The sequence below is a fragment of the Cyprinus carpio genome, chromosome B25 (genome assembly GCF_018340385.1).
Source record: "Cyprinus carpio isolate SPL01 chromosome B25, ASM1834038v1, whole genome shotgun sequence".
Lineage (NCBI taxonomy): Eukaryota > Metazoa > Chordata > Actinopteri > Cypriniformes > Cyprinidae > Cyprinus > Cyprinus carpio.
The window spans coordinates 9,985,450-10,107,713 of NC_056621.1; the positions used below are offsets into that span (position 1 = coordinate 9,985,450).

At 36.0% G+C, this 122,264-nt stretch overlaps 11 protein-coding genes across 14 annotated transcripts; 5 read left to right on the forward strand and 6 right to left on the reverse strand.

The window, feature by feature from the left end:
- Positions 1 to 2,507: 2,507 nt before the first annotated feature.
- Positions 2,508 to 3,745, reverse strand: LOC122142521 (monocyte chemotactic protein 1B-like). Its single transcript, XM_042753668.1, has 3 exons — positions 3,524 to 3,745; positions 3,269 to 3,383; positions 2,508 to 3,049 (listed from the first exon to the last, which is right to left on the reverse strand). Exons 1-3 carry the CDS (start codon positions 3,591 to 3,593, stop codon positions 2,938 to 2,940), a joined length of 297 nt encoding a protein of 98 aa, XP_042609602.1. The 5' UTR covers positions 3,594 to 3,745; the 3' UTR covers positions 2,508 to 2,937.
- Positions 3,746 to 7,920: 4,175 nt separating this feature from the next.
- LOC109086524 (C-C motif chemokine 4-like) lies at positions 7,921 to 22,686 on the reverse strand. Of its 2 annotated transcripts, none has more exons than XM_042753669.1 (4): positions 22,435 to 22,686; positions 21,740 to 21,870; positions 21,458 to 21,584; positions 7,921 to 8,171 (listed from the first exon to the last, which is right to left on the reverse strand). In XM_042753669.1, the coding sequence occupies exons 2-4, from the start codon at positions 21,801 to 21,803 to the stop codon at positions 8,069 to 8,071; spliced, it is 294 nt and encodes a 97-aa protein (XP_042609603.1). In that variant the 5' UTR covers positions 21,804 to 21,870; positions 22,435 to 22,686; the 3' UTR covers positions 7,921 to 8,068. The 2 variants fall into 2 exon arrangements, with proteins under 2 accessions (XP_042609603.1, XP_042609604.1); XM_042753670.1 differs by lacking the exon at positions 7,921 to 8,171 and adding an exon at positions 21,056 to 21,327 and having other exon boundaries at positions 22,435 to 22,661.
- On the forward strand, positions 12,661 to 13,456 carry LOC109086523 (monocyte chemotactic protein 1B-like). The gene is made up of 3 exons (XM_019100863.2): positions 12,661 to 12,814; positions 12,936 to 13,065; positions 13,172 to 13,456. Exons 1-3 carry the CDS (start codon positions 12,751 to 12,753, stop codon positions 13,299 to 13,301), a joined length of 324 nt encoding a protein of 107 aa, XP_018956408.1. The 5' UTR covers positions 12,661 to 12,750; the 3' UTR covers positions 13,302 to 13,456.
- A 6,756-nt stretch (positions 22,687 to 29,442) lies between the features above and the next one.
- Positions 29,443 to 36,279, reverse strand: LOC109070461 (monocyte chemotactic protein 1B-like). 2 transcript variants are annotated; one of them, XM_042753665.1, is made up of 5 exons: positions 35,986 to 36,279; positions 34,998 to 35,072; positions 30,464 to 30,560; positions 30,209 to 30,323; positions 29,443 to 29,984 (listed from the first exon to the last, which is right to left on the reverse strand). In XM_042753665.1, exons 3-5 carry the CDS (start codon positions 30,531 to 30,533, stop codon positions 29,873 to 29,875), a joined length of 297 nt encoding a protein of 98 aa, XP_042609599.1. In that variant the 5' UTR covers positions 30,534 to 30,560; positions 34,998 to 35,072; positions 35,986 to 36,279; the 3' UTR covers positions 29,443 to 29,872. The 2 variants fall into 2 exon arrangements, with proteins under 2 accessions (XP_042609599.1, XP_042609598.1); XM_042753664.1 differs by having other exon boundaries at positions 30,464 to 30,676; positions 35,986 to 36,277.
- A 5,642-nt stretch (positions 36,280 to 41,921) lies between these two features.
- LOC109071700 (sphingomyelin phosphodiesterase 3-like) lies at positions 41,922 to 82,157 on the reverse strand. 2 transcript variants are annotated; one of them, XM_042752763.1, is made up of 8 exons: positions 82,002 to 82,157; positions 61,542 to 63,256; positions 54,116 to 54,191; positions 50,493 to 50,654; positions 49,711 to 49,800; positions 46,589 to 46,652; positions 46,338 to 46,503; positions 41,922 to 42,038 (listed from the first exon to the last, which is right to left on the reverse strand). In XM_042752763.1, exons 2-8 carry the CDS (start codon positions 62,949 to 62,951, stop codon positions 41,937 to 41,939), a joined length of 2,070 nt encoding a protein of 689 aa, XP_042608697.1. In that variant the 5' UTR covers positions 62,952 to 63,256; positions 82,002 to 82,157; the 3' UTR covers positions 41,922 to 41,936. The 2 variants fall into 2 exon arrangements, with proteins under 2 accessions (XP_042608697.1, XP_042608698.1); XM_042752764.1 differs by lacking the exon at positions 82,002 to 82,157 and adding an exon at positions 64,824 to 65,334.
- An 837-nt stretch (positions 82,158 to 82,994) lies between these two features.
- Positions 82,995 to 88,408, forward strand: si:dkeyp-50b9.1. Its single transcript, XM_042753116.1, has 7 exons — positions 82,995 to 83,142; positions 83,787 to 83,926; positions 85,138 to 85,273; positions 85,404 to 85,584; positions 86,853 to 87,017; positions 87,950 to 88,037; positions 88,259 to 88,408. Exons 2-7 carry the CDS (start codon positions 83,804 to 83,806, stop codon positions 88,391 to 88,393), a joined length of 828 nt encoding a protein of 275 aa, XP_042609050.1. The 5' UTR covers positions 82,995 to 83,142; positions 83,787 to 83,803; the 3' UTR covers positions 88,394 to 88,408.
- A 2,934-nt stretch (positions 88,409 to 91,342) lies between these two features.
- On the reverse strand, positions 91,343 to 93,436 carry LOC109071702 (olfactomedin-4-like). Its single transcript, XM_042753312.1, has 5 exons — positions 93,283 to 93,436; positions 93,023 to 93,181; positions 92,650 to 92,862; positions 92,362 to 92,494; positions 91,343 to 92,207 (listed from the first exon to the last, which is right to left on the reverse strand). The coding sequence occupies exons 1-5, from the start codon at positions 93,313 to 93,315 to the stop codon at positions 91,396 to 91,398; spliced, it is 1,350 nt and encodes a 449-aa protein (XP_042609246.1). The 5' UTR covers positions 93,316 to 93,436; the 3' UTR covers positions 91,343 to 91,395.
- A 3,399-nt stretch (positions 93,437 to 96,835) lies between these two features.
- Positions 96,836 to 102,361, forward strand: LOC109051178 (olfactomedin-4-like). The gene is made up of 5 exons (XM_042753397.1): positions 96,836 to 96,970; positions 97,133 to 97,255; positions 97,371 to 97,589; positions 100,627 to 100,780; positions 100,868 to 102,361. The coding sequence occupies exons 1-5, from the start codon at positions 96,914 to 96,916 to the stop codon at positions 101,695 to 101,697; spliced, it is 1,383 nt and encodes a 460-aa protein (XP_042609331.1). The 5' UTR covers positions 96,836 to 96,913; the 3' UTR covers positions 101,698 to 102,361.
- Positions 102,362 to 109,454: 7,093 nt separating this feature from the next.
- LOC109051159 (olfactomedin-4-like) lies at positions 109,455 to 113,030 on the forward strand. The gene is made up of 5 exons (XM_019068715.2): positions 109,455 to 109,641; positions 109,784 to 109,906; positions 110,010 to 110,225; positions 110,577 to 110,727; positions 111,463 to 113,030. The coding sequence occupies exons 1-5, from the start codon at positions 109,585 to 109,587 to the stop codon at positions 112,290 to 112,292; spliced, it is 1,377 nt and encodes a 458-aa protein (XP_018924260.1). The 5' UTR covers positions 109,455 to 109,584; the 3' UTR covers positions 112,293 to 113,030.
- A 1,136-nt stretch (positions 113,031 to 114,166) lies between these two features.
- LOC109051161 (olfactomedin-4-like) lies at positions 114,167 to 116,947 on the reverse strand. Its single transcript, XM_042753137.1, has 5 exons — positions 116,818 to 116,947; positions 116,319 to 116,477; positions 116,027 to 116,239; positions 115,309 to 115,441; positions 114,167 to 115,179 (listed from the first exon to the last, which is right to left on the reverse strand). The coding sequence occupies exons 1-5, from the start codon at positions 116,848 to 116,850 to the stop codon at positions 114,368 to 114,370; spliced, it is 1,350 nt and encodes a 449-aa protein (XP_042609071.1). The 5' UTR covers positions 116,851 to 116,947; the 3' UTR covers positions 114,167 to 114,367.
- Positions 116,948 to 117,100: 153 nt separating this feature from the next.
- Positions 117,101 to 120,482, forward strand: LOC109051179 (olfactomedin-4-like). Its single transcript, XM_042753127.1, has 5 exons — positions 117,101 to 117,260; positions 117,409 to 117,531; positions 117,644 to 117,862; positions 118,845 to 118,998; positions 119,112 to 120,482. The coding sequence occupies exons 1-5, from the start codon at positions 117,204 to 117,206 to the stop codon at positions 119,939 to 119,941; spliced, it is 1,383 nt and encodes a 460-aa protein (XP_042609061.1). The 5' UTR covers positions 117,101 to 117,203; the 3' UTR covers positions 119,942 to 120,482.
- The last annotated feature ends 1,782 nt before the right edge of the window (positions 120,483 to 122,264 follow it).

Consider the following 122,264-nt stretch of genomic DNA (forward strand, 5'->3'; position numbering starts at 1 on the left):
TACTTCTGAAAACCACATGCATCTACACAGACACATTAATCTTGCTTCCTTTTTTCCATCCAAAGCTGCAAAAAAAAAAAAAAAAAAAACTCTAATGTGAAGGTGTTCTATAGGTGTTCTGTAGCCTAACATCCACAACTATTTAACACTTTCAGCATTTCCTGAAGCTCAACTCCAAGTCAGTTTTGTGTTAGACCAACTACAGTTTGATATTACTAAACTTTGTGAAAAATGATGAAAATTTGCATTACAAATAGATTTAAGAAGCTAAATTCATTTATTTTGTTTTCTCCCTACCATAAAATACATTCAGTAACATTAGAATGTAGGCGTACAAATACATATAGACTACAATAATGTAAACATTACAGGCTGTTGTAGATACATTTCATATGGTGATATAAGAATGTTATTAGAGGCCAGGCTTAAACTCTAAAGGGTCCTTGGTCTGAAAAAAGGTTGAAAGCCCCTTGTGTTTGGCCAACTGATCAGCCCTCAAAATCCGTCACTAAATACCACTGTAGTTTCTCTGAATCCCAATCCCAGCTCTACATGGTCAAATCACACAGATAGCTACGTACATACAGTATCTGGAGCGAAAATGGACAGCGTCACTTCCTATTTCCAACACGATATGTATTTGCGGGCAGAAAAGAGAACTAAACTGTGTTATATTTGAAGATTACACTTTCTCAAGTTCAACAGTAGAATACATGACTACAAACCTATGTGATTGAAAACCACACACTGTACGTCAGACACATAAGGACATAAACTGTTTCCAAACTTTCCGTCTGGTTTACAGAGCAATTGTAACACCCCAAAAGAACTGTGTTATTAATGATGTACAGTCTGGGAAAAATCCTGGGCTAGTGACTTGTTTTTGCTATTATTAGGCCTAAGTAAACAATACTTGCCTCATAATTCACATGCTGTTTAGTTTCACAGTCTGAGGAAAGCAGATACAATATGAATCAGTGTCAATACTTTTGTCTTCATATGATTTTTATTTATTTATTTGCTGTAGCATAGCCACCCTTACCAAAAAGTAGTATACTTTAAGTTTATTTTAATAAGTACTTAAGTAAAGTTCAAGTATATTTTGACTTTTTGTAAGTATAAGTCAAGTATACTTAATTGTCATTATAAGTATATATCTTAGAAGTACATAAAGCCCATTTCTGAGAAGTACATAAAAAGTAAACTAAAAGTATACTTTCCTATTTTAATTTAAAATAAGTATACTAATAGCACACTTGAATAAACTTCTTTTTCGTAAGGGCAATCTATAACTTCTGCCAGATGAAACCATGTCCATTCTTTGTATGCTGCCCAGAGTAACCGTATGTTTACCTGTCAAACGGAATCACATTTTGGCATTTATTTTTAAGCATGTTAAAGCGCTAAGATCTGTCCAGTGATGAAAAGCTTCAGTTTTCATTCAGTCTAGTCTTGCTTCTTTTTTTGTCTCATTGCTTTTGGTCTTTTTTTATTATTCAGCCTTTATCAAATTTATAATCTTTCCGTTTACCAGCTTTTCATATAAATCATAGACTGTATAAAAAGGTATAAATGCGCTAATTGATAGACAGACATGAAGCACCTCAAAAAGCCTTTTGATTGGCTAATCTGACAGTGACCTACGTCTGCTTTTTTGTACTGTTTACAGAGACTAGAGCTAGAACTGTTAAAAGTCTGAGTGAATGAGTTCATTCCTTACATTCGTTCAATACTTTTTACCCACAATCCTGTCTGGATTTTGAGTGTACAAATATGTATGGATTCCTCATTCGACCGCTCCAAGCATGTAGACGCATCCGCCATCTTGCAATGGTCAACTTGATGTCATTCAGCATAATAATCAAAGAATAATCAAAGACGCCACAATCCTGCACAGCAGATGGCTGTATTTAAATTTACATTTAAATTCCCGAAGAAACGGGATAAGATTTCACAGATAAGAATTGTGTTTTTAATATTTATTATTAAAGGATTACTCCACCACTTGCATAAACACTGCATCCATGGGGCTGCCATTGTTGTTTCGCAGGATATGTGACGTCAGAGCACGAAACTGGGAGCACATCGATCTAGTACGAGTTAACGGGTGGAAAGTCACGGGTTTGACTGCGGTTCCAGTGCACTTTCACGGGTAGGAGGTTGGAAAAACACAGGTTATGGGTTGCCTGGAACGCGGCATTACTCTTGAGTGTTCACAGATATTCCAATATGGTGGATGGCTTATGTATAGCGTTCCATCCATGGTACAACCGATGTACACTCGCTGAAGCACTATTTCCCACAATTTTTCTATATAAAATAGCTTACAGAACCTGTAGGACAACAAAGGGACACCTGTGGCTACATTTCCACAGATAAAGGTTAAAGATTTTTCAAATGTGCAGAAATCTTGAAACCTGAGCACCTCTGTAAGTGTCAAGAGTGTGAATCATGGCGAAAGATAACAGAATTATTTTTACACAAGTAGAGTAAAAAAAGTCAAAATATAGACCCAAAAGTGTCTTTATTGTGAGGAGGTTACATTAGTAAAAACTTACATAAACAGATCATCATAATTACATGGCCTTAAATAACACATTACAAAAATATTCTGATTCATTTCACGTTCTTCTATAAACTAGTTTCTTCGAGCCATAGGCTGATAATCTGCAATACTTCATCTTTCAGTACAAAACACTCTTTTTAGAAATACATAAGTAAGACAAATGACAGATGAGTCAAAAAGATAAACAATTTAAACAACATACATTCTGGACTGTTTAACCCCATAGCTTTAATATACTGATCAGTTAGGGACAATGCATTTGTCGGTGAGTACAATAATTGCATTCTTTTTTTCTTTAGTTTTGTTCACACTCCACACTTGTCCAGTGCTTCCAAAATGGTTCTGAAGTTGGAGGACGCAGGTCAACATGATTACAAGGTCCCCTGGCTTCCGACGTTCCTGCTGTCAATGATCTTGATGTTCTCCTTTACCCATGGGTCAGTGGGGTTGGCACACACGTAATGACCCTTCACAGTCTTGAACCTGTATTCAGAGAAATTAAGTGCCATCAAACACAAAGGAATTGCTCTGCTGGTCAAATTAGTTCAAACCAGTTTAACCATAACAATATTAATGATTATTTATATTACAGATGTAAAGTTATTAAAAATATTAAATATATAAAAACAACAGATAAAAAAATGGTTTAAATAATAATAACACTACTTTAATTTTTCAGAGATATATTGTTGTGACACTTACAGTACGGCTTCTTTGGGGCACTGCTGGCTTGTCCTGCTGTACTCAACCACTTTTCTGATTGGCACAGGACGGGTTGAAAAGGTAAAACAGCACCTCTGTGGTCCAATACGCATACCTAGATTAAAGAATACACAAGTTTTTGTTAAAACAGTATCCAGCTAGACTGTACGTTGCACAGACTTTAATGAAATATTTTGCATATTTTAAATTGCCTTGTTTTTCAGTATGTTAATATATCTCTCTCCTCCATCTTACCTTCACTGAGGCTAACTGCGCACAGAAGCACCACCACTGCGGAGAGAATGACGAAGCGAGAGGCGGTCATTTTGGCCGTTCTGTTGTATTAGATTGGCTGGATGTACAGAGAGTCTGTTAGAGGTAAAACACTCAAGCTGGCCTTGCTGCTGTGTGGCTCATTGTCCGGGCAGTCAGACTTTATAGAGACTCTTCTGTGAGGGAATATCCCTCTATGGGCGGAATTTGAGGAGGGAGATTTAGGTTTGAATTCACCCACACAGAAAGAAAGTCCGACAGTATCTGCCGTCATCTCACACGTGCTTCTGACCTTCACAAGTCATACTTAGGCAAAGCCTATTTGAGGGACAGCCCTAATAGCAAAGCTTTCACTTCCTCTTTCGCTACGCTGGCTAAAAAACAAAACACAACACTGGAGCACTGAACACAGTGTGCCATTATACTAGAAGGAAATTAGATCCATTAGACTCACGCTCATGCCATTCCAAGCACAAAAGCGTCATCAAAGCATCATGAATTTTGATGAATGTATTTGGTATTACAGAGGGACACAGTTTTGTAAGTTGTACCAAATTTTGTGGATTTTAAACAGAGAAAAACATGAGAACATGAAAATAGTTTGGTCAAAGGTCAGACTGTTAATTTTTGAAAGAACTACACTCTCCCAGTAAATTTTTAAAATACAAGTAAATTATGCAATAAATTACTTCTGCTTTTTACAACAACAATAGCTTAATAAAATTATATTTTATTACTGCTAGTATAAATACTTTAATGGAAAATGTGACAACGTACGTATATGTAACTTGTAATAATAATTATTAACTAAATTAAATTAATTTTATTATTGTTATAATAAATACTTTATAGAAAAAGTGATTGAATGTATGTATATTTAACTTAAAAAAAATACATTAGTTAGCATCTAATTTGATTCCTGTTTTTATTCTATTGCTGTAATAATAATAGTAATTATTATTATTATTATTATTATTATTGTTGTTATTTAACTCAATTAAATTACATTTTATTATTGTTATAATAAATACTTTATTGAAAATGTGATTGAATGTACGTATATGTAACTTAAAACTTTAGTTAGCATCTAATTTGATTTCTGTTTTTGTTCTGTTGCTGTAATAATAATAATAATAATTATTATTATTATTAATATTATTATTTAGCTCAATTAAATTACATTTTTATTATTGTTATAATAAATACTTTTTATAGAAAATGTGATTGAATGTATATAAGACGATGAAAAAGAAGAAGAAATGAACCATATATTATAAACATATACAGTTGAAGTCAAAAGTTTACACACACCTTGCAGAATCTGCAAAATGTTTTGTTATTTTGCATGTATAATTGTGTGACCCCAAAATACATGTTATTGTTTATTTAGTACAGACCTGAATAAGATCATTCACATAAAAGATGTTTACATATAGTCCACAAGAGAAAATAATCATTTCATTTATAAAAACGACCCCGTTCAAAAGTTTGTGATCTTTTATTATGCAAAAATTATACAGTTGTATGTATTATTATGAAAGATCACCACCAGAAGACACCTTTAGAAATTAACTTTTATTATAAAATAATAATAATAATAATAATTTTAATGTCCGCATAACACTAAAACACAACCTTACATTTGTACACATAAACACAACAAACATTTTTGACACAGCTGGTATAAAGAGAAAGATCATTTAAACAAAATAAATATTAGTAATAAAATGTATTCTAGAGTAATAAAAGCAATATAAATCTCCCTACAGAAATGGAAGAATATGAGTAATGCCTTTTCCCATTAAATGAATGAATGCTGAAAAAGATTATGAACAAGATATGTAGACCGTAGTCCTCAGACTGTGTGTTCATCAGTGTTTAATAATAAGGCAGACAAGCGAACACAACCACAAAAACAGACAAAATAACCAAACTAAACTGGGAGAACAAATAGACAGGAACTAATGAGATAATAAATGAGACACCAGGTGAACAAAAGTATTAATCTAACTAACTGAGGAACAAATCTATAGACTTTCTCAATCTGAAAACAAAAGTTCCAGCTAGTTATTACAATGAGGAGGAAGCAAAGTTATTGTGAATGAAATTAATGGTGTTGCGTCATATGTAGTTTTGAAATCACCCACTCAGCCTTTTCTTACATTCATAACTTTCCCAGTGTTCTCTGCTTTTGTATTGTGTCACATTTGCATCTCTGTGTTGTATAGCACTGTAAAGTATATTTTGGTCAAGATCAGCCTTACTAATCTTACATTTAAGGATGTTTTTAAGCACTCAATTGCATCAGAGTAACAACCCAGTAGTTCCTTCACTTTGCATTTGATCCATAATAGATTGCAATAAAATGATTTATCATTGAAGATGTGACTCTGAATAAACACCCATTAAAAGCATATCAAATTTTGTCTTTTTGAAACATTAATAGCCATATAAATTAATTGTATGTTATGAGGATTTGCATAAGTGTGTGTGTTGTTGTTCTTTTGCTCACTTTATCAACATGGCCGCTCACCCAGGCAGTCTCCGGATCTACACAGATCTCTTTCCCTGCAATTGTCTTAAATCTGAAGGGAAAAACACATAAACATGATTTAAGTCAAAGAAAAAGGGCAGCTTTTCATTTGTAGTTAGCGTCTGGTACAGATGCTGCTGGTTCAGTAGTAAGACACCACTCATTTCACAGGACTCTTCACATTAGTGATCTCTACACAGCACTTAGGCACGGCGCCAGAATTTTTCCCCTACCGGTGCTAAGGGGGGGCTAGACCAATATGTGGGGGGGCTGAGAAAATAAATGATTTGATGACGTCAGAGTTACTTCATAAAGAAATGGGGCTAAACCGGGGCTATAAAAAATTCTGACTCACCCCCCCCCCCCCCCCCCCCCCCGGCGTAGCGTCGTCACTGCTTAGATTGTGCCACCCCAGTTGCAAGGATAGCTGAAATATGAAGATATGCAAAATATCACAAATCAATATTCATGGAAAAAATTATGAGAACTAAGTTTTCAAGAAGATTAGAAGCTGTTATATCTATATTTTTAAATCACCAAATGCAACAAATGAAACCAAAACTTCCATAAATATTCTGAAAACAATACATTTTGTCTTATTTCCAAATGAAAAAGAGCACTGCTTGAAGTCATATGCACAGAGCAGAAGAGCACCAGAAACAGCACAGGCTACACAGTTACAAAAATCATTAATAAAATAGTATTTAACATTTTCATTACATTTATTTGAGTGTCCCTTTTTACCCCAATCAGTCTCATTTAGAATCAATGGCATCAAAAATATTCACATTCTATTTCCTCTACACTTGATTACATTCACATTGTTTTTTTTTAGTTAATATTTAAATGCTTAACAGATCTGGTATTAACAAGTATCTCAATATTATTCAATTTAACTTTATTTCACATATTACAGTTTTTCTCAGTTGCTTTGATACATTTCTCAAATCATCTTTGACATTTACAAACCAGCAAGTGCATTTCTCAAGACAATTAGATGTAGAGGGGAGTCTCTGGAAATTTCTAAAGATCCATCTGGAGATCTACAAGATCCTTTTAGAAACTCACAAGACAACATGAGCTTCTCAGAAACTTTCTGTACATTTTCTTTTTTGTTTTGGATACAATTATAATGCAAACCGTCCATTGCTAACTGTAATCTTGTAATCCTTGTAATCTAACAATGGACACGAATTTTTAGCATGATTTTATCATCTGTGATACTTTGGGAAAACTTTGCATGTATTCCAGCATAATTTCATCTTTTATCTTTGTCATTGAATGTCTATGAGACTGAAAACGTCCACCATTAGATGCCAGTTTATGACTGCAGGACAGTACCATCAAAGACATGTATCAAAAGTATATCAAAAGCTATATACTGTAAATAAGTGTTTACATGAGAAGAGTAATGTGCTGCTAAAACAGATTTGTTTTTAGTCAAATTTAGAAAATTCATGATAGTCTGAGATATGAAAAACGAATGCTGTGTTTCTTCATAATAACACACACATTGTTTTTTATAGTATACGGGGACATCTCCATATAATGTTTTATACTGTGCAAACTGTATTTTCTATCACCCTACACCTAAACCTACCCCTCATAGAAACACATTGTGCTTTCTTCGATTTAAAAAAAAAAAAAAAAAAAAAACACCATTTAGCATATTTAAGCCTTTTGAATACCAAGGACAGAGAGAGTGTCCTCATAAATCACCTTCACACTGTAATACCTGTCATACCCATGTCATTATGCAAATTTGTGTCCTCAAACCACATGCACACACACACTTTAATAACATTTAATATACCTGTATGGAATAGAGAATCATTTTTTTTTATTTTTTTTTTATCATTGATATAATTTATTAAAACAACTGAACCCAATCACATAAATGATTCTGTAAAAATAAAATACTTTATATACATTGGAAATAACACAAAGTTTGAATATACAATATGAAATGCACAGTTCAAATAGAAACAGTGTAGCTACTTTTGGACTGTTGTACTTTTGTCCACTTTATCAATATAGCTCTTCAACCAGGTGCTCTCTGGATCAACACAGAACTCTCTCCCTGCTTTTGTCTGAAACCTGATGGGAAAGACACAAAAATAAGATTCAGGTCAACGTTTTTTTTTTGTTTTTTTTTTTTTTAATGGAGTGTTTTACAGGTTGACTTTATAGTTTGAAAATGACATAATGGTGATGATACTCACACAATAGCGCGTCAGCTGCTGCTGGTCCAGGAGTAAGACTTCACCAGTTTCACAGGAATCTTCACAACAGTGAACTCTTCTCCACAACACTTACTGTATATTGTGCTGAACCAACTGAAATGACAGATAAATTGTGGAGAAATAAGACAAAAGGTTTCAATTTGATCATGTCGCCATATTTTAAATCACCAAAAGCAACAAATGAAACTGACATAATAATCTGAAAACAATACATTTTGTCTTAAATGTCTAAAAATAAAATAATAAAGAGCCCTCACCACTTGAAGTCATCTGCACAGAGCAGAAGATCACCAGGAACAGCAAACACATCAGGCTTCTCATTCTTCAAGATGTTTCTTCACAATGACATAAAGAATCAAAAGGAAGTTCCAGAGCTTCAAGCTTTCTGTTACACAGTTACAAAAGCATGAATAAAATAGTATTTAACATCTTCAAATCATGAATTTCAGTGTCCCTTTTTACCCCAATCAGTCTAATTTAGAATCATCAGTATCAAAAATAATCAAATTCTCTTGCCTCTACATTTCATTACATTCACATTGCCTTTTTTTAGTTTATATTTGAATGCTTAACAGATCTGGTATTAACAAGTATTCAGTATTAAATTCAACTATAATACACATATTACAGTTTTTCTCAGTCGCTTTAGTACATTTCTCAATTCATCGTTAATATTTGCAAACCAGCAAGTGCATTTCTCAAGACAATTCGTACAAACAGCATCACACAATGGGTTACCAAAATCCTTAGTTCTTCTCTCAAAAGATACAAAGGACACAGTCGGCATCTTACAACTGAAACACAAATAAAACCCTTCAAGTCTGTGCACCAGGAACAACACAGACATCAGGCTTCTCATTCTTCAAGATGTTTCTTCACAATGACAGAAAGAATCAGAAGTTCTGCAGAGCTTGAAGATCTCAGAGCTGATGTGTTTAGACGTATTCCTCGTAAAGACATTCAGATAGACCCATTTCTGAGTATCAGCATTACATGAGAGTAGTTTTTAGCTCCTCCTTTTTCTGCTTTATCAGTCAGAGTACTTTTGTTTCAGATTCACTGAAAACATGTTTCAGGAAAACACACAGCTTCCTCTTTTCAGGCCTGTCAAGCTCAGCATTAAATGAACAAAAGCAAAATATTTTATGATAAAATTTTAATTGCGCTGTAACCAAATATCAGGTGCTTAAAAACTTAAAGGGATAGTTTACCCAAAAATGAAAACATTTGGTGGTTGCCATTGACTTCCATAGTATAGGGGAAAAAAATACTATGAAAGTCAATGGCAACTGTTTTATTACCAGCAATCTTCAAAATATCATCTTTTATGTTCAATATAAGAAAGCAATTTATACAGGTTTGGAACAACATGAGGGTGAGTAAATGATGACAGAATATTCATTTTTGGGTGAACTATCCCTTTAAGTACACAACTTAATTAGGGAACAACGAGACACACCTGGACTCAAATGAACAATCAAACACACGGGAACCTGGGTCAGGGCAGGCACATGGAGGGGAAAAACACACAGATACATGTCCATGACCCTGACACTTACTTTCTGTTGTGTGCATCTTTTCTTAAATCCCAAGACCTCACATGTTAGTATTGCATGCCTTGTAGCTCAGCATACATGTGTATTTTTTTATTTTTATTTTTTTTTGCTACAACATGCTATTAATAAATGCATGCTGATGAACTTTTATCATAGTTTATAGTTCTATGGAAACGTTCTTTTTCATCAGTAGTAGCCTATTATTTGTGATTTGAATAAAATATAAATGTCTGTTTTGCTTACATCTATACATACACCTTTCACCTTTTAAGAATAAAAAATAAAGATGGATTCATTGTTATTTGTAAAATGCACAACAACGATAAAACAGTAAAATTCAACACTGCGGTATAATATGCTATTCTATGACATTAGCAATGTAATTGCTACAACATTAGGAAGATTAGACCATTCCTGTCAGAGCAAGCCACCCAACTTCTTGTCCAAGCTCTTGTTCTCTCCAGACTGGACTATTGTAATGCTCTCCTGGCGGGCCTTCCTGCATGTACTATCAAGCCTCTACAACTGATCCAGAATGCAGCAGCGAGGGTTGTCTTCAGTGAGCCAAAAACAGCTCATGTTACTCCTCTCCTCATCAGGTTACACTGCGCCGAAAGAAATTATTATTTCAAGACATGTAAAGCATTTTTGCTCGTTTATGTGGGCTGTCCCAAGCATTGGTTGCAATGCGTTCATTGTCAAACTCTAAACTCAGATTATTTATTTATTTATTTTATAAACAAAATATTTTAGTTTGTTATGTATATTTTTTCATTCCATCAGATAACATTTTAACCTGTCATATGGCCATGTTACAACGTGCCCCTCAGATGTTACAATGTATCCCATCTACGGGGCATGTTGCCACATTTCACTTCCATTTTCTGACGGTAAATTAAGAAAAACGTATATTCAATTCAAGTTTCAATTGAAGAAAGCGGTGGTTGCAACAGTGCGACCGCTCACAAAATTTACTCGGTCGCAGTCTGGAAACCTGCAATTAATAAATGTATTTATTATAAATTATTATTTTTATATGAATAATAATATATATATATAAATAAATATAAGGAAAACTCTCCCACTCGATTTTGTAATATTCTTTAATTTTGTAGTCCATATGAAAAGGTGCATTTCTATTAAAGGCATGTCCATGTGGAGATGGCGAGTCAGCGTCGGCATTCAGCAACCTCATCTTTGCACCCGACACTGACTCAAAAAGCACTAGTTTATTAATAAATAATTGAAATATCTTATTTTCCCCCGCAACGTTCTTAATCACTTTGCCGGTGCTTTGAGGCCATTGCTTTATGCCCGAGCTTGAGCACGGAAGGGTAGCCTACAGTGTGGTTAATGTATTGTTATATTAATCAATGTAATATAACGCGTGACTAGTTGACTAGAAAAATCTTAGTAGAGGGCAGGCCTACTTAGCACAAGGAAGCACTCCATTTTCAAAATAAAATGCTATATTGACATACGAAAAGTGCGACAGCTGCAAATCACGTCGTTATTACGCTGTTATGCATGCGTAAGGAGTCAAATGTATTTTCTGTTTTGTTTATCACCTTAATTAGATTATGAAGAATGATTTGTTGATCTTGTTTTCCTTTTAATACATACCTTCCGCAATATATTTTTCAATTACTTTCAGAAAGTGGTAGGGACAATATCGCCCCGGGCAAAAAGTGGTGGGGACATGTCCCACCCATCTCACCTGCAAATTACGCCTATGGTGATTGTTGTTGGCGTTTTGATCAGGCTAGGCTACTTGTCCGGTCGGGCAAGTAAAATTCTCTTTCACTTGCCCTTTTAAAAAATCCACTTGTCCCTGATAAATGGACAAGCGTTGATGTCGAGCCCTGCGACATGTGTTTAGACTGCTTCAGTAGGCTAGGTCCAATCTTTACGGCTCCTCCGTTGTATTGCGTCAATGGAGAGGTACGTCAGTTATTCCTCGTGTTTTGTCCATTTAATTCATAATTAATGATATTATGCATTGCAGTGAGGTTGATCTCATTTGTGCCCCCCTGAAAAAATGAAATGCCCGTCCGTGAATTTGTGTCTGGTGCCAGGTCTGGGTGAGTCTTTTGTGGAACTGATAGACATTGAGAGTATAGAGACATGTTATTGCTGTGTGTTTTTTAAGGTTATCTTTGAGTTCATTTATGTATTATTATTATTATTATTATTACTTTTTTTTTATTAAGTTATAATGAAAAACTGAACTGTTAACCTATATGACAATGTTTGAAATAAAAATTCTGTGAATCAGTTTAACTGGTGGCTGAATTATTCTAACTTCTCTATTAGACCACAAGTGTCACTAGAGACCAGAAGTGGTTGTGTTTTCTTAGAGCAGGGGTTCTTGCTCCTTTTTCTGCTGGTCCAACATCTTCAGTTATTGCTTTAATCAAACACATTTGAATCAGTTAATCAATGTTTTTGGGTTTATACATGAGTAAGGGGTAAAGGTTTAGCACTTGATATTCGGTGACAGCACAATTCAGATTTGATCACAAATCTTCAGATTTAGTTCATTTTATGCTGAGCTTGACAGACCTGCAAAAGCAGAAGCTGTGTTTTGTTTTGCTGAAGCACATTCTCAGTGAATCTGAAAGAAAATGGTGCTTTCCACATTTTCACATAAATGACAAAGCAAAGGATGAGGAAAAGGAAGAGCTAAAAACAGCTCTCATTCTACAATGTTGATACTCAGAAATGGACTTACATGAATATCTTTATGAGGAATATGTCTCTGACTATGTATATAAGAGGGTGCTCAGACGTTATTCTGGACACAACAGCTCTGAGATCTTCAAGGTCTACAGAACTTCTACAGATTCTTTCTGTCATTGTGAAGAAACATCTTGAAGAATGAGAAGCCTGATGTGTTTGCTGTTCCTGGTGATCTTCTGCTCTGTGCAGATGACTTCAAGCTGTGAGTGCTCTTTTTATTTTTATTTTTGAATGAAGACAAAATGCATTTGTTGCAACTAGTAATTTAAAATATGGCAACATGATCAAACTGAAAACTTTTGTCTTATTTCTCCATATTTCAGCTACCCTTTCAATTGATGGGGCAAACTCAAAGTGTTGTGGAGAGTTCAGTAATGTGAAGATTCCTGTGAAACTGGTGACGTCTTACTACAAGATTGACACTAGCAGCATATGTCCCAGGCGTGCTATTGTGTGAGTATCATCAACATTATCTCATTTCCAAACTGTAAAGTCAATCTGAATGAGATACTCCATTAAGCAAACTTTGATCTAAATCTTATTTTGTCTTTCCTCTCAGGTTTAAGACAATTAAAGGGAGAGAGTTCTGTGTTGATCCAGAGACCCCCTGGGTGAAGAGTCATGTTGCTAAAGTGGACAAAAGAACAACAACTGCTACAAAAGCACAAACTCAGAGTCTCACAGTCTAAAAGAAGCTACACTGTTTCTATTTAAAATGTGCATTTCATATTGTATAATTAAACCTTGTGCTATTTCCGATGTGTATATAAAATATTTTATTTAAAGAATAATTTATGCGATTGGGTTCAGTTGTTTTAATAAATTATCAATGATACAAATATCATAATGTAGTAATGTTTTTATTCACTAGCATACATGTACAATACATTTTATTCAATTGTGTGTATCATGAATAAACAAAGCATTTGTTTTAAATATCAAGGTCAGGCTATCATGCATATTCTATGTCTAAAAACAAATCTGTTGAGGCAGTACATTTCCCTTCTCATGTAAACACTAAAACACTATATACTTAGTGTTAACAAAATTAGTGAAATAAATATTGACAGTATTAGTGTTGCTTTCGTCAACGAGTAAATATCGTCGTCAACGAACCTGACGAAAACGAGACGAGACGCAGCGTAAATGCTGGTCATGTGACGATGACTATAATTAAATGTTGCTATAATGCAATATTGTTGACGAATAAAAACGAGACTAAATGTGATTTACAAAGTTTAAACTATGCTAAAATGTCTCTTCATTTTCGCTGACCAAAACGAGACGAAACGAAATGTTATAACATTATTTTGTCTCGTTTAGTCGCGTTATTATTATTATTTTGGAGAAGGGTCTTGCTGCAGACCATTGGTTTGTTGTGATTCTCTAAATTGCCTGATGACACCTCTCAAAACATGGATTAATGAAGTTTTGGTCGCCGTGAGTTCTTCAAACTTAAACTCAGGTAAGGTATATACTCAGGTATCTCAGCATCGCTAAAATGGGGAACTGACACTGTTGTAACGTGCAGTGTAAGCAAAACGCACAGGGCTTGCGTGAAATTATGCACAAAAGAATTAATAAATACGATGGATTTATAGATTTCTTTTATATCGCGAGCAATTTTGATGTCTGGCCACTGATCTATAATAGAGAATATATATCATATATAGTCATATATAGATCAGTGTGTCTGGCCAATGTTTTTATTTATTTATTTTTTATTTTATTTATTTATTTTTTATTAAGGTATCAAGTTCAATTAAAAAACTTTATGGCACATTTCAACAACTGAACACATATTATTAGTGTTGATACAGCCAAATAGAAAGAAAAAAGATGAAGATAAAAACACCAATTACACCTTAAGATAAAACAGAATAAAACAGGAAAAGAAAAAGAAGGATGAGGGTCTTATTCTAACAACAAAAACAAGTTCAAAGCATATAAGAGTTTCTGGGCGTTCCTGTAATGAAGAGACTTTGCAAATATCTTTAGTTCATTCTTCCATCCGCTGAAGTGGGGTTTAACCTTTAAATACTTACATCTATGAATATAGTATTTGCACAAAGTAATTAGGTTATTTATCAAAAAGTCTAGGATCTTATCCTTCAACAATACTCCAACCTTCATTGAGATCACAGTCAAAGGGTTTATTGATATATGTTTGGAATGAAGCCAGTTTTGAAATTCCAGCCAAAAAGTCTGTACAAGTTCACATTGTAAAAACATATGTTCTACAGTTTCAATATCTTTCTCACAGAACCTGCATGAATTGTTCTCCCAATTTATTGTCTGAATTGAGACTCAATGTGCTGTCATAATTGTTTGTTTGTTTGTTTGTTTGTTTTTTTGATATTGATACGTGTCATAAACCGTAAAAGATTAGTTTATAATTATTTTTCTTATTATTTCTACTAGGTAAAAGTAACAAAGATAAAAGTACAGAAAATATTAACATTACGTACAAAGAGGTAACATAACTTGCAAAGCACCCTTTATACATGTATATAACAATTAATAATACAAAACGAAAGTTTTAACAAAATAAATTAAAAGATGTACTGATTCAAGAAGGTTTAGTGTCCTAAAAGTAATTTTAAGGATCCTAAACCTCACACTGATTATAGTTTTAAGGTCAGGGATGCAGACTAGTCAGCTTTGTCCTGGGCTTCATCATAAACATTGACACGTTGATGTCGATTGTTCCTGTGCTGCTTGAAGGACAGCGATATGTCCTGACCTACAGGTTCAGCCAGGACCACTTGGAGCTTCTCTTCAACTCCATCAGAGCATCCGGTAGGGTTCATCATTTATATTTACCAGCCGCTACACTAAGTGACACAAAGTGTCAGCAAATGCTTGTATTGTTTTCAGTTTGTCGGTCCATATGTTTTAATTTTTTTTCTAAAATGTGTTTTCTGAAGACATACACAGTAACCCTAACCCTAAGACATACACAGTACCTGGAAGTGTCACAAACCATTTTGTTAATTTTTTTTATAAATTGGCAGAATTTATCACCACTGATACAGTCTGAATTGTATGATAATGTCATTCAACTTAATTTATGTGGAAAAATCATTCAGGGGTGGCTAGTTTTAATTTGTTTTAATAAAACATTATAAAGCATGTATTGAATATCTGTGTACTATACTTATATATCTTGTGTTTTTTTTTAAGGTGGCTGGAATAACAACCCTAATGCCAGCCAGTTCAAGTACATCTTTAGGAAGCTGATGGCCTGGTGTGGGGTTGTTAAACCAGCTGTCCCTACCAGCTGTCATCGACACCTCTACAAGCCTGTCAGCTGTAGATATGTCCTCTGCAGCAGGAGGAGAAGATCTTCCATCCCCGTTTGCTGATATTCCTGCACTAGAACATGACCACAGCTACCTTCCCGTCCGCTTCGATTGTCTTGTGGACAACGCTCTTGTGTACATTTCAGGTAAAGGCTGACTGAAAGTCGATTTTGCCTATAACCGATAGTGCCAATTGTCAAATTCTGGGGGAAAACAATCTCAAGATAGTCCAAAAAGAGAAATGTTCCCTTAATTTCCACATGCTTATTAATGATTATTATTATAAATTATGATATTATTATACTAACTCAAATTTCAGGATTTGTTGTGCGACGGGCTCTGAAGCAGCTGTCCTGTGATGTCTGTCACCAGGCTGGCATGGCAGATGCTGCATCTGCCATCAAGGACCAGAGCTACCACCGGCTGACTTTAAAAAACAATGGAGGTCTGGTGATTCCATCGGAAGGCACAGTGAGGGTCACCAGGGCAGCAGAGCGGGCCCATCAAACTGGTAGAGGTTGTGTACATTGTACGGAAGAGGATAGGGTCAGAGGATGTGTTTGTGCTCATGGAGCACATCGGCGAAACGCAGTTTGGCATAGACAGCCACCACCATACGCTCTTAACATTAGTTGTGTCCCTGTTTTTTAAGCTAAGGCTGCACCACATCGCTAAAATGACTAACCTTACCTTACAGAGCAAAAACATGCAACAGAAACTCAATAAAACCATCCTTTTCAAAGGGCATTAGCCCAAGTTATGTTTTTTGGGTCATTTTTTATCTCTGTCCTCCACAGTAGTTCTCTCTACAGGGTGAGGATTTCAACATGCAGCATTTCTTTATGTATATTTGTAAAGGGGAATCTTGTACCTATTTTTTATTGCAAATAAATGTCACTTTTATAATAGTTTAAAAATAGAGACTTTTGTGTAATTATTCAATATTTTGTGTAGTCATTCTATATCAGAACTCCTGACATACAATCCAAATAGTCTACGAGAAACTTCAGAGTACATTTCATTTGAGACCAGGATTATGCTTCTACACCAAGAGGTTGCCACACAGTAAGCCTTTTATTGTCAGTATGCATTTTTGGGTAACCAAAAGTCCTATGGGGAGTTTCCATAGGGTATTTTACAAACCGCATGAGCATACCTTGGCAAATAAATAGTCTAAAGTACTCATATTTCATTCTATATTGATCTGCTTTTGCACACAGCTTCACAAGACCTGGTGCTTGGGCTCAGTTGTGTTTCTAAAGTCATATCAAGTGACCTAGAGGGCTGAAATGTGGTCAGTTGAGATGCTTGTTATCCGGCAGAAACAAAAAACAATATTCTAGCCTCTATAACTCTGTGCCAGTACTTCCGACAATTATTCTGATTGTTTCCTAAGAAAATACAGGGTCTCAGCTTTCTAAAGAGCATTTGATGGTACAGTAGGCAAAAATAGCTGGGAACAGTGATCTCTGAAGTAGGCACAGTGCAATGTCGAGGGGAAAAGCCTAGTAAATGGCCTAACCCTGAAGAAGTTAAAATAAACATAATAATTCAAATTATTTTATTATAATAGTAATATTCATATGATAAAAGTGTATATATATATATATCTATATAATTATGCAGTGTCATAAGTACATCTCTGACATTTATAACAAACCAAACAGTTTGAAAATTGGTAGAAAGTTGAGCAAGTTATGGTTATTTAAAAAGTACATGCACCATTAAAACACAATGTTACAGGTGAGCGAGCTGACTGTCACAAGATGGCCACCAGGTGCAGACGTCATCCTCCATTGGCCAGCAGCGCGGACGAGACATCTAGCCTTTATTATGTATATCTATGGAAAGTGTGGCCCGGACCAACATGGCGGCTGCGTCGCTAATGGAGGTGATGTATTTTCGCTCTTGAGTGCAGCTCCACTCGCTATGTCCCAAATGGTACACTCTGGACATGTGGAGTTCCTCAGAGTCCACACTTTGGTGACGTCATGTAGTGCAGACCTATAGGGCCCTTGGCGCAAGTCCACGAGGGTGCATTGAGAGGTATTTTTGGGACAGACTCGATCGTCATGCCGGAAATAACGGTCTGGTTGTTTTTTGACAGGAGCTGCAGGTTCGGGGGAATATGCTGCCTATGTTCCATTTGAACTAAGATTACAATTTTAACACATAATAAACATGTGCGTGAGTTTCAGATGAATTTACAGTTTTAAATATAAATACTAGGTTTACATATGACTCAGTAAAGCCCTGACATTCGGTTCTATTTATTTAATGAATCATAATGCGATCGTCTTATTCAACGCGTTATTATTATGTTTGAGATATCAACCACTGGTCGATGACCATAATGTTTGTATAAACTGTAGGTAACAACTGGTAAAATGTACACCTAGGTCTTAAAAACCGTAATGATACCTACACTTAAATATTTTCTTCTCAGCCATGTCATCAATTGTTCTTGAGCGAAATCTCCTCCCATCCGTTGTCTGATTGGCATTTTGCAAGGATTCCTGGGTAGTTAAAGTGTGCGGAGCTTGCATCTATGCGGGCTTCGCGGAAGACCGCTTTAAGGGTACAAAGGGGGCACTGCTGAGCACACTTCAGAGCATTAAAATGCTGAATGGGACGGTCTACGGACTCGTAGACTCTGCGAGCACGCGCAATTTAAGTCCACTAGACCGAAAGTCCATATGAAGTGCGCCATTTGGGACAGGGCCAAAGTCTCCAGCCAGAACCTCTTGTTATTTTGCAGTATTTCTGTTTCCTGTGTCTCACGTCAGAGGCTGCATCAGGTCGCACTGTGCAGACGCAGGTGACGTCACTTCCTCAAGCCCCACTCGCAGCATTATTTAGAAGACGACAACAAACATCAATGGGTTGTACACTCCCGATATAGTGCACTTTATAGGGGATATGGAGCAGTTTTGGATACAGCTCTAATCTCTGTAAATAGCACAAAAGCTATTTATAGAGATGAGAAATGAGTTTATTCCTTACATTCATTTAATCCTTTTTATGCAGATGCAGTGCGCCATTTGGGACAGCAATCAAAGGGCTTTCTGAGGTGCTTTATGCATGTCAATCAGTTAGCGCATTTATATGAAAAGCAGGTAAACGGAAAGATTATAAATTCGATAGTTTGGACAGTTTATCATCAATGACGTTTTAACCATAATAAAGGCTGAATAAAATAAAAAAGACCAAAAGCAACGAGACAAAAAAGAAGCAAGACTGTAGTAAAACCGAAGGTTTTCATCAATGGACAGATCTTAGCGCTTTAATATGCTTAAAAATAAATGCCGGAATGTGATTTCGCTCGTGATGTGGGATTGGGATTCAGGATTAGTTTCTGAGAAACTACAGTGGTATTTAGTGACGGATTTTGAGGGCTGATCAGTTGGCCTAACACAAGGGCTTTCAACCTTTTTCAGACCAAGGACCCTTTAGAGTTTAAGCCTGGCATCTAATAACATTCTTATATCACCATATGAATGTATCTACAACAGCCTACTTATATATATATATATATATATATATTATATATATATATATATATATATATATATATATATATATATATATATATATATATATTATTTTTTTTTTTTTTTTTTTTTTTTTTTTTTTTTTTTTTGTGTCCGTTTAGGGCTACTGTACAAACATGGTGGTGACGGCGACGTCCTCACAACGTTCTGTGTTTGCTGGGTTCCATGTAAGGGGACCCGCGGTGTTAGTAGATATGTTTATTTAGATATGTGTTTATAAAAATATGAAGGTTGTTTTATATATTATATTGCATTTCTGTAAATAGATTGTTGTAAATATTATACATTGCACCTTTAACAAAAAGAGCCCTTATCACTTGAGGTAATCTGCACAGAGTAGAAAAATGCAAGAAACAGCACAGGCTACACAGTTACAAAATCATAAATAAAATAGTACTTAATAGCACTTAACACTTTCATTTCATTTATTTCATAGTCCCTTTTTACCCCAATCAGTTTCATTTAAAATAATCTGTATCAAAAATATTCAAATTCTATTGCCTTTACACTTGATTACATTCACATTGCCTTTTTTTAGTTCATATTTGAATGATTAACAGATCTGGTATTAACAAGTATTTCAATATTATTCAATTCAACTATATTTCACATATTACAGTTTTTCTCAGTTGCTTACATTTCACAAATCATCTTTGACATTTACAAACCAGCAAGTGCATTTCTCAAAATAATTAGTAAAGGGGAGTCTCTGGAAATTTCTAAAGATCCATCTGGAGATCTACAAGGTCCTTTTAGAAACTCACAAGACAACATGAGTTTCTCAGAAACTTTCTGTACATTTTCTTTTTTGTTTTGGATACAATTATAATGCATACCGTCCATTGCTAATTGTAATCTTGTAATCCTTGTAATCTAACAATGGACAAGAATTTTTAGCATGGTTTTATCATCTGTAATACTTTGGGAAAACTTTGCATGTATTCCAGCATAATTTCATATTTTATCTTTGTCATTGAAAGTCTATCAGACTGAAAACTTCACATTAGATGCCAGTATATGACTGCAGGACAGTACCATCAAAGACATGTATCAAAAGTATTTTAAAAGCTATATACTGTAAACAAGTGTTTACATGAGAAGAGTAATGTGCTGCTAAAACAGATTTGTTTTTAGTCCAAATGTAGAAAATTCATGATAGTCTGAGATATGAAAAATTAATGTTATGTTTCTTCATAATAACACACACACATTGTTTTTTATAGTATAAGGGGACTCTCCATAGGTGTAATGTTTTATACTGTGCAAACTGTATTTTCTATTGTCCTACACCTAAAACTACCCCTCATAGAACACATTGTGCTTCCTTCGATTTCAAAATAAAATAAAATAAATAAATAATTAAATAAAAAACACCATTTAGCATATTTTATCCTTTTGAATAACAAGGGCACAGAGAGTGTCCTCATAAATCACCTTCACATTGTAATACCTCATTATGCAAATTTGTGTCCTCAAACCAAACATGCCCACACACACACACACACACACACCACACACACACACACACACACTTTAATAACATTTAATATAACTGTATGGAATAGAGAGTAAAACGTTACTATATTATGATAATTTTGTCATTGTCATATATATTTTATTAAAACAACTGAACCCAATCTCATAAATTATTCTCATAAATTATTCTGTAAAAATAAAATACTTTATATACGTACACTGGAAATAACACAAAGTTTGAATATACAATATGAAATGCACAGTTCAAATAGAAACAGTGTTGCTTCTTTTAGACTGTTTTTCTTTTGTCCACTTTAGCAATATGACTCTTCACCCAGGGGGTCTCTGGATCAACACAGAACTCTCTCCCTGCTTTTGTCTGAAATCTGATGGGAAAGACACAGAAATAAGATTTAGGTCAAAGTTTGTTTGTTTGTTTGTTTGTTTGTTTTTAATGGAATGTCTTTACAGATTGACTTTACAGTTTGAAAATGAGATAATGTTGATGACACTCACACAATAGCGCGTCTGGCACAGCTGCTGCTGGTCCAGTAGTAAGACGTCACCAGTTTCACAGGAATCTTCACATCAGTGAACTCTTCTCCACAACACTTAGATTGTGCTGAATCAATTGAAATGACAGCTAAAATGTGGAGAAATGAGACAAAAGGTTTCAATTTGATCATGTCACAACATTTTAAATCACCAAATGCAATAAATGAAAGTGTCATAAAAATTCTAAAAAAACAATATATGCAACAAATGAAACTGAAATTTTAATTTTTAAAGTGATCTCACTGCTTGAAGTCATCTGCACAGAGCAGAAGATCACAAGGAACAACAAACACATCAGGCTTCTCATTCTTTAATGATCTTTCTTCACACTCATGCAATGAATCAAAAGGAAGTTCCTTAGAGCTTCAAGCTTTCTGTTACACAGTTACAAAATAATGAATAAAATAGTACTTAACATTTTAATTTCAGTGTCCCTTTTTACCCCCAATCAGTCTCATTTAGAATCATCAGTATCAAAAATATCTTGCACAACAAGTATAACAGCATCTGGTATTCAGTATTCAATTCAGCTATTTCACATATTACATTTACAAACCAGCAAGTGCATTTCTCAAGACAATTCATATAAACAGCATCACACAATGGGTTACCAAATTGCTCAAAATCCTTAGTTGTTCTCTCAAAAGTAAATATTTATATCAACGAATGTATCAGTGCCATCAGAATGGCAAGTCATTTTTAATGAACAAGATGCTTAGCCATGTTATAATAGTGTACTCTGACAGTATTTTTCTGATGTAAACTGTTGCAGTGTTTTGATACCAAAAATTGCACAAGGCTGCACTTTTTTTCTATATTGCATACATAACAGATCATTGACTACCTCACCAATGCCACTGTTTATATTTACGATCTATCACAATAGTCAAAGTATCATTCTATTTTAAATGGTTTAATTTTTATTTTATGGAGTTCACCTGTAAGCGTAATAACAGGAGAAAATGAAGAAGCAGGAGAATCGCGTCCGCTCTGTCAAAGCTCTTCTCGTGTATAAAGCTGGTGCATAAATCACTCATTTATTTTCATCTTATATGATCATGCCAAAATAAACTAACCTTTGTATTGTCCATACAAAAGTCACAGTCAGCATTTCTCAACTGAAACACAAATAAAACCCTTCAAGTCTGTGCACTAGGAACAACACGGACATCAGCTTCTCATTCTTCAAGATGTTTCTTCACAATGACAGAAAGAATCAGAAGTTCTGCAGAGGTTGAAGATCTCAGAGCTGATGTGTTTAGACGTATTCCTCGTAAAGACATTCAGATAGACCCATTTCTGAGTATCATGAGTAGTTTTTAACTCCTCCTTTTTTCTGCTTTATCAGTCATGTGAAAATGTTCAGAGTACTTTTGTTTCTGATTCACTGAAAACATGTTTCAGGAAAACACACAGCTTCCTCTTTTCAGGCATGTCAAGCTCAGCATTAAATGAACAAAAGCAAAAGATTTTATGATAAAATCTGAATTGCGCTGTCATAAAATATCAGGTGCTTAACTTTGTCCCTTTCCTCACAAGTAAACCCAAAGACTTTGATTAACTGATTCAGTTGTGTTTAATTAAAGCACTAAACTTAAAATGTTGGACCACTGGAAACAAGATTAGAACCACTTCTCTAAGAATACAAAACCACCTCTTAGTTTTCTAGTTACACTTGTTGGTCTAATAGAGAAGTTAGAATAATTCAGCCACCAGTTAAACTGATTCACAGAATTAAAATATGCAAATATGAGGGGAAAAGGGCAGCTTTACATTTGCAGTTAGTGACACTTAAAACATTGTGATACTTAAAGGTTTCCATTCACAATTAAATTTTATTTTGAGTCTGACTAAAATAGTAATTTGTCTTTTTAAAATGGCATGTAATCATTTTAGTCTAACTGAAATCATTTCAGTCCATTTTGTTTTTACAGTAGAGGTTTAGATGTGACTGTGGACTGTGATACTCTGAGGTAGTAGCTATTAGAGATGGTGTGGATTTAGTGGGTGCTGAGCTTTTGACATTTTTCAAACCTGTGACAATCTTACACACTTACAGTCACGATACACTGATGGAAGGAATGATGGAGACATGGATAACATGAACAGTATTTAATAGGAGAATCACAGGTGTAACAGCCACAACAGGAACAGGGGAAAGCACACTTAATCCAACACGTAAACCCAACAAACACAGACTGAACAGACTCGAACTTAAAGGGATAGTTTACCCAAAAATGAAAAACATTTGGTGGTTGCCATTGACTTCCATAGTATAGGGGAAAAAAATACTATGAAAGTCAATGGCAACTGTTTGATTACCAACATTCTTCATAATATCTTCTTTTATATTCAGCAGAAGAAAGAAACTCACAGCTTTGGAAGAACGTAAGGGTGAGTAAATGATGACAGAATTTTCATTTTTGGGTGAACTATCCCTTTAAGTACACAACTTAATTAGGGAACAACAAGAAACAACTGGAATGAACCTGGGTCAGGGCAGGCACATGGAGGGGAAAAACACACAGATACATGTCCATAACCCTGACACTTACTGTCTGTTGTGTGCATGTTTTCTTAAATCCCAAGACCTCACATGTTAGTATTGCATGCCTTGTAGCTCAGCATGTGTATTTTTTATTGATTTATTTATTAGATTTTTTTTTTTTGCATTACCCATTATCAAAGTGTCCTGTAATATTGACTTTTAAATAAAAAAATATAAAACATTTAAATGAAAAGTTTCAAAATGCTTTCATACTGTATGAAAAAAAAACTGATAGTAGCTGAAGTATCACATATCAGAAAAAAAATCATGAATCTGTTTGTTCATGCATTTTTTTTTTTTCTTGAGAAAATCACAAATATTGGTATCTGTCAGACACATCTACAAGTCTTTCTGAAGTCTGTGTCAAGTCTGAAGTCTTTAAGCTGGAGTCCGAAGTCAAGTCTTAAGTCTTTAAGTCAAGGGTGAAGGCTTCATTAATTGTTGCAAATAAATTCTCATCCTTAAAAATCCTATTTACAAGGTTGTATTTTAAAGACAAGATATGTTCCAGAGATATTACTAGGATTCTAGTTCAACTTGTCTTCCTCTACTCTTATACATAGGCACAATCCAAGATGCAAAAATACATGAACAATTATTAATTTGAGGAGGCCTGCTCATATTCAAAATCATCTGTAACACCATGCTGAAGCCATTAGATGCTAATTCGAATTAGATCTCACATTAGATCTAATTCGAAATTTAATTAATCACAAATCAAGAGAATATGTCCCCCAAAAGTTCATTCAAAACATTATTGTGCTCGATAAGTAAAGCATTGAATAGACATTACAAAAAGTAACTTTGTCACTATGTGAGTATGTGGAAAGTACTTTTCTTTCAGATTCACTAAAAAAAGCATTTCAGAAAAACAACATATGGCTTTGTCTTTTTTATGATCATATCAAAGCGAATAATTTTGTTTTCACCAAAATGTAGGTGCTAAATCTTGTCCCTATACTCACATGTAAACACAAAGACCTCGATTAACTTTACGGTGTGCTCTCCGTTTTTAAATTTAAGATGATTGACCACCAGAAACAGGACTTGGAACCTCTGCTCTAAGAAAACCAATTCTTTCTTTCTAGTAACGTTTTAGTCCAGTTTAGCTGTTTTACAGAACTAAAATATCCAAACATAACAACAGGAAATGCACAGCTTTTCTTTCACAGTTAGTGGCATTAAGAAAAAAAGTGTGATCTACTTGTGATTTACATTCATTTAAAATGTTTTTTTTTTTTTTTTTTTTTTTAGTCAGAGTAAAGCATTATGTGTCTGGAAATGTACTGTAATATCAATATAAATTATTTAGTACGTATTATCTAACATAACTTGGGCAAACATTTTCACATGATATTTTGTGTTGCCTACTTTCATCAGTAGGTGGCAGTAATGGAGTATTAAATGGAGCAGTATTAGGTATAGGGCTAGCTGATCATACATATGTAACCATAACTAATATGTGTGTGTGTGTGTGTGTGTGTGTGTGTGTGTGTGTGTGTGTGTGTGTGTGTGTGTGTGTGTGTGTGTGTGTGTGTGTGTGTGTGTGTGTGTGTGTGTGTGTGTGTGTGTGTGTGTGTTAAGATGGAAACGTGTTTGCTAAAAAAAAAAAACGTTTGCATTTAGTGAATTTAGTATTTAGACAATTCACAAATAAAATTCCACCACCAGAGGTCAGTCGAGAAGAACTCAACTGAAACCAACTTTAAAAACTTTGGATTCAGATAGGTCTAGAGTCTGTGCTGCTGATACGAAAGAAACAACATGTTTCTCACCCATCATACTTCTGAAAACCACATGCATCTACACAGACACATTAATCTTGCTTCCTTTTTCCCCCAAAACTGAAATCCAATCTAATGTGAAGGTGTTCTGTTTGCATACAAACTGTAGCCAAAGCTGTAGCCTAATATCCACAACTATTTAACACTTTCAGCATTTCCTGAAGCTCGACTCCAAGTCAGTTTTGTGTTAGACCAACTACAGTTTGATATTAAACTAAAGTTTGTGAAAAATGATGAAAATATGCATTACAAATAAATTTAAGAAGCTAAAATTCATTTAAATATTTTGCTTTCTGCCTACCATAGAATGCATTCAGTAACATTAGAATATAGGCGTACAAATACATATAGACTACAATAATGTAAACATTACAGGCTGTTGTAGATACATTCATATGGTGATATAAGAATGTTATTAGAGGCCAGGCTTAAACTCTAAAGGGTCCTTGGTCTGAAAAAGGTTGAAAGCCCTTGTGTTAGGTCAACTGATCAGCCCTCAAAATCCGTCAGTAAATACCACTGTAGTTTCTCTGAATCACAATCCCACCTCTACAAGGTCAAATCACACAGATAGCTACGTACATACAGTATCTGGAGCGAAAATGGACAGCGTCACTTCCTATTTCCAACATGACGTATCTGTGGGCAGAAAAGAGAACTAAACTGTGTTATATTTGAAGATTACACTTTCAACAATAGAATACACAACCACAAACCTATGTGATTGAAAACACCACACACTGTACATCAGATGCATAAGGTCATAAACTGTTTCCAAACTTTCCGTCTGGATTACAGAGCAATTTTAACACCCCAAAAGAACTGCGTTATTAATGATGTACAGTCTGGGAAAAATTCTGGGCTAGTGACTTGTTTTTGCTATTATTAGGCCTAAGTAAACAATGCTTGCCTCATAATTCACATGCTGTTTAGTTTCACAGTCTGAGGGAAGCAGATACAATATGAATCAGTGTCAATACTTTTTGTCTTTGTATAATTTTTATTTATTTATTTGCTGTAGCATAGCCAATCTATAACTTCTTCCAGATGAAACCATGCCCATTCTTTGTACACTGCCCAGAGTAACCGTATGTTTACCTGTCAAGCGGAATCACATTTTGGCATTTACTTTTAAGCATGTTAAAGCGCTAAGATCTGTCCAGTGATGAAAAGCTTCAGTTTTCACTCAGTCTCGTCTTGCTTCTTTTTTTGTCTCATTGCTTTTGGTCTTTTTTTTTTTTTTTTTCAGCCTTTATCAAATTTATATTCTTTCTGTTTACCGGCTTTTCATATAAATCATAGACTGTATAAAAAGGTATAAATGCGCTAATTGATTGACAGACATGAAGCAACTCAAAAAGCCTTTTGATTGGCTAATCTGACAGTGACCTACTTCTGCTTTTTTGTACTGTTTATAGAGACTAGAGCTGTGTCCGAAACTGCTCCCTATCCCCTATAAAGTGCACTATATCGGGTCCCTGCCATTTTGTAGTGCTGTTAAAAGTCTGAGTGAATGAATTCATTCCTTACATCCGTTCAATACTTTTTACCCACAATCCTGTCTGGATTTTGAGTGTACAAATATGTATGGATTCCTCATTAGACCGCTCCAAGCATGTAGACGTGTCCGCCATCTTGCAATGGTCAACAATGGATAACCTTTCACAGATAAGAAATGTGTTTTCAATATTTATTATTAAAGGGTTACTCCATCGCAAAAAATTTTTTTTGTCATTAATCACTTACCCCCATGTCGTTCCAAACCCGTAAAAGCTTTGTTCGTCTTCGGAACACAATTTAAGATATTTTGGATGAAAACCGGGAGGCTTGAGACTGTCCCATAGACCGCCGAATAAATAACAGCGTCAAGGTCCAGGAAAGTATGAAAAGCATCGTCAGAATAGTCCATCTGCCATCAGTGATTCAACCGTAACGTTATGAAGCGATGACAATACTTTTTGTACACGAAGAAAACAAAAATAACGACTTTATTCAACAATTCCTCTCCTCTTTGTCTCTCCAAATCAGCGTAGTGCCACTTTGGCAATTCTGAGCTGTACACAGATGGTGTACGCTCTTCTGTATCAGCTGTGAAACAATGATACGTTTTTTACGTGTATTTACACTTTGGTTTGAAAGCAAACAACGCATCGGTGCAACGCGGCTGACACAGTACGTCATCTGCATACAGCTCAAAATCACCAAAATGGTGCTACGCTGATACGGTTGAATCACTGATGGCAGATGGAGTGTTCTGACGATGCTTTTCATACTTTCCTGGACCTTGACGCTGTTATTTATTTGGCAGTCTATGGGACAGTCTCAAGCCTCCCGGTTTTCATCCAAAATATCTTAAATTGTGTCCCGAAGACAAACAAAGCTTTTACGGGTTTGGAATGACATGGGGGTAAGTAATTAATGACAAAATTTTCATTTTGGGATGGAGTAACCCTTTAACTCAATTTTACAGGTTTTTAGATGAAAGTACGTTTTAAATGCCTTTTTAGCTAACAGCTTTGTTTTGTTGTATTGTGTTAGTTTAGCAAAAGCATCTTCTGACATCTGCTGAAGACACAGATATTCATACATGTGTATAACTAGTTGCAGTGCAGACACATTGGCGACTTATGATGCGTTCCAGGCAGGTTTTTGAGCCTGTAAGTCATGACTTTAACCACAACTCATGACTTTGTAGCATTCCAGGCAAGTCACGCCAAACTGCCTGAGTGCAAGGAATTGTGGTAGCTAAGTTAGATGTAAACAAACCAGCATGGCGGACCGTACGGGGCTTATGCTCATTTACAATCATTTCTATCGCCAAAGATGCTTACTCCTTGCTTATTTGAGGGAAACGTTATTTTATTACATTATTTGTTTTTTATAAGCATGATCGTTTGCATGGTTCCAGTTTACCAAACGTTTCAAGTTCAGGTTTACCTAACATTACCTTAATGTTAGCTATGCCTAACATTTCCACGTGGCGATATAGTTTCACGACATACTTATCGTTTCAGACACATAACATTGTAATACAAAATCGTGTGTATTATTTATTATTATTATATTATTATTAATTTGATTGCAACATTATATTGTCCTAAAGTCTATTTCTCACTGTGTACCACTTGCATAAACACTGCATCCATGGGGGCTGCCATTGTTGTTTAGCAGGATATGTGACGTCAGAGCACGAAACTGGGAGCACATCGATCTAGTAAGAGTTAACGGGTGGAAAGTCACAGGTTTGACTGTCATTCCAGTGCACTTTCACGGGTAGAAGGTTGGAAAAACACAGGTTGGGTTGCCTGGAACGCAGCATTACTCTTGTGTGTTCCAATATGGTTGATGGCTTATGTATAGCGGCCCATCCATGGTACAACTGATGTACACTCACTGAAGCACTATTTCCCACTATTTTTCTATATAAAATAGCTTACAAAACCTGTAGGACAACAAAGACACACCTGTGGCTACATTTCCACAGATAAAGGTTAAAGGTTTTTCAAATGTGCCGAAATCTTGAAACCTGAGCACCTCTGTAAGTGTGAAGAGTGTGAATCATGGCGAAAGATAACAGAATTATTTTTTACACAAATAGAGTCAAAAAAGTCAAATACTGACCCAAAAGTGTCTTTATTGTGAGGAGGTTACATTAGCAAAAACTTACATAAACAGATCATCATCCTAATTTCGTTGCCTTAAATGACACATTACAAAAATATTTTTCTTCTACAAACTACAAACTATTTTCTTTGAGCCATAGGCTGATAATCTGCAATACTTCATCTTTCAGTGCAAAACACTCTTTTTAGAAATACATAAGTAAGACAAATGACAGATGAGTCAAAAAGATAAACAATTTAAACAACATACATTCTGGACTGTTTAACCCCATAGCTTTAATATACTGATCAGTTAGGGACAATGCATTTGTCGGTGAGTACAATAATTGCATTCTTTTTTTTTCTTTAGTTTTGTTCACACTCCACACTTGTCCAGTGCTTCCAAATTGGTTCAGAAGTTGGAGGACGCAGGTCAACATGATTACAAGGTCCCCTGGCTTCCGACGTTCCTGCTGTCAATGATCTTGATGTTCTCCTTTACCCATGAGTCAGTGGGGTTGGCACACACGTAATGACCCTTCACAGTCTTGAATCTGTATTCAGAGAAATTCAATGCCATCAAACACAAAGGAATTGCTCTGCTGGTCAAATTAGTTAAATCCAGTTTAAACATAACAATATTGATGATTATTTATATAACAAATGTAAAGTTAATAAAAATATTAAACTTATAAAAACAGCAGATAAAAAAATGGTTTAAATAATAATAACACTACTGTAATTTTTCAGAGATACTGTATATTGTTGTGACACTTACAGCACGGCTTCTTTGGGGCACTGCTGGCTTGTCCTGCTGTACTCAACCACTTTTTTGATTGGCACAGGACGGGTTGAAAAGGTAAAACAGCACCTTTGTGGTCCAATACGCAAACCTAGATTAAAGAATACACAAGTTTTTGTTAAAACAGTATACAAGTAGACTGTACGTTGCACAGACTTTAATGAAATGTTTTGCATATTTTAAATTGCCTTGTTTTTCAGTATGTTAATATATCTCTGTCCTCCATCTTACCTTCACTGAGGCTAACTGCGCACAGAAGCACCACCACTGCAGAGAAAATGACGAAGCGAGAGGCGGTCATTTTGGCCGTTCTGTTGTATTAGATTGGCTGGATGTACAGAGAGTCTGTTAGAGGTAAAGCACTCAAGCTGGCCTTGCTGCTTGTGTGGCTCATTGTCCGGGCACTCCGACTTTATAGAGACTCTTCTGTGAGGGAATATCCCTCTATGGGTGGAATTTGAGTAGGGAGATTTTGGTTTGAATTCACCCACACAGAAAGAAAGTCCGACAGTATCTGCCGTCATCTCACACGTGCTTCTGACCTTCACAAGTCATACTTAGGCAAAGCCTATTTGAGGGACAGCCCTAACAGCAAAGATTTCACTTCCTCTTTCGCTACGCTGGCTAAAAAACAAAACACAACTGTGGTGTTGTGAACAGTGTGTGATTTTATTATAGGGGGATTTTATGTGTTTTAGTCTCGCTCTTGTGATTTTAAAAACAAAAGAGTATTCAAAAGCATCATGAATTTTGATGAATGTATTTGGTATTACAGAGGGACACAGTTTTGTCAGTTTTACCAAATTTTGTGGATTTTAAACAGAGAAAAACATGAGAACATGAAAATAGTTTGGTCAAATATAAAAAAAATTCTGGAAGGTCAGACTGTTCATTTTTGGGAGAACTACACCCAATTATGCAATAAAGTATTCCTGTTTTAAACAACAACAACAATAATAGCTAAATAAAATTATATTTTATTACTGCTAGAATAAATACTTTAATAGAAAATGTGATTGAATGTACGTATATATAACTTTAAAAAAAAGCATTAGTTAGCATCTAATTTGATTCCTGTTTTTGTTCTGTTGCTGTAATAATAATAATAATTATTATTATTATCATCATTATTATATTATTATTATTTAACTCAATTAAATTACATTTTATTATTGTTATAATAAATACTTTTTATAGAAAACGTGATTGAATGTACAGTCGTGGCCAAAAGTTTTGAGAATTACATAAATATTGGAAATTGGAAGTTGCTGCTTAAGTTTTTATAATAGCAATTTGCATATACTCCTGAATGTTATGAAGAGTGATCAGATGAATTGCTTAGTCCTTCTTTGCCATACATAAATAATCCCAAAAAAACCTTTCCACTGCATCTCATGCTGTCATTAAAGGACCTGCTGAGATCATTTTCAGTAATCATCTTGTTAAATCAGATGAGAATGTTGACGAGCACAAGGCTGGAGATCATTATGTCAGGCTGATTGGGTTAGAATGGCAGACTTGACATGCTTGAAATCATTGTTCTTCCATTGTTAACCATGGTGACCTGCAAAGAAAAGCGTGCAGCCATCATTGCGTTGCATAAAAAAGGCTTCACAGGCAAGGATATTGTGGCTACTAAGATTGCACCTAAATCAACAATTTATAGGTTCATCAAGAACTTCAAGGAAAGAGGTTCAATTCTTGTAAAGAAGGCTTCAGGGCGTCCAAGAAAGTTCAGCAAGCGCCAGGATCGTCTCCTAAAGAGGATTCAGCTGCGGGATCGGAGTGCCACCAGTGCAGAGCTTGCTCAGGAATGGCAGCAGGCAGGTGTGAACGCATCTGCACGCACAGTGAGGCGAAGACTTTTGGAAGATGGCCTGGGGTCAAAAAGGCAGAAAAGAAGCCACTTCTCTCCAAAAAAAAACATCAGGGACAGATTGATCTTCTGCAGAAAGTATAGTGAATGGACTGCTGAGGACTGGGGCAAAGTCATATTCTCCGATGAAGCCCCTTTCCGATTGTTTGGGGCATCTGGAAAAAGGCTTGTCCGGAGAAGAAAAGGTGAGCGCTACCATCAGTAAAGCATCCTGACACCATTCATGTGTGGGGTTGCTTCTCATCCAAGGGAGTGGGCTCACTCACAATTCTGCCCAAAAACACAGCCATGAATAAAGAATGGTACCAAAACACCCTCCAACAGCAACTTCTTCCAACAACCCAACAACAGTTTGGTGAAGAACAATGCATTTTTTCCAGCACGATGGAACACCGTGCCATAACACAAAAGTGATAACTAAGTGGCTCGGGGACCAAAATGTTGAAATTTTGGGTCCATGGCCTGGAAACTCCCCAGATCTTAATCCCATTGAGAACTTGTGGTCAATCCTCAAGAGGCGGGTGGACAAACAAAAACCCACTAATTCTGACAAACTCCAAGAAGTTATTATGAAAGAATGGGTTGCTATCAGTCAGGATTTGGCCCAGAAGTTGATTGAGAGCATGCCCAGTCGAATTGCAGAGGTCCTGAAAAAGAAGGGCCACTCTTTGCAAATACTGACTCTTTGCATAAATGTCATGTAATTGTCGACTAAAAGCCTTTGAAACGTATGAAGTGCTTGTAATTTATTTCAGTACATCCACGAAACAACTGAAACAAAGATCTAAAAGCAGTTTAGCAGCAAACTTTTTGAAAACTAATATTTATGTAATTCTCAAAACTTTTGGCCACGACTGTACATACACTGTATATAACTTAAAAACATTAGTTAGCATCTAATTTGATTCCTGTTTTGTTCTGTTGCTGTAATAATAATAATAATAATAAATTATTATTTAACTTAATTAAATTGCATTTTATTATTGTTATAATAAATACTTTATAGAAAATGTGATTGAATGTACATATGTAACTTAATTTTTTTTAGCTAGCATCTAATTTGATTCCTGTTTTTGTTCTGTTGCTGTAATAATAATAGTAATAATAATAATAATAATTATTATTATTATTATTATTATTATTATTATTATTATTATTATTATTATTATTATTATTATTATTAATTCAATTAAATTACATTTTATTATTCAATTAAATTACATTTTATTACATTTTATAAAGATCTTATTCAGGTCAGTACTAAATAAACAATAACATGCATTTCGTATGAACCCTCTTATTTTGGTAAAATAATTAACATTTTGGAGATTCTGCAAGGTGTATGTAAACTTTTGACTTCAGCTTTATTATTGTATTTTGTTACTAGTAGAATGAAAGAATGAATAGTCTATATATGTATATTAATATATATGTCTATTAATGTATATGTAACTTCAAGAGACATTAGTTAGAATCTCACTGTGATTCTCAATGAAAAAAAAAATAGTCTAATTAGCTTAAACCTAATTGTTAAAAGTTATTGCCATTATGAACATCCTTAAAGACATGCTGGCACCACATTTAGAAGGCAAAAATGTCCCATCAAGTATCACATCCTCTTTCGAAAATGGGTGCAAATGCATGACAAATGTCATCAGCAATGTTAATAGAGTGAACTTCTGACATTTTCGTGTTTAGACACACATGGACAGTTTCACTTAAGATTCAAACGCCCCCTCCTCAGCTAGAAAAATATCTTTTTTTTTTTCTTTTTTTTTCTTTTTTTTTTTTTTTGGCTGACAATTAAAAGAAATTAAACTGTAATGCCTAATTGAGCTTTAATTTAAAAAAAAAAAAAAAAATTGTAAATGTAATATTTTTTGATGAATGTAGTTTATTAAGCAATTTTTTTTTTTTTTTTTTATGGATATGAGTTTAGTGTCCTCTGACTCATACGCATTTACATTGTATCATAACGAAACAGTATTTCAGCACACACTTGTCGTAAGGCTTGTTTTAAAGCCATATATAAAGCACATAAAATATATCATTAAAATATGTCAGTGTGTTACAACCATGTACATTAAGGTACATTCCCGATGATTCACAGATCAGTGTTGTATTCTGCAGAACTATTTAGCTAATGTGATTTTAAATCATTTCTTATCAAAGGGAAAGAACTTAGCGTCCATTACTCATTTTATCCAAACAAATCCCAGTGGAATTTTTTTTTTTTTTTTTTAGGTTACTGATTGTAACAAAGGGTATCCTGTTGTTTCTTTTTCTTTTTTCTTTTTTGTTAAGCTTCAAAGGAATCCCTTTAATAGCCTATTGGTGATTTGTGTTAAGAAAATGCAAGGGAATTATTTTAGGGGCTTTTTAAAGCTTCTTTATGTAGCTGAGACAGCATTAAAATAGGCTAAATAATACAAGACATGTTACAATAACATTCAAAGTATACTTGTCTTATGTTGCAATGCATTTTTATGTAACATTATATTTATATGGCCAGATGCGTATAAATATAGGTTGTCATTAACACACAGACATATCAATATATTAGAAAGCAGATTTAATTCTGTTTTAATTTCCAGGGAAAAACTACTAAACTAAATTAAATTAAAGCATATGATATGCTGACTATATGCAGACTATGCTGTACTATATCAGTGAAATATTAGATAGAAATTACAGCTTTAACCTCTCTATATTGTGGAAAAAGTCTCTCAAGTCAGGAAGTTCCAGATCCCAAAGCTTAGACTATATTGTTGAAGACAATACAGCCGAGATACCAGCTGTACATCTCAATCGTAACACTCTGTCATATCATTTTGCTCAACAGTAAGCAGAAATATACAGTAGATATCTTTCAGTCTATCCCAACTTCACCTGCAATTGTTATCTCCCAACTCCTGGCACCTCTTTAAACGGTGGAGCACTGCCAGCAGGTCTGTTTATAAAACCCTATGTCAAAACACCATATATATATATATCATTTTAATTGTATCACAAAGCAATTAGTACAAGTTCATACTCAGTGTGTTTGTCTTGTATCATGAAGAGACTAGTACATGCTATTCAGAGTCCTAGAGGTCTAATTAAGGCCTAATATACAGTTCCCTGATTTTATTTATAGGCTATCCTACAAACATGTACCATTTCTCTAATAAAAATATATCTTGCAGAACCCAGTGCATAAGAGGTGGTAATTTCTAAGGCTTGTTCATGTCAACACATGCATTTACCCATTTAAACTAACGCTTAAAATATGGCAGTGGGGCTGATTGAAAATGCTGTTTCACTCTTTGCCTGTCAGTAGCTTTACTCTTTAAGAAATTATGATTATGACCATTTTAAGTAAATGAGAAGTTACAGATGCAGTCAAGTAAGAATAACAACACTGGATAAACAAATACAAAATCACAAGCTCATCACATTTCTACCTCCACAACTACAGTAGAAACTTTGTGTGGCAACAAGCCAAAGTAAGACGATACTAAATTCAGGTTATTGCAGGCCTTGTCTTATTCATAGATATTCTCTCTCGACCGACCAGCTAATGTTACTTTATGGCTGATTTCAGTTTCATCAAATTTTGCAGAAAAAGACCAACATGAATAGGCAGGCTATTAGTTTTAGTTCCTTTAACCGTTTGTATTTTTGGAATTATATCTTCTTCTTTTTTTAATACAGTGAGTGCATTGTAGCGACCAGAAACAGAAGTGTTACACCAGCGAAACAGGAAAACACGCAAAACGAGATCACCGAGAGAGGAAATGTACATATCCGACACCTCACGGGGTACATGCAGTGTTAAAATGGATATTGTGTGGCATAAGTGTAAAACATATGTGTAAAACTATATTTGTAGCCTTACTTGCTTGGGGTGGAGTAGTTCGTTAAGATGTAGCTTGTTCCAAGCTGCTGCATTATTTGTAGGTTTTGAAGAACTAGCGTTAAGGTTGATTGAAGTGAAAGCACGTGCTCCTGTCGCACACAAGGCCTACTTTAGTATTGAATGTTTTATCAGGTAAACTGTCCTATCAGGGAAATTCGTTCATTAAGATCCATTAGGGTCAAAGTAACCAGTTGTACGTTAGTTAATATAGTAGTTTAGCAACCATGATGATTCAGTGGCCGCTCTGACTGATCCAGTGAGTTTGTTCAGTGAAGGAATCGTTTAGACCGGCTCTCTTGATTCTTTTTGAATGATTTATTAAATGAACTGACTCATAGGAGTAATTTATTGACGAATTAAGCTACACTGGTTGCGATGTTATGATTCACTTAAAAGAACCAGCACGCAAGAGTCATTTGTTAGTGAATCGGACTGCACGGGTGTGCTCTTTGCATACAGCATGCGAGGAGCGCAGGATGCTTTGAAATGGCTGGATTACAGCTGCGAAAATTCACAGAGCAACGGTAAATGTGAGTGCACCTTTATTATACAATAAATATGTAAATACGAGTTATGCCCACCGACAAACTTAATTTAAATGATATTTTTACATTTCTGACATGGTTTGAACACAGCCACTTTTGGTGGGGCCCAGTAAACAAAAGAGCCTAAAATAATGCCTACATACTGTAGACACACAGCTTAAAACAACTAATTTAGATCATGGAGCCTGTAAGAAAGTGAATGTCACAGGTAGTATCACATCTTCTTTCAGTCTAGTTCAGGTCAGGACAAATGCCATCAGTCATAAAAGTTCTTGCTCTGATCGAACAGCAAACACTTGCAGATCCACAAGCCACCTATTCTGCTGCTGTATGTTTAATCATGAAAACCTATGTTGGATACATACAACATAAAATGACTGAACATAATGAAGTAATTGAGGGTGAAGTAAATGTACAGGTGCATCTCAATAAATTAGAATGTCGTGGAAAAGTTCATTTATTTCAGTAATTCAACTCAAATTGTCAAACTTGTGTATTAAATAAATTCAATGCATACAGACTGAAGTAGTTTAAGTCTTTGGTTCTTTTAATTGTGATGATTTTGGCTCATATTTAACAAAAACCCACCAATTCACAACATCTCAACAAATAAGAATATTTCATAAGACCAATAAAAAAAAAAATTCTGGAAAGTATGTTCATTTACTGTACATGTACTCAATATTTGTTAGGGGCAATGGAGGTGATCAGTTTGTGGCACTGCTGAGGTGGTATGGAAGCCCAGGTTTCTTTGACAGTGGCCTTCAGCTCATCTGCATTTTTTGGTCTCTTATTTCTCATTTTCCTCTTGACAATACCCCAGATTCTCTCTGGGGTTCAGGTCTGGTGAGTTTGCTGGCCAGTCAAGCACAACAACACCATGGTTGTTTAACCAACTTTTGGTGCTTTTGGCAGTGTGGGCAGGTGCCAAATCCTGCTGGAAAATGAAATCAGCATCTTTAAAAAGCTGGTCAGCAGAAGGAAGAACGAAGAGCTCGAAAATTTCTTGGTAAACGGGTGCAGTGACTTTGGTTTTCAAAAAACACAATGGACCAACACCAGCAGATGACATTGCACCCCAAATCATCACAGACTGTGGAAACTTAACACTCAGGAGTGGCTGAAAAAGAGGAATACGACAACTGTAGCCAAATTCCTTGACACGTCTGTGTGTGGTGGCTCTTGATGCCTTGACCCCAGCCTCAGTCCATTCCTCGTGAAGTTCACTCAAATTCTTGAATCGATTTTGCTTGACAATCCTCACTAGGCTGCGGTTTTCTTTGTTGGTTGTGCATCTTTTTCTTCCACACTTTTTCCTTCCACCGAACTTTCTGTTAACATGCTTGGATACAGCACTCTGTGAACAGCCAGCTTCTTTGGCAATGAATGTTTGTGGCTTACTCTCCTTGTGAAGGGTGTCAATGATTGTCTTCCCCATGATTGTGTAGCCTAGTGAACCAAACTGAGAGACCATTTTGAAGGCTCAGGAAACCTTTGCAGGTGTTTTGAGTTGATTAGCTGATTGGCATGTCACCATATTCTAATTTGTTGAGATGTTGTGAATTGGTGGGTTTTTGTTAAATGTGAGCCAAAATCATCACAATTAAAAGAACCAAAGACTTAAACTACTTCAGTCTGTGTGCATTGAATTTATTTAATACACAAGTTTCACAATTTGAGTTGAATTACTGAAATAAATGAACTTTTCCATGACGTTCTTATTTATTGAGAGGCACCTGTAAATGACTGAACATAATGAAGTGATTGAGGGTGAAGTAAATGTATACTTGTGTAAATGTCTTCATATTTTTGAATCCAAATGTGTGAATTTCATAAATGGCTCTTGTTTCTACTGTATGAAAACCTGAATAAGTGCGTACCCAACCATCCTAAAACCAGTTAGGTTGTTTACAGAAGATATGATGGTCCGCTTTTGAAGAATTTGTTACCACAAGTTCTTCCTGAAATGATGTTGCATTCAACATTCATTGATTCTTACCTTGCAATCTGCTTCCTGTGGAATTTTTTCAGATATACAGAATGAGTACAATGGAAGTTTTGGACAGTACACAAATGTGTGGGATCTTTAATGGAAAACCATTTTTATAGTCATTGTTACTTTTTTAATTTAGAGTGTTAAATTTCGTATATACACTACCATTACTCAGTAAGATATATTTTTTGAAGAAATTAATATTTTTATTCAGCAAGAATCCATTAAATTGATCAGAAATAGCAGTAAAGACATTTATAATGTTACAAAAGATTTCTATTTCAAATAAATGATGTCTTTAAAATTTTCAGTTCATCAAAGAAACACTGGAAATATTATTATTATTATTATTATTATTATTTTTTTTTTTTTTTATTTAATTGATATTTTTTTTGTGTTGTGGTTATACTGGGGAAAATGTGAAACAGAACTCTAAAAACATTTTTAATGAATAATCAAAACGCACACACTTTAAATCAAAGAGGGATTTTTTTAATAAAAAGCAGAACCAAAATGCATTTAAAAAGAGGTGACACTGAGAAAGCTTTTCCCTTTCCATTTTCCCCTTGAGAGCCTGACCAGCTGAAAGCTTGCAGGAAGCCGCATTCCTCAAAATTTAAAAGAAAAGAATAGGAAAGAGAAACAACAACAAAAAGTACATAGTCTCGAAAACAATATATAGAGAACAGTAAGATCTTAATGTACAGCAATGAGAGTGACAAATTGTGAAGCTTCATTATTTCACTGCATGCATCTCTACTACAGCTCTCCCTGTCTGACCCTTTAACAATGACCTTGAAATATGACGTCGGTTTAGATACGATAGGAAGAGTTTAATTTCAGATTAAATGAACATGGGTTACCAAGAGATAATCTAAATCATACCCTGTGCTCCCTTATAAGCATTAGTACTGGTGGATCTGGATAGGGTTAATTATTATGGCACACTGACCTGATTGAAAAACTAGTGGGGGGAGGGTGCACTGGCACTAGATCAATGCTGTGTTTTATCCAAAGTTTGATGTGGGATGTTTCTATCACTGGCTTCCAACCACAATCTTTTATTCATTTATTTTTTTGGAAAAAAGAAATTGAATTCCATTAAACAAATAAAATAATTTGCTGAATAAATACATTCAAGTTTACAATTAATTTTACGAAAAATTAGTTTAGACTAATTTTTACAGTTCTTTTTTTAGACTATATTAAATACAAATTAACAATGAACAAAAAATTTTCAAATCTTTTATTTATTAATATTTATAAAATACTGACAAAACTCATGTAAAAATGTGTTTTAACTAGACATTGTCATGGACAGTAACTCTTAAGAGTTGGTTCTTTGTAGTGAATCAAATATGTATATGAGTGATGTTTTTGAATCAATAAAGTCTGATTCCTAAACAAACTATGAACAATCATCGTAACTATGCTATTATAAATCTCTCTGTAAGTTGCAATAAGCTGCATGTGTTGGATTCACCAAAAAGAACACAATTTAAAAGAGTCATGTGTTTGCATGTGTTTGTTTTTGAGTTGATTTATAAATTACAGGAAACAATCTTCCCTGGTTGTACTGTATTTTTTGATTCAACAAAAATAATCTACTCTAAATGGACATCTATTCAGGTAACTGGATTTCCCTTGTTGTTCCGTATGTTTTAGATTCACCAAAAATAATTGACTCAAAAGAGTCAATCATTCAGGAACCGGACTTCAAAGCATGCGTTGTATGTTTTTGATTGACCAAAAAGACTCAAAAGCATCTCTCATATTTGTAGTTGATTCAAAAGTTCTAAAAAGATCCAACTCTTAAGAGTTACTCACCATGCTCAGAACCTTTCAAACTAATGATGAAGAAATGCTTTCTGTTATTATTTAAGTATTTTAGTATGTATTTCCACATCTACGGAGAATGTGCATGCAAAAGCCATTAACACAACCAAATTCCTTTTGGATCTGGTGCTTCAGTTGCATTCCCTTGCACATTCAGACCTGAATGGAACACAGCATTTGATATGGTGATTCTAAAGTTGTTTATAGGTATACTGATTGGCCAAATAGTCTGTCAGTCAAAACAGGGCGGAGCTCTACACTACACTGCTGAAACACAGCAAAAAGCAGATAAATGCATCATGGGGAATGTAGTCATTTGTAAAAAGCACATAATGTCAAATCTACGAACCATAGTAATCATAAGAATAATGATAATAATAACAATAATAGCAATAATAACAACTTATAACAAGATAATTTTAGAGAGTATAAAAGCAATTGTGTTAACACATGAAGAGCGAGCTTCGGTGGGTCTACCTGGGGTAGTTCTTGGGGTACCGTTGCCTGATAAGTGTGTAAACATTTGCAGGGGACGACAATCTTGGCTCAAATATGTAAACAGTGAACACTGCGATGCCTTTTACGACATCATTCTCATGTGATGGAGCCACAGCAATACTGCAAGAAGGAAAAGTGTTAGGGGAGGGGGCTTGTGTGTGAAAAATAGCCTGTGTTAATTGCGTCTTGGGGGTTTACGTCAAACATGCAGGCCATGAAAAACATGGCAGTGCACTGAGAAACATGCATCTACCAACAGTTTGGGATTAAATCCCCATGAATTGCTCAGTTTTCAGTGATGACACCCCTGCCATACTTCACGACTTGATCATTGTATCCCAGCGGTCAACAAAACATGTTCTCAGTCGTTTAACTTAGTGTTACATGAGGCCATACAATGCAGCCTTGATCAGTATTGTATATCAGTATATAAACTCCCTAAAAAGATGGCGCGAGGCCATAGAAACCTTAGAAAGACGTTAGAAAAGAAAGACACTTGCTGAGGTCTTTTGAAGAACGCTGAGGGATAGATCTTGCAATGGAACTTTAAACACACAGACGTACACGTCCTTGTCCATATTGTGTGACAGGATGACCGGAATAGTCAATGTACGCATTCTTCCATGCAACAGCCTTCATTCAAATATCCGGGTCATGGCACCAGAAAATGGCCTGCGCCCCTTTAAGGGCCCCAGAGAAGCTTCAGAAGTGCAAAGGTGAGTAAATCTTTAATTTTGTTCTTCAGTTCAGATGTAAACACGGAGAGTCCAGGGGTGGATGGAGAACCAGGGTCCACAAAATAATAAAAATTTTTTATGCTTTTTTGTGATTGGTGGTTTTCTCCTTCCCTTCACCCCCTCTCTTGTCTGTGTTCTCCATCTATGTCATCCATGAATTTTTATGACTTACCAACCCTCTCAATCACCTTGCCCTCATCTGTCAGGAAGCTTGACGAATGCCTCCTTCTGCTGTTTTTCCTTTCACTCACTTCTCTCGCTCTCTCTTTGTCTCTCCCCTCTCTCTCCGTGGCATTGATTTTTTTAAATTATGGTCGGGTCCTAAGTCTCCTCTTCTCCAGTTGACACAACCAATCTTGCAGCCACTGAGAGGTGGTCAGTCAATCCAGCAAGTTGAGTGATGAAGCTGAACTCCTCTATATCCTTTAAGGGGGCGATAGATCAAGTTTTTAATAACTATTAAAATAACAGCAAGAAATATATCATATAGAAATGTATACCTCCGGATGTAAGTTAAAACAGATGCATCAGATACTAATTATCTTTTTGCTATTCCAACACTGCTCTATGGGATGGCACCAAAGAGTTAAGTAGGCTTAAGTCTAACTAAACATAATAGGTTATTTCTTGACTAGAATACTGTACAGTAGTTTTGCACATGAAGCTAGTAACACTATTTCTTCACTATATGGTATACAATATATATATATATATATATATATATATATATATATATATATATATATATATTAGGGGTGTAACGGTTCACAAAATTCACAGTTCGGTTAGATACGACACAGTGTGATGTTCGGTATGTTTTTGATAATCTCAGTTAATTCACTATGCAGAAAGTGAAAGTAAAAACAGAATCTGACGCCGCATATTCTCTCAGAGATGACGAGAGACGATTCTACTTCAACATATGCTGATAACAGTATATTATAGCTAACTGTTTTAATTTATTCCCTTAATATTTCTCTTGTGGCCTGTACATAGTGAAAAAAAATGAGAAGACACATATTTTGTGTTAAACAGGTTGTTTTTGAAAGTCAGCGCTTTAAATAGGCTAAATAAAGCTTTTTATTTCATTGATTTTTATTGATGACTGCAGTATTAACATTTTAATTATAGGCCTATATTAAAGGGGTCATATGACGTTGCTAAAAAGAACATTATTTTGTGTATTTGGTGTAATGCAATGTGTTTATGCGATTTAAGGTTCAAAAAACACATTATTTTCCATATAATGTACATTATTGTTTCTCCTCTATGCCCCGCCTTCTGAAACGTGTCGATTTTTACAAAGCTCATCGGTACTGGATATGCAAACCGTTTCAAATGATTCAGTTCGATTTGGTGAACTGGTTCGACCGGTTCACTAAGAAGATCCAGTTAAATAGAAAGATTAGTTTGTGATCCGGACATCACTAGACGAGACAAAACAAATAAAATCCATTACAAACAAGGCATTTGTTGCATCCAGTGAGGACATAATTTCTGATTATAATGACTTATACTGTCTTTTTACGCGTTGCGTTGTATCAGTGGCAAATTCATTAAATATAAAAAATTTACTTACAGGCTGTGAGTCAGAAGCGCCAGACTGCCCTTGCAAAGTTGAAACTGCCCCACTTTATAGAAACAGCCTTTGCGCCACTGATGCATTGTAGGCTACTGGTTCAGGAAACAGTCCTTATCCTTCATAAAATGCGCAGCACACATCTGAATATTTGGGTTGAACTGTTCTCAAACAGTGTTGTAAATACAATTTTACCACTAATTTCTAGTTGTGTCCTCTTTTGGAAGGCCAAACAAAGTAGCTTCGCTTTCACAACGAAACACACAGTGACTCCACAACATGGCGGCGTGGCAACAACAATACTACAGCAAGAATAAAAGTTACACATTCTTTCTTTGCGTGAACATTAGGCTGGCGTTATGCAAATCTTCCCACATAGTGACGTAGAGATGTGGGGGCGTGTTAGAACGAGCTGTTTCAGGGGGGCATGGATGAGTATTAATGTTTATAAAGAATATCTCTTTGGATTTGAGACTTTAGTCTTTGCAACTTTACAGATCTTATTTATGCACCAAGAGGTTGTAACACTCCAAAGGGAAAGGAAAAATTGAAATCGCATCATATGACCCCTTTAAATTGTATAACAGACCTGTTTTAAAAGACATTTTTTAAAACATTTTATTTGAGTAGTATATAGCCTTATCTTTTGTTATCCTTACAGCGCATCAGTTATGCGGTTTTGCTGGGCAAATTAATTGTAATTTTAATTTAATAATAAATGTGACTTCATAATAATAGGCCAAATAAAAATAAGAATGTAACAGGCCTTCATTAGATGGAAATGCCAAATCCTCCTAATATTGACAATAATTGATGTTTTTGACACTATCTCTGGCTTTTGTCGATACAAGATCATCGTGTGACGCACCCCAGCAAGGGCAGTGTTATTATAGGGCAGACAGTACATTGCCTGTTACGTCATTTGGGCTGCCTTGTTGAGCGCAGTGGCACTGAGAACATCATATTTCACACATCTTCAGCTCTTTAATTTTCCAAATGTAATAGGATTAGTCCAACAAATCGTTCGGTTTAAAATGCGTACATAACCAAAAGTCTCGTACCGAACGGTTCAATACAAATATGTGCATTGTTACCACCACTAATATATATATATATATATATATATATATATATATATATATATATATATATACACACATATATACAGGTGCATCTCAATACATTAGGATGTCGTGGAAAAGTTCATTTATTTCAGTAATTCAACTCAAATTGTGAAACTCGTATATTACATAAATTCAGTGCACACAGACTGAAGTAGTTTAAGTCTTTGGTTCTTTTAATTGTGATGATTTTGGCTCACATTTAACGAAAACCCACCAATTCACTATCTCAACAAATTAGAATATGGTGACATGCCAATCAGCTAATCAACTCAAAACACCTGCAAAGGTTTCCTGAGCCTTCAAAATGGTCTCTCAGTTTGGTTCACTAGGCTACACAATCATGGGGAAGACTGCTGATCTGACAGTTGTCCAGAAGACAATCATTGACACCCTTCACAAGGAGTGTGGAAGAAAAAGATGCACAACCAACTGAGAGAACCGCAGCCTTATGAGGATTGTCAAGCAAAATCGATTCAATAATTTGAGTAAACTTCACAAGGAATGGACTGAGGCTGGGGTCAAGGCATCAATAAATTTTAGAGCTCTTCATTCTTCCTTCTGCTGAACAGCTTTTTGAAGATGCTGATTTCATTTTCCAGCAGGATTTGGCACCTGGCCACACTGGCAAAAGCACCAAAAGTTGGTTAAATGACCATGGTGTTGTTGTGCTTGACTGGCCAGCAAACTCACCAGACCTGAACCCCAGAGAGAATCTATGGAGTATTGAAAAGAGGAAAGTGAGAAACAAGAGACCAAAAAATGCAGATGAGCTGAAGGCCACTGTCAAAGAAACCTGGGCTTCCATACCACCTCAGCAGTGCCACAAACTGATCACCTCCATGCCACGCCGAATTGAGGCAGTAATTAAAGCAAAAGGAGGCCCTACCAAGTATTGAGTGTTTGTACAGTAAATGAACATACTTTCCAGAAGGCCAACAATTCACTTAAAATGTTTTGTTTTTTGTTTTTTTTATTGGTCTTATAAAATATTCTAATTTGTTGAATTGGTGGGTTTATGTTAAATGTGAGCCAAAATCATCACAATTAAAAGGACCAAAGACTTAAACTACTTCAGTCTGTGTGCAATGAATTTATTTAATACACAAGTTTCACAATTTGAGTTGAATTATTTAAATAAATGAACTTTTCCATGACATTCTAACTTATTGAGATGCACCTGTATGTGTGTGTGTATATATATATATATATATATATATATATATATATACACATACACACACACACACACACACATACACACACACAGTATATATACACTATAAACTGAGCACAATAGGCAATATGCATCTGTACTTCAGTATATGAGAGTATGTACACAAAGCATACTGTGTGAAATACTGTATCCCATAATGCAAAGCGCTCAACTTTACCTTCAATTTCCAGTGTGATAAACAAACCAGAGTTAATACAGCTGCATTCTAATATATAATACATTTTAATAATTGTTTAATTTATTAAAATGTAGAGTCTTAAATTACATTTGAACTTTTTTTTGACAAATTATTTGATCTCCATGGAAGCCCATTTCCGCCACTGAATAGAAAATTTAAAAAAAGTGATTGCGACTTATCTCACAACTCTGATTTTTTTTCTTTTGTGATTTATAAAGTCAGAATTGTGAGATATAAATTTGCAGTTGCAAATTATAAAGTTAGTTTTGTGTGATTAAAAACTCACAATTACCTTTTTATTTTTTTTATTCAGTGGCAGAAACGGCTTCCATAGATCTGCACTGCATTGTGGGATATGATACCCAGTGCAGTATGTTCTGTTGCAAATTATATATACTTTATACTACAGATACAGCACAAGCAGTATGATAATATTTTATTCCAAACATAGGCATGAACATGCTACTCAACAGGAGGTCATTTGTTTATTGACCTCCCGTGTGCAGTCCCATGTTCCTGCATTCACTGTGAAGTTTAGTCACAGTGTTTAGTCATTATTTGCATAATGCACTCGAAAAAGGAAGTAGGTTTATTAATCATAACTCACCACTTTCCAGTCTGGCTGCAGGCCTTCCTCTTTATAAAGGATGTAATCGATGTTTTTCCTGCTTTGCTTTTTGGGGGATTTTTTGCGCCTTTTGTGTGTGGGAATGTTTTTTTTTATAGGGGGGAACAAGGTGTACTCTTTTCTCCCCTCTTCATTCTCCATAACTCTGTCAGACAAATGCAGTATGACTGAGTGTGTCTGTCGTGATTGTGTAATCTATATACATATATTTGCATTTGTGTTCAGTTTACTTTTGTAGGCTCTCTGGTGAGCTGGCTTCCTCATCATAAAGACCACTCGTGTCCAGCAGTGTACCTGTATAATATGCACATGCAAACACACATATCAAGTTTACATGAACTAGAGATATAGATAACATATTTATACCCTGACAGTACGACCACTTAAAAGACCCTTAAATCATTCAAGTAGCAGATTTTTGACATCTCTATGCAATAAAGGTCTCTTGAGAGCAACTAGAGGGACAAAACCTACTGGGACCGCTGAGAGTAACACCAAGGTTAAAATAAGCTTAAGGGAAATCTGTATGAGTCACGACTGTGCTTCTGATATACACATGTATCTAATGTGCCATCTGCACCTAACCTTCCCTCTCAAGGCTGATTGTTCCAGTACTTTCCATTAAGGTGCTATTTGTGACTACTGTACTTTATTTAAGGATTTCAATGGGCCTCTAAAAACTATGAAGCCTTCTGAAATGAGAAAGGCTTATCATTTATAACAAAATCACAAAATGTTAAACAAGTATGAATAACTTCCTACCTATAAAATATCCGAATAATAAATCTTTGTGAAGGTTACACGATATCTATAGTTGTATTCATACAGAACAAGTTTTTCATGAGGAAGTCAGATAAATCCTTGTTTTGCAGATGTACTTTCATTGTAAACAAACACATCCAGGTTTTTTTTTTTTTCAAATAGTGAAGTGATAGTATAGATAAATTAAAACAGATTTTGAAAAAAAAATGAATATATATATATATATATATATATATATATATATATATATATATATATATATATATGATATATATATATATTAGTGCTGTCAAACAATTAATCGTAATAGAAATTGTTTCCAAAAAAACCCATCCAAAAAAAAATTTTTTTTTACATAATATGTGTGTGTACTGTGTATATGTATATGTTTACATATTAAATCTATTTCTATATAATATAATTATATACATTTAAATATTTTCAAATATATACTGTATGTGTGTGTGTGTGTATTTATATATACATAATAAATATACACAGTACACACATACATATTATGCAAACAAAAACTTATTTTGGATGCGATTAAATGTTTGACAGCACTAACACACACACACACACACACACACACACACACACACACACACACATATATATATATATATATTACTATTTTTAATGTTTTTGAAAGAAGTCTCTTCTGCTCATCAAGCCTGCATTTATTTGATCAAAAATACAGAAAAAAACAGTAATATTGTGAAATATTATTATAACTTAAAATAATAGTTTTCTATTTGAATAGACTTTAAAAAAAATATTTATTCCTGTGATGCAAAGCTGAATTTTCAGCATCATTACTCCAGCCTTCAGTGTCACATGTAACATCCAGTCTATCACATGACCATTTAGAAATCATTCTAATATTCTGATTTATTATGAGTGTTGGAAACAGTTCTGCTGTCTAATATATTTGATGAATAAAAGGTTAAAAAGAACTGCATTTATTCAAAATAAAAAATAAAAAATTCTAATTATATATATATTCTAATAATATATTTTCTTTACTAACACTTTTTATCAATTTAAACACATCCTTGCTGAATAAAAGTATTGATTTTATTTAAAAAAAAAAAAGAAAAAAAATTACTGACCCCAAATTACTGACCAGTAGTGTATATTGTTATTACAAAATATATTATATTTTAAAAACATAGCTTCTTTTTTTTTTTTTTTTTTTACTTTTTATTCATCAAAGTATCCTAAAAAAGTATCACATGTTCTGAAAAAAATATTAAGCAGCAGAACTGTTTCCAACTTTGATAATGAATCATCATATTAGAATGATTTCTAAAGGATCATGTGATAATGATCCTAAAAATTCAGCTTTGCATCACAGAAATAAATGATAATTTAAAGTATAATAAATTTAAAAACAATTATTTTCAATTGTAATAATATATCATAATATTACATTTTTTCTGTATTTTTAATCAAATAAATGCAGGCTTGATGAGCAGAAGAAACTTCTTTCAAAAACATTAAAAATAGTAATGTTTCCAAACTTTTGACCTGTACTGTATATATATCAAATCAACACATCTACATCTTTTTTGTAAAGTGACAGTAAAATATAAAGTAAATTACGTTTATTTAATCGTATAATTAATATATTAACAAAATACATACAAAAGAACACCAGGTATAGTCGAAATCTAAAATGTGAGTAGTATGGAATGCAAGAATTGTGGAACAAAAAAAAAAGAAGAAAAAAAAAAGGTTGGGACATGGACTAAATATGGTTGAGTATCCCTGTTCTAGAGGTTAGAAACAAAATTGTTATCTTTCCATCTATTCAGAGTGTCAATCTTCATACCTCAGAGGAGAGAAAAAAACAGGGTGTGCTATAAAGGAGAAGTGGAATGATGGCCACTAAAATCAGAAGCGTCATTAAAGGCCTGCACTCCGTTAGATCTATTTCAGAAGTGGGGCTGGGCAAGAACTTCTCTCCCGTGGTCTCCTGCCAGCTCATCTAGTGCACCATCTGTGTGAGGCCGTGTGACATCTAATTTAGCTCTGACATGGAAGCAACTTTAAAATCTCACAGAAATCGAAATACTTAAAAAAAAAAAAAGCCTGTTACTATCTTCTTTGTGTGTGTGTGTGTGTGTGTGTGTGTGTGTGTGTGTGTGTGTGTGTGTGTGTGTGTGTGTGTGTGTGTGTGTGTGTGTGTGTGTGTGTGTGTGTGTGTGTGTGTGTAAAAGGTTAAAAAAGGGCATAATGAAATCTTTTATTAAATATTTAATAAAAAAAAAAAAATTCTAATATTTTAATACAATAATAAACTATTTAATAACACATGTATATAATTAATATATACACTTACATTCAAATATTGATGTTGCTATAACATGCACGATAACGTTTTGTGTCTGAACTACCTGTAGAGATATATTAAATAGGTAAACATTTGCATATCTATAATATCAGCACTCTGCTTTCTAGATATTACCATTTGCATCAGTTCTTGAAAAACCCACATTGGTCAACCACAAGTGCAGATCTCTATCCACTAACCCACAACACCCAAGTTCTCATGGTACTGCTTGCAGAAGGTCTTTACTGCACTCACCCAAAGCCCATGGTTTGTCTTCTCCAGGACCGAGACGACAAGGGTCTTTATAATGAGTGAAGAGGGCATGCTGCTGTTCCAGCTTATCCTCTGAACGACAGAAACAGAAACCGTGTAAGAAAGCAAAAGTCTTTCAGAAAGGGTTATATTGCCTCCTTCTGGTCATACACAACAAGCTGAATATTATTATTATATATAAGTATTGTAAAATGCCTAGTTTTGGCTCTAAAATGTAAGTACATTAAAAAAAGAAATTGTGAAAGATTAAAATCTTGTTATGATTAATAGTAAATAAAAAATTAAAACTGAAAACTGTTTATTGTAATAATAATAAACAATTTGTCTGCCAAGTTTTTCCACATTTTGTAATTTTTTATTACAAATATAACAAATAAAATACTTTATAACATTTAATATTGTAAAAGCAAAATAAAATGGCTATATACTCAATATATTCAATATAGAAATTACTTATTTAATATAAATAGAATATAGACAACAAATAGAAATATATATACAATTTTTATTATTATTATTATTCTGCCAAGTATTTCTCATATTCTAATATTGATTTTGCTGCAGTTTTCAAAAAAATTGCCATGTGTTAAGACAAGAGCATTTTGGTGGGGGGGGGTATCATGGCATGGGTTAAAACATGCTAAAATATGTTAAACCCAGCTGTTACTTATTCTTATCTTTAGTAGCTAAAAGTATAATCAATTTTGTTGTTTATTACTTTATTATAAAATTCCCAGGCGTTTGTAAGGAGAAAATGCTGGTACCTGAGGAGCAGTTGTCAAAGTTGAGGTCTCCGAGGATGACATCGAAGGCCACCTGATCTTCCAGAACCTTCTCCTCATCCGAGGGACCCGAGGTGGCCCTCTTGAACTCTGCTCCCCACTCCAGCAGCATATCCAACTGCTCACAGCGCACCGCTGAATCACCTGAGAGAGGAAGACAGGTTTACACAAACAATACCCAAGAACTGAAATGTAATAAAACCCTGGATTTCATTTTATGGTGGGTTTTATTCAATAAAGTGCGCACGGAGCGCATTGTGCAAAACAACTCATTTGATTTCAGTGTAATATAATGAAATAGCGTCACACTGAGGCGCCTCCAGTCTATCACATTTTCACGACTCGTTCTGAGGCGGTTATGGCAGATGTAGAGATTTAATGAGGCCAGGGTGGGAAAACAGAGACAGGAAGAGTGTGAAAGAGCAGTGAAGCAAAGGAACAGAGGAGATCCTCTTTAACATCTCCCCTCTGCTTTGGTGGAGCTGAGAAAGAGAGAGAGAGAGATGAGAAAAAGAACAGCAATTTAATTGCATTTCTCATGGTTGCTGAAGTTAGAATTATGTGTGTTGCTGGTGGTAAAAAATAGCCTTTAAAAAATCTCTTAAAGGTGTAGTGTGTAATTTATGCACCACTAGTGCAAAACAGTTACTGTTTACTTAATTACTTGTTTCTGACTGGCCAATCTACAGTCAGTTGTTTTTATATATTGGTTTATAAAATTTGGTTTACTTGGAATATACACTACTGTTCAAAATTTTGGGGTTGGTAAAATTTGTAAAAGTTTTTGAAAGAAGCCTTGTATGCTCACCAGGGATGCATTATTTGTTTAAAAATACAGTAATATTGTGAAATATTATTATAATTTAAAGGAACCGTTTTCTATTTGAGACAACAAACTACATTAGCCATAAAAAATGTCCCTAGAGGTCTCATGTAGTCTCTCTGAAATCTCTACACTGCATAAGAAACCACATTTCAGTGTGTCCAAGACAAGTGAACAACCTCACATACATGTGCGTATGTCAGGAGAATAACTTAAATCCGCCTCAGCACTGTCAAAGTCTATAACACACACACACACACACACACACAGAGTGTGACAGGTGAAAACAAGCGATTGAGAATATCCAGAGACGAAGCTGCCTCCTCTATTAACTGAACCACGCTTGTCCCTGAAGGTCCCTGTCCAGCATCATCTCCAGCATAATCAGGTTTCTCTTGCCTTCATCCCCGTTTCTTGCCTCGTTCCCTCATGTTTCATTTATCCTCCTGAAATAGCCCCTGCTCTATAATTAGAACGGGTGGCAGACACACAGAGGCGTAGGTGGATCCCGAAATAGCAAGAGTGTCTTTGTAAAAAATGAGCGCTAGAGACCACAAGCTTTAAATAGCCCGTCGTCATGGGAACCGGGACCCTGTGGGCGAGCGGGACACGTTGATTAATCAGAGCGGAGAACAGGGGTCAACATGCAGTGATGTCACTGGCCCTGCATGTGAAGTGATGATTCGGTTGTGCGTGCATGACACAAGATACTGAGATAAAGCAAAGAGGAGTCGCTTTTCACGGGTTGCACATGAACACTCACATCCACACAACTGTTTCCCAGCTCTGTGTGGAAATCTACTCAGAGGTACAGCAAACGAGCAGTAGGATCAGGACAAACCTGTCAGGATCACTCGGCATCACCGCGCCAGTCAGACTACAGCAACACCACCGGGGGTTTATGAGTGTGTGTCAGGAAAAAAGGAAAAAAACAGAAAACTCAAGTTTGTCTTTTGGTACTGGATGGATAGATTGGTTCGTGCACTAAATGTCTCATTTCACATATAAAAATTGTATATATTTCACATATATTATTATTGAAATTATCATTAACTTGTATATATTATAATATTCCATAATATAATATTTGATATATGATATATTTGATATATATATATATATGACATTTAGAAAAAAAACAATAGTAATATCAACAACAAAACATAATAATTAATCATATATTATTATTAATAATAAAATATGGTATTATATTATATAATTAATAGGCAGGATATTAATTAATATTATTACTACTTCTACTACTATCATATATATATATATATATATATATATTATATATATATATATATATATATATATATAAACAAAAAACAATAATAATATCATCAGCAACAAAAGCATAACAATAAGCATACAATTATATTTTTATAATATTAACAATCATAATAATAATTGATATTACTACTACTAATAAAAATATTTTATTATCTATAAATAATAATATAAATAATATAAATTAATATTAATAATAAATTAATATAAATAATAATTTCATCTTGCATCAAAGCCTTATGAGTTTATATAAAAACTGCAATAATAGCAATTAACAAGTTTGCATTGTTAAGCAGCTTTGGATCAAACGGTCTAAATCTATAAATGTAATAATAATTAATAATGATTCCTAATTATATAATTAAATTAATAATTATAATGAATAATAATAATTTGAGAATGAAGGACAGACTTCCTCTAATAAAAAATAAATAAATAAATGCTCAGTATGACTACTGTAGTCCTGTCTTACAGTCAGTCTTGTTTTTCCATCTCCATAAAACAACAAAGGATTATGAAACACTAAACTACATTTTCTGAGATATTAACAGGCTCTTTTTAACAGAGATTTTAACAGTGTTAGCATCCTTTTTTTTAATTTTATGAGAAAATTTATTAATTTTTAGCTTTTTGCACCATTTTCGTCTTGCGTGTTTAAAATCTACATCATGTCAATGTCACAAGTTGACTTGCAAATCACTGTAGTACTTTGATGACGTGTCATTGTCTCATAATTATTCATAAGACTACTACAGTCCTTATCTTATACGAAGACGCTTTGCTTAATTACTCACAACAGCACATGTTGATTTCCTATGACAGATGCCGCAGCGCTCACGTACAGTCAGAGACACATTCAAACACTAACAGAGAGTGTTTGTTTTTGTTTTGTAAAAGACTTTTCTATAGACCTTGAGTCTCCAACACAAACATGATTCATCCACACCGTGAATGTAACCGGTCTTTACAGCTCCTTGATGTAACCGATCAAACAGCTTATATAAACAGCAAAATAAGCCTCAGAAGTCATTAAAAATGCAACAGTGCATACTTATACATTTTCCATGCAGAGTGCAAATGCAAATGGCTGTACATTTATTTGCCCATTAAATTAGAGCTCTCACAGGATGTGTGTATTTATGTAAAGTACAGTGAGCTTAGAAAACCATGTATAATATATAATAATTTTGTTCTGGGTAACAGTGAATTGTAATGTGCATTTGAGGGAAGCATAGATACTTTTAACTCAATGAGACCGAAATAAATGTATCTGAATCTGAATGCACCGGTGTGTTGTCTGTCTCCCCAGTTTTGGTTACCATTGACTTCCAGTGTATGGACAAAGACGTATGTGGGTGAGTAAATTATGACAGAATTGCAATTTTTGTGTGAACTGGCCATTTAAGTCTTTATGATATCCTAGTTTCAGATATGACTATATATGAGATATCAATCTGTCTGCTCTATTTGTGTGTGTATAGACACCCACCTTCAATAGCATGCAGATGAGTACAAGCGATATATCCAACAACCCGCTGATCCTGAGCAGAGCTTCCCACCTGCACCTGAGAGAATAGAGCAGGAGGAAAAAAGAGATCGAAGAGTGAGAACTTTGCCACATCAAACGTGTAACAGAAATGCAAGATCAGTTATGAAGTGCCATCAACACCCCTGAGCACTGTTGCACTGTTTCTCTGTCAGCTTCTTCTGTCAGAACACTCTAGGTTCCTTTCATCTGTCCGTGGCTTGTCTGGGGACCGTTAAAAGGTAATAGTCAGAGCTTGCACACCTCTGAGCCCTTCAAAACACCTGCTCGTATCATCATTTTATCCAGCTGCACCAAATTCACCCATTTCTTCTTGTTTTTCTTTTCCGGCTCATGCATTATATCGGCTCATTAGTGACTGAATATATCAAAAAGACAAATTGATTAGTAAGTGGAGAGCAAATTTAGTGTTCCTAAAATGCTGCAAAGTCAGCACTTACTGTACCATTTTGGATAGTTTTTTTGTTTTTCACACACACATACACCCTCATAAGCTCTATACAAATATATATACACATACATACATATATCTGTGTATATGTGTGTGTTCACATTTAACAGTGTTATTTTATTTTATTGCTATTAACTGTGTCAACATTAAATGAGCAAAAGTACAATTAACATGTATAATAAAATATCAATACCGATAAAATAATAAAATAAAATAAACACATACAGTATATACACACATAAGCTCAGTCCATATATATATATATATATATATATATATATATAGATATATATATATATATATATATATATATTACCATATAATATATTATAAGTCATTATATTAATATATTTCATTATTGATATAAATGTCTATAAAATGCATAAGTAAAATGTGCATATATAAAACTAAAGTAATAACTTGAATTTAGGAATCACAATATTATAATGCAAAGTATGATGACAATGGATTTTTAGTTTGAGATTTGCTAAAGATTACATTTAACAATTTTTATTTAAATGTATTATATATTTTATTTATTATTTGAATTAACTGTAGCATGCATTTAAAGGCAGCTAAAGTAAATCGAAATTTTATGGAAAAATAGGGAAAGCTAGCATGCACAATTAAATTTCAATAAAATAACACTAAAAAAGTGTAAAGTGTAACATATATTTAGTGTAAAGATCTGACTGAAAAATATGTGTTTGCTTGTGTGAATGTTCTTGTTCTGTAGGCTTTGTATATTGTGCTAGTTCCAGCACTGGCATCTCTCTGTCCTCTTTTCATCCAGACGGTCCATTCTGTGTAAATCATTCAATGACTTACATTGGCTCATTCCCAGCAAGGACTCCTATTCAAAGTGCTGAGTGCTAAAATACAGCTGGACAGTTTTTCAGCCTCCTTCCAAATCCCGAAGTCCTCCACAAAGTGCAAATTCTACATTTCAGCAGCAGACTATAATAAATGTCATTGTTTTTCAGAGCTGATTTGTAGATTTAATTACACTAATGAGAGTAAAACCATGTGGTCTGTACCATGAGCTCACTGCATTGGATCAAACAGGGTTCTTAAGCTTCATTGCCTTTCCCTGTATCATAGTTTTACGGCCTCTCTTTCTCTTCCTGTGTCCTTGTGTATGAATATTTCAAACGTTTATCCATGCTTGGCTAAGTGTATGTGTTGCACTGACAGACTAGAGAAGGCAGGAACTCAGATGGGTGCAAATGTTTTATGTGTCTATAGGGATTTCAAAGGTTGAAATAAAAAATAAACAAAATAAAATAAAATAAATATTTCTATAGTATCGGTAGCACCAAGAACCAACAATTAGATGACAGCCAAATATTTTTCAATGCCCATAAACCAGCAAAATCAGGACGTGCGTATACATGCACACATACTGTACATTTCATGGGCAAAATATATAAATATCTGTACTTTAGGACAGCTATTCATTATGTCATTAATAATAATCATACATCATACATAAACATTTTGCCAAAAAAAGAAGAATTGGATGGGTAAAAATGGACTGGAGTCATATGGATTACTTGTGGATTATTGTGATATTTTTAGCAGCTGTTTAGACTCTCATTCTGATGGCACCCATTCAGGATCCATTAGTGAGCAAGTGATGTAATGCTAAATTTCTCCAAACCTGTTCCGATTAAAAAACAAGCTTATGTACACCTTGTATGGCTTGAGGGTGAGTAAATTTTTAAGCAAATTTTAATTTTTGGGTGAATTGTTCCTATAAGCCCTCTACCATGCAACATAAAAACAGCATGTGTTAATGAGCATATTATTTTTGGTGTTGTATTGAAATGTATATTGCAAAATGTGAAATTTCACTGGTATTGGTGTTGTTTGCTGAAATGTCATCTTAAGTGTGTGCAAGTGTATTGTCTGACTTTGGACGATATTTTATCTGAGCTAAAATGCATGCAAGGTTCTGTGTTGTGTGCATACATGCAAATAATGTTAATGAGCAATGTGCTAATTGGAATGTGTCTGCCACTTGTGAGATCTCTTATAAGGTTAAAGATAATTTGCCCAAAGGAGAAATGGTCGGCTTGCTCAGTAAGTCCATCACACGCACACACACACACACACAGAGGCTTGGCTGTCTAATAAACTTCCTCCGGTTCTTCTAATCCACTCCTACTGGCAGCCTGAAACGTAAGCTGATAACACACACAGCAAAGACATGACTACAGCTGAAGACAGCTAGTACTTTACACTAACAAAGCTTTGCAAATAGAGCTGACCACAGCAGGAGCAGCGGGTCACGGTCTTTCACTGCTGAAAGACAGCACTGATTGCTGTACAATCTTCAAGCTTTAGGGGGACATTATGCAATCTTGCAGCATTTTAATCCCCCCTCCCCCACCTTAAGTTCTTGCACTAAAAACAGTAATTTAGTTTTACACAACGAATCCTCCTCTTTGAGCCTCATTCATGAAACACAAGCAGAGCAAATTCACAAGTATGTCTCATAAATCCATTTGTATATAATTGTCCCATTGAATGAATCCAGCAACTTAGCTACATAATAATAGATTTATGCACTATTTATGCAGATTCTTGTTTCATGAATGGCCCTCTGACCTTTAGAATTAAATAAGCATTTTTTTCTACGGTACCTTTAACACTTCTACAGTATATATATATATAAACCACCTCTGTTATAATTTGTCTTGCAGTGGTTTCTGTGAATGATCTGGGTCGACAAGACAGTTCTGCATTTTGAATGCTGACACATGAACTATTCCTTTTTATTCATCGAAAGCCATGAAAGCAATGTCTGACCAGCGAGATAGGATTTTTTAATTTTTGAAAGAGGGTGCTCACCAAGGCTGCACTTGTTTAATCACAAATACAGTAAAAACTGTAATATTGTAGAATATTATTACAATTCAAAATATTTTTCTCTATTAGGACACTATGGCAATTCATAACAAACTAAAAAATAACATAAACATTCCTATACATATAGTAGACATGGAATTTATGGACACACATTAGTGTTTTGTAACGATCATGCAAACCCTAAACAAGCATCTACCCTTGACGTTGTGAGTGTGGAGAGCTCTTGAATAATAATAAGAGGGCTGAACATACATGCTGAAAGGCCTTAATTAAAGGGCCGTTCAGTCCTACGGGAAGAATTTTTAATTAATATTTCCACTCCACACACATCCCTCCCTCTCTCCCCCATTCATTTTACACCCCTTACCACAACACAAATTATTTGACAAAGCTTTGTCTCTTTATTTATCAGAAGCTGACCTTTTATTACCCATAATGGCCCGGGGGTGAGAAGCAGTGTTGCAATTCTACTGACCTTTTTTCAGTAATGTGAGAGTAATTCTGCTGTTTTGGCATTTTTCACTAATTTCGACTTTCCACAATTATGCATTTTGTGTAAATGTATCTGTTTAATTTAATGGTTAAATTTAATTTCATTGTTTTGTGTCAGATAAACACCGCTCTGTTTGTAAAAGCAATGATAATGTAATGCAATGTGTGTGCAATCTTCCCAAAATATCGTATCACAATCTTAAAACGCAAAATCACAATCTACGATCTGAATCACGATCTTATAAATTTTGAGATGTATTATCAAAAAGATCCACAGTATTGCATCCAATTTTGTGTACCATATGCATTAGATGTTCAGCCAATGGTCAGTGGGCGTGACATCTAAGGCTGAGACTAACTGACATGGATCCAATTTCATTTCCAGTTGTATGTTCATTTAAGACATAACTGACTGTCTGCATAAATACTCGCCAAGACAGAAATTTTTTGTGTATATTTCAGGGACGCACAATATTATTGGAACATTATCGGAATCGGCCGAAAGGCTTAAAATGTAAACATCGGCATTGTCTGATTTGAAAAAAATAAGCTGATATGCCTGGTCAATAAGAGGGATTGCTCACATGTGCTCAGGGTGTGATAGTGATAAGATAACGCCAGTAGTGCTCATTCTTGAAGCGAACTTTTGCCTGATTGATGATTAGGGTCACTGTTTTGGATCACCACATTTAATTTCAGAATGCACTAACAGAATGTTTTTAGGGTCACTGTTTTGGATCACCACATTTTATTGATGTCATAAAATCACAAGTCTTACATGAATAAAAATCACAAACATGACAAACACTTGTAAATTAAAATATGTAATATATACAGACTTATTGAGTAATATGTAATATACTTTTTCAAATGGATTATGAAAACTTGAATATAAGGAGCTCTGAAAGATTTTTTAAATTTATACAGCTCTTTCACTTTAGTCTATTTATTAATGTTAAATCCCCTATAAAATGTTAAGGTTTCAACTGCATCTGAGAAAAAACACAAACAGCAGAGATTGATTTATTGAGTTATTTTCAAGGCTCTCAATGTAATCGCATTAAAAAATTTTTTTGCTCAAAACTAACCAAAATAAAACTAATTTGTTTAGAGTTCCTGCACAGGAGAGACTTGGTGTTGTTTCAAAACAAAAGGAAATATATATTGGTATCGGTATTAGCTATCGGCAAAAATCTAAAATCGTGCATCCATAGTATATTTGACCATTTATGCGCAAATCTGAAACCCTAAGTATACTTCGCTTGATTGTGTTTAGCTCCGTCTCAGAACACACACACAAAACAAGCCTAAGGAACAGGCTCTTTCGCAGTTAATGCACTTTTAATAACTTTTTAATATAAAGCATGTCCCACAGTAAACTGCTTTTTTAAGACAGTCAGGTAACATGATTTGACCTATCTGGGCGTTAAGCTTTTAAGGAGGAGTTTAATGTACTCTGTGAATAATATAGGAGGTAGTGCGAGAAAAGAGCAAGACAGACAGAGAGACACTGACCTTCCACATCCCCGTTCCATCTGAGTGTGTTAATTAAACTATTTTTTTCTCCTAAGAACTGAAGTGTGAGCTTTCAAACTAATTATTTTAGGTTTTGCTCCAGTTGACAGGCTCTTTTGGGATTTTCACAGCAGTTATTTTCTGGAATTATGTGTCGTTTAACTGCACAGACTTATACTTACAGTTCAATCTAGTCTAGTCCTAGTCTAATACTGTGTACTATGCACTGTAGAAGCTTGGGTAGCCTGGCCCACTGTGAAATCTCATTGGTTCAAAATCTTCCTTTGAATAGCTGTGCATTAATATTGTCTAATTGGCTGTGATTGTGCCACATCATTCAGCAGTTTCAAGTTCAAGTGGTTAGACAAATAGATTGTCACTGGAAACTCATGCCTGGTTTGAACACATTGTTATTTCTGTCATTAAATTTGAAATGAAAAACGTAATTACTCTAGCCTTGTTTTGAAACCTTCAGGACCTGATGACAGATGTATTCTGTCATTCAACAGATAAGCAAATAAGGGGCTACGACCTTGGAGGAGTATCCAAAGAGAATCAATAACTTCTGGAAGCAGTTGGTTAAACTTACACCCCCGTAAAAGATTTAACGTCGATTCAAGTAAAAATCTATTTAGTAAGTACATGTACAAGGCAAAGGCATTGACCTTCTGCTTCTCTGTGTACAGTACTCAGTATTTAACAGGCTTCTCTCTTCAGCACACACATATTCCGAGTTAGTATTTAGCAGCTTTGTCTGACACACAATGGCGGCTGGCCTCTTGCCCTTATGGAGGGGAATAGAGATCAGGTTTGGAATGCGGCCAGAATGGGATACAGTGCTGAGAGAGTAATAATATCTCAACTCTAAAAGCCTATACTCATCATCACTCTAAATGAGGGCTATGCAAACAAAAACACAAGCTAATATCATACGCAAATATAGACACTAGTTAACACATGCTAAGCAACATCCCAACATGCTAATGTAAACAAATAGCGAAATTAGTGCAATTAACATGCCAAATCATTTCATACAAAAAATCCAGAATACTAAATTGTTTTAACAACAGTAAAAAGCACAACAGCTTTCTCTTTTAATCATACGCTGTCCATATGCTAGCATAAACAAAGGGACTTTTTGTAACTGAAACTTAAAACTACCATGTGGCTACTAACATTAAACGGGTCAGTTTACTTGACCATTCATGAAGAATTCAGAACAATCAGTTGTTCACATTTGGCTAAGCCCATTGTTTGTAATTTTCTATACTATATTAGTATACTATTCTAATTTAGGTATAAGCCTAATGTTCAAATGAAACCTATGTCACGTATGCTAAATATGTATCGAAACTTACCTAAGTACTGTATGTACCAGAGTACATAAAAATCTATGGGAACGCTTTCATCATTTTAATTAAATACCACCTTAGTTCATAATCCATCAGCTGCTAACGCATACATTCACCGCTTCTTATATTCGTATATATAATTTGTAATATCTACTTAGCATAAGCGCACAGCCCCATTAAGACCATTTATAATGCAACAGGACTGTACATCCAGCCATGCTTCAACAAAGAGCGGAAGCCTATGTTTCTGAAAGCATGACAGATGAGTGTTTCAAAAAGGCCCTCTAGGCTACAAAGGGCTAGTTGTAAATTATTCAGGCTGTTTGTGTACACTAAAACCACAAGTCCAACTATAACTCCAGACACGTGCCATGGAAAGTTCAAGAACTGGAACATGCCCTAATGTGCCATTTCAATATCAGTGACATACATGGAATGTTGTACAGCAGGTATAAACAATGATAATCAAAATGAATTGGCTGAATATAAAACATAACTCTTAAACATGCCTTACACTGGAGATCTAAGGATTCAGTAAATCAAGTTGAGAGCTCCACTGGTTCACATGCAAGGCTGTAGCATAAACCAGAGGAGGGTAAACAGAAGGAATCCAATATCCTGGATATAACAAATACAAGAAAAAATGGATAAAAAAGCATGCCATAAGAAAGGAGTATAACAAGCTCACCTTGGCATAAAGAACTCCTTTAGCAGCCAGAGCATCCTCGCTGCGCCCATTAGGGAAGCACTCATAATGGGCATCCAGAATAGGGTAGCGACTGGCCAACAGAAGCCCGCTGTTCAAGAACTTGAACCGGGAGCAACAGCCTTTCCAGCCATAGCGTCCCACGTCACTCAGCACAAATGGAAAGTAGCGGTGCAGCTGCTTCCTAAGCCTGTCTGCAGCTCGCCTTTCAAAGACTTCCTGCAGACAAAGGAAGTCCAGGTTGGCTGGGAAGAAGGCAGAGATCTCATGGTCAAAGCCATCGTCTCCATGACGGCGTTTGCGCCCAATCGGCCTTTTAAAGACTGAGGTGCGGTGTTGTGAAAGGGTATTGTTGGGGGAGATGCCTCCATCGGCTGCGTGAAAGCGAACCAGAGATTCCCGAGAGGCCGTACGGCTTTCTAGGCTACCCGTATCCCCATCCCCAGTCTGGTGGTTTCCTTTTTCAGCCTCAGTCGGCTCAGAATCAGGAGAGGTGATGCTGATTTGCACTCCAGCCAGATGGAGAGGACAGTCTTCTGAGTTCTGGATGATGTTGCTATGTACTGGACACTCACCAGAGGAGTGGGGGTCTGCAAACTGGTGGACGGCACAATCAGGAGCATGCTCTTCTCCATTGGGGTGGAGGGGACACTCAGAGGAATTTTGGGCTTCAATGCTGTGGATGGGGCAATCCGAGCTTGTACCTCCTGAGGGGTGAACAGGACACTCAGTTAAGGCCTCAGTCTCAGGATCAGTGGTGACTACAGGCTCGGGACGATGGTCCAAAGATGAGGTGCGGCGGAAGCCCTGGGTGGCCAAACTGCAGAAGGATGCTGCACTAATTGAAGTATTGGTGGGTGAGTCAATGTATATCTTGATCTGGGGTCTGCTGGCACCGTTCCGGATCCGCTTGCCCACTTCACGAGCTCGGCGTTGAGTATCCGCAAGGTTGTTGAAGCGTGCAAGTGAGTCCGGCAGCAGGCAAACATTGGCACTGCCGAAGCAAAAACTGCGACCTTGTAGACGCCACTCAGCAAGTGCTGCCCCGGTTCCAGCCGATGTTCCCTGCTCGGCGCCATGCTTGTCTGGTTTCTGGTAAGAGTAGATGTAGGGGTTCCTGATGGTCTGCAGTGGGGCCCACAAGAGGAAGCCAATAAAAGCAAAGGGTAAGGATGCCAGTAACAGCACTAGGTAGAGAGGTGTAGAGATCAGGACCCCAAGTGCCAAAAAAGAGCAGGGATCTTGGGAGCGTCTACGCTTCTCTAGTGATGTTGCTACACAGGAGGCCAACAACCGGTCCAACAGCCAGTAGCAAGGGAAAACAAAGACCCAAGACAGACAGCTCAGAAAGCTGAGGAAGGCACTAGGGTAGGGAGAGGTGTGCAAGACCATTTCTGGCTCACCTTGTAGACCAACTCCCAGCCAAAAAAAAAAAAAAACGTATAAAAAAAAGAACTACAAAGTTAACCCTCCCCCCTGTGGCAGAAAGAGGTATACTACATGATTCTTGGGTCCTTCGCTATGTGCGACTTTGAATTTGGGATATACAGGGTTCCAAGCCCAGCCTCTTCCCTCCTTGGTAGGGGTCTGCAGTGCTAGAGTTTCCTGAAGAATCTAATCATGGTGATGACAAAAAACCCCTCTTGGGATCCAGAATATTCCAGGCCAGGAAAGGGGAGGCCTCGTCAGCACAGAGCCTGCAGACAAGTAAAGGGAGGGGGGAACAGAATACACAGGCAATCAGATGAAAGTGGAGGATAATGTGCAATCAACAAATTGGATCCCAGTAAAATTTAAAATGTTTTGTGATGAATAATAAATAACAATAGCTTTTCACAGAATGGAGAGTGTCAGGTCACCAAATGTAGCCTGCTGTGAAAGAATTTAGTTTTTGCTATTAAAGTGCCCCATTTGCATCTGTGTGTTTTCGAATTGGGTTTGGGAAAATATGTCATTTAAAATAGCTTATTGTTTGTAAATAAAATAAAAACTTGTATGAAATACAAGTGACCTTATAAATGCTCATTATTTAAATCCGTGCAACCGGGTCTACCAGATGTGGCTTATTATCCCAAATGTTCTTTTGATTTTAACAAAGGAGAAATTAGGATAATTAACATTTAAAAAGCTACCACTGCACAGGTGTTACTGTAAAATATGATAACTATGTCCCTTTGTAGCGTGGTGGTGATTTTGTGGTTGTTCCTCATGAAATAAACAGACAGAAACAGGCCTATACAAACAAATGGAGCAGATGATGAGGAAGATTAGACTGCAACCTCACAGAGAGACAATTACACTGATTAAATGTAAGAAAATATGATACAGAAAAATATTCTCTGTCTTTGTCACAAGGAAGTACCAATTAAATTTACCTTGTTCTGGAACAAAGAACTCACAGAGATGTTATGTTCTTTTGTTTTAGACCCTTTATTCAGTGCAATTTAAAATTGTTAAATATAATTAATATAAATGTAATTAAATGCAGACTGAAATGGGGCTTAAAATAAGAAAAAAAACATGTTTAATATGATTTTTTGTACCCCTAATACTTTCCATCCACTCCTTTGATATTTAATAATCTTCAACAAAGCTGAAAATCGCAAACGAGTAATTTTATAATTTTAGAGATTCTCATAAAACAAATAAATCTAAATCTAAAGTGCTTTAAATCTTTGTTTTAAAGGCAACTATTGACATAGCTGTCCTTTTATGTTGAGATGCTGGTTGCCTTTTTGCAGCAGATGCTCCTAGTTGAAACCCTGACCTAAATCATCAAAATATTTACCACAGATCAAAGAGGACAGGTCAGTCTTTGACACAACCAGGAAATTTATATGTTACTGTGGTTTTATAACTGGGTTGACAGTTGACGCTGATGTCAAGAGACCAAATAACAAAAATAGAAAGACAAGTTCACAAGTCGTAACTTAACATCAAATTTAAATGGTCACTATCCAGTTAATGCCCAATGGATAAAATCAAGTCCCATCTCACAAATTTCTCACTGAATATGCTGTTTCACTCAGAAATATGCACATTGCAGAATTATAATGGGTTGTGAATACCATTTCATGGAAATCATCAAGAACCCCTCTTGCACATTTACACATACAACTAACCTTTCTCACACAAAGTCCTCTAAAAATACTGCTAAAGCACAGATACAAGACTGTATTTTACCCTATAAGAGTACAGCAGTTTCCCTAGATAACCATAACACAAAGCTTCACGTACAAATAATCCCTTTGCATCCACACTCACCTCATCTGCACACACACACTCAATCTGTGGAATAATAATTTCCAGGGTTTTATCCATCACCGCCACCTAATCTGCACTGGACCGCCGTGTCGACTGCATAGTGGCCTAGACATGAGGGAAAAAAATCATCGTTTTTTTCTGAGAGGGCTGATTTTTGACAGCCCGTTGCGAGCACAAGGTTGCGCTGGGGAGAATTTGAGCCGTCTGACTCAAAGAGTGACAGAAAGGGCCGTCGGTGCACAAGAACAGGAAAAGGAAGAGTGTAGCAAATGAATGTGTGGTAGTTTGCAGCTGTGCATGCTGTATACATGCACATTACCACACAAACACACACACATGTGCGAGGGGGGTTAAGCGACCGTGTCTTTAGGTTAAGCTTGCCTACTGCTGAGCAGCTTTTAGGTCAAACACAAACAAACACACACACACAAAGCTTGCAAAGGGTATCCGGTGTAACAACAATGTCCTCAACTCTTCACAGATTCTGGAAGATTGGCCTGCTGTCATTTTGACCCTGACCCGAGCTGCCATATGGTTTTGTAGAACACACAGACATACTTCACCACAAATTCACACTTAAAGGGTTAGTTCACCCAAAAATGGAAATTGGCCTGTGTTTTACTCACCCTCAAGCCATCCCAGGTATATATGACTTTCGTATATGACGATTGGATTCGTCTGAAAGAAGAAAGTCATATACACCTAGGATGGCTTGAGGGTGAGTTAAACACAGGCTAATTTTCATTTTTGGTTGATCTAGGGTTTTTTATATATATTGTAATTTTCAGTTTTGTTGATGTTTATTTATATGTTAATTTTTAGATGATCTGGGTCAGCCCAGATGAACATTTTATTGCTCCAAGATGGCTCTTTAATAGCTCAGGGGACATTACTTCACTTTTATGCTCCATTTAAAGGTGCAGTGAGTGATATTAGCCTCTCTGGGACTGTTAGACATGCCCCTCTTTTCCAAAATCCACTTACTCAACTACTAAATTCCTGCTTATGGGCTGTCCTGTGAACATTCAAAATGACTGATATATAGAAACTGCCTAAAAAAATCCCAAATTCACTTAATTCAGTAATATATGCAGCAACTTTAAATACATATGGACAGAATAGCTCAGATAATTTTGGTATTTGGTAGTATTTGATGAAAAATTCAAGTTCATGTTAGTGATATTTACATACCATTATAGTATTTATTCACATTTTCAGCTGGCTTTTATTTTATATAAAAATTTCTCATTTTAATTTTAGTTCAAGTAATTTAAGTTAGTTTTACTTGAACTAGTTTCTTTTTTTATATTTCTATTTAGCTTTAATTCTTATGTGATCATTTATGTATTATTTGGTAATATTTTGGATAACCTTTTAAAATATTTCCATTTTAGCTTTAATTTTTATTATAGTTTTAATACTATTAGTACTTTTTCAGTTAATTGCCTAGTTTTTAAATATTTATTTTTTGTTTTTAAAATGTATATTTAATTTTATTTTATTTCATATTTATTTTTATTTAATATTAATTACTGAAAATGATTTTGAATCATTTTAGTTAACAACAAAAACACTGGTTCATATTAAGATCTGACTTTTTATCACAGACTTTTTTGAGACGCTGTTGAGATTTCTTCTGAAACCATAGAGAAGACAAACTATGAACAATAATTAATAATACAATTAATATTTAATAATAAATAAGTCTTTCTTTGCTCTTATTACAATCTAACTGCTGTCTAGGAGAAAACCAACACATTACAGAGATCAAATTTTTCTTTCCTGGGAAATATAGTCCTTTTTCTCTTTGTGTAGTTTTGAAACAGTTATTATTGTTTTTGGGAAACTTCTACCTGTGGTTTCCAGCTCTCTGCTCCATGTGTTTACTTTAAGTGTATGCACTTAAATGTTACGTGTGCCTTCGATAACTTTCCTATGTGAGTCAATATTGCTTCAGAACAGACTAGAAGCCTGATAATCAAGGCAATAAACTAAATGAATGCGTGCACCAACAGGAAGTCTGTTAGCTAACACTTTGTTTAGAAAGCCTCAGCTATAGATCTGTTTATACACGAATCCTTCACCATCTAATCAATACTGATCACAACTTTCCCCATGAGGAAAGAGACAGACACTGACAAATGTCACGTCGATGACTGTGACTGTTTATCAGCCGATATAAATGTACAAACACAGATTTTGTTCTGTAGAAGCTATTAACGGTTTTTGGATATTAAGTAGGCTGATTTGATTAAAGTGACTTAGAAAAGATGTTAATAACATGTCTGGGTCAAATGTTTACCACAAAATCTAAAGAAAAAACTATAATAATCTAACTGTATGGAAGTAAAATTAAATATTATCTTAGGAATATGTAAAGAGAATGATTAAGAGAATGTTTCTCTTTAAGAGATGTTTTATGTGCATAAACTACAGGGTTTTTTTTTTAACTGCTTACACACATTTTCAAAACTCTGCCTCATTTTTCAAAACTTTACACACAAATCCAAGAATTGCACACACAAAATGCAAAAGGCAAAATGAAGCACTGCATTCAAAATATCACAAACACATCTCAAAAGCAAACATTTGCAAACACCTATGTCATAATATTAAGGTTTTGTTAGATTTTGTGTTACAATTGTGTATTGTGTTTTGCAAAAAGTGTTTAATAAAATTGAAAACTGAGTCAAAAGCCGAGGATTAGTGTATGGTTTTGTGGATTTGGTGTGTGGATCTGGTGTTTGAGTGTCAGGTTTCAGAAATTTGGTGCAAAGATTTTGGGCCAGTTTTACTAAACAGTTTCACTAAACAGCAAATTAAACAACACAGACGCAGCATCTCATTTACAAATCAACCAATGGAATATACCAAGCGCAGAGAAAATTAGCATAGTCACAACTAAATAATAAAGAAATAAAGAACCGGAGGCCAAAAAATGAAGGGTTGCAAGAAGTTTTGGTGTTGCGTGACTCCTAATTGAGGATTCCAAGTTGTCTTTTATTTCCTGAAGCAAATTAAAAACAGTATGGCTTGGCAAACAGTATGTTCAGATAATGTATTCATCTGGCATTCAAAATAAATTAATATGTATGAGAAAAATCCTCTTTCTTCTACCATGCACTCTCTGTTCTCTGTGGTGCCTCCTTCTAGCAGCTATTTCAAGCACAAAATAAGTTTAAGACATGCTTTTTTGGGCCGTTAATGGTGCAAATACCAGTAATTTGATAAGGGCAAACCTTAGTAGAACACATTGCGTGATTCATTTCAATACTCTCCTCCCATAAATTTTGCATCTGAAAGAGAAACTCCTACAAATGTATATTCAATAAGGTCAGGCGCAAAAATAACTGTGTCCATGCCTTTTCAGCGCTAATTCATCACTGAGTGTCTTTAGTATATCCTGACAGTACTATTTTAACGCCAAAAGATGGTTTGCACTGGCGCAAGCTGTTAGTAAAACTGGCCCTCAGCACTATTTTTACGCCAAAAGATGGTTTGCACTGGCTCAAGATGTTTATATATATGTATATATATATATATGTATGTAAAAAAAAAAATTGCAGTATTCCTTTAAGAATGCATATGAGTAATGCTGTATATATTAATTTATTTAGTTTTGGTTTTTGATTTGTGTGATCTATATGATTAATGCTGTTTATTTGTGTATGTTTTGTTTTTGTGTGTGTGTGTGATTGTGTTTGTGTGTGTGATTGTTTCTGTGTGTGTGTGTGTGTGTGTGTGTGTGTGTGTGTGTGTGTGTGTGTGTGTGTGGACAGGTCTTGGTGTTTGTTTGTTTGTGTGCATGTGTATGTGGACAGGTTTCTGTGTTTCTTTGTGTGTGCGTGTTTGTGTGTGTGTGTGTGTGTGTGTGTGTGTGTGTGTGTGTGTGTGTGTGTGTGTGTGTGTGTGTGTGTGTGTGATGAGGCTGATAAGTGTGTGTGAGGTGCTGGTTTTGTATCCGGTAACTTCAGAGATCAATGCAAACTCATCAGCAGGGCTGCGCTACTTTTCTATTGGTTCATTATTAAAGGACCACAGGAAGAGAGAGAGATAGCCATAAAGGAAGAAAGAAACAGCTTCAACTGTAAAAGCCTGAAACATGATCGGTACAGATATTTTACTTCATTCGTTCATAGAATCAACAAGGATAGGCTAATGAAACATATTGTGACATATGCACAAGCCCTGAGGTGCTTTTATCACTTTTATGTCAGGTTCATTTATCTCATCTTTAAGCATTGCTTATTCTGGACTAGTGTGTATGTATATGTGCATGCGTGTGTGTGTGTGTGTGTGTGTGTGTGTGTGTGTGTGTGTGTGTGTGTGTGTGTGTGTGTGTGTGTGTGTGCACCAGAGTGAGCGAGTGACACTGCACTGAGCACACTCAAGGGAGTTTGTTGCCATGGCGACACTGCACTCACTCATGAACAGTATTGCTGTTGTCTATCAGTGTGGTCAATGCCCCTGCACACAGACACACACACACACACACACACACACACACACACACACACACACACAAGATATTATTTAATCTGTACCTGCCTCTAAACAGGCTAAAGGAAATATCTTCAAGCAGAAATAAAATAAAATAAAATAAAATAAAATAAAATAAAATAAAATAAAATAAAATAAAATAAAATAAAAAAAATATTATAATATTCATACAACTGCCATGTTACCAGTCAAAAAAAAAAAAGTATTTTGACAGGGTACAGGCATGAAATAAATTAAAATGAAACCAAATAAAATAAACAGTAGAACTAGCAGAAGTTACCACATTAAACTAACATTGTGCTGTAAAAATAAGTCTTGTTAATTATTGAATATTAAGCTGCCAAATGAAAGTTATTTACCCTTCCATCAAAAAGAGTTCTCCCATTTGCAAAGCAAATTAAACATTGATTTGTCTATGAATTGTCATTCCTCAAGTAGCTTTTTTAAATAATCTGAAAAGCATTTTAAATATGCTCTATTTGTTTTTAAATAATTTACTTTTTATGTTTATATTTTATATTTTGTAATTTTAATTATACTTTATTAAGATTTATGTGCAAATAATCACAGAATTTAGCACATAAAAAACAGGCAATGGAATTTATACGTTTAGCAAGATTTACACATACAGTGTATGAACGTCTTATAACAAACACATTAAGTTCACCATATATTAACATAATAAAGATTTTTTTAAAAAGGCAGGTTCATGTTTATTTGAGTAATATTTGGGTGACAACTGTTGTAAAAACGTCTGAATGTTTTGCCAATGTATTTGTACATTCGCAGATGCTAAACTGTAATCAACCAATAGTTTGCAAATGGTTTTCTGGCATCGATATAATTGAAAAAAAATAGGACTGACAAGGGACAGCAATCACAAGGCAAGTGTCTTCAAATCCCATGATGCAAACACTTGCTGTATGCAAGGTGTTAATGAAACTGGGTACAGCTCTCGAGCACTCATTTAGCTGTAGACATTACACGATTTAAATGAGATGAGGAAATTCCAGCCGAAGCATTGCCTCTCTTGAGTATTCTCTGACTGCTATCAAATATAGGCTAACTGCAGTAGCAAAATGTTTGTGATATAATTTAATCCATCAACAGATCAAATGGCATTTCCTCTGCACGGTAGATAAAGCTCATTTCAGATGCTAATCAATGTGCCACCTTTGTGGAGAGATTACGACAGTCATATCCTCAATAATCCACCATTAATCAATGCAGGTGTAATCCTTATCAATCTGGCAACCGTTAACTGTTTCAACAACGAACCTCCTATTGTTTAATGGTTTAATTGTTTTAATAAATTTAGATTATTAAAGAAAAAATTGAAGGGTGCTTGACTGTGCAAAAGACTTTTGTAGAGGCAAGACTGGTTCTGCCCCTCTTTTGATGAGTTTTACTCTAAACTAGCTGAGAGTTTAAAGCTGTTTAATGCAGGGAACTGGTTTAATGAACTGAATTACTTCCATTAGAGGAACAATCATCACGATTATCTGTCTTCCAAAGAGCAGCAGTAACTCAAGTCTGATTGTGCTACCACTTTCATTCAGCGGGGAGCGACCATTACTCACCCAGAGTCCCTGACACCTGGTTACACAAGGTGATGAGTGCTTTTACTGTGTGGGCGTTTGTGAGATTGAGTGGCATCCAGGGGCAAGACAGACAGCGAGTGTTTGAGTGAAGAAGTGCGTGGGATGGCAGAGGAGAGGCAAGGTGCTATTAGATATAGCTGTGCTAGATTTTTCTCACTGTTCATTTCTTGTGATTTGGGTATGAACATACTGTACAGTGGGGGTCCAACACTTTGAGAGCACACTGGAAACTGTTTTTTTTTTTTTTTTTTTTTGTACAAAATTCTGACAAAAAAAAGAGGATTACACTATATTTTAAGGTGTCCTTGTTACAGTGCAATTATACATTTAAGTACTGAGTAATATTAATTAACTACATGTACTTACTTTATGGTTAGGGTTAGGTTACTTGCATGTAATTATGCATAATTAACTGTAATTATAATAGTAGGTACATGTAACGTGTAACAAGGACACCTTAAAATGTTAACCAAACACCTTAAAAAAGTGTTACCAAAAAGAGTTTATGGTCTAAAATGAACAAGAAATATTTAAGACTATACACTATTTCTGGGTCACAAATCCAAATGTAAGCAGATTTGTGTCTTTGACTATGTTAAGTCCTTTGTACAAAAGGTCAGAACCACACAGCAGATGCTCTTAAACATTTGTGAGTAATGCTGGATAACATGGATAATAAGGATTCAAAAAACTAATTAAAATTAATTTGTAAAATAATTAAAATAACCAAATATTTTATTTAAATATTTAATAGAAATAATCTAAAATAAACATATTAAATATTTTATCAATTAAAACGTCACTCAAATTGTTAATTAAAAATAATATAATATAAAAATAAAATTTAAATTTATATTTGCAAAAGAAAAAAAAATGCAACAAGTATTGTCTCATGCAGACCCCATTGTACTTTGTTTTTTACTTTGTTTAAATGAATAAAGCTGCTATGCACAGATCCTTCGGTTTGTGGAATGACGGCAGAGGATTATGATGATGATTCAGTATTACCCATCATGCTCTTGAGCAGTGGCCCATGTGCCCCCCCCCCCCATCTCTACAGGGTGTTTGCTCTAAATATACTCTCAAATCTAGATCATGTTGGATCAATACTCTGCTACACACACAAACACACACATTCCACTACTATACATATCATAATGTTTCTACTAGAGGAATAATTCCTTCATGACATTTTCTCTGTGGTCATTTAACCTGGTTCTCCTCCTACCCCCGCTCAAATTTCTCTCCGTCTCACTCGCTTTTTCCATCTGCATGACCTCTAGTGACCCAACACAAATACAAATTGCTTTCAGACTTCTGTGGCTGAACACAAAGACAACTTGCAAATCAATAAACCCTGACCTGCCTTCGAAAGCGCCCATGTGAGCAAATGAAAATAAAACACATGTTTGCACACACACATAAATACAACAAAACACACATCACAAGTTTAAATCCATATTCTCTCGAGGAAAAAAAAATATAGCTCTGTGATGTGGATTGATTTGCTCTATATTGCTCAGGTTGACAACACTGATATTTTTCTATAGTTTTCAGTCGATTTAATGTGGTCAAAGGTATTTTGAAGACAGATTGAATATAGTATACAGTCAACACAGTATCATCCAAACGTGAACAGGAAGGGAAAACAAGCTACAATCAAACATGTCATCCAAATGTTCCTCAGCTCTGATGCAAATGAGTCATTTGCTTACTTCATTCTTCCAATATTTTTTCCACAAATGCAGAGCACAGACACTGTAGTCTGACTGACACCAGTAGCCAATTATTTTTATGACTAATAACAAGTTTGATGACAAAATTATAAAACTGTATTGTTTGGTCTGTTAAAAACAGTTAAATCTCAGATATATGCTTAAAGTAATACTTCAAAACAAAAGTCAAAGACTGAAAAAGTACAGCACTTTCATAACCTGGCATAAAATTGGGATAAATATGTCCTGATATTATCTGCTTCTAATATCAGGACATATTTATCCCAAAATATGTCCTGAAAGACTGAAAAAGTACAGCACTTTCATAACCTGGCATAAAATTGGGATAAATATGTCCTGATATTATCTGCTTCTGCAGCCAAATATTAGATCAATAATTAAAACTACAAAAAGAAAAAAAGAAAAATACATAGTATTTGCCGATAACATATGTGCAGGTGCATCTCAATAAATTAGAATGTTGTGGAAAAGTTCATTTATTTCAGTAATTCAACTCAAATTGTGAAACTTGTGTATTAAATAAATTCAGTGCACACAGACTGAAGTAGTTTAAGGCTTTGGTTCTTTTAATTGTGATGATTTTGGCTCACATTTAACATAAACCCACCAATTCACAACATCTCAACAAATTAGAATACTTCATAAGACCACCCCAAATCATCACAGACTGTGGAAACTTAACACTGGACTTTAAGCAACTTGGGCTTTGAGCTTCTCCACATTTCCTCCAGACTCTAGGACTTTGGTTTCCAAATGAAATACAAAACTTGCTCTCATCTGAAAAGAGGACTTTGGACCACTGGGCAACAGTCCAGTTCTTCTTCTCCTTAGCCCAGGTAAGATGTCTCTGATGTTGTCTGTGGTTCAGGAGTGGCTTAACAAGAGGAATACGACAACTGTAGCCAAATTCCTTGACACATCTGTATGTGGTGGCTCTTGATGCCTTGACCCCAGCCTCAGTCCATTTCTTGTGAAGTTCACTCAAATTCTTGACTCGATTTTGCTTGACAATCCTCATAAGGCTGCAGTTCTCTCGGTTGGATGTGCATCTTTTTCTTCCACACTTTTTCCTTCCACTCAACTTTCTGTTAACATGCTTAGATACAGCACTCTGTGGACAGCCAGCTTCTTTGGCAATGAATGTTTGTGGCTTACCCTCCTTGTGAAGGGTGTCAATGATTGTGTTCTGGACAACTGTCAGATCAGCAGTCTTCCCCATGATTGTGTAGCCTAGTGAACCAAACTGAGAGACCATTTTGAAGGCTCAGGAAATCTTTGCAAGTGTTTTGAGTTGATTAGCTGATTGGCATGTCACCATATTCTAATTTGTTGAGATAGTGAATTGGTGGGTTTTTGTTAAAGTGAGCCAATTTAAAGAACAAAAGACTTAAACTACTTCAGTCTGTGTCCACTGAATTTATTTAATACACAAGTTTCAAAATTTGAGTTGAATTACTGAAATAAATGAACTTTTCCACAACATTCTAATTTATTGAGATGCACCTGTACATGGTATACATTCAATTTAAAAAATATACAAAACAAAACAAAGCAAAACAAAACTAAACTAAAGAAACTAAATAAAATAAAATGAAACCAAACAAACTAAAATACATCAAATGAAACAAAACAAACTAAAAAGAAATAAATAAAAAGAAACAAAACAAAATAAATCAAATGAAAAATAAAACAAAGCAAAACAAAAATAAAATAAAAAACAAAATGAAAAAAAGAAACAAAACAAAATAAAACAATTTAATTAAACAAAATAAAATAAATAAAACGAAAAAACAAAACAAAACATAAAATCAAATGAAATTGTCACGATCACCAGCTGGATTGCCCATGAGCTCCACCAGTGGGCACTTCCTCCTGATTATAACCATTCACCCAGGACTCCATTTCCCTTAATCTTTTGCCCGGACTCATCTGCACTCATAATCAATTGCTGTCACCTGTCTCTCATTACCTCATTAGTCTCACTTTAAGAATGGCACGCATACACTCTCCACAGTTGATTGCTAGCCTGTAACATTTCCCGGTCTTCTGTTTCCTTGCCTTGCCTTAGTTTTCTTTGATTTTGGACTGTATCTGTTTTTGTGATTGTTTGCTGCCTGCCCTGACCTCGGCCTGTTTTTGTTATATCCTTTTGGATTACCTTGGCTGTTTCTGTTTGCTGTTACTGACCCTGCCTGTCTGACTACATTTTATTAATAAAGCAACATTTGGATCCACACCTTAGTTGTCACGACTCCTTGTTACAGTAAATAAAACAAAACAAAATTAAATGAAATAAAATTAAACAAAAAAACAGAGCAGAATAAAACAAAATACCATTGGAAATGATCATATCTAAAAAAATAAAATTAAAATAAAAAACAGCCAATAAGGTGTACACAAAATATTGGAATTTTGAATTGAAATTTTAAAATACTTTCTGAATAACTATTTATATTGACAAGGCTGTTGGTAAATTTTGGAACAGGCACCAGGCTGTTAATCGGCCAAGACAATAATCTCAAAATAGCCTGACTCTAATCTGCCTGGGTTGATATATTGGCCTATAACTACCTTGTGGTTCCTCAGTGTCTCAGTGAGTCCATCATGCGGTTTGAGGGTGTCAGAGTTGATGTGTCTTGTTGAAAGCACCTGATCCTTCATGTCTACATCACAGCTACAGCAGATGAACAGAACGAGACAAGCACAGCCAAGAGAGCCGGCAGAGGACGGGAGGGGTGGAAAGGGGGCGGCATTGTCAAAGCGAACTCAAGCATACGAGAATAGAGTTGCCAGGGAAACCGCCCTAAAACCCAACCGGCAAAGGAAACAGAGGTGAGCGGTTGGTCATATGAGCATGTGGCAGGAAAAGAGAGAGAGGCGGCCCAGCAGGACAGAGACGGTGCACATGTTCTTTTGCTTTTCCTGCTGATCATAACAAGTTCTGTGACAGCATATCAGCACCTACGACACCCTCTCCTGCTGCCTGGCACCGCAGCAGCCCGCATTAACATCCATATGTCTCTGATGTGTAGAGCCACTACTGCTTCTTAGTAGCAGGAGACCATCAAGCTTAATTACACACAGACACACACGTTTGCTTTTACCATACACACAGTGGCCTAAAAAGTATTTCTAAGCCACACAAAAATCACATTAGATTACAAAATGTCACAACAAATGGCAGCCCTCCTTATTAAAATCAATGTGAAGTTTCATTTGCTTCCCACTTTACTTACATAGTTAGATAAAATCTCATGTAATTGTTATTACATAATGCTAAATAAATTAAAAAAACTATGTTATTACATAAAAACTAAATAAGCAGTATAAATCAGACACTTGTGAATGTACAGTTTTTCCAGCATACTCAATATGCACCAAAATGGAAATGTACCAACAACAGCCACTAGGGGCGTCACCCCCACAAAAATCAGACCCCCCAGAAAGTCATTTGATAATTCCCCCACTAGCACACATTTCCAACTCCGAACTGCACACACGCACATCTCTTAACCAGAAAAGCCTCTCATCTGTTTCGAGGTCAGCTGATATCCTGCAGGTAATGACAGACCTCATCCCCAAGCCGAGCGGCCACTGACGGAAAGAGTAGGGAGCATTAGGGTGGTTCTGAACTGAAGCGCCCTCTGTAATCTACCAGCAGCCATGGCCTTGAGTGCATACACCCACAACCAGGCTGGGCTGAGAGTCTTAACTGGAGGTTCTCCCATAACCACAGCCCTAAAATAGGGATGGAGCCACAGTTAGAGAGAGCAAAAGCAAAGCACGGGTCCTAATCACACACTCCAGCTACCAATCACATCAAACACAGTTACCTCTATCTATATAAGTGCTTCTCACAATTATTATGATGATCATTATCACACAGTTAAAGCCATCCTATATCAAAATAACATATCACTTCACCAAATGCCTGTCAATCCATTAATGGATGGATGGCTAGGTAGTGTTAAAACCAGAGCTGAGCACAGATCCAGTGTTCTATAAATGACCTACAAGGGCACACACACACACAATCGTATTGTGCTGCTCTGGCAGATTAACTGAACAAAACCAAATCCTTTTCTCTCATTGCATTCATATTTCCCTGTGTACCAGCGCAGGACAACTAATCTCTCCATGTTAATGCAGGCTGTTCACAGAGCACTGCCAACATCAGCCAGCACACACAAACACACAGGAGAGAAGTCTGCCTCAGAAATGGTAAGGTAAATATTGTTCTTCAGGCAGATTTAAAGGGACAGTTCACCTAAAAATTAAAAGGCTGCCATTATTTTCTCTTCCTGATGACTTTCTTTAAAGGAAGAATTTTACATGCAGTTACAATGAACGGACACTGAAGATTCAAAAAGGTTGCAAAAGCACCATATTCAGAACAAGTATATCTAAGATGTAAACAGACACGCACACATTCATAAAACGTGACTCAAATCAGCTGATTCAAATGAGCGATTCACTGTATCAAACATTACTGCTTGGTCATAAGGTTGAATTTTGATGTTTTCCTTGCACAGAACAATCAGAATGGCTAGGAATGTTGAACACAAATCTTATGAACCATGTTTATGATGCTTTTATGATATTTATGAAACAGAAATACATAAATATGTACCAGCAACAGCCATTAGGGGTATCATCCTTTAAAATGGCTTTTGATTATTTGTGAATGAATCATTTGGACTATCTTTGTAAATCAAATCAGCTGACTTAACTGAGCGATTCATTGCATTGGATATTAGTGCTTTATTATCAGCTTGAATGTTTCTTTGTTCCACCCATAGCACTATCATATGGCTTCAGAATGACTGGTGACAGTGCATGAGTCAAACAGACCATGTTTATGATACTTTTATGATTTGTTTGCATCCTAAATAAAACTTTCTATCCTCAGTGCCCTTTCATTGTAATTTTACACAAAGAAGCAACCAGCACAATCTTCAGAGTATCTCCTTTTGTGAGAAAGAAAGTCATACAGGTTTAGAGTAGTGAGTAAATGATGACAAAATTATAATTTCTAGATGAACTATCCCTTTAAATCCATGTCTAAAAAAATTAAGATTCAAGCATGTATTTAGGAATATATTTGTCTATGAAATTTGAATTTCCATGTGCAAACATTGCTTTTACCCCTCACAGCATGAGAAAACATGAGCAAACCTCACACAGAATGGATTCACTGTTCCCGCCTTGTCATTCGACACTCAAAAGCATCCTTGAAATTCAGCACAGTGAATAAGCCTGAACAAGCTGTGCCCAAAACTCACACATTCACACACACACACATACGCAACCTTGTGCTATACCTGCCTTATTTCTGTCCCAGCACTCCCCTAGTGTAACATCTGTTGACCTGTAGAAAAACTAAAGACCTGTCCTAAAAATAGACTGCCACGTCACGATCACAATCCACCCTGCACAGATTGCTGTTGACGGATTCCGTGTTCCCATTTAAGGTTGAGATTGAGGAAAATAACACAATGTGCTATGTTCTGCAATTAAATTCTCACACCATAATCTTATTCTTGGGTAAGAAGTAGTGTGGTGTGGGTGGGTATGGTTTTGAGGGTACATTTACGGCCATATGCAAGTGCGAGAAAATGAAGGTTAAATTTTTTTAAGTAAAGTTATTCCAAAGATGAAAATTCCTGGTGAAAAAATAGGACACATTTTATATTACGTGGCCTTAACTACTATGTTCTTACATCAAATAATAAGTACAATGTACTTATTGTGTTCATGTTGTATTGCAAAACACTTCTGCTGCTATTGAGGTGGGATACGGGTAAGGTTAGGGACAGGTTTGGTGGTAAGGGTACGTTTAAGGGTGGGTTAAGGTGTAAGGAATGGGTCAACAGTGTAATTATAAAAGTAATTACAGAAATTAATTTCATAAGTAATTACATATAGGTATTTTTAAAAATATAAGTACAATGTAAAAACATGTACAAACAAAATAAGTGCATTGTACCAAATGATTCATTTAAATGTAAGTAGTTAATAGTAGTTAAGCACAGTGTAGGACCAAAAATATTTTGACAAAAAAAAAAAACTCTGACTATAAATGTGCATGTGCATATGATTGACATATAACAATAGCCAATTACAGTTTTTTGTACAATGCACAAATGTAATAAACTAGTCTGGCTCTTCTCCAGCTTATTTTGTTAATACAAATGGCCTCATGCAAAACTCTTGCATACAGCTCAAAGATTTTACGGCATGATCCGTGAAAACTTTTGCAAATTTAGCAACTAGTTGTTCACAAACACAAGCCATCTGACACAAGATCTGAGCAAATCCAGCCCATGTGGTTCATAACCACTCCAGAGCTGCCAGGGAGACAGTAGTCACACTTTACATTCACAATCAAGCTAAAACACAAAATAAAAGAGTAATAAATAAAAAAAACAGATGGAGATCATCTATATATAGATGATTCTTCAGTTAGAGGAACTGTCCCCCTGGATAGTTTTAGGAGAAAACAATCATTTTAGTTTTAATGAATAGGTTATAATTAGTGCTGTCAAATGATTAATCACGATTAATCGCATACAAAATAAAAGTTTGTGTTTGCATAATATATGTGTGTTCTGTGTATATTTTTTATGTATACATAAATACACACACATACAGTATATATTTTGAAAAATGTCTATATTTATATTCATATAATTTATATTATAAATAAATATATTTAATATATAAAATAACCTATTTTTCTGAAATTTATATGTTTTTTTATAATGTATTTGTATGTGTGTGTTTTTTTTTATGAGTAATATTTTTTATTTTATGTAGTAAAGTATTTTTTTTTTTGATGTGATTAATCGCGATTAATAGTTTGACAGCACTAGTTATAATAGATTGCAACAGTCGGTTTTTCCAGAAGTAAAAATCCCATTCATTTTCTCCATTGGGGAATTGATTTTTTAAGATAACTTCTAAACAATTGAAGAAAGACATAAAGACAAAAGTCTATCTAAATCTAAAAATATATATGCATCTAACTTTCTCCAAAAAGGGCAAACATCTCAGTCCACATCATCAAAAATATACAAAAATCCAACTGAAGCTTGACCAGGATGTGATAAAGGTATTTACGTACATAAAACAGTTTTTCCAACTAGTAAAAAGTGCCCCTAACTGAAGAATCACCCATATGCTGTATGGTTCACACAAGGCTAAAATGCAAACAGAAGAAACAACAAGAGAACTGAAGAGTGGAACTGAACTTTTAAGAATTACATTATGTCATTCAGGAGAGTATCTATTTATTTTGTGGCTTCCACTGAAGCACATCCTGCTCAGGCAGATTAAATGTATCATGTTTTTCAGCTCTTAAGAAGCATATTAGGACGACACAAGCTCCTCTCAGCTGTTCCTCTAATGGTTTCGGCATAATGGCTATCGGCCTGAGAAACCCACGTGAACATTTCCTGATGGCCGTTTTGGCACACTGACCGGAGTATTTGACATGAACCAGTGTTGTCTGATGTCCTGAGCTTCTCTCGCATCCAAATAATGTTCACTAATGAAGAAACTTCAGCAAATCCAGTGAGAAAATAACCCGCTGTGTCGGATTAGCACTGCGTCATCACTAATTTCAATACAGTGACCACATTTCCCTCGCCCACTGTCGTGACTTGGCCTAATGCCTATCTTGAGAGGCTCTCTAAAGACCAGAGGAAAAATGGCTTGCTGTAAATCTGGAAACAACATGGGAGGTTTAATGGCTAAGCCAAAGTGATCTACCAATAATGATGCTTAACATCACACAGGTGGGGAAACAATAGTCCTTTAGTGAGTAACGTATGTTAAAGGTACAGTTTGGCTAAAAATGAAAATTCTGGCTTTTTATCTCATAAAAATCTAAATGGCTTTGAAAAATTGCAATACAGAGCACAGGTCATATGGAATATTTGTATGTACTTTTGATGATTTTTGTTATATTTTTATTGCATTTACATGGAAAAAATAACCTGCATTCTTTAAAAATTCTCCTTTTTTGTGCTCCATGGAAATAAAGAATATCAAACAGGTCTGGAACCACATGAGGTGAGTAAATAATGCCAGATGTTTTTGAATTTTATATAAAATATTTATCCATTTAGACTAGGCATATAAAGATTTAACATCAACAAACTAACAAACTTAATGTGATGCATATTTGTCAGTCTTCCATAAATGAAACTGGCAAGAAACGTAAGATTTAGTTTATAGTTATCTATATTTATAAATCATTTTTACATATATCATTTTCAAAATGCATTTATTAAAATTGCTTAGAATCAGCATAAATATGTTCATTGTGAAAACAATTACATTTATTCAGTTAAAAAGTATAAATATTCAGCATTCATATATAGTTATATAATATAAATCAGTTTATTATACTACAGTAGCACAGAAAACTTCCCGTTCCATTTATGTATGACTGACAATTATGCACAAGTTTATTAGTTTGTTTATGCTAAATCTCTGTGATCTGAATACAGTTCAAATATATACATCTTACATTAATGTCATATGAATTTGTAGGTCATAATGGTCTGTGGAAGTACAGACAGGAAGCTTGGCCAAAATCTCACACCAACAAGAATATGTTGTTCAACACTGCAACTATCAGTCCTTTGTCTCTTAGAATAATGTACCTTTTTTTAACTGGTAACGGTCACCTGGGTGTATAAAGAAGAACTAGACAAACAGGGTTAAAGAAACACAGACGCTGTGGCTGCCACACCTTGATCTGTGGTTTAAAATTAAACACTAAATCACACCATTACACTTCATTACTCAGTACAGTCTTATTTGAAAGTATGCTTATGAAAACATGGATTTAAGCTACTTATTTCCACAATGCTGTGATTCACAGAAATTCACCTTTCATTTTTAATTTTGAAACCGTAAACGTTGACATATACACATCACTGTCTAAGAAGGTGCAGTAAAGCATACCAGTCTCTAGATGCATGCCTTGCCTCAAACTGATGGCTGATGGGGGCAACTGCATTTGTCAGAAGGAAGCAGTGCTCTATGGATAAATGATCAACCATACGAGTCTAACACAGCCTCATGCACATGCAAATATTATTCAAATCGCTTCCCTCCAATAGTGCCACTAAATTAAGGCTTTAAAGCCAGAGGCAGAGCATTTCTGTGAAACAAATAATCTATAAACAGTCTCACAATTAAACAGAACAACCCCCTTCCAGGCGCACAAAGAAGCGTGGTAGATGATGCTGATGCACTCAAAGGTTAACCCGTTTCAGCTCGCTCCGTAACTTTCATTTAAACCGGTCGAATGGGGTGTTTTCAGTACTCACAGTTCAGTAGTCTAACAGGTGAGTGTCTCCTTTTGCGCTATTTCCGTGGCAGTTTCCAGATATCTGATTTCCCTCGCCGTGGTCCGCCTCTCCGCCCCGCGTTGCCACTGCTGACGACGACGCGAGTTTCTTTCCAGCACCAGCGCGCTTTGAACAGCTCCACTGACGTCACTCCCCGCGAAGCCAACCGACGCCACGCCCACCAGGCTCCGAGACCCCACCCAACACACGCTAGTGTTCCGATTCATCTACATGATTCGAATCTTTTCAATCAATCGGTTCGCTAAATGATTTGTTCAGTTTGGACTAGGGCCAACTCTCACTGATGGACCCTTTTCACAAAACTGTGATGAGATGACACATTTTTTTTAAATGTATATACATTTATAACTCTATACTTTGTATTATATCACCTTTGCATGAAATTACAAATGCAAGGGTGTTTTTAAAATGCAGTGTCTATGGGAGTGACACCGGCGACACTATCATGGAGTTTTTCTTCTGCTATTTGAGCAAATGGGAATACAAAAAAAAAAAAAATGTCATGTATTTCTTCTGTATTTTGTCTGCTGTCATGTTTATCTGATTTGATAGCGACCTTGCAGTTTGCAGAAAGGCGCTAGCCTATATAAAATAAACTTGCACTGCAAACCAGTTTGTTCATAGTTAAGGTAATATGTTCAAATAATATGGTAAGACACTCCACTTTTGAATATCAAGCAGCAAAACCTGCTGTTTTGTATAGCTAAAAAATAGACCGGAAGCCTCGCACATAAAATTTACAAATGGCCGCGTCCATTCTAACAGGAAAAAATAAAATGAATAGCATCCACATAAGAGTTTGCTGCAGTTATGGAGGGATCTTATGTGTTAATATGATGTTCGATGGTGTGGAAATTATGGCAGAACCTAAATTTGGGTTGAACTATCCCTTTAAGAACCATCAAGTTGGAAATAAACCACACCATCCTACGCGTCATCGCCTGTTCATTATTGGGGACTCCAAATCCCAGGAGACACTGCGATTGAGTTCCAGCTCCACCGTTGCCATAGATACACTCGCTATCCAAGTGACTAGCACAACGCAGCCAAGTTTGCGAAGGTGGCCAAACTGTCAACATTTCTGAAGCAGGCATTGAAGGTATTTAGTTTATTAATTGTTTATAGATTTATATATTAATAGATATTACGCACAGTTTTGTTTTAACCTGAAAAATAAAACAAATGCACAGGAGACCGGTTAACTGTCACACTCCCATTATTATTCACAACGGTTGTTTTATTTTTGAACGTCAACTTCTGTGCAAAACTCGGCATACTGGTAACAAAAACACATTTCCTCCGTTATTAGCTTGGAGAAAAGTACAGTTTGTTTAGCACAGGTTTGTGACAACAGCTGGCCACTATGAGTACGTTAAGTCAATACACAATAGAGTAAAACGCCAACTTACAGTAAAAAAAAGGCCCCAATCTTCCACAAAATAACAGCATTTAAATGTTTTATAGTCAATTTAACACCGTTAAAAAGCAAAAAGTATATTATGAACAAATCAAAAAAAATAATTGAAAAGGAAAAGGAAACATATTAACATTTTAAACCGTTGTTTTGGCCAAAAGTAAAATTGGCAAAAAAAAAAAAAAAAAAAAAACGTATATTACTGCCCTGAGAATATACTGTAGTTGTGACGAGTAGCCCCAGTCCCCTCTGTGAAACTCTTACAGCAGGGGCAAGTGTCAGAATGTTTCATTTAATGAATGCTCATACATGTGTGTCTCTCTTTTTAGCGGGTCTGTTGTGAGCGATGGAGGGATGCATGGTTCGTCTCCACAGTGTCCACTTCAGGGGTGCTTTCAGTGCTCAGCCCATCATAGTCAACTTCCACGAACTCTTCCAAACCAGAGATGCTCCTACAATTCTGCCTATGGTTAACATACATTTCTTTCTTATTTAAGATTATTTCCAAATAACTAGATTAATATCACACTAGAAGTCCAAAATAAACTTTCTTTTCTATACAGGTAGTGATTTATAACTGGGTTGGTAATTAAATAAAAAAAGTTAACTTGTATTTTGTCAGTTCAAATACATTGGAGAAATCAAATGGATAAACACAAATTACATTTAGTTAACTAAAATAAAAAAATCTAAACATTTATTACACTGAAAAAATATGTTGAAACAATTTTCACTCAGGAATTGCTAGTAATAATTACAAAGAAATGGTAAGTAGCACATTGAATTAAACATGAAATTTTGAAGTAGCCTGAAGACTGAAATTGTATTTTCTACTCTAGCAACTTTGAAAAAAAAAAAAAAAATACAGTGTATTTTTTATTTTATAAAACTCTTCTAATATTTCAGTTAAAGAAATATAATATTTAAAATATTTAATGAAATATCATTTTATTAATATGTACTTTCATCACTCTCACCTAATCTGCCACTGGATCTATTTTTAACTGAGATTGTTGCTGTACATTCTGGGATTGCCATCTCCACCAAGGAGATATACAATTGAATTAGGCCCAAAAAGGTATCTTAGTAGGCAACATAATCAAGTTGTGTATCTTTTGGAAAAGCCTTTGCGTCAGAAATGCGCCTTAAAATGCTTCCTCCGTAGGCAGCTGACTTGGTTTTGGTACAGCATAAATATGCCAAATTGCCTCATACACGCCTATACACTTACGCCTACCCACACGCTAATTCATTTCAATCCCACTTAACCTCTTTTATTATCTTGCTTGCTTTCCCTTCATTGATGTTTATTGATTATTGAGTGCTGTATTCCACTTCCTTTCTGCATATTAACTCCCTCCTTGTTTTTGAAATATTATTTGAGCTTTTATTGCTCTTACTCCACAAAATATGAAATTTTAGAGTCAGTACGATCTGCAATAAAGGTCACGTTTCAGCCTCCCCTTGTGTTGTCCAGGAACTCCCAGTCTAAATTGAATGGATTTTTTTCCTGGCCAGAGCTTTGCAAATATTGGTGTGGGTCGTCCTCCTGGACTGGTTTGCACCAGATCTATGAGTGTTCTTGAGTCCGCTGCTCTTTTCTACATTACCTGAGCCAGGTGTTATGATTTTTTTTGTGCTTTGATAAATATGAATATGTAAAATGTCTTGGTCTTGCAGGTAAAGAATGAGGATGTTCTGCGGGCTGTGGTGGCTCTATTTGACACCTCCTTGCCTGAAATCGGCCCCAGAGATGTGCATGAAACAGTACACTACCCTGGGATACATACTATTATTTTGTCACAAGACCATGCAGGTACAGTATGTAATTCACCTTGGTTGGGCAATAGAGCATAAATTATGCTAGTTATAGAAATATCCTACATGATTCCATATATAGAATGAGAGTTGGCCTAAGGCTATTTTATGCTGATTTCTCTTTGCAGATGTTTTAGAGGACTATAGAGGGAGAGCTTCCCAAAAGGGGACAAATTTGAGCCCAGTACCCTGTAAAACAAAAGTGGAAGCTGATTCCACACACAAGCTGCTGACTGAGCTATACAGCGACTCTGAAGAGAGTACAGTGGAAACCTCAGAGGAGATAATAGCAACGGAGACAAGTATCAGGTTAAGATTTTTTTTAAGTTATTCTAAAAGTGTGATTACATTTGCCATTGTTCTGCAAATTTTCTTGGGCAAAATCCAGTCATTTGGAATCCACATAATTGGGAATTTCACATAACGGTGAAAGATTTTCCCATGCACATATCAAGTTGGTCACATAGTTTGTACACACACTGTGCAATACATCCTTAAAAGTAAAGGTCCCAAAAATGGGTTTAGCATTGAACCCATAGATTCTATGGCTTCACTGCTAAAACCCTTTTTTGGAACATTTACTATGGCATAGAAGAACCATTTTGGGTTCCCCAAAGAACCTTCCAATTAACAGTTCTTCAAAGAACCCTTATTTTCTTCTTAGCGTGAAGAGCATCTGAATAATCTAAAGAAACTTTTTTCCCAATAAAGAACTGTTTATGAAATGGAAAGGTTCCATGGATGTTAAAGGTTCTTCATGGAACCCAAAAAGCTAATAAAGAACTATTATTTTTAAGACTGTGCAACAAAAGTGGATGGTGGTTTATATACTGTAAAACTCCAAAACAGATATATAAGTATCTTAAAAATGACTATGTTCAAAGTCTTCCACAGTCAAAAGACACCTTTGTGTAAGAAACTGACTAAAAACAAAGTCATTCATTAAGTCATGATTGAGAATTAACAAGAGTGAATATGAACATGACTCGTCACAAATCATTTGTTGATTCTGTTAAAGATAATGGGATTACAAGAGCTTTTTCCCAGATCCTCCCTGGCAAACAGTTTGCCAAGCGGTCCTTATTAGCTCTATCTGTACTCCTAAAGGCGTAGATCTGGAAAGAAGTGAATTTTTAGGTATTAATTTATTGCATTTTAGAAGGACATTTAACAGAGATCATCATGACCTTATTATTGTCAGTTACATTGACAAATGTCACCATGCATGGATGTTTCTATGCAAACCCAACTGTGTTATACCATTTTATGGACAATTGTATCCTACTATGGTCACTTACTGGGATCATCTTAGTGCATGCTGTGACAGAATATTGTGTATTTGGATTATACTAAATGTATGGATGTGTGAATACAGTCATAGTTTCACAATGTTGTCAAAGCCTTACCACACATTTGGCTTTGGTGCTCATGTGGGAGATGGAGGTTCGAACCTATCCTAATCCCATTTCCTCTGTCTATTCTTAGATTCAATTCAAGTGTTCTAGTTACTGTTCTGTTAATAAAAAAATATATATATATATTTTTTTTAAATAATGTTTGTTCTCTGTTCTCCATAGTTGGTCTTGGGAGCGATTCTGTGAAGGCCTCCAGGAATTTGTAGACGGAGCGAGGGATAGGAAAGAAAAAAGAGCAGTACAACGAGAAGACGGAAAGATTCCGCCATCCGCCGTAGGAGTTGAATCTTTGATCATGGCTGCTGCTTGCTACGAACTCAAGATACTGTAAGCAAAGCACAAGCACTGTGCCTAATTCAATCAAACAGCTGCGAAAGAGCCATGTAATACTATTTTGTGAGAGAGAAAAAAACACTAATGCCAAGATACTTTTCTTCTGTTAGCATCTCATAACATCATCTGGCAATGCAGTAAATCTTTATCAATTGCATTTTATAGTAATTTTTTGCGATAAAGAGGAACTTACACAGACAAAATATGGATATTACACGAAATGAAAAGGGTGAGATAAACTTCTTTGTTTGTTGCATTCTACAAAGCATTTTCACACTTTTTGACTACAAGGGATTCTCATACACACTCACACAGACGTCTACCTCAAAGGATACTTTTTGTGCAGAATCATCTTCTGCTGTACTGTACCTACAACCCACACATCCAAATCAAACTCTGTCCAGCTGTAAGAACAAGCGCCTGACTGTCCCTCCTATAGCCTCAGTCAGCATTTCAGCTTTTTATGAGTGGATTCCATCCAGGATTCCTAAAAAAGACTTTATTTATATCCTCAAACTGAAACAAGCCTTGTCATTATGAGATCCCACTGAATGGTGTTGCTCCACCCTGAGTCTATTTCCAGTCCAGAGGGGCTGAAGAGTGGAGAAACCTGCCGTGCCCTGCCCTGCTGGCTGTGGGGTGTTATTTCCATTCAATGAGAGACTATGGCTTTCTCTCTCTCCTTTCCCTCTTCTGCACTCTGTATTTGTGCCAATCGCTTCCACATGGCCTGTGGTTTACTTTAACCTCAAGCGTCTGCCACACACACACACACACACACACACACACATACTCACTAGAACCTGTCTTATTGTGACAGTTAAAATGGATGTTTCTCAGAAATGTAATGTGAATTAAATTAAGACATAAGCTAATGTAATAAGAACAATGATATGGAGTTGTCTGCTTCTGTCTGTGAATTGTAGGTCTACAGGAGACATGGTGCTTCAGCTGTCTCTTTTGGCTGTTAGGAAACGTTACCGGCACCTTGGGATTGGCAGCTACATAATGGAGGTAAACACATACACAAATTGTTTCTGCTTGGACCTTCTCAATCTTCTTGTACTTGTTCTACTTTGCAAATGACAGTGTATATCAGTGCTGCTTTGTCTTTACAAATTATTTAATGAACAAAGCCTATAAGCATGCATTTTGCATAGACACTGCCCTCTCTGTTGTCTGCATTTATATATTTATTTATTTTGTAAGTACTTTTTCCCATATTTTTGTTTCAGCTTTTGAAGACTCAGTCTATAGTAGGGAAATATGATACACTTGTTGCCCACGCTGACACTGATGCAAAAGGTTTCTTCAAATTCCACAGGCTCACCGATGACCCTCTGCTGAATGACCAGTTCAAGTACAGATAATGCATCCCACAATGCATGTCATGCAAAATCTAAATGTATAACAATGATTGTCTATATACAACTATCTAATGCATATTGCACAAACAAGAACATAAAAAGACCAAATTGCTGATTATATTTAACACTTGGCCCATATATCATAAAATGTCATATAAAACAAGGCAACTGAACAGATGGAACAAGTGACTCGTTCTTGGCCAGAATGAGCTAAAAACTGACTTTAAACAAGACTTTATGCAGATCGTTAAACACATGGCTTTTCCTGTGAGACCAAGGAAAGCAGATATGAGAATATGACTTTTGTTTTTTATTGTTTAAACAAACAGTGCCATCTATAGGCTAGGTGGTATGTGAGTCTGGTAGCATGAGATTTAGAAATTAACAGTTTGGGATGTATATCTATTAAATTATTTAATTGCAATTAACCTAAAATGTTTTTGTAGTTAATTTATTTATTTTATTTCAAATATATATTGTGTGTGTGTGTTTTAATTTATTTAATTGCAATTAACCTAAAATGTTTTATAAAAATTGTTTTGATGGTACTCTATAACCTTAACTCTAATTTTTGTTTTGGTATTTTTTTATGTAAGGCATACACACACACATACACACTTATGAACACACACTTACAACTTCATGTTTTCATTCTACACATTTTCCTTTAGACCTAGAAATGAGAAATCCCGTTTTCTCCCTGAGTTTACGAGAGGTTGAGATGGACATGGATGTGGCGTGAGTTAATATTCATTGTATTATGCATTTGCTGGGTGTTGCTGGGCAGTTACTAAATTTTTCCTAACCCTAAATATGAGCAATTATCTTTGCAAGCACCACTAAAGCATCTAAAGCATATTGAACAACATCTGATAACCAGGTTAATAGTGTCTCTGTTTCTTAGAAGTCGCAGGCTCTCTTTGCATATCAGCAACAGGTAATGTGTGTGACGAGGCTACTCGAAGAGGTCAAGATCTTACGCAAACAGGTGATATTACATTTCGCATGATATTTGATCGTGCCCTTACTAATCGACAACTGCAATTGAGAGCTACATGAATTGCTCATGTATCTCTCTCTCTCTCTCTCTCTCTCTCTCTCTGTGTGTGTGTGTGTGTGTGTGTGTGTGTGTGTGTGTGTGTGTGTGTGTGTGTGTGTGTGTGTGTGTGTGTGTGTGTGTACGAATTCACATGCTTCCATGGTGACTGGCTTTTCAGCTAGATCTACGGCGTGAGGAAGTGGACCGCCTCAACTCCAAGCTGGAACAAGAAAAACGAAAGCGCCATGATATAGGTATGGTATATGTACAGGTGCGAATTTGTTATACCTCAATATTTGCCTGCCTGTTTTACACTGAACACAATTGTGAGGGTTAAAGCATCTGTAACACTCAAGTCTTAAAAGCATTTTGGTCATTTGATGTTTAATATTGGACAATTTAATCATTAAATAGGTTGGGCCCTTAACGCTTACCTTCCTAACCCTATTTCTTCCTATTACTTTTTCCTGATCTTTTTAACCATTTTTTTCTAATTTTATCTTTTCCACTTACCTATTCCCATTTTTTCATAATCCTTCTTTCGCACTCATTTTATATTGGTTAAATGTATATTCATATATCTAGTTTATATTTTTGTTTTTGTGGGTATTATCTCCCAATTTAATATGTGGGTGTAAAGTTTAGACTTTTAAGGAGTTGAAATAAGATGTGTTTGAGTCTCTCAAAACTTTAAAATAATTCTGAGTGTAAGATGATGGAAAAGGTAATCTAAATGTTGGAGGATGCACAATTTAATATCCCTAATCAGCCAATACTGCTAAATTACCAAATATTTGCTAAAAAGTTAAAAAGATTATAAATTGCTGAAAAGAATTTTTAATGAATGTACAATTTATTTTATCCATTTTACATACTCTGTAGAAAACAAGTTCTTGATGTACAGGCTGAAGAACACAAAAGAACTGTTAGACAATATTGCCTCAGACTCAGGTGAGTATTTTTATTGTTTTTTGATCTAGCAGCTGCAAGCAACACATACCCTCCAGTCTTAGCTGATTCGAACAGTTGCTCTGAAATGCTCATGTGCTTATATAATGGTTAGTCATAAAATCCCAGCCTGTCATATTGAATCAGCAACCATGATACTCTTTTGAAGCACCTGACCAATAACAAGCTCAGACTGACCTTTGCTCGCACCTCCAATTATAAGAGCCACTTGTCTTCTAGCCTGTGACTCATAAAGCTGTGAGCTGGGTTTTAATGACTAATAAAGCACTACTGGCTCCACAGTGAGGGATGAAGAAAAACCCAAGATTAATCCTGTCTATAAAATCAAAAGCGAAGATAGGCACAATAATAAGTGCAATAAATTTAATGTATGAAGAGGTCCACATGGCCAGTCTTCTCCAGTCAAACGAAAAATAAATTTATTGAAGTAATAAGCCACTTTAGACTTTAATAAAAAAAAATCTTATGCAAGGTAAACAAAGCAAAAAATGAGTGCTGTCACAAGTGTGTAAACATTGGCTATTGTACTAGAATTCAAATATGGCTCATCCAATAAAGTGCTTTGTAATTGCTTTCGTCTCAGGAAAGCTAATGTTGAGTAAGTGTGTAGGATATATTGGATTGTCTTTGTACTTTCCAGATGATCAGGGACTAACAGAACAGGAGCATGCAAAACCAGGAACACAAGAGCAAGAAACAGCACAGTCTGAAGAACCTCCCATTCAAACACCAGAGGGTGCTGGAGTTTAAAGTTTTGTACTTTTTACTGCAGACTTTAATTGTTTGATGTCCATTCTCACATTTTTGCATTTGTTTGTATGTTTATTTGTACCTCTGTCTCTAGTTTTTGAATGTCATGTTTTTGGGAGGCACTCTCTTGGTTGTGAGTAGTAAAAAGTCTCTGGAGCTTCTACATAAAAGCTTTGGGAAATAAAACAAACCAGTTTTGAATTTGAAACAGTGCACTTTTTATTGGGTAACTGCATTTGAAATGCACTTAGAAGAAGGTATCATATGCTAAAAGATAGGCATCATTATACAAGTAGAGTTTTCCATCAACTGGATTGTAGTTCAGATTGGCTATTCCAGCAGAAACCTTCTCAAAAGGCAAAGAAAGAGTGTTTATCTCTTGACCAGTGGCTGTATCGAAAGCATAAAACACCTCTTCTTGGTAAGTATTAACAAAGCGTGTAGCATACAAGACCCCGCACACCATAAACGTGCTGGTGACGGACCTCTTAAAGAGATGTGTCTTCCAGGTGTGAGTGATATTGAGTGAAAGTGGGTCTAAACGGCTCACAACAATGTTGCCGCGGTTCTCCTCAGTGGCGTATATCACCCACACAGCATTTTGATCAGCCTCCAGGTCGATATCGGTCCAATCACGACAGCTGTAGTAGCAGAAAGGGAACTTGTTGTCGATTCCAGCACCAACTAGTTGTACACGCTTGGTTTCTTGTGTTGTAATGTTGAAGCTGCAGATTTCAGCGGTGTCGTAGCATTGGTAAAATACAGTATTGTCATACAGAATAGTGCCAGAGCCCTGAACTGCATTTTCATCGCTGTATGATGATGCTATCTCTTCCTCTGTGTAGTAATTGTTGGCCATGAAATCTTCAAGGGAGTTGTACATCCTGATTGTGTTGCCATGCTTGTGATCGCTCACTAGACAGTGTTCCCAATAGCGTTCTATACTGCTTAGCAGGGCATCACGGCCCCAAGCACCAGAAATATAGGAATCGCTGATGGAATTGAGCTTGGTAACAACTGGAGGACTTATTCTGGTCATAGTGCGCTGATGACAAGTACCTGCAAGCAATTTAGTGACAGTTTCGTTGTTTGTTAGAAACTTTTTGGATGTTCAGAATTCAGAAAATGGCATTTAAAGCAGTTCCATTCCTTAAAAGTTTCTATATCCTACCTTCAGAAAAAATAACTTACAGATAGTCAGTAAAGTACTTACTTCTGAAATCATTTGGCATGGTCTTGCAATTCTGTGCACGGTTGTTGAGGTCACGTAACCTTTTCTTCATGGTCTCTAGGTTGAAGAAATCATCTCTGTACATCTTCTGGACATCATTTTTTGCTTTATTTAACTGAGAAAAACAAATGGTCTCATTAAACTGTGGTTGCCTTTACTTTTATATTGTTGAGATCATTCTGTCATCATCTTTAATTTGAGATTGAGATTTTGAAACACTGATTACAAAATACAGAAATATTTTTTGTGATCATGTGTTGCAATGTCTACCTCAGTGAGCAGGTTATGCGTCTCATTGTTGGGGTTCTGCATGTGTGTTTCATTGACAGTTTGATGGATTTCCTCAAGTTCCTGGTTCAGCTGTCGCAGATGAAGTGCGCTGTACAGTCCATTTGTGTGCAGGTAACCAAATGCTTTCAGACAGGCTGAGATGTTCTGAAGAGTGGCTTCCATTATAGGCAGTTCTGCATTTGTGTTCCTCATCTGGAAATCGACTCAGAAAGTTAATTGATATTGCCTTAAACAGTGATACAAACCAAACCATGAGTAAGTTGAACCATTCCACCCCTAATTGTAACGTACATCATCTGAAAAGCATTGCAGTCCATTAAGTAGCAATTGTCATAAGAAGCGTATACTTTACCTTTTCCTCAAACTCACTCAGGTTGTCCTCACAAATTTGGACCTGTCTTGTGACTTCCTCAAATCGAAAAACAGGAAAAGTCCAAATAGAGCTGTTTATTTTACACAAACATGAATCAGACGTCTGCTGACCTTGGACTCTCTGAGCCTCGACAGTCACCTTATGTACAAACACAATAAGAATATTGCATCACTCATACATACGTTTTCAGACATTAAGTCAGAATGGTATGGACAATTGAAGACAAAGAGAAAACTTACGATGACTGTGAGGAGTAGCAGGTAGACAAACATGATGACCAAATGGGCTGAAAGACTACCGATCTGCTTTAAATCACCACACAAGCACTAAAATGTTGCAAATTTAGATATTCAAATAGGCAATTTTAATGTCTGTTGAAGAGGATGTGAAAAAATGAACATATGGCTAATTTCAGAAATTCAGGAAGAAATATAGCTGACAAACGGAAAATTAATCCACAAGTTCCCCCAAAAAATAGATACATTTTATGCAGACATCGGCACTTTCATTATAGTGATTAACAGTTTTTTTTTTTTTTTTTGATATTCAAATTTGTAGTTTTGGTATCTGTTGAAGAAGATGTGAAAATTGCACATATGGCTAATTTCAGAGATTAGGGAAGAAATTTTGCTGAGAAACATCAGAAAATTCAACCACAAGTTCCCCCCAAAATTTACACATCTCCTTTTTATCATACATTTTATGCAGACATTTGCACTTTCATTACAGTAACTAAAAGTATTTTTTAGATATTCAAATTTGCAGTGGTGAGGGGTCTGTTGAGGAGGATGTGAAAATTGTGAATGTGGCTAATTTTCTAAATTAGGGAAAAGAAATTTGTTGAGAAACGCAATAATTTAACTACAGGTTCCCTTCAAAGTTTTGTACACCAGTCCATCATAAAATTTAGGCAGAATTTGGTACCTTTTCATTACTGTGACTAACATTACTGAAACAGTCATCTTCAGGTTTCTCCAGAAATGTTAGATTGGGTTCAAGCCCAGGCTCTGACCGGCCCACTCAACACATTTACAGAGTTGTCCAGAGGTCACTCTTGCGTTATCTTATCTGTGTGCTTAGTGTCATTGTCTTGTTGGAAGGTAAACGTTCTGCCCAGTCCGAGGTTTTGAGTGCTCAGGACTAGGTTTTCATTAAGGCTATCTCTATATTTTGCCGTGTAGTGTTTTCCGTATACTTGAGTATATGGAAGGGACGAGTTCACGTGAGGCTGCTACCACCACACTTCACTGTTGGGATTGTACTGTGCAGGTGATGAGCAGTGCCTATTTTCCTTAATACATGATGCTTGAACCTGAGGTTCATCAGACCAGAGAATCTTGTTTCTCACAGTCTGACTGTCTTTTAGGTGCTTTTTTGCAAATTCTAAGTGTGTTTTCTTGTGCCTTCACTGCGAGAGGATTTAGTCTGGCCACACCGCCAAAGTCCAAATCGATGGAGTGTTGCAGTGATGTTTGTCCTGATGTAAATTTCTCTCATCTCCATATATGTTCATGGAGCTCAAGTGGAGTGTCCATCAGCTTCTTGGTCAATACTCAAGGCCCTTCTCTATCGAATGCTAGAAACAGTCCTGGTTGTTCCAAACTTCTTCCATTAAGAAGTTAATGGATTCAGAAAGATACGATTTTATTATTCTATTGATAAAATGTTGTGACGTGAAAACATGTACACCCTCCTAAAAGTTACAAAATTAAGTTCTGTCAGGACCACTGTCGTCAGAATGACAGACACTTAGCATACAGTTTGGTTTGGTGGTATGGTTCTGCTCTGGGCAAAAACTTCCTGCCCATCCATGCAGCCTATCATGAATCATGAATCTAGGGTAAACAGAACAGAACAAAGCAGATATCATTCATGAACTTAATGATATTTAAGTATAACAACATCATTCAAGATCATATATCAGAAGACCTAATGTCTGTTTTTTAATAAGTGTATGTTTACATTTTACCATCTTTTCATGAATAGTATTATTGATCAATAAAAATAAAAATCTTCTGTGTTTATTCAGAGAGGGGTGAACTTATTTATGCTAAGCACTGTGTGTGTCTATATATATACAGGTCCTTCTCAAAAAATTAGCATATTGTGAAAAAGTTCATTATTTTCCATAATGTAATGATAAAAATTAAACTTTCATATATTTTAGATTCATTGCACACCAACTGAAATATTTCAGGTCTTTTATTGTTTTAATACTGATGATTTTGGCATACAGCTCATGAAAACCCAAAATTCCTATCTCAAAAAATTAGCATATCATGAAAAGGTTCTCTAAACAAGCTATTAACCTAATCATCTGAATCAACTAATTAACTCTAAACACCTGCAAAAGATTTCTGAGGCTTTTTAAAAACTCCCAGCCTGGTTCATTACTCAAAACCGCAATCATGGGTAAGACTGCCGACCTGACTGCTGTCCAGAAGGCCATCATTGACACCCTCAAGCGAGAGGGTAAGACACAGAAAGAAATTTCTGAACGAATAGGCTGTTCCCAGAGTGCTGTATCAAGGCACCTCAGTGGGAAGTCTGTGGGAAGGAAAAAGTGTGGCAAAAAACGCTGCACAACGAGAAGAGGTGACCGGACCCTGAGGAAGATTGTGGAGAAGGACCGATTCCAGACCTTGGGGGACCTGCGGAAGCAGTGGACTGAGTCTGGAGTAGAAACATCCAGAGCCACCGTGCACAGGCGTGTGCTTTTTGAACCAGAAACAGCGGCAGAAGCGCCTGACCTGGGCTACAGAGAATGCAGCACTGGACTGTTGCTAAGTGGTCCAAAGTACTTTTTTCGGATGTAAGCAAATTTTGCATGTCATTCGGAAATCAAGGTGCCAGAGTCTGGAGGAAGACTGGGGAGAAGGAAATGCCAAAATGCCTGAAGTCCAGTGTCAAGTACCCACAGTCAGTGATGGTCTGGGGTGCCATGTCAGCTGCTTGTGTTGGTCCACTGTGTTTTATCAAGGGCAGGGTCAATGCAGCTAGCTATCAGGAGATTTTGGAGCACTTCATGCTTCCATCTGCTGAAAAGCTTTATGGAGATGAAGATTTCGTTTTTCAGCACGACCTGGCACCTGCTCACAGTGCCAAAACCACTGGTAAATGGTTTACTGACCATGGTATTACTGTGCTCAATTGGCCTGCCAACTCTCCTGACCTGAACCCCATAGAGAATCTGTGGGATATTGTGAAGAGAAAGTTGAGAGATGCAAGACCCAACACTCTGGATGAGCTTAAGGCCGCTGTCGAAGCATCCTGGGCCTCCATAACACCTCAGCAGTGCCACAGGCTGATTGCCTCCATGCCACGCCGCATTGAAGCAGTCATTTCTGCAAAAGGATTCCCGACCAAGTATTGAGTGCATAACTGAACATAATTATTTGAAGGTTGACTTTTTTTGTATTAAAAACACTTTTCTTTTATTGGTCGGATGAAATATGCTAATTTTTTGAGATGGGAATTTGGGGTTTTCATGAGCTGTATGCCAAAATCATCAGTATTAAAACAATAAAAGACCTGAAATATTTCAGTTGGTGTGCAATGAATCTAAAATATATGAAAGTTAAATTTTTATCATTACATTGTGGAAAATAATGAACTTTTTTCACAATATGCTAATTTTTGAGAAGGACCTGTATATATATATATATATATATATATATATATATATATAAATATATTAAAATATTACACACACACACACACACACACACACACACTAAATATATACTTCCTCAATTAGTAATTTTCTTGTGTCAGCAGAAACTGGTTTTTGTCTTTAAATCTGAGCTTCTCTGATGCAAAACTGATCTTTATATATTAGGCTACAGGACAGCAACCTGTCCTATCTCCAACATGAGTCAATCATACATTTTCATTTTGATGGTCATCATTCCTCTAATTTTCTCACAGGTAAAATGTAACTTTTCTGTATATTTTTATTATTTTTATTTTTACATTATTTCATGACTAATGTCAGTGTTTATTAAATACAGTTATATATATTGTAATTTTTATAGTGTAATTTTGCTTGTATGTTGGATTTATTTATGCCCTGTTATTTTGTCTCCACAGTCAGCGAGAGGGAAGGACTGTGTGTGTGAGCTACAAAATTCTGATCCTGCTTTCCCTGAGAATAAACTAAATAACGTTGAGTTCAATGCTATTCAGTGCGCTAGAAACATCACTTCAGAAAAGGTAAACGTCAAAACATACTGTTGTGATGTTTAGGGTTGCAAATTAGGCATGTATAATTCTGTACAAATCTGTTACTAAAGCAAAATTGTCTCTCAATTGTTTCCTATGTCATCAGATGATTGAGATTGACAGGCTGGTGTTGGGTCTACAACATCGGATCCGTCAGCTTCTGGACAATGTATCCATGCTGGAAAAAGAAGACAATGGAAATCTGTATGCAGCCGTGTCTCTACGCATTATTGAATTAGAGTTGGCCGAGATTCAAGACCTTCTGGACAAACTCAACAGAACCACTAACAATTACCAGCAGCAAAGTTTACAGACTGCTGCAGAGGTAAATTTATGTACACTACATGCACATGTTTTTTATGTACACCTTTGTATAGTAATTATATGTAATGTGTTTGTTGTGACATATTGCTAAAACTAAAATTAATTCCTCACCAAAACTTATTATTTTTCAGTCACACACATTTGCATTTATGAAAAAAGATCAAAATATAAAAATGTTGTTTCACAGTCATGTTAGGTTTTGCAGAACATGATAATCCTTTACATGTATTGCATTAATGAAAATATTTAATTAAATTACATTATTTTTTTATCTAAATTAAAAATGAATATTTAATTAAAAGTAAATAAATATTTAATATTTTTTTTATTCTTTATTTTGATAAGATAATGATATGATAATGGTGATATGATGACGTTCAAATGTATTACATTAAAAGGAAATGTTTACTTAATGTATTTAAATGTAACTATTTATCTAAACTAAATATGAATATTCAATTAAATGTAATTAAATTGAAATAAAATTTGAATATTTAATGTAATTTCTTTATTTTGTGTAATGTCAAGAAAGAGCTATAAATATTAATTAAATACTTATGTAGCGCCCCCTGCCCTCTCGAGAGTTAAAGGGTTAGTTCACCCAAAAATTAAAATTAGCCCGTGTTTTACTCACCCTCAAAGCATCCTAGTTGTATGTGACTTTCTTCTTTTAGACTAATCCAATCGGAGTTATATATCAGTTAGGATGGAGCACTGGGTTCTGGTGATATGTCTCTCGACTTGTATTATAAATTATTACACACTTCTGGTATTACTAATATTTACAAGTTAAGCCAACAAGTAAGTATGGCGAATCCAGGTAAATACATCAGGTAAGTATGGCTAAGTATAAAAACTAAGATTTTATTATCAAAATAAATAAGTGAATAAATGAATAGTCAAATATCAATAAATATGTAATTGTCAATAAACAGAAAAACATAAATAAATAGATAAATAGGTCAATAAAAAAATAGACAGTGTGTAAAAAGGTAACAAAATAGACTATATACAGTATCTGTATCCAATGTATCAATGACAACACTTCAATCAAGGAAACTGCTCTCTCAAAATTGTGAATTATTTCCAATATATGTCAGCATCTGCAGATGACTACTAAAATTATTCCCTCTGACTATATTCAGCTTGCTGTAAGAGCAACTGGGACAATAACCGTAACTGGCATTTAAATATCAAATAAAAATAAACAGCATATATTTACATTTACATTTAGTCATTTTGCAGATGCTTTTATCCAAAGCGACTTACAATTGGGGGATTCATAAAGCAATTCTTCTTAAAGAGGCATATATGTGGGCTCACACACACACACGCTATCTGTGTTGCTACACCTCTCTACCCCGATCAGTGCTCTAGTAGTCCGTCGTCCAGCGATGTCCTCAACAGGCTCAACCATCTCTCTGGACGATCCGTACACAGACACTTGTCTATAAAACTCATTTGAAACAAAGTGTTACGCCGGTGAAACAAAGAATGTGAAATGGTGGCGTCTCCAGCACTATCACATATAGATTAGTTGAAGTTTGTTTAATTACAATGAAATTATGTGTTATGATGCAACGGCCGTACCTCAAATAAGCAGAGTATGATGGTGATCATGTCCTAAAAGACGTGATGAGCAATATCATAACAATGTGATAAGCTGATAGGGACAGCATTGAATTAGTGGTACGTCAATACAGGGGTGTATAGCCTATGACCTAGTCGAAACCACTGAGGCAAGCAGCTCAGATCATAATTGAGGCTGAGTAGGCGCGTGCGCTGCTCGCACTGACAGCACGTGAGGCAAGCGTTGAAGAAGTTATGTTATATATCATGAAAATGTGGTTTGATATTTTGAGTTCGTCACTCTGAGGGCCAGATCCGTGGCGCGTCTGTTTTGAATGGAACTGCACAGAGTTCGTATGCGCATTGTAAAGCTACACAAGACAAGCATTTGAGGTTAAAAAGTATATAAGTATTTTTTATTTTTATTTTTTTGAAAATGACCAGTCGTTTTGCTAGATAAGACCCTTTTTCCTCGTCTGGGATCGTGTAGAATGCTTTGAAGCTGCAATTTGGACCTTCCACACAGTGAACCCCACTGAAGTCCACTATATAGAGAAAAACCCTGGAATGTTTTCCTCAAAAAACTTAATTTCTTTTCGAATGAAGAAAGAAAGACATGAACATCTTGGATGACATGGAGATGAGGAAATTATGAGGAAATTTTCATTCAGAAGTAAACTAATCCTTTAAGCGTGCTGGAAGGGGACCTGCAGCATGGGGGTGAGTGAGGAACATGTGGGCACTGAGCCGGCGCTTTTGCGTGGGCGCGACTCAGGCAGAAGACGCACGACTTGTGGCCATCAGAGAGTTCAATTGGCTCCTTCTCGAAGAAGGTTGGCTGAAGAAAAAGATTCTGAATGGATGACGTACAAGCGCTGCTTTATATAGAGTGGGAGGCCCTCGTATTTCGCGAGCTTGAACGCCATTGGCCAGTCTCACTGGTGTGATTCAGAAGGGCATCAGTAGTATTTGGAGAAAAGGTTAATTCCCATAGCAATGTAGAGTGACAGAATCGAAAGGGAACTCAAGTCTTCTCTCTCTCTTCTCCCCTTCCCATTCAACGGTTCTCTTCTTAAAAAAGGATCTTAATCCACCAATCAGAATACACCAACTAGTTAAGGGGGTGGGACCATGACACTTACAAACCAATCAAAACGAATGATTTTGCTTACCCATATTTGCATACTGAAGATTATAAATATAGGAGACCACTCTTAAAAATAAACACAGTAACGAACTTAAACGTGAATGTTTACAATCAAAATACACAGGGATTAGTCAAACTAGAAATAATGTAAAGGCTTAATTAACCTAAGTTTACCCAGGGTTACACTTCTAAAACAGATTTTTACATTATTTATTTATTATTTACCTTTACTATTCATTTTTGACTGTTCAGGTCCCACTTAACACTATTTTGTAAATGATGTGCATTTAACTAATTCCTATTTAATCCCTAATTTTTACAGTTTCACGACATGACAGAAACGATGGCGGAGCTGGAGAAGTTTGATAGCTTGCAGGTGATTGCAAAAGAGCATGAGAACAAGATCATTAAAAGGGATCTGGAACGGTGCAATGAAGAGCTCAACAGTACATCACCAACCCCTACACTTTCCCCAGGTACACATAAAATAGACTATTATTATTACATAGCCACAGTTAAAGCATTAAAGTATTATACTTATATTTTTGCTTTTATCTTTTCAGGTCCCTGTGGCTTTGGCCGCATGGTCAATGTATCGGGACCTAAAACTTATTCCCTTACAGAATATGGAACGTCCTACCCTTATGGTGCTTGGGGTCGAGATGCAAATCCTGCTCCAGGAAACGAGAACAAGTACTGGCTGGTGGTGCTGACAAGTAGTAATGTATACGGCAACTTTATCCGCCAGTACAATAGTTTAAGTACTATTATATTAGGTATAGAACCAACAGATACATACATATCAAGCTCCAATCCCACAACAAACACAATTCAGGGGTCAAACATGGTCATGTACGCCAATGCTCTCTACTATAACTGTTACGACACATATTCCGTTTGTCAGTTCAACTTGACAACTCAATCTGTCAGTACTGTGGATTTACCTAGTGATACAGGTTACGATGACAAGTTTCCATTCAGACACCTCGATACAACATACAGCTATACTGATATGGATTTTGCCACAGATGAATCAGGCGTCTATGTTATATATGCAACCACAAGCAACTTTGGAAATGTGGTTATCAGTAAAATCGAGACTAGTAACCCACCAGTTTTGGGTCAAACATGGTCCACTTCTCTTCACAAAGCGACTGCCACAAACACATTCATGGTGTGCGGTGTGCTTTTTGCTACTCGTTACCTGGATAAGAAAACAGAACAGATCTTTTACTCTTATGACACCAAAACAAACATAGAGCGCTATGATTTGAAATTGAATATCACGAAGAGACAGACTAATATTGAGTTTCTTAACTATGACCCCAGAGATCATTTACTGTATGTTTACAGTGATGCCTACATTGTAACTTATGAGCTTGTCTTTCAGTAAGTCTCCAGTGAACCACATCCGATTTGCTGTATCCAATTTCACATACTGTCTGCACTAAATAGTATGCAATATTAGAATTGCTGCATCGCAAATGATTTTATGTTGAAAAAGGTATCCCAAAGGTATACATACAGTAGATAGTAGATTTTCAAAGTGTGCAAGGTTTTTAAACATATACCAGGTAACGAACCCAAAATTATATATATATATATATATATATATATATATATATATATATATATATATATATATATATATACATATATATATATATATATATATATACACATATACACATATACATATATTAAAAAAAATGAATTAAGCTAGATTTAATTATGTTAACCCAAAGTTAACTTTATGGTTTTTAGACATGAAAAACATGATTTTAGACATGCTTACATGCAAACACAAACAAGGGATATGTGGTATCAGAACAGTTATACTGTATTATGTCCAATTGCTAGTTTCCTATCTTTAAATATTTTCAAATTCAGTATTTACAATATTTACCATCACCAGTTTAGTATGTTAATTTACTGTAAATAAATATGATTTTACATGTTTTGAATGCCAAAACTGGTTGTTTTGTGGAGGAAAATCATGTGTTTATTATATGTAATACACATTTTGGTTAATGAAATAAAATCTGAATGAAATGAAATGCTATTGATGGATAACCAAAGCTTACAACCATGAACATTAAATACTGATACAGAACATGATTATTTTTCACCTGATTTAAATAAACATATGCAGATTTAAAATATTGAATACACACAAACATGGGTTATGTAATATTCCAACTTTTCACATATAAACCTTATTTTATTTGAGTTCACAAATGCAGAAAAAAACAATCAAAATATCTTCTTTCATGTTCCACAAAAGATTTGGAACAACATGAGGGTGAGTAGCCTAAACTGTATGCAGTGCTGTCATTTCAGATAAAATTGTCTTACCTGTAATTAAAAGTCTGTGACAGGACAGTCAGTGGAGGATCCTGGCCTAACGCAGCTTTTAGACTTTAATTTCTTTTCATTTTAGACGGTTTCTGTGGTGTTGTTTAAATAAAGAATATCGAGAGCACATTATTGTAACACAATTAACTTACGCATCTTTGTACAAACATTTAATTGGGGGAAAACGATTAACAAAATTACGTATCATATTATAATAATAACGTCTCACAACATATGCTCTCGATAGACTTGGGTTCTGGAACGCTTATCTGCAGGGCCGTATTAAGACTTCACTGAGCCCTGGGGCTATGACTTTCTGCAGGGCCCCCCATCACAATAATGAAAATTATGAAATTTCATAATTCTTGTTGCCAATTTCAATATCACAAAATTAAATAAATAAATAAATAAATAAATACTAGCCCAAGAAACACCAAGCTTACTGAACACATGTAAACATTCACAAATTATAATAGCTCAAAGATACATACAAAATCAACCTACTTGAAAAACTTAAAAAATATATATATATTATATTGTATAAATTAAATGTATAAATAGACTGAATAGTCTTCACTGTATAAATTCAATATACATTATTTCTTACTTATTTTACAAAAGTGATTCAGTCAAGGACAGTGAGTGATTTTCTTTCTGATGTTTGATTTACATTATTGACACAACTGACAACAGCAGGTATATTAGGCTGCTTTAGAGGAATAGTTAACCCAAAAATAACAATTTTGTAGTTGTTCTAAACCTGTATGAGTTTCCCTCTGCTACTGAATGCAAAATAATATATTTGGAACAGTACTGGTAAAAAAAAAAAAAAAAAATTAATTATTGGAGTCAATGGGGACCAGAAACTTTCTGGTTATAAACATTTTTCAAAATATGTTCTGTTTTGTTGAGGAGAACAAAGAAATTCACACAGGTTTTGAACAACTTATGGGTGAGTAAAAGATGACAGTAATTTAATTTTTAAATATGAGGGGGCCCCCACTCTATATAAAGCAGCGCTTGTACGTCATCCATTCAGAATCTTGACTGAAGCGCTTGGCATTCTAAGATCCTGAGCTTGGTGACACGGCAATAAGAGCAATGTCTCGTTCCCTCATCTCAGGAATCCGAGGTTACGTTAGTAACCGAGAGCGTTCCCTTTCGATTCTGTCACTCTACTTTGCTATGGGAATGTATAAAATCCCACCATGTCACATCAATGGAGCCTGGCACGATTAAGTATGTCAAGTTTCACATATGGAACCGTAATGAGAGCGGCAATGATATTGGCGCTCACGTTAAACACAGCTCAGGTCTCCAGGACCTAGTCAAAACCATGTAACAGTCAAGGGGGGCGCGGCAACTAGACAATGCCGCGTCACACCAGGTGAGGAGTTAACGCCGGTGAAAAAATGTGAAATGGTGGCGTCTCCGGTGCCATCACATAGATTAGTTGAAGTTTGTTTAATTTCAATGAAGTTATGTGTTATGAAGCAATGGCCATACCGGTGCTCAAATATGTAGAGTATGATGGTGATCATGTCCTTAAAGACATCATGAACAATATCATAACAATGTGATCAGCTGATAGGGACAGCATTGAATTAGTGGTATGTCAATACAGGGGTGTATACGACCTAGTAGAAACCACTGAGGCAAGCAGCTCAGACCTTGACTGAGGTTGAGAAGGCGTGTGCATTGCACGCACTGCCACACATGTGAGGCAAGCGATGACACATCTAGGTTATAAAACCTCGCGAAAGTGCTGGGTGATGACTAGCCTGATGCCATGCAAATGTACTGAATAGATATGCCATTTGCCCTGGCCCACGAGGACGAGAGTCTGCAGGTTAAGTGGGCCCGAACCCCTATAGGACATTTCACGCCCTTAGAGCCAAAAGCCAAATCAACTGCATTGACGATCCAGTGTGACAGCCTTTGCTTGGACACAGGCAGGCCTTTTGTGCGCCCTCCAAGCATACATACAACTAGCTGCTCCAAGAGCCAGCGGTATAAATGCACACTGCACTTACAGAGCACAGCAGGAGTGTATTGAGTGGCTCCGGCCCAGCCAGTGTTTCTGGGCGGAAAGCAGATAGTGTTATGACCTGCGCTTTAGATGGAGTCAAAAGCACTTTAGGCACATAACCTTTCCTAGGCTTTAAGTTGAGTCTGAAATCACCTGTCACCAACTCAATACACGAGTTGTCAATTGACAGTGCATGCAGGTCCACAGCTCGCTTAACAGAGGACAGTGCAAGCAGGAGTGCTGTCTTGAAAGAGAGTGCATGCAAGCTCGCTGATTGTATGGGCTCGAACGGGCCTTTTTTTGTGAAGGAAGGCAAGAATTATTGGTATTGGATAGTTGAATGGGCCTTCGCCTCGCGACCCACACCAATTTGTGAAAACTCTCCATTAATGTGCGTAGATGTCTAGTGGAAGGAGACCTAGCCTCAGACACAGTGTTCAACATGCTCTTAGGAAGTGCATCCATTACAAGCAAGCTCCATCGAGCGGCCAGACATGAAGAAGGCTCCATTGACTCCGGATTTGGATGCTGTATGGTTAACTGTGCTTGAGAGAGGAGGTCTCTCTTCAGTGGGATTGACGATGGGGGGCTACCAGCATCTCCACCAGTTCTGCGTACCACGGCTGATTGGGCCATTTCGGTGCCACTAACAGAACAGATTTACTTTCCTCTCTGATTTTGCAAAGCACAAGAGGCAGAAGTTTCCCTGGAGGAAAAGCATAGTTGCTTACTTTCGGGCCAGCTGTGTGCTAGTGCATCCAATCCCAGTGGACAGTGTGTCAGTGAATAAAACAGTGGGCGGTGAGTGTTTTCTGCTGATGCCAAGAGATCCACCTCTGCCCTGCCAAATATACTCCAAATCATATTGACTTTAAAAGGGTGTATTCTCCACTCTCCGTGGATTACCCCGCCCCTCGACAGTAAATCCGCACCCTGATTCAGGCGTCTGGGGACATGTACTGCCTGGATGGAGAGGTGACGATCTGCCCACAGAAGAAGGTCTCTCGCCAGCAGCAGCAGCGGCCGCGAGCTCACCCCCCCCCTTGGTGATTTATAGATGCTACCACTGTCATGCCGTCCGTCCTGATGACAACATGACGGTGGAGAATGTTCGGGAGAAAGCACTCGAGCGTTAGGTGTACAGCACAGAGCTCCAGACAGTTTATATGCCACAACTTCTGTGTTTGAGACCACGTCCCGAAGGCTGGTCTGCCGTTGCATACGGCTTCCCAGCCCGTGCTCCATGCATCTGTTGTAACAGTCTTTCTCCTGATCACTTGGCCAATAAGAAACACGTCTCCCCAAGACACGCTCGCATATTGATTGAATTCACCTCCACTCTTTGCATATTCAGTCAGCCCTAAAAGCTCTGAAGATGAGCGAGGAGTCTGAGCTTGTCACTGAGCAGCACGCTCAGGGTAGGGCCGTGAATTGGTATGCTATCCCCTCAAATGCAAATCTCAGGAAATGCCTGTGGCGAGGGGCTACCTGAATGTGAAATTAAGCATCCTTTAAATCCACAGAGATAAACCAATCTCTCAGTCTGATGTGGGAGAGGATTTGTCTAAGCGTAATCATTTTGAATGAGCGCTTTGAAAGCGTGCGGTTCAGCGGTCTCAGGTCCAAGATTGGGCGGAGTCCGCCGTCTTTCTTTGGTACCAGAAAATAGCGACTGTAGAAGCCGCTCTCGTGGTCTGCTAGGGGCACTGTCTCTACAGCGCGTTTTGCAAGGAGGTTGTATATTTCCTCTAGTGGAACTGAGGCTTTTCACTCCCGTACAGTGGTCATTTACACACCGTTGAAAAGGGGCAGCCTGCGGAAGAACTGAAGCTTGTAGCCGTTTTTTTTTTATTTCATAACCCACTCTGATACCCCTGGCAGTGCCTGCCATGCTTCTGTGACAGCAGGCGAAGCAGTCTGCACACCGTGAGGGATAACTTGCCGTTGGGGGGCGGGGAGTTTAATACCACCGAGTGTGAGAGTGAGTGATGGGGGAGAGGGGGAGTGAGAGGAGGAGAACTGCTCTGATATTGAGGTGAGTTTTGTATTTTTTTCGACTTTATTGCACTGCATAGTGGAACAGACAAACACAAACATAACAATTGCTTTTGCCACCTGCAACAGGCAGGGGCGTGGTGAACACACACTCGGAGTGAACAGACTTTTTCAGTGACTCGTCTTCGGCGCTGGGTGCAGATTTCCTCCTCCCAGAGACAGCATCAGAAACGCGGCTTTGATTCTTGTGCCGGTGGCCTGCTGTCTCTGTCAGGGTGGGGTCTCTGGCCCTGACTGCGCTTCGGCCAAGACTGTCTTGGTCTCACTGCTGGCTAATGTTCTCGCCGAACAGCAGCAGAAGATGCGGTTTTCCCGCGCGCTGTGCTGAGGATGAGCGGGAACGCACAGGAAGGTTTGCGCCAGCGCATTTTGGCAGGAAGTGACTAATAGCCTTCGACTGTTTCTGTGCTTCGACAAAGCGCTCCGTGAAGGTCTCTACCACTGCTCCGAAGAGACCTGAAGGGGCTGCGTTTTTTTTTTTTTTGATTCTTTTGAGAGAGCCGTGGAGAAAGTTTACAGTGGCGCGACAAGATTCAGAGGGGAGAGGTGCATTGTTCACTCTCCAGTTTGCTGCGGCTGAAGGACAGACATGGGTGGCACCGGCTTCTTCCACAGGGGGGAGTTTAACATACCCCACTTGGTTAGTGCCTTCCACAGAAGACAGGAGGGAGGATCCTGGGTTTTGTGCACTCGACTGGTGAGCGGCGTGTCTTTTCGGCCACAATCCGACTGGGGGTACCACTCATCCAGACGGCTTCTGGCCGGCTAGGCAGGAGGCGCCCACTCCAAACCGAGCTCATCAACTGCCTTGGACAGGACGCTAAGGAGCTTGACATCACTATAATGGAGGTCCCCGGCGACACTACCGTGGGGTTCAGTGTAACCCAGCGGGCTGTTAAACCACTCAAATGCCACCGAAATGGCATCATCCTCCTCTTCAGCACCCTGCATGGCACCAAAAGACACCACATCTTGAGCGATGGGGGAGGGGCGGAGAACAGCGGTCTATTAAGCTCCCTGGAAGGGGACCTGTAGCAGGGGGGTGAGGAGCACGTGGGCACTGAGCCGGCGCAGGCTTGTCACCTGACCCTGACATATCCGCATCAGAAGCTCGTGGCACTTTCCTCCTTGGCTCGAAGAGGATGCAGAGGAAGAGCGCAACAGGGCTTGTTGGGCGAGTTCATTGCCTTGGATGATGGGCACATAGAGCTTGAGAGTCCTGAGGCTCATATCTCTGCAGTGGGGGCAGTCCAACCCCCCAAGTTCCGCTTTTGCGTGGGCGCGACCCATCAGAGAGTCATCCTTGTTTATGATGCTCACCGGAACACAGCAGGGGAAGAGAAGGCGTGTCCACTGCAGTGTGTAGATCACGGTGAGTAGTTTTGTTGATAGGCTTCTTACTTCCTGTATAAGGTTGGCTGAAGAAAAAGATTCTGAATGGATGGCGTACAGTTTCACTGGCGTGATTCAATAAGGCTTCAGTAGTATTTGGAGAAAAGGGAAATCCCCATTGCAATGTAGAGTGACAGAATCTAAAGGGAACACGGTAATGGTAATGCCGGCTCGTGGTGATACAATGTTGTGTAAAGACACAAAATGATCGGTCTGTGCAAGAAACTGAACAGTATTTATATAGTTTTTTATTACCTTTGGTTCACCTGTATTCCATTTGATTAGTAAACCAAATTTAAACATGACGTTTCAATCTCTAATGGTAATATGTGGAATTTACAGCAAAGCTCCACTAAATACTGTAATAGGGCTAATAAGTGGGGGCATGGTGGAGCTTTGGCGATTGGCGCTTCAGTCAATCTACTCCAGAGTCAATCACGGGCCCTCTCGTTGCTCGGGCCCTGGGGCTTCAGCCCCACCTAGCCCTATTGTTAATCCGGCCCTGAATCCGGGACACACGGCATCACAGTATGGTGGGGGGCGTAACATTTCCGTCACACGCTTGAGGTTTTCAGCCAATCACAACGCAGTGGATAGCTGACCAATCAGCACACACCTTGCTTTTCAGAAGAATAAGCTTTGTAAAAATCGACGCGTTTCAGAAGGCGGGGCATAGAGAAGAAACAATAATGTACACTAGGTGGAAAATAATGTTTTTTGAACCTTAAACAGCATAAACATATTGCGTTCCACCAAATACACAAAATAATGTTCTTTTTAGCAACCACAAATGACCCCTTTAATACTGCACGCAAACACAACATTATATTAAGCAACACTGCGGTGAGATTGTGAGGCAAGACATTTGTTTTACTTTACTCATAGACCTGCCAAATGTGTCCACAGAGATAAGATAACACATCTTCTCTTATTTCTTCATTTGTTGTTTTTTTTTTCACATTAAACTTGTAGGTTTAAAAATAGGTGAGGTAAGATCAGAGTGTGAGAAGGCCAAAAGTAAATGTTGGTATAAAGAACTACTGTTAACATAACATTGCTAATTGCTAACAACAAACATAAAAAGAGGAATTTTAAACAAAGCATAGAAAGAAAAATAATTTTATAAGCAGTGATCTAAAATGCCCATTTAGGGTGAAATTTGACTGTTAATGTTAAATTACAAATTTTATTGTATTTTGTACAGTCTGCTAAATGTGCTAAATGTGCTAAACCTTTAAACTTGAAAAGTAAATCTTATAGACATTGTCAGTTTAGTTCAACATCAGTTTAAAAGCAAACTCTGTTGCAAGAGATGACCTGCTCCACCCAAAGAAATGAAATCTTCACTCTCACTTTCACCAGATATTTCACCGTAATGATATAGCATTAAAACTCTGCTTCTGCCGCACAAATTGTTTAAGGTTATTAGGTCCTTTTGCTACTTTAGACATGAGTCAGTCCTATATATTCATTTTGATGAATTTCATCCCATTCAGTTTCTTGCCGGTAAGAAAAAGTAATTTTATCAACTATCATCCATTATTATTGATACCTTATTTTTCAAAGTACTGTGTCTAATATATTGTTATAGAGAGTGCATATATTCTTTAATTTTATCATTTAATTTCCTGTGATTCGTTCACCACAGTCAGCGACAGGGAATGAATGTGTGTGCGATCTGAAAAATTTAGATCCTGTATTTCCTAACGATAAACTAACAAAAGTAGAGACCACCGCCTTGAAATGCATAAGGAGCATCACTTCAGAAAAGGTACATTTTTTTATTTAAACATGTTTCTTTATATTTCATTCAAATAAATTCTAAATAGTTTTAGTAAATTCAGTCAAATTAAATTAATAATGTAAATGTGCAGATGACTGACTTAGACAGACTTCTGTTGGGTCTAAAACAACGTATGAAGCAACTAGAGGACAATGTGGTCGAGCTAGAAAAAGAAAACAGCAAACTGTATGCAGCCATGTCTCTGCGCATCATTGAGTTAGAGTATGCCGAAATACAGGACCTCGTCAACAAACTCAACAGGACCACCAACGATTACTATCATCTCAATGTGCAGGCTGCAGCTCAGGTAAGTTGCTGTACAAAAAAAGTTCTTAAAATTATAAACAGATCCAAAGAATCATTGCAATGTAAAGTATAATCACATAGAGGGGGAAAAAAATCTAATCATTTAAATTGTAAATGTAAATAAACATAAACACTGAATAATAATAATAATAATAATAATAGTTATGTTCAAATAGAGATGAGATATAAAACAATGCAAAAAAAAAAGTGAAATTTTAAACAATATGTTAATATAAATTATGCCTTTAATAATTAGTGTTATCTAAATTGACATAAAGGATGGAACGTTTTTTCTGTTTACTTGTATTTTTAATTGCCTAAATTCTTCTTATTTTCTCCCTTTTTCTTAAAGCTTGAAGATATGAAGAACACAATGGTGGAGTTGTTGAAGTTTGACAAAATGCAAGTGATTAAAAAGAATCGAGAGAACCAAATCAAGAAGAACTTGGAACAGTACAAAGAAGAGCTCAAGGCTTCATCACCACCTCCTACAGTTTCCTTAGGTACGCTAAAGACCTCAATAGCCATTATTAGTCACTAGTGTTAATTAAAAATATAGTTTTTCCGATTAAATGTGTTCTTCGTTTGTTCAATCTCAGTATCGATTACCGGTATTTCCTGCTCTGCCTGTTAGCAGGGGCGCAAATCTACGACGCAGCTGCTGAATATAAAGAAGTTACACTTTACCACAATTTGCAGTAGAAGTTGAAAGTGATTAGATAAGAAGAGTGTGTATTACAAATAATGGCTATTGAGGTTTCTTCCCATGTAACACTCTAAAACATACTGTTTAGACCAGTACAGTTCAATTCACAAACTAATGACTCATGTTATTTTACCGAATCAGACATATGGCACAACTACTGTGGTCTGATTCAGGAAGAAATTATTTTTTTGAGCCAGTCCTATTGATTAATCATTCAAAATGACTGACAATCTTACAGTATGTGTCAAAAAATAGCAATTGAACTGCATAGCTAAAATAATACTAAGCAAATTGACAAATTTGCTTTGTAGCAAGTTTGAAAATCCCTGTATAATTTATAGCTGTGGGAAAGTTCCTTATATATTTAAGCAAAACAGACATTCTAACTGAAATGTACTCAGATGAATCAGAATTGAGAGCTTAATTGTAAATCAGAATGAAATCAAATCAGAAAATGTGCTTTAATACTCAACAGAAATTTTCCAGTTGTAGAAAATTTGTATTTTCCTGTTTTATTCTTCTGTGTTTTTAGGCCGCTGTGGTCTGGGTCAAATGGTCAATGTGGCAGGACCTAGAATAACTTCCCCCACGCCATACGGCACCTCCTACCCTTATGGTGCTTGGGGTCGAGATGTGAAGCCCGCTCCAGGAGACGAGAACAAGTACTGGCTGGTGGTGCTGACAAGTAGTAACGTATATGGCTACTATGTCCGCCAGTACAGCACCTTGAGTACTCTTTTATTAGGTTTAGGACCAATAGATACATACATAGCAAGCTCCAATCCCACAACAAACACAATTCAGGGGTCAAACATGGTCATGTACGCCAATGCACTCTACTATAACTGTTACAACACATATTATGTCTGTCAGTTCAACTTGTCGACTCGTTCTGTCAGTACTGTGGCTTTACCTAGTGATACAGGTTACAATAGCAAGTTTCCATTCGGACACCTCGGCACAACATACAGCTATACTGATATGGATTTTGCCACAGATGAATCAGGCGTCTATGTTATATATGCAACCACAAGCAACTTCGGAAATGTGATTATCACTAAAGTCGAGACTAGTAACCCACCAGTTTTCAAAAAAACATGGTTCACTTCTCTTCTCAAAACCAGTGTGACAAACACCTTCATGGTGTGTGGTGTGCTTTATGCTACTCGTTACCTGGACAAAGACACAGAACAGATCTTTTACTCTTATGACACCAAAACAAAGAAAGAGCGATATGATTTGAAAATAAATATCAAGAAGATGAAGACTAACATTGAGTATCTTAACTATGACCCGAGAGATCGTTTGCTGTATGTCTACAGTGATGCCTACATTGTAACTTATGAGCTCGTCTTTCAGTAAAGTCCCGTTCACACCAAGAATGATAACTATAAAAATAACGATATTAGCGTCCACACCAGTGAACAATATTGACTGTTTACTCTAAGTGCACGATAATCTGCCACTTTAAATTCTCAAGTTAGTTATAGCAGGATGGATTCTGATTGGCTGTCAATGTCAAAAAAAATTGTTCTGAAAGTAATTCCAACGATATCGCTTCTCTGTGCTTTTATTGTTATAGATGTGGTGTGGACTCTGCTATTCTTTAGAATGATTTTTAGAACTATATTTTTATCATTGTCTTTATAGTTATCGTCCTTGGTGTGAACGGGCCATAAGTCTCCATTGACTTGATTTGATACAAGGGATACTGGCTGAATCCTATTTTACACATTGTCTGCACTATATAGTATACAAGATTAAAATTACTGCTTCACAAATGATTGTATGTTGAGCAAAGTATCCCAAAGGTAAAGTATACCAAAGCTTTTAAGACTTAGCAACATGCAAAAGCTTTCATGCAAAAACAAACAAGCGGACTGTGTTATCAGAACAATTTTATGATACTATGTCCAATTACTAGTTCCCTATCTTACAGTAATTTCAAAAGTACTTTCCTAATCAACAGTGAATTATGTACATTTACAGTAAATAAATATTTTACATATTTTAAATGCCAGAACTGCTTATTTTGTGGAGGAAAAGCATGTGTTTTTATGTACTACCCATTTTGTTTAATAAAATAAAATATGAATGAAATATTACTGCTGCTGGATAACCTACAAATACAGATACAGAACATGCTTACATTATACATATGCAGATTTCTAATATTAAATACACACAAATTGCAAACTTTTCACATATTAATTTTACTTCTTTACTTTCTATATTTTCATTGTAATGTATTCAGTCATTTCAGTTAAAAGTAGTCTTATCTGTGAAGGTGCTTAAATGACGCTGAGTGAAGTTTCAAGCTACCTTAGTTCTTTTAATTCAGATAGATGGTCATGCTGTGACACAGGGGCAGATTTAGGGAATTGGGGGCCCCAGGTAAAATATAGGAATGGGGCCCTATACATTTGCACAGATTTTCCTTCAACCTTGAGGTTCCTTTTTGTTGTGATGCTTGCTGCTGCACAATGGTGCCCCATAGTTGTGTCCAATGTACATTTTTCATGATCGTTATAATGGCTTTATTTCATGTTGTAGACCACGATATAGTTAACTGATTTACAGTTGAGATACAGGTTTTCACAAAAACAAAATAAATTATGAAATTACAAAATTCACAACTGAACGTTTAAACCAGGGGTGAGTCAGAAGTATAAATTATGTTAATTTAAAACGGGGTTTATGTGTGTGGATTTTCAAATTGGTCTGAACAAAAACTACAGACTGGATTATTGAAAATGAATATTCATTCTCTGCCAATAGGAGGCACTTTTGTAACATCAGAAATATAGAATGAGAAAAGTGTGAAAAAATATAGCCTATACTGACATGGAAAGTCCACTGATGAGTCACCAGCTCTGGAACTTTTCTTCTCACCTGAATGTGCATGCACGCAGCTGCACTGGTGGGCTCCCAGTGTTTTTTATGCACAAATCACTCTACAAGTCATAAGATTGTAGCAAAACTATTACTGCTTAAATACTAATCTGAAATAATCAGGCATGTGATATTCTGAACTGGCAAATGAAAAGGCCTTCTCTTTACAGATAGGATAATGACCATCAAATGCCATGACAACGTAGCATTTTGGCTCTTGCCAGTATGCTAATATTAATCTGTTATCTGTAGTACTGAAATAAATTGTAGCGTTTATAATACAGTAATTAGTAAAGTTGTAGAAAAGGTGAGTTTAAAAAAAGACACTGACAGTCACAGAGAAGTGCAGTATAAGCATATTTATTGAAATGACAAAATTTGTCAAAATGGTTAACCTGATTTAAGCACTTTAAAAGTCTCACAATCACATAATGATAGCAAAAAGCTTTAGTTCAACCACTGTGCATATTTTGAGATTTTTCAGCATGCTGTGAAATGCAGACTTTGGATTGCATATTTTTTTATTAGCTATGTATGAAAGGCCCTCAGCTGAAGGTGTTATATGCTAACAGATAGCCATCATTATACATGTAAAGTCTCCTGTCAACTGGATTGTAGTTCAGATTGGCTATTCCAGCAGAAACCTTCTCAAAAGGCAAAGAAAGAGTGTTTATCTCTTGACCAGTGGTTGTATCGAAAGCGTAAAACACCTCTTCTTGGTAAGTATTAACAAAGCGTGTTGCATACAAGACCCCGCACACCATAAACGTGCTGGTGACGGACCTCTTAAAGAGATGTGTCTTCCAGGTGTGAGTGATATTGAGTGAAAGTGGGTCTAAACGGCTCACAACAATGTTGCCGTGGTTCTCCTCAGTGGCATATATCACCCACACGGCATCTTGATCAGCCTCCAGGTCGATATCGGTCCAATCACGACAGCTGTAGTAGCAGAAAGGGAATTTGTTGTTGATTCCAGCACCATCCAGTTTCATACGCTTGGTTACTTTTGTTGTAATGTCGAAGCTGCAGATTTCAGCAGTGCCGTAGCATTGGTAAAATACAGTATTGTCATACAGAATAGTGCCAGAGCCCTGAACAGCATTCGCGTGGCTGTAGGATGATGCGATGTACTCATCTTTGTAGTTCTTGCTGGCCATGAAATCTTCATATGAGTTGTACATCCTGACTGTGTTGCCAAGCTGGTTTCCGCTCACTAGGCAGTGTTCCCAGTAGCGTTCCTTACTGCCCCGTTTGGCGTCACGACCCCAAGCACCTGAGATATAGGACTTGCTGATGGAATTGAGCTTGGTGACAACTGGAGAACTTATGTTGGACATAATACGCTGATAACAAGTACCTACAAGCAGAGTCGTAATGATTGGTCATATGTTTAAGGTAAGCATTTTACTGCCTATTTCATGAAAAAACCATCAAATCAATCTTCAAAACCCTTGGTTTCTCCACTCACTGAGAGTTGTGTACTTACTTCTGAAGTCGTCGGGTATAGTTTTACAGGTTTGCACTCGGTTGTTGAGGTCACGTAGCCTCGATTTCATTGTCTCTAGATTGAAGATGTTATTTTTGTACATGTTCTCGACATCCTTCCTTGCATTAGTCACCTGAGAGGAACACAAATGATATAATGGTCAACATATTTTCGAATACATTTTTGTTTTCCATTTCTATCAGCTTAGTCTTTTGTTATCTTCGATTAATTTTCATAGAACTTCAGTGATGAATGAACTGTAATCAAAAGATATTTTCTGTCACTTTAATTTTTTGGAAATGAGCGCAGACTAAATGTGAGCTTCGTGGAACAGTAGATATCCTGAATAATGACTTTTAAAATCAGTGTTTTTCACACTGATATAAAAAAACTTTTATCATGTGGCTTTTCAGAAGACTTGTTATTTTTAAATAAATCTACTTAAAAAAAATGTACAATAAATTTAAATAAATTTAAATATAAATATTATATGAAAAACCTAAACTTTAAAGGAGAAATGTTAACTGGAATAAATGACTAAAATAAAGAAATAAAAATAAACTAAAGCTTAATAGAAATAGAAATATTTGAAAAAAAATAAAGAAATAAATGAGACAAAAACATGTAACAAAATTACTGAAACTGAAAAAGCTAATTCAAATTATTAATAAATGCTATAATAGTATATAAATAATACTAAAATAACACTTTTTTCTACCTCCTTGAGAAGGTCATTTGTCTCTTTGCTGGGGCTTTTCTTCTGAGCATCACTGGCAGTATAATAGATTGCGTCAAGTTCGTCTCTCAGCTGTTGCAGGTGAAGGCTGTTGTACAAACCGCTTGTGTTCAGATATTCAAAACGTTTCAGGCGGGTTTTGATGTTCTTAAGAGTGCGTTCCATCATAGGCAGTTGTACATCACCGTCCTTTACCTGAAAGTTACACCGCAAATGAGGTCATTGCAATTACTTTATTTCAAGAATGAATCTACATGAATTCAAAGAAACTCACCTTTTTAATAAATTGTAGAACGTTTTCCTCACAGGTCTGGAGTTGTTTTTGAACTCCCTCAAACCTCACCGTAGGAAAAGCCCAGATAGAGCTGCTCAGTTTACACACACAGGAATCATCCTTCTGTACACCTTGAATTTTCTGAGCCTCGGCAGTCACCTGATTTACACACACGATAGTGGAAGCAATTCACAAACTATTCCTTGCAATTGAGCTTTTTAATGATATTTAAACAATTATATGATGACTTTTAATGCATTAGTTCCATTCTGAATACATTTTTACCACTTCATTTTATTGTAGTACAGACAAAGAATTATTTTACAAAATTATCTTGATAATTGTTACCTTTATTATTGCTTTGGGGAGTAAAATAAAGTGATCCATTATATAACTGCAGCAATATGTCAATCAATAAATTAAATGAAACATAATAAATATAAATATATAAATGAACAATAATCAAGCATAAATATTGTAAAAAAGCAATGGGACTTACTATGACTGTGAGGACCAGCAGGTACGACAACATGATGAGCAAATGACCCAAAAGGCTATAAGTTCTGTTTTAAACAGCACAAACATTTTGATGTTGCGAACACTACATGAAGTATTACAAAAGTAAAAAAAAAAAAAAAAAAAAAAAATTATGATGAAACTTAGCTAGTAAACAATACAATTTTCCATTATTCATTGCCATCCAAATGTGTCCACAGAGATAAGATGAAGATTGCAAAAGACCCTAACTGCTGCACGCGAAATAAATGAAGAAATCAGACTCAGTTTTCATCAGAAATTTCACCATAATGATGTGGCTTTATAACTCTGCCTCTGACAAATTAAGTTGTTTATTCTGATGTTTGGCTCCCGTTTCTACCTTCAGAAATGAGTCGGTCTAATATATTCATTCTGATGATCATCATCCCTCTAACTTTCTGTCAGGTAAAAAAGATTAAATCCATTTGCAATTAATAATTTTTGACAATTTATTTCTGTAAGTACCGTCTCATATATTGAGAGCACATAAATCAGTTTTTCAGGGTACTGGTTGTTGTATTAAATTTAATTTCCTCTGATTCGGTCTTTGCAGTCAGTGAAAGGGAAGGTATGTGTGTGCGATCTAATAAATTCAGATCCTGCTTTCCCTGAGCAAAAACTAACGAAAGTAGAAACCATCTCTGCACAATGCATTAGGAGCATCACTTCAGAAAGGGTAATTATTATTTATTTATTTTTTTCAAATTTTATTTGTTGTTCAAATTAATTGTAAAAAAATTACATTTTAAATCTAATTCAATTAATAATGTAAATTTAAATATCTGCAGATGACAAACTCGGACAGACTTTTGTTGGGTCTACAACAACGCATCAAGCAACTAGATGAGAATGTGCTCATGCTGGAAAAGGAGGATGACAGGAATCTTTATGGGGCCGTGTCTCTGCGCATCATTGAGTTAGAGTTTGCCGAAATACAGGACCTCCTCAACAAACTCAACAGTACCAACACTGATTACTATCATCTCAATGTGCAGACTGCAGCTCAGGTGAGTTGCTGTACAAAACAGCACTTATTATTGTACATTTTATTTATTTATTTATTGGTTCTTTTGTTGATGTACACTAAGAAAAAAAAAAAATCAACTGAGGAAATGTAATTGGCTCTTTTTTTTTTTTTTTTTTTACGTATATTCAAATATATACACTGGTTTGAATTACCCACACGGTGTGAAAAAAAAAAAAAACATACCGGTACAAATGGCTAAGCAGCAAAAAAAAAAGCATCATGAATTGAGGAATCCCTGTTATCTGCATACACTGTCAATTTGGAGAACTTTTAGAACTATTAATAGCACACAACTTATTCTTTAACTGGGCAAATAAACCAACTGTAAACGGTGGTTAACAGAAGTCAGAGATGCTGATGACAAATGCGAAGAGGAGAAAATACTGTGGCTGGCAGAGCAAACTCTGTTCACGATGCATGAAATATTGGAAGAAAATCCTAAATACTGAAATAGGGCAGAGGGTTTATATGAACTGACTCTCTTGAATTTTTTTTTTGAGTTTTTTATCTCCATATAAAGGCACAGTCCAAGAAAAACGGTGACCAAAAGAGTACTGAAACCACCAGAATCCTAAAAAAAAAAGGAAAAAAAAAAAACAGATACAGATTGTTGGACAAACTGTCCAGCAGCACTATAAAAACTACCTATTTTTATTAAGGCACATTTGTTTTCTTAAAAATAATACTTTACATACTTTATATATACACAGCACTATTAAAATAGTTGAACGGTTCTAATATAATATAAAAATAAAAAATCTGAACAATTGCATTGCAATAAATACTTTCTTTTTAAGAAAAATATTAAATAATAACAATTAAAAATAATTGCAAAAAGCCAATAAAATTAAACGTATATGTTGTATAAAAAAAAACAAAAAAATAGGGCATACACATAAAAAATATAAAATATATATAATATAAGTATACATTACAAATGTAAGTGAATTTTTTTTTTAAAGCTTGACGATATGAAGGCCACAATGGCAGAGCTGGAGAAGTTTGACAACATGCAGGTGATAAAGAAGGATCGAGAGAACCAGCTTGTTAAAAGGGACCTGGAACAGTGCAAAAATGATCTCAAGGCTACATTACCACCTCCTACAGTTCCCCCAGGTACACTAAAGATCCCAATAGTCCCTTAACTCAAGCTTCCAGAGCATTTTCATTATTAACCAGCTTAAGAAATGCTCAAGAGTTTTAGCTCTGTTTTTCTTCTGTGTTTTCAGGCCGCTGTGGTCTTGGTGAAATGGTCAGTGTAGTGGGACCTAGAACGTATTCCATCACGGTATACAGCACCTCCTACCCATATGGTGCTTGGGGTCGAGATGCAAATCCTGCTCCAGGAGACGAGAACAAGTACTGGCTGGTGGTGCTAACAAGTAGTAACGTATATGGCTACTATGTCCGCCAGTACAGCACCTTGAGTACTCTTTTATTAGGTTTAGGACCAAAAGATACATACATAGCAAGCTCCAATCCCACAACAAACACAATTCAGGGGTCAAACATGGTCATGTACGCCAATGCCCTCTACTATAACTGTTACTATAAATACTCCGTCTGTCAGTTCAACTTGTCTACTCGTGCTATCAGTACTGTGGCTTTACCTAGTGATACAGGTTACAATAGCAAGTTTCCATTCGGACACCTCGGCACAACATACAGCTATACTGATATGGATTTTGCCACAGATGAATTAGGCATTTATGTTATTTATGCAACCACAAGCAACTTTGGAAATGTGGTTATCAGTAAAATCGAGACTAGTAACCCGCCAGTTTTGGACCAAACTTGGAAAACTTCTTTGTACAAAACGACTGCCACAAACACGTTCATGGTGTGTGGTGTGCTTTATGCTACTCGTTACCTAGATAAAGAAACAGAACAGATCTTTTACTCTTATGACACCAAAACGAAGGAAGAGCGCTTTGATTTGAAAATTAATATTAAGAAGATGCAGAATAATATTGAGTTTCTCAACTATGACCCCAGAGATCATTTGCTGTATGCCTACAGCGACGCCTACATTGTAACTTATGAGCTTGTATTTAAGTAATTTTCCAATGACTTGATTCAAGACATGAGAATATGGCTGCATCCTATTTCACATACTGTCTGTACTGTATTGTATGCAAGGTTAGAATTTGTTATCTTATGGTAAAAACAGTATTCCAAAGAAGCCCAGATAGCAATTTTTCAAAGTGTGTATTATTTGTAACTTTTTAAACACCTGAACTCAAATAACTTTAAAATAATGCATTTAGATGCTAATGCAAGAAAATAAATCTATTATTTACAAACAGATTGCAACAATTTTAAGGGATGTATAGAATCAAGTTTATACAATTTTGTTGTATACATATGATTACTTGTGTCCTGTCTTGCAATGCATTCAAAATTCTGTACTTTCACCATCACCAGTGAAGTATGTACTTTTACTTTATAGAAGTATGTGGATTGAATTCCAGCCTATAAATGTTTTTTTTTTTTTTTTTCGCTTTGCACACATCTTTATATGTTTGGCTTTGTTACATGAGGTGAAGAAATTCACAAATGGATCGCAAATTTCTTTTCTTGAAATAAATTACAGCAGTTTATACAGTGTATTGAATTACTTCTGTAGACACATTAAAGTACATACATTTACAAAAAATCTAATTTTTTTAAATTATGACAAAAATTAATTATTACATACGTCACTTTAAAAGTCAAAATTATGAGATAAAGTCATAGTTATGGTAAAGGATAATTCTGACAAAGAGCTGAAACTGAGATTGTTCAAAGTCAAAATTGTGAGATAAAAAAAAACATTATGGCATAAAATGGCATACTTTTTGTCAGATTTATGATATAAATTATATCAAAGCATTTGAGCTTTTTATGTCATTATTTGGACTTTTTGTCTTTTTATCTCATAAATATTACCATCTCATAATTTCAGCTTTTTATCTCATAATTATTTGTCATAATTTTGACCTTTTGTCATAATTCAGGAATTTTATCTAACAATTAGGACTTGTCATAATGGCTAATTTTATCTACTTAGTATCTCATAGTTTTGACTTCTTATGTCACAATTATGATTTACCAAAGCATTATTTTTTTTCCTATGTGGCAGAAATAAGCCTCCATAAAAGTGACTTTAAACTATACATATATTTTTTGATATATTATTTGTGTTCATTGCGAGCCGATCCCAATTAAGCTACAAGAAAATAAAACAAAAGCCCTTATAATTTTTGTATATCCATTTTTATTTGTTGCACGTTCAGTTTTTTTAGTACACAGACAGTGACAGCTTGTATATAGATTTACATACATCATAAACACTTTAGTTTATGTAGTTTTCATATGGTAAAGCAGGTTAAGAGTGACACTTGCTGTATCTTTAGACATATTTGTAACAACCAGCCCCCATCCAAAAAATAAACACAGACAACTTATTGCTTAATATAAAACAATGGCTAATTGTAACAATTGTAATCATATTGTTATTAACAATAATACTCATTGAATCCTCACAAGAATAGATGCAACACATGGTTAAATAAGAACTACTGTATTATAAAAAGAGGAACTAAAGGGAAATCCAAAGTATAATAGTTCCACATGACAGGGCTAGTGGTACGGACCTATTTTTAGATTTATGCCCTAAAAACAGCGAATATCTACAGCATAGAACATAGATTGAGAAGGAAAAGGGTGCAAGGGAAGGCAGATGTGGCAGGTCAAACTGGTGTGAGCCCTGATTTAAGAAAAGGTGATATGGGGCCACATTGACAATACTGTACAGCACTACCAAAGGACATTATACATTCAGGGCCCCCAGGCAGAGATCAGGGATCAGGAAAAAGTGCACCTTTGAAAGGTGGGCATGCTCTTTATCGATTAATAAGAGCTAACGACTGCATACTTCAGACAGGAAATCAAGAAAAACGACACAAACACAAGGTTGCATTATTAAAACTCATGCAAATCAATAGTGGGGAAGAACGAGTGCTTGTCCATTCAGTCTTTAGGAGGAAACCCGTCAATATTTTGTGTTTGACTTTCACCCTCCTGCTTTGAAAACCCTCCTTTCGTTCCTCCTCTCCCTCTCTTTCCTCTGTCACATTCACTGTTTATTCCATATCACGCATTCATTTTTCTCTTTGTACAGTATCTACAGTACTGTGCCCAGCTTTGCACGAAGTGAGGTTGATCACGATGCGTTGCCTGGGTCGATAGCCCTTAAGGGGCGACTGGAAGTGTCTGTGAGGGGCGGGGCACCTTGTGTTTTGGGGGTTGGGTTTGTTGGGGGTGGGATTTGCCCTACATTCCGAGCTTGGAGCATCATGCTCCAGAAAGCCCCGCCCCTTACAGACAAACATGCAGGAAAC

Bases quoted from the DNA above. Each gene is read 5' to 3' on its own strand.
- LOC109051179 (XM_042753127.1), top strand. From the start codon at position 117,204: ATGAGTCGGTCTAATATATTCATTCTGATGATCATCATCCCTCTAACT. The intron at 117,261-117,408 runs GTAAAAAAGATT...CGGTCTTTGCAG, and splicing joins TCCCTCTAACTTTCTGTCAG to TCAGTGAAAGGGAAGGTATG. The intron at 117,863-118,844 runs GTGAGTTGCTGT...TTTTTTTTAAAG, and splicing joins ATGTGCAGACTGCAGCTCAG to CTTGACGATATGAAGGCCAC.
- LOC109070461 (XM_042753665.1), bottom strand. From the start codon at position 30,533: ATGACCGCCTCTCGCTTCGTCATTTTCTCTGCAGTGGTGGTGCTTCTG. The intron at 30,324-30,463 runs GTAAGATGGAGG...TCTTTAATCTAG, and splicing joins CGCAGTTAGCCTCAGTGAAG to GTTTGCGTATTGGACCACAA. The intron at 29,985-30,208 runs GTAAGTGTCACA...CTCTGAATACAG, and splicing joins TGCCCCAAAGAAGCCGTGCT to ATTCAAGACTGTGAAGGGTC.
- si:dkeyp-50b9.1 (XM_042753116.1), top strand. From the start codon at position 83,804: ATGGAGGGATGCATGGTTCGTCTCCACAGTGTCCACTTCAGGGGTGCT. The intron at 85,274-85,403 runs GTACAGTATGTA...TTCTCTTTGCAG, and splicing joins TTTGTCACAAGACCATGCAG to ATGTTTTAGAGGACTATAGA. The intron at 88,038-88,258 runs GTAAACACATAC...TTTTTGTTTCAG, and splicing joins TTGGCAGCTACATAATGGAG to CTTTTGAAGACTCAGTCTAT.
- LOC109071702 (XM_042753312.1), bottom strand. From the start codon at position 93,315: ATGTTTGTCTACCTGCTACTCCTCACAGTCATC. The intron at 92,863-93,022 runs GTAAAGTATACG...GTCGATTTCCAG, and splicing joins TGAGTGAGTTTGAGGAAAAG to ATGAGGAACACAAATGCAGA. The intron at 92,495-92,649 runs GTAGACATTGCA...TGTTTTTCTCAG, and splicing joins CGCATAACCTGCTCACTGAG to TTAAATAAAGCAAAAAATGA.
- LOC109051161 (XM_042753137.1), bottom strand. From the start codon at position 116,850: ATGTTGTCGTACCTGCTGGTCCTCACAGTCATA. The intron at 116,478-116,817 runs GTAAGTCCCATT...TGTGTAAATCAG, and splicing joins TGCTGGTCCTCACAGTCATA to GTGACTGCCGAGGCTCAGAA. The intron at 115,442-116,026 runs GTAGAAAAAAGT...TGTTCCTCTCAG, and splicing joins CAAATGACCTTCTCAAGGAG to GTGACTAATGCAAGGAAGGA.
- LOC109051159 (XM_019068715.2), top strand. From the start codon at position 109,585: ATGAGTCAGTCCTATATATTCATTTTGATGAATTTCATCCCATTCAGT. The intron at 109,642-109,783 runs GTAAGAAAAAGT...CGTTCACCACAG, and splicing joins TCCCATTCAGTTTCTTGCCG to TCAGCGACAGGGAATGAATG. The intron at 109,907-110,009 runs GTACATTTTTTT...GTAAATGTGCAG, and splicing joins GGAGCATCACTTCAGAAAAG to ATGACTGACTTAGACAGACT.
- LOC109086523 (XM_019100863.2), top strand. From the start codon at position 12,751: ATGAGAAGCCTGATGTGTTTGCTGTTCCTGGTGATCTTCTGCTCTGTG. The intron at 12,815-12,935 runs GTGAGTGCTCTT...TCCATATTTCAG, and splicing joins TGTGCAGATGACTTCAAGCT to CTACCCTTTCAATTGATGGG. The intron at 13,066-13,171 runs GTGAGTATCATC...CTTTCCTCTCAG, and splicing joins TGTCCCAGGCGTGCTATTGT to GTTTAAGACAATTAAAGGGA.
- LOC109086524 (XM_042753669.1), bottom strand. From the start codon at position 21,803: ATGAGAAGCCTGATGTGTTTGTTGTTCCTTGTGATCTTCTGCTCTGTG. The intron at 21,585-21,739 runs GTGAGATCACTT...TCCACATTTTAG, and splicing joins TGTGCAGATGACTTCAAGCA to CTGTCATTTCAATTGATTCA. The intron at 8,172-21,457 runs GTGAGTGTCATC...CTTTCCCATCAG, and splicing joins TGTGCCAGACGCGCTATTGT to GTTTCAGACAAAAGCAGGGA.
- LOC109071700 (XM_042752763.1), bottom strand. From the start codon at position 62,951: ATGGTCTTGCACACCTCTCCCTACCCTAGTGCCTTCCTCAGCTTTCTG. The intron at 54,192-61,541 runs GTGAGCTTGTTA...CTATTCTCTCAG, and splicing joins AAGGAGTTCTTTATGCCAAG to GTGCAGGTGGGAAGCTCTGC. The intron at 42,039-46,337 runs GTGAGTTATGAT...GCCCCCTTAAAG, and splicing joins TGCAGCCAGACTGGAAAGTG to GATATAGAGGAGTTCAGCTT.
- LOC109051178 (XM_042753397.1), top strand. From the start codon at position 96,914: ATGAGTCAATCATACATTTTCATTTTGATGGTCATCATTCCTCTAATT. The intron at 97,256-97,370 runs GTAAACGTCAAA...CTATGTCATCAG, and splicing joins GAAACATCACTTCAGAAAAG to ATGATTGAGATTGACAGGCT. The intron at 100,781-100,867 runs GTACACATAAAA...TTATCTTTTCAG, and splicing joins AACCCCTACACTTTCCCCAG to GTCCCTGTGGCTTTGGCCGC.
- LOC122142521 (XM_042753668.1), bottom strand. From the start codon at position 3,593: ATGACCGCCTCTCGCTTCGTCATTCTCTCCGCAGTGGTGGTGCTTCTG. The intron at 3,384-3,523 runs GTAAGATGGAGG...TCTTTAATCTAG, and splicing joins CGCAGTTAGCCTCAGTGAAG to GTATGCGTATTGGACCACAG. The intron at 3,050-3,268 runs GTAAGTGTCACA...CTCTGAATACAG, and splicing joins TGCCCCAAAGAAGCCGTACT to GTTCAAGACTGTGAAGGGTC.